This window comes from Phacochoerus africanus, chromosome 2 (assembly GCF_016906955.1).
Source record: "Phacochoerus africanus isolate WHEZ1 chromosome 2, ROS_Pafr_v1, whole genome shotgun sequence".
NCBI lineage: Eukaryota > Metazoa > Chordata > Mammalia > Artiodactyla > Suidae > Phacochoerus > Phacochoerus africanus.
In genome coordinates, this window is record NC_062545.1 from 278,365,736 (window position 1) to 278,502,999 (window position 137,264).

At 62.0% G+C, this 137,264-nt stretch overlaps 4 protein-coding genes and 1 long non-coding RNA gene across 12 annotated transcripts; 2 read left to right on the forward strand and 3 right to left on the reverse strand.

The window, feature by feature from the left end:
• Positions 1-27,820: 27,820 nt before the first annotated feature.
• Positions 27,821-98,210, reverse strand: NACC2 (NACC family member 2). Of its 3 annotated transcripts, XM_047768910.1 has the most exons (7): positions 98,100-98,210; positions 74,138-74,220; positions 62,558-63,515; positions 36,341-36,505; positions 34,150-34,255; positions 33,844-33,941; positions 27,821-32,474 (listed from the first exon to the last, which is right to left on the reverse strand). In XM_047768910.1, the coding sequence occupies exons 3-7, from the start codon at positions 63,450-63,452 to the stop codon at positions 31,969-31,971; spliced, it is 1,770 nt and encodes a 589-aa protein (XP_047624866.1). In that variant the 5' UTR covers positions 63,453-63,515; positions 74,138-74,220; positions 98,100-98,210; the 3' UTR covers positions 27,821-31,968. The 3 variants fall into 3 exon arrangements, with proteins under 3 accessions (XP_047624866.1, XP_047624868.1, XP_047624869.1); XM_047768912.1 differs by lacking the exon at positions 74,138-74,220; XM_047768913.1 differs by lacking the exons at positions 74,138-74,220; positions 98,100-98,210 and adding an exon at positions 64,703-64,808.
• Positions 63,451-68,815, forward strand: LOC125120962 (basic proline-rich protein-like). Its single transcript, XM_047769303.1, has 6 exons — positions 63,451-63,759; positions 66,513-66,684; positions 67,258-67,292; positions 67,803-67,940; positions 68,223-68,336; positions 68,687-68,815. Exons 1-6 carry the CDS (start codon positions 63,451-63,453, stop codon positions 68,813-68,815), a joined length of 897 nt encoding a protein of 298 aa, XP_047625259.1.
• Positions 98,211-106,011: 7,801 nt separating the features above from the next.
• LOC125120527 (uncharacterized) lies at positions 106,012-110,066 on the reverse strand. 2 transcript variants are annotated; one of them, XR_007133337.1, is made up of 3 exons: positions 109,720-110,066; positions 108,628-108,735; positions 106,012-107,798 (listed from the first exon to the last, which is right to left on the reverse strand). It is a non-coding gene; the product is annotated as an uncharacterized LOC125120527 (long non-coding RNA). The 2 variants fall into 2 exon arrangements; XR_007133336.1 differs by having other exon boundaries at positions 109,092-110,066.
• On the forward strand, positions 110,038-112,193 carry LOC125120526 (translation initiation factor IF-2-like). Of its 4 annotated transcripts, none has more exons than XR_007133334.1 (2): positions 110,038-111,421; positions 111,764-112,193. XR_007133334.1 is itself a non-coding variant. In XM_047768914.1 (2 exons), exons 1-2 carry the CDS (start codon positions 110,039-110,041, stop codon positions 111,225-111,227), a joined length of 678 nt encoding a protein of 225 aa, XP_047624870.1. In that variant the 5' UTR covers position 110,038; the 3' UTR covers positions 111,228-112,193. The 4 variants fall into 4 exon arrangements, 2 of the variants coding, with proteins under 2 accessions (XP_047624870.1, XP_047624871.1); XM_047768914.1 differs by having other exon boundaries at positions 110,038-110,434; positions 110,946-112,193; XM_047768915.1 differs by having other exon boundaries at positions 110,038-110,434.
• Positions 112,194-113,268: 1,075 nt separating this feature from the next.
• TMEM250 (transmembrane protein 250) lies at positions 113,269-117,061 on the reverse strand. 2 transcript variants are annotated; one of them, XM_047768917.1, is made up of 2 exons: positions 116,932-117,061; positions 113,269-115,651 (listed from the first exon to the last, which is right to left on the reverse strand). In XM_047768917.1, exon 2 carries the CDS (start codon positions 115,535-115,537, stop codon positions 115,118-115,120), a length of 420 nt encoding a protein of 139 aa, XP_047624873.1. In that variant the 5' UTR covers positions 115,538-115,651; positions 116,932-117,061; the 3' UTR covers positions 113,269-115,117. The 2 variants fall into 2 exon arrangements, with proteins under 2 accessions (XP_047624873.1, XP_047624872.1); XM_047768916.1 differs by lacking the exon at positions 116,932-117,061 and adding an exon at positions 115,885-116,577.
• Between the last annotated feature and the right edge of the window lie 20,203 nt (positions 117,062-137,264).

Below are 137,264 nucleotides of genomic sequence, written 5' to 3' on the forward strand. Positions count from 1 at the left end.
GCCCACTGCCCCAGCCCGGCCTGGCTCCTGCCCCAGCACTGAGAGCCCCGGGAATGGCCCAAGTTGTCGGGTGGTGGCAGCCAAGGCAGTAACCATCCCTCCCAGGTCTTCACCACCCCCCCGACCTGCCACCTCCCGCTCGGACTCGTCCCCTGGACCCTGAGCAGGCATGGCTGGGCCACGAAGGCCAGGGAGGGTCTCCTGGAAAAGAGGGCCCCAAGTCTGGTCTACAGGGCGTCCCCCAAGCCTTCCTCATCCCCAGGGCCACCCACCCCGAGAGGCCTCAATCGGCCCGCAGGGCTGCCAGGCAGTACCGCCAGGCGTCCACTAGAGGGCGTGGCTGAGCCATGGTCCTGAAGGCAGGTGGCCACCCGCTCCCTCCTGCCCCCTGCTGGGGGGGTGGGGGCGGCAGTGGGAACTCTGAGGACCAGCCGATGGGCCGCCATCCTCTCCCCGACCTCGGCAGAGCTCTGGCCACGCGTGTAAAGGAGCACCAAGAGCTCTCCAGACACGAAAGGGAGCAAGTGGCGGTGGGGAAACTGAGGCACGTGGACTGGGGGCGGGGGGAAGGGCCCCGCCACCCCTGTGGGCCCAGGAAACCCCGTTGGAAAAGCACAGCTCTGGCCCAGCCCCCTGCAGGGGGAGACCCCAGACCCACAGGGAGCAGGGGCTGGCACCTGTCGCTCAACCGGTTTGCTGCGAAGGCCGCCTCCAGCACTTCCAACCAAAGGCAGGGGCCTCCGGTCCCGTCCGGAGGCTGCTTAACAAAGGCCCGCAGATGGGGCGGGGCTGCGGCCCCTCCCGGAAGTCAGGAGGCCAAGAGCGAGCAGGGGCTCGGGGTGCAGGAGGCTCTGGGCCAAGGGATGGTGTGTTTCAGGCCTCTCTCCGGCTTCTGGGGTGGCCAGAAATCCTCGGAGGTCCTTGGCTGGGACGTGTCCCCTTGTCCCAAATCTCCCTCTTCTCTGTGTCTCTGCCTCCTCTTCCTAGGGGACATGGGCCCTAAATCCAGGGCAAGGATCCACTCTCAATCCAGGATAATCCCATCTCAACATCCTTGACTGCTGCGGTCGGCAGAGACCTGATTTCCAAATAAAGTCATTCTGAGCTTCTGGGTGGACTGAGTTGAGGGGACCCTACTCACCCCCCACCGAGAGGTCGTGGGCGTTTCCGAGTGTGTGGGGGGGGTGTCCCCAGCCCAGAGCTGCCCACCCCACCTTCGCCAGCTTTGGCCCCAGGGGAGGTCAGTTCTGAGTGGCCCCCCGGGAGCTGGGAGGAAGCTGGGAGCGGGCCGCCCCCGCCTCCCGAGGGTGGAGGAGTGGAGGCCTCGGCAGCCAGCGTGGGAGATGAGAGTGGTCCCAAGGTTAATTAATTAGTACATTAAAAATGCGCCCGCAAGGGCCCCACAAACAGGAAGGTATTAATCACCCGTTTCCTCCCAGTGACAAGTGCGTTTCCCTAAATTTCTCCACTGCTGACTTAACCAAATGATCACCCCCGGCTGCTGCCATTTCCCATGAAGTCATGGCTCATGAATATTCTGGCGTCGCAATTTGCTTCTTAAAAGGACAGACTTATTATTTCATTTTTAAATTTACCGTCATGAATAGTAATTTTCCAGGCCCTGAAATAAGGACATGGTGGTGACTGTTCTGCTCAGCCAGACAGTCCGAGGAGCCAGTAGGGGACGGATTGGGGTTGGGGGGTGCCAGGCCTTCCTGCCAGTGGCTCCAGGCGCGGAGTCACCCCAGGAACATCCCTGGATGACGTTAATGAGCCGTGTCCTCTACCCCTCTGCTCGGCTCGGCACCATTTATGAGCAGGTCCCCGCTTCAGCGTCTCTGCGGCCGCTCTGTGTTGGACCACTGCAGAATCGCCACCTGCAGACCAGGTGAGGGGGTGGGAAGCCTAGCCACGGAGTCAGACACAAGCCAGTCCAAATCCTGACGCTGGGCCATCTTAGGCAAGTTCCTTGCCTTCTCTGGGCCTCAGTTTCCTCATCCATGAAATGGGAGCCTCGAGCTGGGAACGTGTCCCCCCTGCCACGCCCGTGTGCCATGCCCTTCTCCACTGCCTCAGGTCTGGAGCGACGCAGAGACACAGTGGTGGAGGTGGTGGAGAGGGGGACACCGGCCCCCCTGCAGCTTCCCCGGGAGCGACCTCCCGGTGTGACTGCCAGCGCTCGATGCAGTGACAGGACCTACCCCGCGCCCAGCAAGCCGTAGCCAGGCGCGAAGACACGTTCACATGGAAAGTCAGACGTCTTCACCCCCAGCGTCATCTTTCGTGGGGGAAGAGCGCCCTCTCAGAGATGGGGTGACGGTGGGCGGAGGCGCTCGGCTCCTGAAGCCCCTGCCTCTCCTCCCTGCCCCGGCCTGTCATCAGACGGACCCCCCAAAGGCCCCACCAGAGCCGCCCCTGCAGGTGGAGGGCCCTCGTCCGGGTGGGCCACAAGGAGGCCCATCTGATCACCCCCTGGGCCCCCGCAGAGCTCGCCCTGGCCTCTCCTGACCCCCCCCTGCCCCCCCCACGGCCCCCAGACTGAGCATCCTGGCTGCCCCTGCCTCGCTGGGGCCCTGCTGACTCTCCCCCCACTCAAGTCCTTGGGGGTCAGAGCTCAGGGGTGCCGTCTGCCCTGAGGACGGGTCTCCTTGCTCCCCACACCCTGTCCGTCGATCGGGGCTCCCGTGAGAGCAGACGGCCACCGAGTTTCTGCTTTGAATGAATGAATGAAGCAACTCGTATCGGAGGGTCTCCCCTGACAGGTTTGCCCCAGAAATACTCTGCGTGCACAAAGCGTGATCCACCAGAGCAGGGACCTACAAGGCAGGTAAAGGAGAGGGATCCGTGGAGCTCCCGTCCTGGCTCAGCAGATTAAGAACCCGACATAGAGTCCACCAGGATGAGGGTTCGATCCCTGGCCTCGCTCCGTGGGTTAAGGATCCTGCGTTGCCGTGAGCTGTGGTGTAGGCCGGCAGCTACAGCTTCAATTCGCCCCCTGGCCTGGGAACCTCCATATCCCCTGGGTGTAGCCCTAAAAAGCAAGAAGGAAAAAACTGGGCTCTGACCCCCGGGAGCCACAGTGCCTTGTGCCGGCCACCAAAGCGCTGCCAGGCAGGCCCAGGGCTGACGCATAAGGTCACTGCCTTGGCTTGGAGGCGGCTAAGTGGCTGGGGTGGCGATCCTTGCACCCTCCTGCTGCGAAGCACAGCTTGTCCTGGGGCAGCGTGAGCTGGCGGTCTACGGCTGTGCACACGTGCGGCGTCAGTGGTGAAAACCGCCAAGTCAGAACCAGAGGAGTTTCACTGTAACCAATGTGTTTAACTGTCCCTGGGAATCTTGCCTCAGAGAATCTGAGGGACCGGACGCCCCCAGCCCCCCACCCCAGAGGCTCCGCTTCTGGACGTGTGGGGGTTCTCTGCTGAAATGGTGTTTGTAGAATTAGCAGCTCATTTTTTTTGCAACCAGCTCTGTTGGGGAGGGGCTGGGCTCGGGGTGGAGAGTTGGCTCACACTTGCACACCCCAGGCGCCAATCTCCCGGCCGTGACAAAAGCAGTGAGCCCCCAGGGACCTGGGGCCAGGACACTCCCTTGTGAGAACGTGGGTGCAAGGAGGTCTCAGGCCAGGCACACATGGGGAAGAAGCCAGACCTTCCCTCCTTCTGTCCTGCCCTCGGCATGGACATGTACCCTGGACCAGGACGCCCAGGGGCCGGGGTGGGGCAGGAGGCACAGAAGGGGCAGGAGCCTTCCCACAGTCACCGGGTGGTCCTTCCCCCGGGTCACTGACCCCAGGCCCCCAGGACCGCTCACAGCATCCCTTCCCCACAAGGAGCAGCACGCAGCCTCCGGAAGGCACAGCTCCGTTTCTCAGGGGAGCCCCGTGCGGCCAGAGGTGCCAAGTCCAGACCCAGGGGCGGTGTCTCTCTCCGAGGTGCTGAAACACTCCTGGCCCACATCTGGCCACGGTCGTCCCTCCCCTGCCTGTCCCACCATCGCTTCCCGGACACGCAGCTCCTTCCGCCAGCTTCGTCACCACCCTCATCGTCTCACTTATTTTTGTAAATCAGTAGTGAGACACCCACGTAAAATTTACCTTTCTAACCTTTTTTATTTTTGGCAGTGCCAACATCATGTGGAAGGGGACATGGGCCAGGGATCAACCCGCCGCACCGCAGTGACCGGAGCTGCTGCCGCGACCACATCGGCTCCTTAACCCGCAACGCCGCACGGGAACTCCAACTCTCCTTTTTTCCTCTTTCAGGGCCACACCCGAGGGATAAGAAGTTCCCAGGCTAAAGGTCGAATAGGAGCTGCAGCTGCCGGCCTACACCACAGCCACAGCAACACAGGATCCGAGCTGCGTCTGCAACCACAGCTCACGGCAACACTGGATCCTTAACCCACGGAGCGAGGCCAGGGATCAAACCCACATCCCACGGACACGAGTCAGATTCATTTCTGCTGCGCCACGGCGGGATCTGCCCCCGTCTTACCCCCCCTGAAGTGCACAGTTAGGGGGCGTTAAGGACACTCACCCTCTGTCTGCAGGACGTTCCCATCTCCCTAAATGTCACCTCCGTCCCCACTGGACACTAGCTCCCGCTCCCACAGCCCTGGACCCTGCCATCCGCGTCCTGTCTCTGTGGACCTGACTCTCTAGGGCCCTGGCACGAGGGGATTTGCGCCGTGTCTGTCCTCCGTGTCGGGCTCGTTTCGCGGTCATGTCTTTGGGGTCCACCCTCGTTGTAGCTGTGTCGGGATCCCTTCCTTTTCAAGGATGAGTCATTTCCGCCGTAGGGTTGGACACGCTTGGCTCAGCCACTGCTCTCAGGGACGCGAGGGTGGCGTCCGCCTTTGGCTGCTGTGAATAAGGCGGCCCTGGGCACCCGTGTTCAGAATCTCTCCCAGGCCCGCTTTCAGGTCTCTGGGGTACAGACCCAGACGTGGGCCTGCCGGGGCCCAGGGAGACTCTGCTCCGTCCTCGGGGCCCCCCACTGCCTGCCGCCGCGGCTGCGCCCACTTCTCCCCGCCCTCCCCTTGCTCTTTCCCGCTTGTTGGACGACAGCCCTCCCGGCCGGCCCACCCCGTCTTCTTCCCGTCTTGGGGTGTTTGTTTCGCTCCATCGTGTGTTTTTGCAGCAGGGGCTGCTCAGAGACGCGTGTGGTGTGGTTGAGACACAGTTTTGCAGCCACACAGGTCTGGGTCCAAATCCTGGCCTTGAGCGAGCCCTCCAGGCAGCTCCCCTGCTGTCGCATCGCCGAAGGCAGGGCCGCGCGGCCGGGAGGACGTGACTGCACAGGGCTGCTCAGGCGGGATCCGAGGGCGGGCAGACGCGGGGGCCCTGGAGCCGGTCCGCCTGTGTGAGCTGGGATCCCGGGGCGCAGCGGGACCCCCAAGAGCCAGCGCGCCCGGGGACATGGCTGCGAGGGCGCGGGGCCCGGCCCTGCTCCCTGCCCTCAGCCCGGCGTCCGCCCCACGCAAGGCGGGGAGCTAAGGCTTCCCGGTTCTGAGATAAGAGCCCTGCAGAAGGGCTGCTGTTGGGGCGCCTGACGCAGGAAGCACTCGGCCGCCCGCTTCTGGGAACGTCAGACATTTAAGCGACTTCCTTGCTGAATATTTCATGATTTACATTAATGGCTTTCTGGTGTTTTCCATAACAAAACCGTCCACATTACGATGGGTTAAAATGTGGTTATTCCGGCCACTCTCCTTCCCGAGGGCCGCCCACTGGTCCCTCTGTCCACCCGACTCTGTCCCTGAGGCCCTCGAGTTCCACGTGTCCTAAATGGGGCTTCCTGCCTCTGGGACAGAGGCCACCCACCTGTCCACGGCCTCAGACCCAGGGATGGAGGCGTGCGTGACAGTCCCTGCCACGGGGTCGGGAAGGGGCGGCAACGTCCTCCACCTGCACAGGCCCCGCCCTCCTCCAGGCTCCGAGGCCGCAACTCGGCCAAGGTCACAACTTACCTGAGAGCTGGCTGGCTGACACTCCAAGGAACGCCTTTTTGTTTTTTTCTGCTTTTTAGGGCTACACCCGTGGCATATGGAGGTTCCCAGGCTAGGGGTCCTGTCGGAGCTACAGCCGCCGGCCTCCGCCACTGCCACAGCCCCGCGGGATCTGAGCCCCGTCGGTGGCCTACACCACAGCTCAGGGCCACGCCGGATCCTTGACCCACTGAGCGAGGCCAGGGATCGAACCCGCAACCTCATGGTTCCTCGTCGGAGTCGTTTCTGCTGCGCCACATTGGGAGCTCCCAGGAAGGCCTTGTTTAAAGGAGCTGAAGCCCATGCTTATGTCTCCTGTTGGCTGGTCCTCAGGTCTCCTCGGGCTCCTCTGGCCTGTGACGGTTCCTCGGACCCTCCTGGCTTCTGCTGGCCCCGACTGTCGAAGGACTGGGCAGGGAGCTCACGAGGGTCGCTCCGTCTTCCTCACGACTGGACGGGGCTCGGGGGGCTGGCCGGGTGCTCTTCTCAGGCCAGCAAAGCAGGGGTGCAGGCTGTCGCCACGACCTGTCACAGCCAATGGCCACCCTGGGATTGGCTAAGGCTGCTCAGGTTTCTCCCTGTAGGTCCCTCCTTCCGCCTTCTGCAAATTTACCTTCCGGAAGGAGGCCCGGCCCCGGGGGAAGGGGGGCCGCCGGTGTTACTGGGGGCTCTGCCCCAGGGTGGTCCCTGTTTTCCCCTTGGCTGCTCTATTCGGCCGTTTGTCCGCAGCGGTGTGTTCCATGTGTTGGCAGGACATTTGTCTTGCACTTCGGGGCACAACCCTAAATTGCTTTCCTTTTTGCTCAATTGCCCCAGCTCTGGCCTGGGGGGCTTCCAGGCCTTCTGGGTCCTTTAACTTACTCCGTCAACGTGGGTCTGTTTCTCTCCCCCCAGGAAATTTTAAAATATGTATTTAAAACAAATTTTTTTTGGTCTTTTTGTCTTTTTAGAGCCGCACCTGCGGCATATGGAGGTTCCCAGGCTAGGGGTCAAATAGGAGCTACAGCTGCCGGCCTCCACCACAGCCATGGCACCGCTGGATCCTTGACCCACTGAGCAAGGCCGGGGATCGAACCGCATCCTCATGAACCCTAGCTGGGTTCATTAACTGCTGAGCCACGGCGGGAACTCCTTCCTCAGGGGTTTTTGGTCGCACCCGCACTGACCATCACAGAATCTGTCTCTTCCCAGGAAGACCCCCCCCCCCCGCCCTGGCGGATAATGTGGGCAAGTGTCAGAAGCCCCAGAGGGGGGTGTCCCAGGGCCCTCTGATTCCCCCAGGGGACCTCGGCTGACCTGTCCCCACACACAGCTGTTGTCAGCTCAGCATAGGTGTGAGCTGCCTCCCAGGCGCAGGGAGGCAAAGCCGCGGGCCAGGCCCCAGCTCTCAGGGCCCAGGGACCCCCACCAGACTTGGCCCCGTGCTCCCAAGTGCAGGTGCCAGCCCCCAGCTCCCACAGTGCCCCAGCTCCTACTGGATTCCCAGAGACCAGAGCTGTCGCGAGCCCCTGAGGGGTTTCCGGTCATATCCCACCAGCCACTTCGAACCAAAAGCAAAATTAATTTCTTTCCAGGAATGGATGTCCTCTCCCTAGAGGGGTCTCCCCCAGGGGCTAGCCCCCCCCAACCCCGAGCCACCCTGTGTCGCCCTGGTCTCAGCTGCTGAGTTCCCAGAGAGCCCGGCCTGCTCTGCAGCATCTTCCCTCCCACCCCCCGGGGGACCTCGGGCTCTGGTCCAGCCTGAGGACACGCCAAGGGTGGCCGAGCAGAGCGAGGACTCTGGTCACAGGGACTCGGCCCCCCACGAGACCTGCCACGGCGGCCCTGTTCCCTGAGGCGCAGAGACCCCTGCGATTTGCCTGGGGTCCCTTGGCGAGTCAGTGCTGGACCAGCCAGACTGGAAGCCTGGGCTCTGGGCTGCGTGGGCTGCTCTGGCCTCTGCCCTGTCCGCCTTCTAACCCCTTGAAAGGCACTCGGACAACCAGGCCCACAGATGGCCGATGCCTCAGGCGTCCCCATCCAGGGCTGTGCCACCCTGGCCACAGCCCCGACTCACCCGGGTGGGGCCCAGGCCCTGCCCCCGCCTTGCAGCTCAAGGCCAAGGTCCAGCTTAACTCTGAACTCATTTGCCCACAGCTGGTGGCTCAATTCAACCCCTGTTCCCAGAACAGAGTCTGATGCCCGACCTGGGAGCGACCCTCACACCTGAAAGTGTCAGAGGCTGCCCCTGGCTCTAGCCCCCCATCCTGCCCAGCCTGAGGCTGCAGCCGAGACCCGGGGGTGCAGCACTGGCGGCTACAGATGAAGAGCTGCCAGCGTGTCGTTTCACCAGCGTTCCTCACCCTGAGCACCACAGGTCTTTTCCACCTGGCACAGCTCCCGCCCCCCACAGTCCCCAGCCTCTGCCACCTTAGGTGACACACACAGGGTCCCAGGCCAAGCTGCAGGGCCTCAGGGGCTCTTGGTCCCCAGGTAAGGGACTCACGAGCAGTCTGGAGGCTGCACATCCCCTCGTCCCCAGGGCAGGAGCGGTGACCACGTGAGTGGCAGGGACCGGGTGCAGCCAGGGGTGCCCTCTGCAGCATGCGTGAGCCATCTAAGAGGAAGGAGACTGAGGCACAGAGGAGTGACACCTTAAAATCAGTTGGCTTCTGGAGTTTCCTGGTGGCGTAGCAGGTGAAGGAGCTGGGGTCGTCACTGCTGCAGCTCGGGTCCCTGCTGTGGTGAGGGTTCCATCCCTGGGCGGGAACTTCCACATGCCAGGGGTGCAGCCAAAAATATAAACGAATTGGCTTCCCCCTCCTACCCTGACTCACCCCCCAGTTCCTCCAGCAAGACCAGAACGTTCAGGGAGGGGGCAGGATTCTGAGAGGCCCCACCTCTGCGGGCTGATTCTGCCGAGGGGGCACCTTGCTCCCATCACAGGGGAATCCACAGCCTCCACCACCCCCGGTTCTCCCTCCCCGCCCCCAGCCTGGCATCACACGGGGAGCGGCCAAGCAGATGTGCTGCGTTCATAGCGGGTCCCCGCGAGGTGGTGGTGGGGACGCCGTGTTCCCTTGGGGCCCGGCCAGGCAGCCTGTCCCCCCTCCCTCCTCCCTGAGGGCCTTCCAGCAGCACCGCCCACCTCCAGACACACACCGTCCGCAGCCTGGCTCCGAGGATGCCCAGCCAGCCTGTAAGCCCAGAAGCTGACGGGCTGGGACCCACCTGCCCTGGATGGTGGGGGGCCTGGGCTGCACTGGGCAGTGGTTCCGGGTCACCCCTCCCTCCTCTGGGTCTGGCCAGGCTCGCGTGTCAGGCCTGACCCGGGCTTGGCGCTGGCTCTGCCCCCTTCTGCGTTTTACGGCTTCTCTTGGGAACACTGGTCATTTTTTTACTCTTGAACAAATTGTGTTTTTTGTTTATTTATTTTCCTTAGGTCTGCACCTGCAGCATGTGGAGGTTCGCAGGCTAGGGGTCGAGTCGGAGCTGCAGCTGCCGGCCTCCACCACAGCCACAGCAACGCGGGTCCAAGCTGCGCCTGTGACCTACACCACAGCTCATGGCAATCCTGGATCCTTAACCCACGGATCGAGGCCAGGGATCGAACCTGCATCCTTACAGATACTATGTCAGGTTCTTAACCTGCCGAACCACAACAGGAACTCCAACACTGGTCGTTTTGAATGTCCAGCGCTGGGCACCTGCATGGAGCTGTCCCCAGGCTGGGCTTGGTAAGCGGTCTGTGGCTGTGCCTCCCCGAGCCGTCCTGCCAGTTCCACGGCTCCTATTCTGGGGCCTCTCCCATCTGCCCCACCCCCAGCGCTACCCGCTGTCCTGCTCCCACTCACCCCTGTCCTTGCATCCCCCCCCGCCCAGGGTTGCCCCTTCCCCGGCCTCGGTGCCTGCTGGACACAGGGCCTTTTCCACAGCACCTCCTCCATGGAGCCTCCCCAGACGGCTCCTCCAGCAGCACCGGGCTGAGTTGAATCTGGGGTCCACTGGGACCCCCAGCAGCCCTGCCAGGAAAGAAGAGTGTGGAGGTGGTGGGATGGGCTTCTCTGAGACCACCAGACCCTGGCTGGCAGAATCAGGACCCGACCCAAGCCTCCTCCAGGCTCTGAATGTGGGGTCAGTAGGGAGGACTCGGAGACCAGAGACTGGAGACCCCCTAGATAGAGGCAGCCAAGGGGGCTTTTCATGCTGGGGCGGCGGGACAGGAAGGGGTCCAGGCCTGGGGGGCTGGCTGTGGGTCAGAGGCACTACCACCATCCCAGCCCAGGTCCACGGGCCAGTCCCACCCTGGCCCCTGATGGGCCCCCGTGCCAGGTCCCCAGAGCCATCTGAACCCCCTCCAGCCTGGGAGATCCTCGGAGTCCCACATGGCCCCGCCCCCCCAGAGTCGCCCCCTGAGCTGGGACAGGCCGAGGTCTGCACCCCACCCAAGAACAGACGCCCCTCGGGACCCCAAAGGGTCCCTTCTCTTGTGCTGTCGTCGGAGCCTGGGGTGCAGCCAAACATCCTCGGGGACCAACAGTCTGTGGGGGCCGGACACGCGGGTGGGGGGCGTGCAGCTGGGCCGAGGGTCCGCCACCGCCTCCAGCGTCCCGGAGCTCTCAGCCTCTCGGCTCTGGTGGGGCCACAGGAGGGCCTGGGAAAAGGGTTCTGGCTAGAAACTGCCTCCACCGGAGCCCCCAGCCTGCGCCCCCTCCCACAGGCTCGCCACGGCGGGAGGGCAGGCAGGCTCCGCCCAGGCCACCCCAGAGGGGGCCCTGCCTGGCTGTCCCTACCCCAGGACCAGGGTCCCCCACGACAGCTGGCCCTCAGCCCGTCCTCTGCCTCGTCGCAGGGGGCCTCCGTGGTCTCTCGGGCCCCAAAGGCGTGAGGGTGCCCGGGCTGAGGCCGCTCTCAGAGCCGTCGAGACCCCAAAGGGCCCCCCCCCGGCCCAGCTGGTGCCCATGAGTGACACCAGAGTAGGCGTCCTAATTAAATAGGGCACAAAACTGAGGCCGGCGGAGCGATTACCCAAACCGATTGGATTTTGAAGAACAAATAATCCGTTAGCGTCACTTCTGCCTGGTACACACGGCCACGAAACCGGGGCAGGCGGGGGGCTGGCACGGAAGAGGGAACGCGGCTTCTTAGGGGTTGTGGCTCGTAAACACGACGGCGCCTCTCCGAGAGCTTGCACGTGTGCGTGTGTGTGTCTGCTCTGAGCCTGATTTATCAGTGAGAACCCTTTGCAGTCTTTCAGATTAATAAAAATATTTAATAAAGAATCAAGATGCTTTATCTGTAATGCAAAGAGAATCACATTGCCTATATTTTTATTACTGAGAAATTGGAAGCAGGAAGGACTAATGATAGAAGCCACCGTATAAATGACAAAAATACCCATCCTGGTTATGTGTTCTGCTCTGCCTGCCTTTACCCTATAAACATAATCTATTCGCTCGCCTCTTTCGGCTGATTCTGGAGTCTGCTCGGCGTGGTGGAGCTGAATGCCGCCCTGCTCTCAACAGCCCAGGGAAGTGATTAAATAAGACATAAATTTGGCTGTCATTGCACTTAAAATCAAATCAAGGATCATTTGTTACCCCAAATGAACCCGTTCTCCTTCCCTGCCCGTAAGTAGGCTGCTGTTTGCCGAACCATTTAGAAATGTATATACAGTCAGCTCCGCGCATAATGGCTTGTACTATAATATGAGCTTTATGGGGCTGCCTCGCGGAGCCGCCGGGAGGACCCATAAACAGCGCACGGCTTTTTTAATTTAAAGTTATAGGTATGAGACTTTGCAGGCTCGTCTCAGATCCATCTGAGTCTCGTTGGCAGCAGTGCCGGGCGAGAAGAGGGGGCCGCTGCCCGCCCCACCCCGCCCCCCCCCGGGAGGCGGGGCCAAGCGGTCCCCCGCGCATCCTCTTACCCCATCCCCCCCCAGGTGGCCAGGAGGGGCCTGGAAGCTGGCCCTGGTGGGGGAGCTCACCTGAGAGGGGAGGTAAGGGCCGGCCCACACCCGAGGGGCTTTCGCACCCAGTTGGGTCTCTGGCTCAGCCGCCCACCCACCCGCCCACTGGTGGTGGAGGGGCAGAGGGGGCGGCAGGACACAGACCGGGGGACCGAGGAGCTGGCACGTGGGGGCCAGTTCACAGGGCTTCTTGGCACTGGGCAGGGGGTCCCCAGAGAAGGCAGGGCACCAGGAGGAGAGTCCTACGAAACCAGCTTATTGGGGTCTAGTACTTAAAGGGACCAAGTTCCAGGCCATGCGCTCACCCTTAACGCTGGCATCCTCCAGCCCCAGGACGCGCCAGGTGGGAACCAAGCCAGGACAGCGGTATGGTGGCCTCTGAACTGCCCCACGGCCCAGACCGCGAGCCCCGGGCTGCCCTCTTTGTCGCCTAGTGCTTCACCCTCCACTCAAAGGGGTCAGGGTCTGAGGTGCCACCGTGTGTGCGGCCGGGAAAGGCTCACCGCACCCTTCTCCCCGATGCCGATGCCGAGGGGAAAGCGGGCACAGAGCCTGCAGCGGGAAGGCTAGGGCAAGTCTGGCCCCGTTTTGGCCCCCAGGACCCCCTGAGCTGTGGTGGGAGCCGTGACCCCGCCCCAGCGGATGCCAGGCCCAGGTAAAGTGAGGAGGGGACCCACAGCTGGGGAGCCTGAGGCCCCGGGAGAGGAGAGAGTGCTGGCCTCAGGGTCAGACCAGACTGGAGCAGACGCCAGCCCTGTTCCCCCACCCCACCCCACCTTGACCTCGAGCCCAGCACCTCGACCCCCAGTCCTCCCCTGGAGGATGGGGCTGCTGGGAGGAAGCGCCCAAGTGCTGAGCAGAGTCCTGAGCAGGTCCCCGGGCCTGGAGCCGGGCAGGGCCCTCAGGCGCAGCAGCCAGGGCGCCCAGAGCTCTGAGTCAGTGACCCCCGGCTCCAGGCTGAGTCCTGCGTTCGACGGACCCGCCCCTGTGTCTGTTGAGCGGCCAGAAGCCCCATGGTCGCAGTGTCTGGGCAGCCCACACCCAGCCGACCCTCTCGAGTGGACACCAGGCCTTGGGGACCAGCAGCCCAGCCTGGGTGCCGGCGAGGGGCCCTGGGCCGGGCCGTCCCGCGAGGGGCCGTGGCTGACTGCCCAGTACAGGAGAGCTGACTTGCCCCTGGTTAATGGCTCACTGTGCTATAATGTTCAGCATAAACTTAAAAATTAATTGCCTCACCTTCCGAAGCGTCTCTAACTGCTCCTGAAAGGAAATATGGCTAATAACCATAATTTGAAAGTCAATTCTTGTTAGGAGATTATGTTGGACCAAATTTCTTTTGTTAGCTCATTATTTCACATTTTCTCCTCCCTCGCAAAAATCTCTTTATGTGTGTTTTGGCCTAATTTTTTAAATGCCCCAAGGAGAATGGCTGAGCCCTGAGCGGGGTTGGGGGTGGGGGCTGTATCTGCAGGGGGGGCCGGTGAGTCGTGGCCCCTGGGATGAGCAGCCCACCCCCAGCCTTGGCACCCAGGCGGGGTCCGCCCATCTCCCCCGGACTGAGTGCCCTGTCCAGCTCCTCGGGCTGTCCTCTGCCAACACCTGCCAAACCTAATGGGCACACCCTCCCTGGGGCTCTGCAGCCATCTGTGGGCCTCACTGGGCCCGAAAGGGCAGCTCCCCAATGACCTGGCTCACAAACTAGGGCTCCCAGCAGACGGGTGTCCAGCCCCAATCAGGGAGGTGGCCCTGGCCCCAGGTGCCCAGCTGGTGGTCTGCTAGAGGGCTCAGGGCTGGCTCCACCCCCCATGGGGCTGAAGCTCCCGTGCCCCTCACCCCAGGAGACGGGAGCGGATGGGCCCTGTCACCCCTTTCTGATGGTGCAGAACCTGAGCCACAAGTGGGGGCTCCTGACAGAAGAGACCGACCGGGACCAAGACCCCCCTCGCCCCCTCCGCCCTGTAGCCCCTCCTCCAGCCCCGAGAGGTGCCCTTCAGTCTTTTTTTTTGTCTTTTCAGGGCATGTGGAGGTTCCCAGGCCAGGGGTCGAATTGAAGCTGTAGCTGCCGGCCTGCACCACAGCCCCAGGAACGCAGGATTCAAGCTGCGTCTGCGACCTACACCACAGCTCACAGCCCCGCCCGATCCTTAACCCACTGAGCGAGGCCAGGGATCGAACCTGCATCCCCATGGATCCTAGTTGAGTTCTTAACCTGCTGAGCCACAACAGGAACTCCCGCCCTTTAGTTCTAATGTGGCCGATTCCCACGTGTGTGTGTGGTTCGGGGGGGACGTCCACACTCCCTCATGGAACCCTGGGGTCTCTGCAGCCCCCGCCCCAGGTCTGCCTGTCGGCCCCCAAGGGCCACCTTGGAGCCAAGGTCGAGGGAGCCCAGTTGGACAGGTGGGCGTCGGCCCCTCCTCGGGGCTCCTGGCTGCAGGTGGGGTGCGTGAGCTGCTCCGAGCGCCTTCTTCAGCAGGTTGATTTCATTGCCCAGAGGACAACGAATCTCTCTGTGACAGCCATCACGATGAACAGACACTTAATTAGGAGGCCACGAGACAAGCACGGTTATCAATTTTACATTACGCAGCTCAGTCCTGAAGGCTGAGCCCAAAAGCTGCCTGGGGGGCTCCTAGGGGCCTGGGGAGATGGGGTCTGCAGAGCTGGGTGTGGTCTGGGCAGCAGGCGAGCCAGCGGGGCCTGGGCTCTGGGACCCCAGAGGCTGCCCCGCCAGCAAGCTGGGGGGGGGGGCGGGTGTGTGGAGGGCGACAGAGCCAGCCCATCTCCCCGCCACCCCCAAACCCGGTGGCGGCCACACCCCTCCCGAAGGGATGGGGGAGGGGTCAGCCCCAGGCTTGGCCTGCCATGGTCCCTCCTCTGGCCAGAGTGGGTGCTGGTGTCTGCAGAGGGAAAGGGACACTGCAGGGAACGGAAAGAGCCTGTGACCCTGACCGGCCACCAGGGGCCAGCAGAGGGGACCGGAGGGCAGACCAGGTGGGCAGAAGGACAGGGGACTGGGGCAGCGGTGGGCTGCCCCCAAGGCTCAGTGACAGCTGCCCCCTCCTGGGGCCCCTCAGCTTTTCCCAAACTGACGCCTCCCTAGAGTTGGGTATTTCCTCCTAAGGCGTCTCGGGGGTGGGGTCCTGATTTCTCCTGGGCCTGGGGGGGCACACGGAGGGGGGCTGGAGCCCTCTTGTGAGGCTGCAAGGCTCTGAGCGCAGCGGGGGACAGCCCTCCCCAGCCAGCCCCCCAGGGAGCCATGCGAGGAGCCCCGTGCCAGGCCGGGCAGCTTGTGTGAGCCGACTGTGAGCCAAGCTGGCGGCTGGCAGCGCTTGGCAGGCGGCTCGGCGGAGCGGGAAGGGATGTTTGCAGACTGCCGGCGACAGTTTCCCAGCTGAAACCTCGCTGGTTAAACAGAAGGGAGCAGTGCCCACAGGCAGATCCCCAGCAGGCAGAGACCGAGGGCGGGTCCCCCCTGCCCACCTCAAGGATGTCCTGGACTCCAGGGCGGTTCAGGCATCGAGATAGGCACCTGCAAGGGGTCTGGGGGCCTTGGATCCTCTGACGGGGTCCCCCCAGATGGGCCGCCTCGCCCGGGCAGGGAAGGAGCCTCTGGACACCCAGTCCCTGCTGTCCACCACTCTCCACCCAGGCCCCCTCCCATAGCGGGTGGGTGGGTGCTCACTGCTCACCTGTGTGCGTGTGTCCAGCCTGCAGTGACTCTGTCCCCAGACCACCTGGGACCTCGCGAAGCCATGTGGGCAGCCCGAAGAGTGGGGGTGTCCAGTATAGGGTGGGGGTGGAGTGGGGCCGAGAGTGGGAGAGAAGCAGAAGGGGGACCCTGGGCTCACCCTGCCTCCCCCCCCAGCCTCAGTTTCCCAATCTGCAGCCGGGTCAGCAGCGGCCCCTCCTGGCCAGGCTTCCCCTACATCCCCGTTCTCCAAGGACCGTCCACAGGTTCTCAGTCCCTTAAAGGACTGTGTCCTCCCAGCCTTCCCCCCCCCCCGCCGCCCCAGAGGCCCCCAGACCCAGAGGAAGTGGAATCCCCCAGCTCAGGGCCACTGGGGAGTGTTACCTTGGCAGCAGGCCCTTCAGGGAGAGCCCAGAGGCTGTGGGGTCCCCGGTGGGGGTGTACGTGAGCCCCCGGGGGGTGGGAGAGCTGTGGGAAGGCACCCATCCACAATTTCAGTTCACAGAAACGGTGCTCTGTGACCCGGGGGGTGAGGTCACGCATGGAGGATGCCTGGGGCTGGCCTGCAGGCAGACTGGGGCAGCCAGGGCAGAGGCCCTGGGGCAGAGAAGGAGAGGATGCCAGCAGGCACAGCACAGGGAATGAGGGGCTGGAGCAGCACAGGCCGGGGGCCAGGGCAGGGGGGCCAGCCAGGGTGGAGGGCTTGCCAGATAAAATACAGAAAACCCAGGGAGCTCCCACTGCGGCTCAGCGGGTTAAGGACCCAATGCATATCCATGAGGATGTGAGTTTGATCCCTGGCCTTGCTCAGTGGGTTAAGGATCCCACGTTGCCACAAGTTTTGGCTTAGGTCACAGATGCGCCTCAGATCTGGCGTTGCCGTGGCTGCGGCATAGGCCGGCAGCTGCAGCTCCAATCTGACCTCTAGCCTGGGACCCTCCATATGCCGTGGGTGTGGCCATAAAAAGGAAAAAACTACTCAGTTCAATTTGAATTTCAAATAAGCAATGATTTTTTTTTTTAGAAGAATGTCCCCAAACTGCATGGGGCATATTTACACTAAAAAAATACTTCTTGTGAGTGAAATTCCGTTTTAATAAGGCTTTACATATTTTCATTGGATAAGTCTGGCCACTCCAGCCAGGGACAGCAGACACTCAGGGCGCCCAGCTGTCTGCTGGGCAGACCCACAGGCCACAGCTTGCCCCTTCCCCGGGGGTCCTGCTTGGTGGACGCCAAGGCCAGCTGGGCTCACCTGGCTCGCAGGGCCTGCAGCCCAGACCCCTCCTTGGAGGTAACAGTGCAAGCGCTGACCCCATCAGCCCCTGTCACAGAGGAAACCAGGTGTCGGGCTGGCCCTGGGCAGATCCCCGGCAGGCCCCAGGGACGCCTGCAGGACCCACCCCCCACCCCCACCCCCCGCGCCCGGACACCTGCAGAGGCCACTCTGCTCCCCCTGAAGCGGGTGATAAATGTTGGCCAGAGGATGGATTATTAAGAGCCTGCTGCCAGTTCCAGGAACTGCAGCAGGGGGTGAACCTGCCGGGGTTCCGAGAGCCGGTTTCCTCTTCCGTCTCAGGAGGGACGGGACGACCAGATCTATTGAGGCCACGAGAGATCATCGCGCACTGAGCAGCTTCCAGCCCCTGGTCTGAGGGGACGCGGGGAGCTGGCACTGAGGTGGGGGAGGTGGGGGGGGCGGGGCCGCTCCCCTTTCCAGGGCTCCTCCCTCCCCCACTGGCTGGGAGCCCCCTCAGCTGCCCTTGCTCAGCCAAGCTTTTCTCTCCAGGCTGCGGGGTCCACCCAGCCGCGCCCCCACCCCACGCCCACGCCCACCCAGCCCCGCAGGCTCCCCTCCCCGGCCCCTGCCTCCCAGCCACTGCTTGTCCCTCCGTCTCCTGCCGACCTCCCCCAACCCCAGCCACAGCGGCCCGACCCAGTCCCTTCCCCGCTCTGCGTCTCGGTCTCCTTTCCTGCGAAACGAGCAAAGGAGGAAGAGCTCCTGGAGGGTCCCCGACATCCGCCCGGCCAGCGCGGGGGTGGCACCTGGCCCTCGTCCGGCTCAAGTGCGGGAGCCGTGGTCCGTTTCAGAGGAAGGCCGGGGGACACGGCCTGGGAAACGCAGGTCTGTGCGAGGCGGAGGGCGCGGGGAGCACCGCCGGCTCCCTCCGCACGCACGCGGTTAGCGCTCCTGCAGCTACTGCCCCCGGGAATTGGACGGCTCCGGCCGGACCTCAATACCCAGAGAATAATCAATGGGCCTTTAATTTCCATACAGTAACTGTCTTATTAAATCTAAATTTAATGTGTTACTGCAGCACCATCTGCTCCACTCCCTAAGTACAAACGCTGGGAGCATGTGACTCAGCAGCATCGCAGACCACGGCGGTGGCGGTGGTGGGATTGACAGCACTGCCACCGTCACTCCGGGGGGCTGGCCCGCGGCTCTCGCTGGGTGGCACAGCCCTACAGCCAGCCTCAGAGCCTGGCGGGAGAGAGGGCTGTCACGGGCCCTCCTTCGAGGTCTCAGGGGCCTCCTGCCTCCCGGGGGCTGAAGCACCTGCCGGCTCAGAGCACCTGGCTCTGGCCCCACCTTTGCTCAGGCTGTGCCCCTGCCCCCACCAGCTTCCGAACAGCTCTGGGGCACCTGCAGCAGGTGCCTTTCCTGGGCCCTGACGGCTGCCCAGGGACACCCCCCACCGACCCTCTGCCCCTGCTCCCCTCTCCCACGTGCCAGGGTTGCTGTGGCCACTGCGCTCAGAGCCCTGGGGCAGGTCTTGGCTTCTCCCCCAAGCGTCCATATGGCTCGGACCTCTCCATAAACGACACCAGACGCTCACCTCCCGAGCGGCTGAGGGCTCGGGGATGGGGGCACCTTCCTCTCACAGTCTGGGGGTCTGAGGGTCACAGATGGGGGGGTATGGATGGGTAGGGGGGGTGTCCGCAGGCTCTTCAGGCCCCACCCACCCCCACTGCCTGGCTGCCTTGCCTCCACTTCCGAAGCCTTGCCCCCCAGGTTTCTAGAAATTGCCCTGGAAGTCCCCAGGGGAAGGGGTGGGGGTGGGGTGCTGCGCCCCCAACTGCCCTTGCTCAGCCAAGATGTTTTCACCATCAGCGTCCACCCGGGTAGTCTGCAAGGGGGTCGGGTAGCCCCTCCTGGGGCCAAAGTGCCCTAGGCCAGCTCCAAGCTGCCACACGCTTCCTTCCTGGTTCCTCCTGTGACAACAGTGTTCCCTGCGTGGGCCAGTCACCTCCTGCTCCCAGCACACAGACCCCAGGGCTGGTGGGACTCCCACCTGCAAGCTCCCACCACTACTCGTGAGACAGACACCCTGCCTGCTAGGTGGGCCCCTCTGCGCCAGGCCCCCTGATCTGAGGAGTGCTGGGGGTGGGCGATGCCTGGGCCGGCTTGACTCAGTTTCCCTTCTCAGCTCCATCACTCACTGGCCATGAGGGTTTTATTAAATTGTGGTAAAATACACAAAATATGAAATTTACCATTTTCATCACAGTAAATCTGAACCTTCCAAAAAAAAAAAAAGAAAAAGAAAAAAGGAGTTTCTGTTGTGGCGCAGTGGTTAACGAATCTGACTAGGAGCCATGAGGTTGCAGGTTCGATCCCTGCCCTTGCTCAATGGGTTAAGGATCTGGCGTTGCTGTGAGCTGTGGTGTAGGTTGCAGACGTGGCTCGGATCCAGCGTTGCTGTGGCTCTGGCATAGGCTGGCAGCTACAGCTCCGATTCGACCCCTAGCCTGGGAACCTCCATATGCCGTGGGAGCGGCCCAAGAAATAGCAAAAAGACCAAAAAAAAAAAAAAAACTGAACCTTCAAGTGACATCGAGTACACTCCTTATGATGCTGTTTAGTCAACACCACTATCTAGTCTCAGAACTTTTCCCCCTAAAGAGACCCTATACCTGGAGTTCCTGTCATGGCGCAGCAGAAACGAATCCGACTAGGAACCATGAGGTTGCGGGTTTGATTCCTGGCCTCCCTCAGGGGGTTAAGGATCCGTCATTGCCGTGAGCTGTGGTGTAGGTCGCAGACACAGCTCAGATCTGGTGTTGCTGTGGCTGTGGTGTAGGCTGGCAGCTGTAGCTCCAATTGGCCCCCTAGCATGCAAATGTCCGTGTGCCGCGTGTGCAGCCCTAAAAAAACACAAAAACAAGAAACAAAAAGAGAGAGAGAGACCCTATACCCATTAAAACAACCACTCCTGAGCTCCTGCTGTGGCACAGTGGGTTAAAGGACCTGGTGCTGCCGCCGGTGGCTCGGGTTGCAGCTTTGGCTCGGATTTGATCCCTGGCCTGGGAACTTCCATATTGTGGGTGTGGCCAAAACCAAACAAAAACAGCCACTCCCATTCCTTCCTCCCCTGGCCCCTGGTGACCACAGCTCTACTTTTGCCAGTTTTGGACATTTCATATCAGTGGATCATATAATCCTGTGTCTGGCCTCCTTCACTTGGCGTCTGTTTTTGAGATTCATCCATGAGGTACTACGGATGAGCCTTTGACGCTTTTTGACGGTTGCATAATGTTCCACCATATGGGTGGACCACATCTTGTTTATCCTTCACCTGTCGAAGGACATATGGATTGTTTCCACTTTTGGCTGCTGCAGGGGTGCTGCGGTGGACATGGGTGTGCAGCTTTGTTTAGATATCTGTCCTCAAGCCTTTGGGGTGCAAGCTCAGGAGTGGCATTGCTGGGTTCTACTCAGCCTGAGTTCAGCTTTTAAGGACCTGCCAGGCTGTTATCCGCCGTGGCCGAGATTTTCAGTCCCACCAGCCATGAGATCTGAGCCAGGCTCAGGCAGGCTCGGCTTCTGCCGTCCGTTCAGTGGAAACCATCACGCCGCTGCTCTTCCAAGCATGAGGAAGAGCAAGGAGGGGGTGGCGTCCGCCCAGTGGAAGACCCTGCGCCCCAGGCCCTGACCTGGGGGCCTCGCTCCCTGCGCACTTAGTGTGCACTAGTCTCTTGTTCGTGAACAGGCTGGTGACCCCCGAGGACACTCTCCTCGGGTCAGCCAACGAAATCCCGAAAGTCGGAGCTCCCTTTGGGGGCCACCTGCCAGGCACCAGCCACTGTTCGGTGCTGAATAAATACTGGATGGAGAGGTGATTTCTAATTTCCATGACACCCCAGCACGACAGAAAGTGCTGCCTCTATGTTGCCAAACCTCACACAAGTGACTTTGAAAGCCCCCTCCCGGCCAGGGGATACAGCTGAGCCCCTGTCTCAGGCCTCCAGATCCAGAGTGCTGGGCGGAGGCACCCGTGTGTGCAGGCTGCGCACTGCCTGAGGGAGTCCGGCTGAGGGGGGGAGGGGGAATCTCCAGGCCCTGCTCCGGCCCCTGCATCAGGGTACCTTGTGATCAGCACACAAGGGCTGTGAGGTCTGGGGGAGGCCTGGGCAGGTCCTGGGGGTCCCACGCCAGGCCCACCCGGGGAGCTCTGGGCCGCCCCTGCTGCACACGGGTGATACGGGCATTGCGGGCCTCTAGAGCAGGGCGGAGGCCAGAGATCAGCCTGACTCCCTGGTCGGGCGGGGGAGGTAGCCCAGATCCATCCTCTAGAGAGGACAGGAGCCGGCAGACCCTCCACTTTCGCGCCCTCAGCGGGCCCCCCTCGGGGTGTGGGTGCAGGACGCTGGGGGCGTGACCGGGGCGGGGCCGGGCCGGGGGCTTCCCTCCACAGCCTCGGGGGGGCGGGGGGGGGGGGGACTCGACTCCTCTCCATGTATGAAAAGGCAGTGGAGGTTCAGAGTGACCAGGTCAAGGCTCGCGGGACACAAACGCAGCGTCCCTCTTTTCACGGGTCTTGTCTCCGGTGTCCCCTGTCGGTTGGGTAACTGGCTGTGGCTGCCAGACCCAGTGCTTGTTACAGAATCACCCGCCGCAATCCTCCAGGCCTCTGAGTGCGCGTGCGAGGGGAGCCGAGTTTCCATCCGCCGGAGCAGAGGGCCCGGCCTGCAGTGTACACGGAGCACCAGGCACCGCTGTGTACGTCCTGAACGTGGTCCCCTCGAGGGCCCCAAACCCTGCGAGCCGGCACCAGCATGATCCCATTTTGGGGAGGCGAAAACTGAGGCAGCCCAGCGCTCACCAAGGCCAAGCAGGCGGCCAGTGGCTGGAAGCCCTTCCCCCTCCCACCCGGGGGCGGGGCGGGGCGGGGCGCCCCCGGGAGGCCCGCCCCGCCCCGGCCCTGGCCCCGCCCCGGCTCTGGCCCCGCCCCGGCCCTGGCCCCGGCCCCGCCCCCAGCGTCCCCCCCCCCCCCCCCCGCCGCCTCCGACCGCAGGCATCTTTGCAGAAAGTTTCGCATGTTTTGCCTCCTCCTCCTGGTAATTGACTGCTCTCTAGTCAAATTGATTTCCATTCCAATGAGTCCTGCCGGCCGCCTCCATTCCAGGAACAGTATTTTGAGCACAGACGTATAATCAAACGGCAAAAAGCAGAGGGCACCGTGGGCCTCTCTGCCAATCGAATAAAAAGCTAAATGGCCCGAGCTTTTAGGCCTAATCACTTAGTGTTCCCGCTTGGGGTGGGGTCTGCAGCGAAGCGGTCGGATCACGCGCCCAGGCTTATCTCCGTTTCTGCGCCGGTCGGTCCGGTCGGAGTGATCTGATTTTCCTCGCAGCGGGACCGCTTTGCCGAGGCCAATCCCCACGGTGCTCAGCTCAGCAGCGGGTCGCTCCTTCCCCTCCAGAGCGAGCTCCGCCCCTCGGTCTTGGAGGCCCCTCTCTGCACCCCGAGCTGTCTGCTTCCTTGGCACTGCGGTGGACGGAGGCTGACGCCTAGGTGCCAGGTCCGTGCTGCAGCCCAGTTCCCCTTAGCGGCCGAAGGAGTCCCCGGTGGGCTGGGGGTCCTGACGCCGACCTACTGCCCCGGCCTGTGTGCGGACACACCTGAGCCCCTGGCTCCATGCCCCTCTGCAGCCAGTCCTGAGCCCAGAGGGACCCTTGTTCCTACAGTGCCCTTGGGGTGCGGGTCCAGCCGTGCCTTGGTCCCCTGCCCTCATTCCTCCCGCCTCTGGATCCTGTTCCCTGCCGCTGTGCCTTTTCATTGCACTCCACTTAGGTAGGGGAGCCAGTCCAAGGCCTGGAGCCCCTCCCCCAGGTTGGAGTCTGTTTTGGCCCAGGGCCACCCCCGCCCGGCTCCCCATCCCCTGCCTGTCCTTGGGGGACAGCTGCCCTGAGGCAGCCCCTTCACTAACTCACCCTCCTATCAGCTTCCGGTGGTAGAACACCTGGGATGGCCAGCAGGCCTTCTCAGGGCAGGGCAGGGGTCAAGGCCAAGGGGCTCCTGCGACTGCGCTGTGGCCACGCCCCTCTGCAGGCCTCAGGCTACAGGTGTAATGGACAGTGTGACTCTGGGTGACCGCTTCCTTCTCAGGGACAGGGTGCCTTGTGGAGTTGGCGACTTCCTGGAACTGGTGGGGGCCCTGGCGGGCTGAGTGGCAGGGCTCTGGGGCCCCGCCCCAGCAGATAGAGCCCTCTGGGTCCACAGCGTTGTAAGGGACTCAGCGCTGCCCTCAGCGGACACTGCCACCACAGTTACTCCCTCCTGACCCTCGGCTGAGGCCTCAGCTCCCATCCCGGGAACTAAAGGCAGAATGGGGCACGAGACGGTGGCATCAGACAAGTGTTCTGCACGCAGTCTGGGGTGCCTCCCACTGTGGCAGGCTGGCTCCCACAGAGGAAGGGGGGACTGCTGGGTGAACAAAGATGCAGTTGGGGGGGGCATTAGGGGAGGGGGCGGGCACGGGGAGACCCCCTGGGGGACGGGGTAGAACTCCAGGAGCAGACTGGGCGGGGCCAGCGTGTGGCCCTGAAGTGAAAATGCCTGGGCGCTGAGGAATGGGGCTCAGGGCCCTGGTGGCACCAGGCTCTACCAACCCTCCACACCCACCTGCCTGCCTGGGCTGCCTGGAGGGAGGCTTCTGGAAAGGGAGGGGCTAGGGGTGTCCCTCAGCCACTTGGTGCAGTGAGGAGCCCCTGCCCCCAGCAGGTTGGAGGGCTCAAATCCAGTCTGGTACTCAAGGCCCACACTTGGCTGGCCTGGGCTGACACCCCTCGTCCACCCTGTGCGGGGCTGGGAGTCTCTGCTATTTCCGTGGGGTTGTAGGGCTGTGGTCAGGCCGGCTCGCCTTTGGGGGGCCCATCAACGCCTCTGTCTCCACGTGCACCTGGGATGCGTGTGGAGGTTCCGAGTCCAGTTTCTCCAAGCAGTCACCTGGGTTGCTTCCACCCCCTGGCTCTTGGGAATGGTGCTGCTGTGAACACGAGCCACACCTGCCTCTTCTCTGGGTGACCAGGCAAAACCACCTGCCCAATTAGAGCCCCACAGAGCCCCTTGTCACCAGCTCGAAGGCTCCAGCGACCCTGGGGCGAAGCAGAGATCCAGAGCTGGGCAGGCAGGCATGAGGCCCTCTCAGAGCACCGGCCCCAAGCTGGACCCTGACTCTGTCTCCTCCTGTCCAGAGTTCTCCGTGAGCTCCCTGGTGGCTAGCAGGTTAAGGCTCCAGGGCTGTCACTGTTGTGGCTCGGGTTGCTGCTGTGCTGCAGGTTTGATCTCTGGCCCAGGAACTTTGGCCATGAGTGCAGTCGAATAACAAAACCAAGCAAAGCAAACCAGAAACAGAGTCTTCGGTGGGACATCCCTGGGGGTGGGTGACCGGGGCTTGGGGGGCGGGGGGCGAAGCCAGGGAAGAAGGAATGGGCCCATTTGCAGGGAGAGCCATGAGCCTAAAGCCCTTGGACCCCACTGGTCAGGAAGAGCTCTGCCCATCACGAGCCGTGCCCAGGTCTGCGGGCCAGAAGTACTGTACCCGCCAGGTGCAGGCAGGAAGAGCTCTACCTGCCAGAACCACAGGCGGAGGGAGGGAGGGAGGGAGGGGGCACTGGATGGAGACGGCTCAGGAAGGACATCCAGACCCCAGGCCTTTGGAGGTCAAGTCCCCCATCGCTGCCTGGTCGGGGGTGGGGAGGCTGCCCAGGGGCCTGCTTTGAACACTTGCCCCTGGGGAGGATACCCCCACCCCCCACCCCCCACCCCCCCACCCCCCGCTCAGGGCAGCTTCCAGCTGGGGTTGAGACTGCTTCCTCGAGGGGAACCTCATCCCTGCCCCTGCCCCTGCTCCAGGGAAGGGGCTGCCCAAGGGCCTGAGCCGGGAAGGACCACAGGGCTGGATGCCCCGAGACGGTGGCTTGCCAGCAGCCGTCACCTGCCTGGGGACCAATGTGTGTGTTGGGGGAACACTGGAACACCCTGGAGCAGCAAGAGCTGCCTGCTGGTGCCCTGGCTGCCCTGCCTAGGGACCAGTGTTGTCTGGATCCTGCCCAACCCCGTGGCTGGCTTTGTCCCTTCCTGATGGAACCAGGATAAAGCCAACACCTGGGCCAGCCCCTCCTTCATGCAGGAGCCTGAGACCCAGAACGGGCTGGCTTAGGCCTCCCACCCAGTCCAGGAGAGGCAGGTGGGTTCTGCCCCGGCCTGGCTGGCCCCTGTCGAGGCCTCACCCCTCCCTGCCCCTGATGGTCCACCGGGGAGAATCAGGCTGCCTTTCCTGGAAACCCGCACCCTCCCCAGGAGGCCATGCGCCATCCGTCTCCCCGCCGAGTGTCTGGAGCTATTAGTCAATTACAGTCCCAGGAGGCTGGGACCAGCTTCCTTGCTGCTGCGTCTCTGCTTGGCGAGGCCTGCATCCTGAGGCCAGAGTGGGCGTTGGGACAAGACCCCAGGGCTGCTGTCACTTCTTGGGCCAGAACGTGGCCCATTGCGGGTCCCCACCCTGGTCACAAACCTGCAGCTGAGCCCGGCTCCGGAAGGAGGCCCTGGGAGGGGATGCTGAGCAGGACCTCGGATCTAGGGGAGCCTTCCCACCCCAGCCTCCCCAGAACAGCCTCCCTCAGCCTCCACTGTGGCTGGACCCCTCCTGCAGGCCACCCCCAGAAGGACAGACCCAGGCGGGGGTCCCCGGCCTGCACTGCTCTTGTGGCTGCGTTTCCACTGGGGCGACCCGGATGTTACCACCGTGCCCCTATTGGCTCCTTGGCCCCTCCCAGCTCCAGACACCCCAGGGGGGTCCAAGAAACCAGGGGCCCAAGGGAGGTGATGGCCTCATGGTCTGAACCCCTGACTCTGTCACAGGGGGAGTCCTGCGAACACCACGTCACCAGATCCTCCATCTGCTCGTCCCCCCCCACCCTGTGCTCCCAGACCTGTGTAGGGCCCTGGGGTGGCCAAAAGGTCTTGGCGCTGGGTGCCCCAGGGCAGCGCAGAGGGCGGGCACCATCCCTCCTCCTCTGCCCGCTCAACCCCGGGCCCTCGGCTTCTCCTGCCTGCCCTGCTGGCCTTCCTTCACTGGTGCCTGCGCTGCCCCTGCCAGCCGCCTGATGGGAGGGCGCGACACAGAGCGTCACTGACACACCCAGGCCTCCTGAGCAACAGCAGAGCTGGGACCCACCCCCAGCGGGGCTGTTCTGGCACCTGCACGGGGTGCTCGGCCGTCAGAGAGCCCATCCAGCAGCCTGTCTCCCCACAAGGGGAGCCGCAGTGCCCTTCCGGGGGGCGAAGGACACACACTCGGAGTGTGTCTGTCACAGTCGGAGTGGACACGGCCCTGGGCATCGCTGCGCCAGCCAGGCCCTCGCTCGGCCTCTTCGGCCTCGACCCCACCCCCACCCAGCTCTGACTCTTTGTTCGGAGGACAAAGGGCTCCGGCAGAGCCTCTGGGTCCTGCTGACTCTGCACCCCCTCCCAGAACAGGACAAAGGGGGGACGCGAAGCTGCTGATGCCTCAGCCAGTTTCTGTGGAGGCTGCAAGGGCAGGGAGGCCGGCTGAAGGACGGAGGCCTGGGGACAGAGCCACGCGGGCAGGTGCCCCGATCCCTCGTCCTAGGAACCCAGAGGCTGGCCCGGGGAGAGGGGCTGGGTGGGGGCTGGGCCCAGAGGGGGCAGGTCTGGGTCAGAGCCGAGCCCCAGCCTATGGGCCACAGCTGTCCAGCCCACGGGCCCAGCTCCGGGCCTGCCTGAGTGGGGACATTTGGGGGCTTATGGTGGGGCTGTACAGGCCTTTCCAGGGGCGCAGCCTGTGGCCCAGAGATTGGGAGTCTCCGCCGTCCCAGGAGGGTGACCAGAGGGCACCCACCCAGCAGCTTCGAGGCCCCGGCAGGAAGGGGAAGGGGCCTGCACAGGCCACGCTGCTCTGAAACAGGACCGGGAGCTCTCGCCCTGCAGGGCTTGGCGGTGGGATGGACTCTGGCTCCCTGGCTGTCCCTGGCCTGCCCGGGGGCGGGGGGGGGGGGGGGGCTGTGTGCTTCGGCCCCTGCAGGAGGGGGAGGGTCCCAGCAGCTCCGAACCAGGGCAGCTGCCATCTGGAAACCACTTCCACCTGTTTTAGACCCCGTGTCTGCACCATGACTGTGGGGGGGTCCCCTTTGGGAGGTGTCACGTGAAGCCGTCCTGCAGAACCCTGCCCTCCGGGGAGGCAAGACACACAAACGAGCGACTGAGCCCATCACGAGCTTGGGCAGAGCAGGGGCAACGGAGCCCAGGAAAGAGGCGAGGCCGGGTGCTCAGAAGCAGGTCAGGGGTGGCCCTCTGGACAAGACTGTCGCAGGACAGAAGGAAGCGAGGAGCCTGCCACCCAGGTGTCAGTGTGGGGGCCCGACAACTGGCCCACGCCCATGGGACACACTGATGCAAAGCCTGGTCTGTCGGGGGTCCTGGGGGCCCAGAAAAGTCCTCCTGGGAAGGCGGCCAGCCTGAATCTGAGATTCCCCACCCCCGGCTCCGCCCACCTGCAATTCCCCCTCCCTCCACCTGGGGGCAGACCTGGCCCAAGAGGAGGTGGGGGGAGGGGAGGGGAGGGGAGGGGATGGAGGCAGCTGCACACCTGGCAGGTGGCAGGCAGGTGAGCCCCATAAGGTGGGTATACCCTTTGCAGACAATAAAAAGTAGGCCTCCCCCCCCCCCCCAGTTCACCTGGAGCTCAGGGCCCTCCCCAGACATCCCCTGCCCGGGACATGGTGCCTGCCGGCCCCGTCCCTTTGATGATACTGTGGGGAAGGGGGCGGGAAGTAGGCCACAAGCCTGGGGATGGTCCCTTCCCTCACCCAGGGCTCCTGGGTCCTCGAAGCGCCACCCTGCCCCCCCCAACAGCCCATAGTGGCCAAGCAGAGTGCAGGCAGCCTGGGTTTGAACTGACTTTATTATTCTGTAAATGTGAATTTTACAAAGCGCTTTACAGTGAAGGATCACATCCTTTTGTCTGTAACGGATTTCCACCTCCTGACGGGGCTCAGAGCCCTCAGGGTCCTGGTCGCAGGCGGACGTTCTGTCGTCTGAGTTATGCTACGTCCGTGGTGTCAGCGTGGCTACGAAGCGACAGTCTGGATGCTGCCGAGCAGCAGCGCAGAAAGGAGGCGGCACAGGAGGAACGGTCAGAGGTTTCCTCCTTCTTCAAAAAAAAGGAAAAGAAAAAGAAAAAGAAAAAAAAGCTAGCCTCTTGTGTGGCTGAAATGGAACTCAGTGTCACTGAGAAACAAGCCTCCTTTATACGCAGCCCAGGAACAATGTGTTTATTTCTTTATTTTTAACAGTCGCGAGTTACAGTACACACCCTCCACGGACTCTGTGCAACCACCATGTCCTTTTCAAAAGTCTCTTTTTCCCAAACACGCCATCCAAAGGATGAATGGTCTCTTTGCACCAGTAACATCCAAATGTTCAAGTCAAAAATATGTGTACGTTTTATACTTAGTTCTTTTTTTTTTTGTCTGCTAAAAATAGTATTGCAAGTTTTGGCTTCTTTTGACATAAAAATTACAATCATGTGCGAAACGCTAACAATGAAGCGATTGATCAGAATTCAAGCAGGTTGTCCAATCTGAATGTGTTATAGATTCTGCATAATTTTTCTTTTCATTTTTTTTTCCAGCGAAACAAAACAAACACACACACAAACAAAAACCAGAAACCCTTGCCATGTCAGAAACATCTTGTACCGAGCCCCCGCGCTCTCCGGCCGCCAGCGGGTGACATGCTCGCCCGGGGCTGGCTGGCTGACAGAGTGACAAATTCCCGCAGCAGCAACGTTCGGAAACAGTAGTTAAAGCTCAAGACAGCTATGCACTCTCCATTCTGCGTTGAGGATTTACCGCTGCAGAGGCAAAAAAGCAGGTTTCCTCGGAGTTCTCGGTTGGTGAACGGGCCAGAGGCCTTTTTCTACTTGTAGCAAGCTATTTCCCTAAAAATAACCCGTTTGAGGGGCACCTACGCAGTCAACGGCTGGGGTGGCAGGCACTGGGCCAGTGCTAGAAAGTTCCGGCCATCGGGTGCCGCCAGGGCAGCGCTGGGCCGGGCGCAGAGCAGGCCCCTCCCAGGCTGAGCCTCTGCCCCCTCCCTCTAAACACAGAGGAGAAACACGCCGGCCCCCGCGCCAGGGCAGCGAGCGGGCGGGCGGGCAGGCCGGCAGGCTGCCCACCCCAGGGCCTCTCCCCCGGCCTCTGGTCCGCCTTCAGGGGCAAGGTAGCACAGTCCGTCAAGTGCAAGGTCAAGCAGTCACAGAGAACTCTGGGCGACACCAGACACAGTGCAAGACAGGATTCAAGTACAGAGGCGCGCCGGCCAGGCGGGCGGGCCCCCGAGCTCACAGGATCTGTCACACCTCCGGTCCCTTCTCCTGGACCTTCGCCCCAGCCCCAGCTGCCTCCGGGGGGGCAGGCGAGGGCGGGCGGCTGCTGAGCCCAGGCCCGCCGCCCGCCGCGGCCGCTGGGACCCGGCCCAGTCCTTCCCTCCTTGAAAGGCGCTGATAGGATTAGCTCTATGCAGACACTACGGAGTATATGCGTATTGCTACTAGTCAAGCTTAGGGATAAAGGTGCAGACACTTCATAAATACTGAGTGGCTTGTCTCGGTCTCCGGGGTCAGGGTCCGTCAGGATCACACCCACAGGACAGGGTTAGTCGTCTTGTAAACAGAGGAGGGGAGGGTCCGGTTCTCCTAACTGGTTTTCCTTGGGGAAAATGGTCAAAAGATGCTAAGGCACTCTGGAGGGCCCCTCCGCGCCGGGCCCGCCGCCGCCGCCGCCCCGCGGAACGCACCGGGCACGGAGGGCACGCCCCGGCAGGTACAATCATCAGCCGTGCCCGTCCGCCACCGCTCCCGACCCGCGTCCCCGCGGGTCACATTAGTGCAAAACGCTCGGCCTGGCCCACCCAGGGCGCAGGGAGAGCTCAGAAGCCATTCACATTTGACTACGATTAAAGTTCCACCCACAGCTCTTGCCTTCCATACCCGGAACAACACAACAGACAGCGACAGAAACAACCAAAGGACAGAGGTCACGGGACATTGTGCTAGCCCGAGCGGCGGTCAGGCCTTTGCCGGGAGGCCGCCGGCCCGGAGGCGCCCCTCCCCGTCCCGGCCTAGACGCGGGGGTGGGGGGGGCCCGTGCCCACTTTGGAGCGGGGGAGAGAGGGAGGGCGAGCCCTCTGCCCACAGCGGGACAGGCGGGCGGCCGGCTCCCGAAGGTCCCCAGCGATGAAGGAAGGTGCAGGTGCAAACGTGGGGTGGGGGGATGGGGGGGCTCCGGAGGGAGGCGACGGGCCTGCCTCCCCACCCCCAGTGCCACCCCGCAGCGCCCTGAGGGCCCAGGCCCCTGCCAGCTCCAGCCCCCTCGGGGCCTCAGACGGAGGGGGCCCCCCTCTGGGCCAGGTGGTGGGCTCCAAGCTCCAGCAGGAAGGAGCTGCAGCCCCTGGGCTGGGACCACAGGGCTTGGCCCTCCCTGCCCTTGGGGAGGCACGGTGGGGGTGGATAGAGGGGCTGAGATTAGCCCCCACGTGCCCGCCCAGGGCCCCCCAAACCCCGGTCGGGCAACCATCAGAGCTCTCTGGAGAGCCTGCCTGGAAGGAGCCCCCCCCCCCACTACTGCCCGAGGTCTCCTCCCAAGGGCTGCGGTCAGCAGGACGGGCCTGAAGCCCTGCTGCCTGGCAAGGGGGAGGGGGAGGGGGAGGGGGAGGCAGGCGGCCCCCGGACAACTGGACCGAGCACTTGGGACAGCCTGTGCCCCTCCCCCTCAGAACAGCAACTGAACTTCACAGTGAGCATTCCAGCCTCAAACCAACAGCTTCCATGGCCCGCCCCCTCTGCATTCCAGAAGCTCAGCACCTGCAAACCGCCCCAGCTCTGGCTTGTGCCTCTGGCCACCACTTGCAGCCTCGGAGCGAGACAGCCCAAGGCTCGGTGCACCCACAGGGGACCCTGCGCCAGCGCCAGCCTGCACCCCTTTCTCAGCCCTGGGAGGTGAGCGGGACCTGGCCCGGAGGCCTGGGGGCCATGGTGTCTGGAGGGACCCACCCCCAAGCCAGAGCGGGTTGGGGCAGGGACACCCAATCGTCCCTAATTTTTTTTGCTCTTTTGGGTCTGAAAGTTTCCAAACCAGATATGGTTTCATACATGAAATAGATCTGAATTAAGACGAAAACGAATAAACAGACACAAACCCAACGTGGCTGAAGGCTGCGTGGCTGCACCAGGGGCCGTAGCCTCTCCCCACGGGATGGCGGGCGGCCAGGTGGGAGCCAGCGGGGGCTCGGCGGCGGCGGCGGCGGTGGCGGCCCAGGCGCTGGGTCCCAGGTGGACCGAGGGTCCGTGGGGTCGGCCAGGTCCCACAGGTGCCGGGAAGGAAAACAGATACAGCCAAGGGCACTCTCCACCCACGGCGGCCGGCCGGCGGGCCGGTCCCCGTGCCGTCACCTGCTCCCTGCACACGCTCGCTCACACACACTCACACGCTCCGCACACACTCACACCCCACAGACACGGCGGACCCGGCAGGCCTGACCCCCGAGTCTCCGGAAGAAGGGAAAACAAGGGGAGTTTGGCCCCCGGGGGCCCAGCCCTGGCTTGTGGCCCCGAGGGGTGGGGTCCCCCCAGGTGAGGAACGAGGGTCCCGAGACGCATGCCCCTCACCCCAGGCCCCTGGCTTCCCCCTGGGTGGAGGGGCGGGGGCGGGAGGCCGGCAGGGCAGGGCACCAGGTCGGCGGCCTCCTGCCCACCCCCCACCCCCCCCAAGGGGGAGGAAAGCTGGGGCTTTGGAGACGAACCTCTCGAATATCAAAAAGGAGCCGCGGGACCTCTTCGCGCAACTAGGTCGCCAGTGGCCTAATCGTTTACAGTATAACGAATGCATTTGTTTCCTTCATAAATTTTAAATACAAGCAGAATAAAAATCACATTTTTTTCAGGCAACAGTAGCAGTTCAGTAGGTAAGTGGCTTGATCACATTTGTCTGTATTAGTAACGCATGCAAGCAGCTTCAGGACCCGCTTCGGCTCCTACAAGGTCCCTGGGAACGGGCCCTCCTGTCTCCTCGCTGCAGCCGGGGTCGCGGGCCGGCTGGTGCTGGCGCTGCCCTGCTCGAAGGGCTGCGGGGGGCTCTGGCCGTCGGCGGGCAGCGGCTCGGGCGCGGCCACCTCCTGGATGACCGAGCCGGCCCCGTCCGCCTCCTCGCCGGCTTCGAAGGCGGGGTTGGCGGAGGCGCCCAGGTCGACATTCACGGCGTCAGTTCTCAGGGCCACGATGGTGGCGGCGTCGCCCCGCCGCTCGGCGTAGATGCGCTGCTCGAAGACCTGCGCCGTGGCGGCCGGGAACTCGGGGTCCAGGGACGCGCTGGCGGCCGAGGAGCCCATGACCGTGCGGTACATCTCCACGCCCTCGGGCAGCATGGACTTGATCTTGGGCAGCCAGCGCTTGCGGACCCGGCGGGCGTTGGTGCACATGTCCGCGGCGATCACGTTCATCTCGCTCTCCTTGAAGCTGGGGGCGAAGTTCTGACAGTACACTGCAAGGACAGGGCGCCGGGCCCGTGAGCGGCCGCCCGCTCGAGGACTCCCTCGATGCCGACCCTCCGCCTCCCACGGGGCCGCGGGTCTGAGGCGCCCGGACCAGCCGGGGAGGGGGGGGGGGGCGCAGAGCGCTCTGTGCCGGAGCGGCCACTGCGGGGCCCCGGGGGCAGGCGGGGGCCCTCTGCTTGGTGCCCCTCCGGCCACCCAGGCCTCTCCTGGGTAGACGGAAGGCCAGGGCTCACCCTCCTTGCTGCCGGGGTCTGGAGGCCTGCCCTGCTCCTTTGGGACACTGTCTGGCTGGAACATTCAGGGGAGGAGCCGTCAGGGCAGACGAGATGCTAGGCTGTGGACCTAAGCCTGAGCACAGAGGCCGGGGGCTCCGGCCGCCCTGACCCCGGCTGGCTGCGTGGCCTCGGGCAGGCCCCCATCTCCAGGCCTCACTTCCCCACCCAGCTTGCACACCGGGGGGGCCTGGTTAGACGAGCCCGAGGGCATCCCCGCCCTGGCGAGCGGGAATCAGGGCAGGGCCCGGGGACCCACCCAGCTGTGAGGCTCGGGCCTCTGGGGCCTGATCAAAGGGCTGGAGGAGGAGGGAGCCGGCCAACACCTGCCACAGCCCCGCCCCCGGCGGCCTCCCCAATTACAAGCACCCTCGTCTCCCTTCTCCGCCAGGAGCCACGAGACCCAGCACTCCCAACAGCACGGAACCCGCAGGCGGCTCCTGCAGCCCCGCCACCGGGAGCCCCATCCCAGGGCGGCCACGGCCGCACCTCTTCCAGCACCTTTGCCAGGGCCCTGCCAGCACCCCGTGCTCTGGGAGGCACTTAGCGGCTGCAAAGGCTGCTCTCTGCTCTGAAACAGACTTAGCTTCACGAGAGCGATTTTTGAAGCAGGAAAACCAAGACGGAGTCTTGTGCGCCGACAGCCACGGGAGGATGTGCTCGTAGCCCGTCTGGCCCGAGCTGGGCACCGGTGGCTCCCTCCCCGTTGCGGGCGGGTGCGGGATGGGGGCGGCGGTCTGCCACGGAGACGGACTGGGCTCCACCCCCACGCGCCCAGGAGCGGGAGGCAGAAGCGGGCCGAGCAGATGGCAAGGGCTCAAAATAACCCCAACATGTAAATAAGGGGTTTTGTTCAAAAAGGAAAATTAGATCTATTTCACATATTAAAATAGTTTCGCAGCTGAATTCATCACGCTTGGAAAGCTACCAAGAGCGCTAACACCTCGAGACCGGGCTCCCTCGGGCTGCTCTTTTCTCCCGGGGACAAGCCGCCTTTCCCAGGCTGCCATCCGCACGGGCCCTGGGGCTCCTGGGGCTCCGGCGCCGCGCCCCCGCCCCCCGCTGACCCCAGCCCCCCTCTTACGTTTCACAGCGTTCAGGACGCGGCTGTCCAGCGGCTTGCGGCTCGGGTCACTGGTGGACGAGCGGATGCCGGTGCCGCAGCTGTTGGCCAGCGTGTTCCTGGGGGGGGGGGAACAGGAAGGGTGGTGACACGCGGGAACGGGGGCCCCGCCCACACGCTCTGGACTGCGGTGTATTTCCCAGGGGCCGGCGTGGGGTCAGCGGTTCTCAGGCCCGGCCTTGGGCCGACGCCCCGCATGCCGTTGGGACACGGCCCCGTTCAGTGGGGATTCCAGGGGGCTCGCCACCCGCGCCGAAGGGCGCCTACCTGTCGAAGAAGGTGGCGAGGAGCCGCCGCAGCAGAACCTTGTGCTTGACCCCCGCGCAGAGGTGGCAGTTCATCAGCTGGCCGCGCGTGATGTAGACGCCAGAGCCTGTGGCCGCCAGATGGGGGAGTGAGGCCCTCAGCCCGGCCCCGGGGCCACGACCTCCCCAGGGCTGCGGGCCCGACGCGGGGACCCGGGGCAGCCTGGAGGCCTCCGCGCCTCCCAAGAGCAGACCCCCCCCTCCAGGCCTCCGACCCCAAGGGCCTCCGCACCATGCGGAGACCCTGCCACCAGGGCGAGGCAGTCTGTCCCCAGACTGCCCTCCCAGCCACACGGGAGTCCTGGAGCTGCCGGGGTCTGGGGCTGGGAAACTCGCACCTCGCTCTCACTTCCTTCCCAAGTAGCACTGAGCTGCAGGCCGGACGGGGAGCTGCAACAGCGGATTCACGGCGGCCAGTCCTGGCCTCTCCGGGGCAGGCAGGGAAGAGCCAGCCCAGGGCAGAGGCAAGGCCTGGGGCCCCACTGGGGCTTGTGCCAGAGAGGGCGGGGCCGACAGCAGGCTCGGGCCCCCTGGAGCCCTGGGGAGGCTGCTGCTGACAATGGACGTTGCCGGTGGAAAAAGGAGCTTATGCAACATTCAGCTGGCCCGGCCAGAGCAACCGCTGTGGAGAACCCCTGGGCACAGGAAGCGCCCTGGATGTACAGGCATCAGGCCCCTGCAGGGGCTCTGCTCGTTTGGGCCTTTCCCTGTGATCTGACTTTTCACAGACACGCAGACATCTTTTTACTGGGAGACAAGGACAAGGCGGGGGTCCTTTCCTGGGGGGGGTGGCAGCTGGAAGGACCCGTGAAGGCTGCCCCTCCAGCTTCTGGGCCGACCCTGGCTGAGTGCCTTGGCCCCGCCCACCAGGGGCCAGGTGTCTGGAGAAGCAGTGGCCACCGGTTAGGAAGCACGTGGCCGACGCTGGATGGAGACCCCTGGGGGGCGTCTAACGGGCGTGGCCTGATGGTCCCTGGCCGTGACAGGCCGGCCACCCCTGAGGGCCTCAAACCCAACAGCAGAGCGGGTCACCCTGAGCTGCACGGTTCAGCCCCCTGGCTGTGGGGAGACCTGGAAAAGGGGGCTTAGCAGGCGGCCTGGGACCCAGCGGGGTCTGGTTAGGGAAGGTGGCCAGCTCAAATGCCCCCAACCCCAAACACTGACCAACAGGCCGCCCCGGGGGCCATGCCCCCTCCCAGGATCTGTCACAGCCCAGCCCTGACACTCCCCGAACAGAGGAGCCGGGACCCCCTCGGAACAGCGAGGGCTGGCAGGGTCGGGGGCTCTGGGCATGGCCTGGGCCACCTCCACCCCACCCAGGCCTGCCCAGCCCAGCCAGCACCGCCTGGCTGCTCTGCTGCCAAAGGCGAGGCTGCCCGCTGGGGCGTGGGTCCAGCAGCGGGGCGGCTCAGGTGGAAAGATCCCGCGAAGCTCCTGGGAGCGGCAGGTGGGGAACTGGACAGGAGGGCGGTCTTGGTGGCTCACAGGAAAGGTGGCAGGGGGCCCGTGTCCCCGGCTGGCCTGAGCTCCAGAGCCTGTGGTGAACTCAGGGAAGATTCTGGAGGGTGAGGAGGGGCTGGGTGTCCACCGGCCAGGGTGCTGAGCCCAGGAACTCCTATCTGCCCGCTGAACAGCCTTAAAAATCTACGAGAAGCCACGAGGCCGAATGGATGTCTACACTGAGAAGGCATTTCCGACAGGCACCGGCCCGGACGGGCTGTGGACCCCACAGCGCCGTTTGTTTTTACAGGAGAAACGAATCCACTTCTGACAGGGAGCTGCTGCTCGGAACCTCTGGCCATTACCTCCCGATCGGGGCGACTGGACGCTTGGGGGGCCGGGGCGGGGCTTGGGGGGCTAGTAAACCGTATGGGACTCGGTTGTGCCCACGACCTAAATTAAAACCCAGTCGTGACTGGAGGCCTCGCCAATCAGAAGCGCGACCAGCCCGGGGGATTCAATTAAAATGCTAAATTAATTCAATTGAATAACTCCTCTTAATGACACATTCTTCTAAGAGGAAATTAGAGGAAATTTAAGATGCTCTCTCTTTTTTTTGACTGATTGGTGATGAGCACATTGTTCACAGCTTGGAAGAAAAAATAAACGGAAGGGCACCTGCGTGAAGGGGCGGGGCGGGGGCGCGGTCTCACCTGCCACCAGCTCCAGCTTCTCGCCGGGGTCACCCTCGGAGTAGAGCTTCGGGTGGCAGCGGTACCCGATCTGGCTGATGAGGCTGGCGGGCAGGGCCACAAGGTCGCGGCGGATGAGGACGCAGGACCGGCTCTCCAGCGGCACCGGCTCTGGCTTCTCCGGCACTGCGGGGACAGGACCTGTCGGTCAGGGGGGCGTCCCGGCCCAGCCCCGCGAGGGGGCACAGGAGAACGCCCCTCCTGCCCACCCAGGCCAGGCCTGCTCCGCGCCCGCCCTGCAAGGCCCCCCCTCCTGCCCGCTTGCCTGCCCACAGGCAGTGCCCATCCAGGAGGATGAAGGTGAACCAGAGTGCAGAGAAGGCGGCGAGGGACACGGCCCGGGAGCGAGTCCACCAGGCCGAGGCCTGCCGGGCAAGCAGGAGGGAGGGCTGGGGCTGGGCCCGGGGCAGGATGCGGGTGGAGGAGAGCCTGGCCGGAGGTGGCCACCGCGGCCGAGGGAGGGAAGGCTGGGAGGGGACTGATCACCCCACCCCGCCCCCGTCTGCTCCCTCGCAGCAGCCCCCTTCTCTGACGGGAGGGGAGCTCCCCTGAGGCTGCGCCCCGTCCTCCCGGCCCCATAAATATCCGCCAGCAGAACCACCAGGTGGCGACCCAGGGCAGACACGGAGTCTCCGTGGGCGGCTGCAGGGCCCGGGGCCCTGGGCCGGCGGGGACTGTCCCTGCCCAACCACTGCTGGCGGGACATCAGGGACCCCCGAGCTTGCCGGAACCTGCGCTGTGATGGGCCGGCGGGGCTGGCGGGCGTGGGAGGCCCCTTCTGATGTCCCCATGTCACGCCGTGAGTGAAAGCACCACATCAGCGCACTGCGATGACCCCCGGCCTGGAGCCTCGAGTCTCAGGCACTTGCTGGGCACCTACACATCAGGGGCTGAGGGCCTGCCCCATCCCTCAGAGGGTACCCAGCCCAGGGGGTCCACAGGCAGCCGGGTGGGGTGAGGACAGGAGCCACGTGGGGGTCCTCCCTGGGCTCCGCGTCCCGACACCCTTTAAGCAGGCCCCCAGTTCTAGCCCTGGGCCTCCCCCATTTCCCTGCTGCCCCCCTCAGCCCCTCAAAGTCCCCTCCTTGCTCTCCCGCCTCAGCAGCAGCTGCCGCAGTGTCACCTGCCCGCCCTCGTGCAGGGTCATGGAGAGGCCCTCGCAGAGCGGGGCTCCACCCGTGTCCCCTCCCCCCACGGCCTCCCCCTTCGGGCTGGCACACGGCCATCAGGCCATCAATCTAGTTCTCTTCACTGTGTGGCCCGCGCTCAAGGCCACCCTGCCCACAGAGATGGCAGGGGCACCAGCTGCCTCATCCGTGTCCCCAGCAGATGGATGATTCCAGGTCATCCCGGGAGGGCCACCTGCTCCCGGCAGCTGTCGGCACCGAGAAATCACACCTGGGGGAGCAGCAGGGCCGGCAGGTAGGGGCCCCAGGGCCCGTCCCCGTCACCCACCCAGTCAGGCAGGGCCTGCAGCTTGGAAAGGCCCCGGGCTGCTCGGACGCCTGCCGGCGGTTGCCGAGAAGGGCGGCTCTCGTTAGCCACCCTGTGACCCTGGGCGGAGGGTTTAGGGCTCGCACGCCCCGCGCTGGAGGCTGCTCTGCCCAGGCTCAGGCAGCCACTCCCTGGCGGGTCTGTAGGGATGTCCCGAGGCCGCTCCAAGCTGGTCAGAGGCAGGTGCACCAGGCCCCCAGGGCTGCCAGTGTCCTACCCTTGTGCACGGTGACACACCCTCAGGCATCATGGGAATGCTCAGCAGAAGTCCCCTGAGCCCGGGAGACGGGGAGGCCAGGTGGTGTCGTGAGAAGAGCCTGGAGGCCACGCTGAGATTGCCGGGGCGGAGCCTCGGGAGCGGGGTGACAGGGAAAGGTCCCCAGTCCCAGGCCCTGCACTAGCCGGACGTGGTCTCCGCACCACACTCGCGTGGGGAAGCGTCAGGGCCGCCCTGCCCAGGAGGTCCAGCGTCCTCCAAACCACAGGGAGCAGGCCGGACGGTCAGCCCCGCTCTGAGGATGGGGGCTGGGGGTGCTGAGACCCACCTGCTGCTCCAGCCCCCCCCACCCAGGGCCTGGAATCATCTGCTCTGGAGTCAGCCCCAACCCCCGCCAGGGACCCCAGGCCACCCCTCCACCCTGTCCCCTTGGGGCTCAGCCCTTCCTGGAGAGGCACCCGCCAGTGTGCGCGGGACAGGGTGGCGTGCTGTGCTTTGGGTCTGGCTGTGGGGGGTTGCCAGGGCGAGGGCAGAGTTCTCCCAAGTCAGCAGAGCCCCGGGCGAGGCTGCAGCTCAGACCAGAGCAGGAACAGGGTGGGGGGTGGGGTGGGGGGGCACCACGCTGGGGTCACCCTGGGGTCAGGCAGCCCCTCCCACCTGGCAGGTTTGGGGAAGGCTGGGGGCGGGTGGGGGGCAGAGCAGCAGAGAGCAGTCAGAATCTTCCAAACCCGGAATTACCCAGGGTCTCGGGGAGCGCAGGAAAAACAACCCGGATGGTATTTTAAAACATAATTACCCGCTCCCCCCACCAGCCTGCTGTGATTACACGCGTAGACTCGCAGACTCGAGCAGAGCGCCAAAGCTGGCGCCCTGGCATTTACATAAAGAGTGCTCACCAGCAGAAATAATCCCCCGTCCACAAGCCCTGGTCCCGCGACGCTTCTCCCAACAGCAGAAGTTGTTTGCGCTCTGCACGCCCCCCCGGCCCCAGCCCGGCTCCCCAAGAGCAGAGACTGTCAGACCCAGAACAAGCAAAAGAGCTTCTTCTATTTCTGCGGTGCCATGTGCCGGGTAGCGCGCCAGCTAAAAATACCCCAAACAGAGCGGCGGCTCATCTGGAAGGGGGCTCCGAACCGCTTCCCGCACCCCGCCCCGCCCCAGCCCCAGATTACCCACTGCGCCTCCTTCTAGGGAGGGGGGGCTGACTTGCAAAGAGGTTCTGGGGACCCAGGAGCGCCTCGCACCGGGCACAGTGATGAGGCCCCGCGAGCATCCCTGGTGGCCTTTGGCTGGGTCAGCCCACACCTGATGGCAAGGGGTGGGGTGGAGGCCCCCAGGTGGGCTGTGGGCAGAGACCCTGAGGGTCACACCGAAGTCCCCCTGAGCGCCGAGGGACCCAGTGGCCTCCTGCTGCCCCAGGACGGGCCCCTGTGCCATCACCGGCCCTGTTCCCGACCAGCAACATTGGTTTCCAGGATCGCGGGCTCCAAATATTTAGGTGCCGTGCGATTTGGAGAGAAGCACGTGAAAGCCATCAGCTGTTTGTCCCGGCGGGTGAGTGACTGCTCTGCAGGTTGCAGACAGAGTCACAGTCATAAAAGTCTCGGCAGAACCATCGGGAACAGCAGTTCACCTGGACAGGTGGGCATCGGCGAGCGAGAAAGGCGAAGCTTCCCTCGGACCCTATGGGCCCGAGAGGAGGCACCTGTGTCCACTGGGCAAGTGGTGCCCCCCCCCCGCCCCCGAGGCTCTGGCTGGGGATCAAGAGGGTCCCTGCTGTGCCTTCGGGGTCCTGCTGCCCCCCCTCCACCCAACCCACGGAGAGACCCCGGGCTGAGGAAGGACAGACCCAGACCCTGAGGCCCTGGAGGCGTCAAACCCACAGAGATGGGAAGTGGCCGTGGGGGCGGGGCGGGGCGCGCGTGGGCGGGTCTAATGGGGACAGAGCCTCCGTCTGGGAAGAGGACAAAGCCCTGCAGACGGGTGGTGGTGGTGGTTATACAGCACTGAGCGGCGCACCTGAGAGAGCTTTCGCCAGTAAATCCTGTGCGCACTTTTCCACGAGAAAAAGGTATTTGCTTGTTTTTGTCTTTTTTTTTTAGGGCCACACCTGCGGCATATGGAGGCTCCCAGGCTAGGAGTTGAATCAGAGCTATAGCTGCTGAGCTAGACCACGGCTCACAGCAATGACGGATCCTTAACCCACTGAGCGAGGCCAGGGATCGAACCTGCGTCCTCATGGATGCTAGTCAGGTTCGTTAACTGCTGATCCACAACGGGAACTCCTGTTTTTTTGGGTTTTTGGTTTTTTTTTAGGGCCGCACCCGTGGCATATGGACATTCCCAGACTAGGGGTCTAATCAGAGCTGCAGTGACCGGCCTACACCACAGCCACAGCCACACCAGATCCAAGCTGCATCTGCGACCTATACCACAGCTCACGGCAACGCCGGATCCTTAACCCACTGAGCGAGGCCAGGGATGGAACCCGCAACCTCATGGTTCCTAGTCGGATCCGTTTCTGCTGCACCACAATGGGAACTCCCCTGGTTTTTTGTTTTTTGTTTTTTTTTAAAGAATGAATGGGGAGTTCCTGCTGAGGCTCAGTGGTAATGAACCCGACTAGCATCCCTGAGGACGCAGGTTCAAACCCTGGCCCCGCTCAGAGGATTAAGGATCCGGCATTGCCATGAGCTGGGGTGTAGGTTGCAGACATGGCTCAGATCCCATGTTGCTGTGGCTGCGGTGCAGGCCAGTAGCTGCAGCTCTGATTTGACTCCTACCCTGGGAACCTCCATATGCTGTGGGTGCGGCCCTAAAAAGACACACACACACACACACATACGAAGAATGAACGGAGGGCTGGAAACCAGAAGGGCTACGCTGGTCTCGGCCTGAACTTGCTCAGCCTCCTGCCGGTCAGGGACTGGGACTCTGAAGAAGGCGCTGGGCCCTCTCCCTGGGGAACACCCACCTAGACACCGGCCCTCAGGATGCTGCTGGGTGGGGAGGCCCCAAGGGGGGAACCGCGTCCCTGACCCCACGTGCAGAGTGTGTCCTGGGGAGTCCCCATCAGAGACGGCACAGGCGGCCCCCACCCCTGGGAGCCCCATCAATGTTGTGTGGCCACCAGCAGGTGACCGAGCCACCCTGCGGCTGCAGGGGAGCCCAGCTGAGGTTGGGCAGGGCAGGGAGGGGACAGAGAAGGTGACACCCACGCCACAGGACTGCATGCCATTTGGTAAGACAGCAGAATAAGAAAATGAGCCCCAGGTCCTTAATTATGTAGCAAAATAAACTGAAAACCAGATGGAAAGACAATCACGGCCCCGTCCCGCCCGATTCGCACTCCTGCAAGACACTGCGCCTGAGGCCGCCAGACGCACGTTCACGGCCCAGAGACAGACCCAAGCAGGTGCGTTCGGCTGATCCGTGACAAAGATGCACAGGTGCCCCATGGGGGAAGTGACAGCTCCCCAACGCCCAGCTCGGAGGCAGGGGTCACCCTGAGCCAGCCACACGTCCCTGCGCCGCACCTCACGCCCGAGATGGGGACGCACACAAATGGGCTGCGGACCTAAATGTAAAACCCAGACGACAGAGCTTTCGGCCTCGTGCCCGCCCAGGGACACACGCACCCACGGCCCCAAACCCTCGGAGGAGAAAATCTGAGCTCTCGGGTTCAGCGCAAAGCCTAGACATGACCCCGAAGGCACGACCCCTCAAAGCCCCGAGTGATAAGCTAAGCGTCGCCAAAACGGAGAGCTCCCGTGCGTGAAGGATGAGCAGACCGCCCGCCGCCGCCCAGGACGGTCCACAGGCCCCGCGTCTGACACGGACCGCGTGCGGGAGACCCGCAGCGGACCCTCCAAACTCAGCAGAAGGCAAACGAATAACCCGGTTTTAAGGGTGGGAAAGAGACCTGAGTTAGACACTTCGCCAGAGAACAGCCAGACGGCAAATTCGCACATGAAATGACACGCAACGTCATGAGCCATCAGAAGAATGCAAATTAAAACCACACCGAGGGAGTCCCCATCCTGGCTCAGCAGAAACGAATCTGCCTAGGAGCCACGAGGTTGCGGCTTCAATCCCTGGCCTTGCTCCGTGGGTTAAGGATCCAGTGTTGCCGTGAGCTGTGGTATAGGTCCCAGATGTGGCTCGGATCTGGCGTTGCTGTGGCTCTGGTGTAGGCCGGCAGCAACAGCTCCAGATAGACCCCGAGCCTGGGAACCTCCATATGCCTCAGGTGCGGCCCTAAAAAGCAAAAAAAAAAAAAAAAAACCCAAAAAAACAAAAACCCACACACACTGAGGAGTTTCCTCCCTGGTGTCTCAGCAGGTTAGGATGTGGCATTGTCCCTGCTGTGGCTCTGGTTACAGCTGTGTGGCACGGGTTCGATCCCTGGCCCAGGAACCTCTGCAGGCTGTGGGCTCAAGCAAAAAAAAAAACCAAAAACCCCACCACGTGGCGAGAGCTCTGCTCGTGGATGAGGACGGGGCTCCACAGCTCAGCCCTGAGCACCGCAAGTGCCAGCGAAGATGCGGGGCCGTGGGAACGCCCGTCCCAGCGGTGAGAACGCAAACTGGCCCAGCCCGCGGGAAACCAGGCGGTGTGTTGTGTCGTGAAGCGGCTGCTTAGCGGATGAGCCGGTAGGTCCCTTCCAGGTATTTGTCCAGAAGAAGAGAGAAGCAAGGACCGGCTGCACCAAACCCTGGACAGAAAGTGCCCACTTCAGCCCTGTTCGCCAATGCCCCAGACTGGAAGCAGCCGACGCCCCGTGTCAGGGGAAGGGACGGCTGGGTGCCAGCCACACGCCGGGTCACCACGGAGCCACAGGGAGGAACGTGCTATTGTTGCACAGCTTGGGTGGATCCCAGGGTGGCCGCGCCACGTGGAGGAGCCAGTGTCCTCATGGGTGGCTCCGTGTGGAGGACACGCGCCAAAGTCACGGGCGTGGGGACATGGAACCATCAGGGCGGCCAACAGAAGGGGTGGGGTGACTTCAGAGCCGCCTGGAGTAGCTGTGGGGCCCCGGGGGTGGACGGGGCTGTTCTGTGTGGGGGACTCTCCAGCCCCCCCAGCTCCGAGCAGACCCCACTCACGACACACACACCCACGGGTGCACGATCTCGCCCGTACAGCTGCCAGCTCAGCGCTAACCAGACTGGCAGTTCTGAAAGGGCCGCGCTGTGAACACAACTGTGTCAGCGTCCCAGGACCTGTCACCAGGTGGTCCCACAGGTGTGGTGGCGCCTGGGTGGGAGGGGAAGGGGGGCACCAGTGGCAGGGGTGGCACTGTGGTCGTCCCTCTGCCTTTTACATGCCAAAGGACAGAAGTGTGGCCGTGACACCACGGATGACAAGATGTACCCCATTTCTGGGGCCTAAAACGCAAGGACACAATGAGCCCTGGGACCAAGGAATCACGGCATGCGGGGGAATCAGGGCACGTGGGGGAATAAGCAGCAGCCAATGTCCAAGCCGGTGAGAAAGACGACTAAAGGTGGAAACAGGAACGAGACACGGAGCGAGGAGGACCCGTGCGCCAGAAAGGGACGCACGGCCGGGCTCGGGGCCCACGGTCAGGACGCTGCAGGCAGAGCCACCGGGGAAGACACGGGCCCGAGGGGCCAGGCCTGGACAGGGCCCCAGAGGGGCTTCTGGGGACGCCTCTGAGAGCCAGCGGAGGCAGTGAGGCCACACCGAGCAGCTTTGCATGGTGTGATCTTCTTAGATTCTTCTTTTGCTTTTCAGGGCTGCACTTGTGGCATCTGGAAGTTCCCAGGCTAGGGGTCAAATCGGAGCCGCGGCTGCGACCTACACCACGGCTCATGGTCATGCTGGATCCTTAACCCACTGCGTGAGGCCAGGGATCGAACCCGCATCCTCATGGATCCCAGTTGGATTCTTCACCGCCGAGCCACGACGGGAACTCCAATCTTCCTAGATTCTTTCAGATAACGAGCACATACTAGCTACACAAAAATAAATGCATTTAGCCTGCAAAATACCCCAGAGACGCACTCCGAGAATGACGGAGTGGCCACTACTGCTCGGACCCCCTTGGCAAGAACAACCCTGAAAGCTCATTGACAGGGACCTACTGTACGGCTCAGGGAACCACAGTCAGCATTGCACACTACCCTTTAAAGGAAAAGAATCTGAAAAAAGAACAGATGTCATACATTATGTACAACACTTGACACTAACGTGATAGTGCAAATCAACTCCATTTCGATTAAAAAATAAATCTGCGTTTAAAAAAAAAGTTGCCTGGGGAGTATCCGTGAGGATGCAGGTTCGATCCCTGGCTCCAGTCAGTGGGTTAAGGATCCAATGTTGCCGTGAGCAGTGGTGTAGATCACAGACGTGGCTCAGATCTGGTGTTGCTGCAGCTGTGGTGTAGACCGACAGCGGCAGCTCCAATTCGACCCCACGCCTGGGAACGTCCACATGCGGCAGGTGCAGCCCTAAAAAGAAAAAAAAAAAAGTTCCCTGGGAGCTCCCCCTGGGGCACAACGGGATCGGAGGTGTCTCTGCAGTGCCAGGGTGCAGGTTCACGCCCTGGCCCGGTGCAGCGGGTGAAAGGATCAGGTGCTGGTGCAGCCGTGGCACAGGTCACAACGGCGGCTCGGGTCTGACCTCTGGCCCAGGAGCCCCACAGGCTGCAGGGTGGCCAAAAAAGAAGACAAAAAGCTGCCTGGACTTTCGGGGCCAGGCCTGAGGAGGGGGCGCGGCAGCTTCGGGACTGAGCAGAGGAGGTGGTGGGATCAGGTACGTGCAGGGACTCGGGGGCCACGGCCAGCAGCTGGCACCCGGGGTGACCTCCCAACATCCTCCCAATGTATTTGCTTCCCACTAACGAGGTGTGTGTGTGTGTGTGTGTGTGTGTGCACGCACACAAGACCAGATGCTGAAAAACCACTGGCAAGAAACGAAAACACATTGAAGTCAAGACTGCGGCGTCTCACGTCTGTGCGGGACAGACACGGGGCGGCGGTGCTCTGGGGAATGTCCCGCTGTCAGCCGGGACCCGGAACAGCCGGGGCCGAGGAGCGGGGCACCCCAGGAGGTCACCCCACTGCGGGACAAACCCACGGCCTCGTGCGCGCAGCCTCGAACAGCTCCTGGGACGCCTTTGGCGCCCTCCGCTTAGGGCTTCCACCATGTGCCTTCACACGCTGTCCAGCATGCAATACAAAATTACCAGACAGCTGAGAAAGCAGAGCCAAATGATTAAAAAAAAAAAAACCCTCACCATTTACAAAAAGGTGAGATCGGAACGCTCGGTGATCTGTAACAGAAAACAGACAGACGCTGCCTCTCCAACATCTCTTGTTCATTTGCGCCAGAAAGGAACGCGACGGGGTATTTCACCAGGATCGACCAAAACAATCGAGTTCCAGAAAGACGACGGGTCGGAGGACGTTCAGCAGGCAGATGAGAAGACTGGAGAACCTACTGGGAAACGGCGCAGGGCAAAAGACCCAGACCGAAGCCGCGGAAGTGAAAAGAGGGAAAAGCCAGAGTGCAGAAGAAGTCACCTGGAGCTCGCAGGCCGCGGCGAAGCGTGGCTCGGGAGCGCGAAGGGGCGGCAGTTGCGCGGGAGGCGCCCACCACGGAGGATTCCAAGCTGATCAAAGACAGGACGGGCCTGGCGCTGGGCGAGGGGGCAGACGAGGACACACGGGCTGGGGCCCAGAACTGAGATGCCCCCACCTGGCACGACTGGGTACCACGGAGGCCAAAGTGATGCAGGCCTGACTGTGTGTGTGTGTGTTGGGGCGGGGGGCGGGGGGGGGGAGCTCCCTGAAGGAAGGTCTGAGCCAGGACGCGGCGTGAAATCCCTAAGCCTTCAGAGGAAAAGACACAGTCCTACAACAGGCGTGGAAAGGCAAATAAACAGAACAAAACGCCTGAGTAACCTGAAGGAAAGGGGAAAATTGACAAACCACATGATCGGAGGGAACATGGTTAAGATCGCAGAGGAAACCCCCGATATCAGTAATTCACACGAAATGTGATGGACTAAATATTCCCATTAAAGATGGCAAAGGAGTTCCCACTGTGGTGCAGTGGGTTAAGAGTCTGCCCACAGCGGCTCGGGTTGCTGCAGAGGCAAGGGTTTGATGCCCAGCCCAGTGGCAGTGCGTTAAAGGATCTGCCGTGGAGTTCCTGTCGTGGCGCGGTGGTTAACGAATCCGACTAGGAACCATGAGGTTGTGGGTTCGATCCCTGGCCTCGCTCCGTGGGTTGAGGATCCGGCGTTGCTGTGAGCTGTGGTGTAGGTCGCAGACATGGCTTGGATCTGGTGCTGCTGTGGCTGCAGCGTCGTCTGGCAGCTGTAGCTCCGATTGGACCCCTAGCCTGGGAACCTCCATATGCTGTGGGTGTGGCCGTAAAAAGCAAAAAATAAAATAAAAAATAAAAACGAATAAAAAACAAAGGACCTGGCGATGCCGCAGCTGCAGCTGGGACTCTGCCCTGGCCTGGAACGGCCCTGGGTGCGGCCGTGAGAAAAGCAAAAAAGGTTAAGACTGGATTAAAAAGCAAAACTCAAGAGCTAATCTTGAGCAGGTTTGAAGATGGGAGGAGGTGTGGTGGGTGAACAGGGGGCAGAAAGTGGCCAGGCAGCTCTGCCGACGTGAGACCAGACGGGCCTCGGAGCAAGGGGCTCTCCTGGGCCACAGAGCATCCCACGGCGACAAGAGGGCCCCGTTCAAAGGATGAAAAACCCGCATGCAACCGACAGGCACCCGAATCAAAACCCCGTACTACCCGGCAGAACGAAGAGGAGAGATGCCGCATCTATAAACATACACGGATTTTTCTTTTTTTTTTTGGCTGTGCCTGAGGCACATGGAGGTTCCCTGGCCAGGGCTGACTCAAGCCTCAGCAGTGACGCCAGATCCTTAATTCACTGTGCTGCAAGGGACCCCCCATATTTGGAGATTTTAACACCCCATGTCTTGAGCCAACATAGGAAGATAAAAACAGGGAGCTCCTGTTGTGGAGCAGCAGAAATCATCCGACTCGTGTCCACGAGGATGAGGGTTTGATCCCTGGCCTCGCTCTGTGGGTTAAGGATCCCACGTTGCCGTGAGCTGTGGTGTAGGTCCCAGATGTGGCACGGATATGGTGTTGCTGTGGTTGTGGTGTAGACCAGCAGCTGCAGCTCCCATTCGACCCCTAGCCTGGGAACCTCCATATGCTGTGGGTGCAGCCCTAAGAAGCCAAAAAAAAAAAAAAAGATAAAAACAAATCTGAGGAGTTTCCGTCGTGGCGCAGTGGTTAACGAATCCGACTAGGAACCATGAGGTTGCGGGTTCGGTCCCTGCCCTTGCTCAGTGGATTAACGCTCCGGCGTTGCCGTGAGCTGTGGTGTAGGTTGCAGACGAGGCTTAGATCCCGTGTTGCTGTGGCTCTGGCGTAGGCCAGTGGCTACAGCTCCGATTCAACTCCTAGCCTGGGAACCTCCATATGCCACGGGAGCAGCCCAAGAAATAGCAAAAAGACCAAAAAAAAAAAAAAATCTGAAAGAGTATGCAAGATTTGAGTTAATTACAGGTGCAGTTTATGAGGCTGAATAATGCCTTTTTTTTTCCCTGCATACAGAACATCTGTTGGGGCACAGTGAGTTTCCACAGATGTCAGAGCAATGAGGTGGTCTGAGAATATTCTGTGACCACGGGAGATTTAACTTGGAAAGTGTAACAAAAAGATGACCAGAAAACCCAAAATGTGTTTAGAAATTTAAGTAACACACCACTACATAACCCAAGGGTCAAGGAAAAAAAAAATCACGAAAGCACCAGGAAAAAATATTTTTTTAAAATATTTTTTTAAAAAAATATTTTTAACAACGTTGATAATGCAAATACGACACATCCCAATGTCTTGGAAAGAATGACGCAGAGCTGACCGGGAAACTCGAAGGGCATTTTATTTTTTAATTTTATTTTTTATTTTTTTTATTTTTGTCTCTTTTGTCTTTTGTTGTTGTTGTTGTTGCTATTTCTTGGGCCGCTCCCGCGGCATATGGAGGTTCCCAGGCTAGGGGTCCAATCGGAGCTGTAGCCACCGGCCTATACCAGAGCCACAGCAACGCGGGATCCGAGCCGCGTCTGCCACCTACACCACAGCTCACGGCAACACCGGATCGTTAACCCACTGAGCAAGGGCAGGGACCGAACCTGCAACCCCATGGTTCCTAGTCGGATTCGTCAACCACTGCGCCACGACGGGAACTCCCCTTGAAGGGCATTTTAAAAGGCTGAGACGTCAGTTGATCACAAAAACCAGGAAAAGAACAGCAGATTAGCTCAGAGGAAGGAGAAAGAAACCGAAATGAAAATGTATATAAGAAGAGGCGACCCTTAAATGATGGGGGCGAGGTGCTGACCCCTGGGCAGCTGAAAATCTACAGGTAACGTTTGCCTCCCGCACAACTTGGCTGTTAACAAGGAGCCCGCTGTTGAGCAGAAGCCTCACATATGCAGTCGGTTCACACATAGTTTGCATGTGTATGTATTTCTATTGTTGTTGTTTTGGATGCGCTTGGGGCATGTGGAAGTTTCCAGGCCAGGGACTGAACCCGAGCCCCAGTAGTGACAATGCCAGATTCTCCAGCTGAGCCACCAGGGAACTCCTAGTTATACTATATTCTTTTTTTGGGGGGGGGTCTGTGGCATATGCACCTGTGGCATATGGACGTTCCCAGGCTAAGGGTCAAATCGGAGCCAGAGCTGTGGGCCTACACGACAGCCACAGCCACGCCAGATCCAAGCCGCATCTGTGACCTGCATTGTGGCTTGTGGCAACACGGGATCCTTAACCCACTGAGCGAGGTCAGGGGTCAAACCTGCATCCTCATGGATACCAGTTGGGTTCTTAACCCACAATGGGAACTCCTATACTCTATTTACCGTATTCCTTTTTTTTCTGCACCTGCTGGCCTGCACCACAGCTCACGGCAACGCCGGATCCTTAACCCACGGAGCGAGGCCAGGGATCCAACCTGCATCCTCATGGATACCAGTCAGGTTTGTTACTGCTGAGCCGCAATGGGCACTCCTCTACACTGTATTCTTTTTTTTTTTTTTTGTCTTTTTGTCTTTGTTGTTGTTGCTATTTCTTGGGCCGCTTCCGTGGCATATGGAGGTTCCCAGGCTAGGGGTTGAATCGGAGCTGTAGCCACCGGCCTACACCAGAGCCACAGCCATGCGGGATCCGAGCCGCGTCTGCAACCTACACTACAGCTCACGGCAACGCCGGATCGTTAACCCACTGAGCAAGGGCAGGGACCGAACCCGCAACCTCATGGTTCCTAGTCGGATTCGTTAACCACTGCGCCACGACGGGAACTCCTACACTGTATTCTTAAACTACGTCAGAGAAAAGAAAATGTTATTGAAAAAGTCACAAGGAAGCACCAATACACTGACCGCTTTTCCGGATGGTACGGGCTTACGCCATCTGTCTACACGATGCCTCATCCATTGGCATCTCCGTCCACGCTGTGTCTCGTGCGATACCAAGCACTGCAGCTGCTGTAGGAGTTTCCCGCACTAGACATCAACAAGGAAGGTACGTGACAAAGAAGCCCACGTTTATTTACAGGTGTCGTACTTAGGGAGGAAAAGCTCTCTAAAGTGGATCCATGCGTTTCAAAGGTCAACTGAAAACACAACAGAGAAAAACCCAAAAGCTGGCTCTCTGAAAAGACTCCTCTGTTGGAAAGTCTCTGGCAAGACTGACGCAAGGCTCAAGCGCAGAAAAGACACAAACCACCAGTCCTGAGAACACGACACGACACGACAGCGGATCCTACAGAACGGGGGTCACGGCCAAGGGCCGGAGGAGCAAGTCTCTTAGCTGTTTGGGCCACATTGGGGGGCTGCTGTGGCATAGCCTTCATTTTTGCCTTTTTCCTTTTCATTTCATTTTTTTTTTCTTTTTGCCTTTTCTAGGGCCACTCCTGCAGCATATGGAGGTTCCCAGGTTAGGGCTAGAATCGGAGCTGTAGCCGCCAGCCTACGCCAGAGCCACAGCAACGTAAGATCCGAGCCGCGTCTATGACCCACACCACAGCTCATGGCAACGCCAGATCCTTAACCCACTGAGCAAGGGCAGGGACCGAACCCGCAACCTCATAGTTCCTAGTCGGATTCGTTAACCACTGCGCCACGACGGGAACTCCCCTTTTTCCTTTTTAAATACCTCTTTAAAAACAGAAACGCATCCTCCGTGTGTGGCCGGCTGGGGACCAGGCCCTGGGGCAGATCCGCCCAGTGTCAGAGTTTGCCACTTTCTTCCATAAACCTCAGGATGATACGGTACAACCCCAACGGAGAGGAGTACTGAGGTTCCTTTAAACAAACCAAATCCAGGAGCTCCCGTCATGGTGCAGTGGTGAACGACTCCAACTAGGAACCACGAGGTTGCGGGTTCGATCCCTGGCCTCGCTCCGTGGGTCAAGGATCCGGCATGGCTGTGAGCTGTGGTGTAGGTCGCAGACACGGCTCGCATCTGGCGTGGCTGTGGCTGTGGCTGTGGTGCAGGCTGGCGGCTTCAGCTCCGATTGGACCCTTAGCCTGGGAACCTCCATATGCCGTGGGTGCGGCCCTAAAAAGACACAAAACAAAAACAAAAAAAACAAAAATAAAAATAAATGAAAATGAAAAACCAAATACAGAACTACCATATGATCCAGCCATCCCACTCCTGGGCATGCGTCCAGAGAAAACTCTGAATTCGACAAGAGACAGGTACCCCATGGTCACAGCAGGGAAACGAGCTACGTGCCCATCGACAGAGGACGGGCGAAGATGTGGTCCATACACGCCACAGAACACGACTCAGCCGCCAAAAAGAAGGAAACCGTGCCATTTGCAGCAACACAGATGCAACGAGAGACTCTCACGCAAGTGGCGTCAGAGGAAGACAAGCACATGGTGCCACTTGTGCGGCATCTAATACGAACGATACAAAAGAACTTACCCACGAAACGGAAAGAGGGCAAAGCCAACCTTGTGGTCGTCAGAGGACCCTCGGCCAGGAGGGATAAACTGGCGTTTGGGATTAATGCGGATTAAGGCATACACACCACGCTGGTGAAAATCCACTCAGGATTCCCCAAGGACCTACATGCGGAGAGAGTCTGAGAAAGAATTGATCCACGTACCTGCACAGCTGCCTCGCTTCGCTCCAGGTCTGAAACTGACAACATTACAAGTCAACGATAATCCATTCGCATTGATTCAAAAATAAATTTAAGGAGTTCTTATCACGGCTCAGCGGAAACGAATCTGACTAGCATCCACGAGGACGCAGGTTCAAGCCCTGACCTCGCTCCGTGGGTGAAGGATCCGGCGTGGCTGGGGCTGTGATGTAGGCCAGTGGCTACAGCTCCAATTTGACCCCTGGCCCGGGGCCCTCCATACGCGGTGGGTGTGGCCCTAAAAAGACACACACAAAAATGTTTTTAAACCATTAGGAAGATTTTAAGAGGGTATTAGGAGTAAATTCACACCAATAAATCTGAAAATTAAATAAAGCTGACAAGCTTCTAGAGAACTCACCAACACCGACTTAAGAAGAAAAAGAAATCTAAATTTAGCTAATACAGACAGGAATCTAATACTGTCCTGCAAAAAACTCCAGGCCTAAGTGGTTTCACCTGTGAATTAACCGCAAACGTTTAAGATATTGGCTAAACTTATCCTAACGCTTCCAGATCGTTTTTTTAAAAGACGAGAGGATAATTCTCAATTCACTTTTTTTCCCTTGGCCACAGCACGCAGACGTTCTAGGGCCAGGGATCGAACCCACACCACAACAGTGACAACACCAGGTCCTTACCCTGCTGAGCCACCAGGGAACTCCAATTCTTATTTTCTTTTAATTAATTAATTACCAATTCAATTTTTTTAAGGTCTGCACCCACAGCATATGGGGGTTCCTAGGCCAGGGGTCCAATCAGAGCGGCAACCGTCAGCCTACACCACAACCACAGCAACGCCAGATCCTTGACCCACTGAGCGGGGCCAGGGATCGAACCTGCGTCCTCCTGGATACTCGCCAGGTTCCTTACCACTGAGCCACAACGGGGACGCCGCTCTCATTTCATCTTATGAAGCAAGATAGCCTTGCCAACAAAAAGGGAGCCATTACCTTAGAGGATAATGAGGGGGTACACTCACTCGTAGACACGGCGGTGAGAACCCTAAGGAAAATATCAGCCACTGTGGAAAGCATGGCCCCGTCCCCCACAGCTGTGGCCTCCAGGCGTGGGGCCCAGACTCCCGCCTCCCCTGATGTGGGTTTGGGGTGCTGACACCAGCACCTACACGGCGTGTGCTGTGCACGGACGTGGTACCATTTAACAGGTTCCCGGTGGTCAGGCTGGAGCTCTGGACACCTGTTCAGGGCGGCAGGTGGCACACGGCGGGGGGGGGGGGGGGGCCTCCAGGCCAGAGGTTCCCCCAGTTTAGTGAGGGCTGGACCCCAGGCCTTCCACCTGCCTTTCCTGCCTCCTTCTAGGAGGTGAACATGGGGGGGGGGAGGGGTCACGCTCAGAGAGGCCCCCTCCAAAAACGGGGGCAAACAAAATTAGGACGGGGGATCCAGAGGTGCATAAAATAAGGACCCGACATCACGAGGCGGTTGACCGTCTTCCAGGAATGTGAGGCTTTTGAATTTTGGAAAAAGCAACTTATAACATCAACAGGCCAGAAGGGAAAGGCGACCCGACCACCTCGGTATTTAGAGAAAAAGCTTTGGTGGAGATGCAGCGCTTATTTACGGAAAAACAAAACAAAACTCTTCAGTTCGGAAGAGAAATTCCCTGAATGTGATAAAGGGAATCACGAAACAAGCCTAGAGCAAATATCCCACTTAAAGATGAAACACTGGAAGCCCTTCCTGGGTTTGGAAGGAAGACAGGGCTGAGCCGGGAGCTCTGGCCGGAGGAAGCAAGAAAGAAAACGAGCCGAAATCAATGACACGTCAGTAACCTTTTGAGCTGAAAAAGGCTAAGAAGAGGACTAAAGGAAGCTGTCTTTCTCAGCACACGACACGCGCGTGCAGAGCAAACAGCCAAAAGCACGCGTGGGTAAAACCTGTGAGGGTAAAGATGTGATTTGAGCTCAGTGGCCAGACTTCTAAAAATAATCCAATTTGTTTCTGCATATTAGCAATAAGCAATGGGGGGGCTTAAATGTCATTAAAACAAAAAATGAATTTCTAGGAATAAATCTAATAAAAGATACGCAGAAAAGCTACAAAATAGTCCTAAGAAAACAGAAACAGATATCAAAAAATGGAGAGATACACCCGATCTTGGAAAGACTGGTTTGCCCCAGACTAATCCAAAGAGTAGGTGATGGAATTCCCATCGTGGCTCAGCAGAAATGAGTCTGACTCGCATCCATGAGGACACAGGTTTGCTCCCTGGCCTCGCTCCGTGGGTTAAGGATCCGGCGTTGCCATGAGCTGTGGCGTATGTAGGTCACAGACCTGGCTTGGATCTGGTGTGGCTGTGGCTGGGGCGCAGGCCTCCAGCTGTGGCTCCAATGCAACCCCTAGCCTGGGAACCTCCATATGCTGTGGGTGCAGCCCTAAAAAGACAAAAACAAAGCAAAACAAAACACAAAGAGCAGGTGAGATCCCAGCCAACTTTTAGCAGGGATTGTGTGGCATCTGGCAAATTGGTTCCAAAAGGCATATCCAGATGCCAAGAAATAGCCCAAGCAAGGCAGAAGCAAGGAAGACAGACCTAGAAGACCCACACGGTAGAGACACTGGGGGGTGGGGGGTGGGCGGAGGGGTAAGCGCAGGGACCGACGGAGCTCGGATAGAAGAAGCCAGACCTGTGACCCCGTCTGGGGACCACGCGGGGGACACGGCGACGCCGCTGTGCAAACGCGGTCTTCTCAGGAGAGCGTGGCAGCAGCCCCACTGGAAAGGTAGAGAGAAAGGCAAATCTGGAGCCGCAGGTCACACTGCTTTAAAAAAATCCAGTGCAATAACATTGAGAACTTTGTCTAGATACTCATGTTGCAACAGAAGAAAGGGTGGGGGAAAAATGTAATTGTAATGTATACATGTAAGGATAACCTGACCCCCTTGCTGTACAGTGGGAAAAAAAAAAAAAAATCCAGTGCAGATATACTGCAGAGGGCAAAGCCTTAATGGGCAAACAGGGGGTCGGCATGGGGACTGTTAGAGGGGAAACGAGACGCAGGGGACAGAGGCGCTGGAGAAGCCCGGGGCGCTGAGCTCCACGCACAGACGTCAGTACGAATGTGCCATTTCTGAGTGGATCGGTCCCCAGCTCTGACAGCTAAAAGGTATGAAAACCACACCCCTGGGGCGACGGGCAAGCCCAGCCCCACCCCGCCGACCCCACTCAGAGGGAAAGCCGCTGACTCCAGGGCCGGGGAACTGAAGGCGCAAGACGAGCCTGGGCCCCTCTGCTGAACGAGAGACACTTCGAAAAGGGCGTTAAAAAAATAACTCTAGGAGTCCCCACGGTGGCTCAGTGGAAACGAACCCGGCAAGCATCCATGAGGATGCAGGTTCGATCCCTGGCCTCGCTCAGTGGGTTGAGGACCTGGTGTTGCCGTGAACTGAGCTGTGGGGTAGGTCGCAGAGGCGGCTCAGATCTGGTGTTGCTGTGGCCGTGGTGTAGGCCCGCAGTTCCAGCTCTGATTCGACCCCTAGCCTGGGAACCTCCATGGGCCAGGGGCACAGCCCTCAAAAGACAAAAATTAAAAAAAAATAAAAATAAAAAACCACCTCTACACCAACACTAAATAAGCAACAGCAGTACGTGAAGGAATAAAATAAGTGAAGTAGGGGGTTTGCGGAAGCTCATCCCGACGAAAGACGACCAGCTCATAAATGGAGCTCTGGCCCCAGGTCATCACCTTGGACCCATCAGGTGGTAATTAGTCCGGGCAGGAATCATTAATGTTTGTTTACTTATTTATTTATTTGGGCTGCACCTACAGCATTTGGAAGTTCCCAGGCTAGGGGTCGAACGGGAGCTGCAGCTGCCGGCCTGCACCACAGCCACAGCAACACGGAATCCAAGCCCATGGCAACACCAGACTCTTAACCCACTCGGTGAGGCCAGGGATCGAACCCACATCCCCACAGATACTAGCTGGGTTCTTAACCTGCTGAGCCACGACGGGAGCTCCAAGAATCATCAATAAATACTAGAAGTGGTGGGTGAAAGGCGAACGGCACAGCTTTTCTTGCCACGGGGGCGACTCTCCCTGGCGGAGGTCACCTCAACCAGAGGACCCAGGGGGACGTCGCAGACACCGAGCCAGACCGAGGTCGGGTCTCCACACACGACACACTGAGGACACGTCCGTGGAATTCCGGAGGACCGTGTGCAAAACACGCAATACCCAGTACCCACTACCACCCAAGACAAAGAGGGCAGAAGACTGGGAAAGGCTCGGCCAGGGCAGGTGCACAGACTGCAAACACACACACAAAGGGTGCACCACGTCCGTAGACACCAGAGAGCTACCAGTTAAAGCTGCAAGGAGCCACCACCCCAGACCACGAGGGTGGCTTAAAAGAAAGACAAAGCCAAGTGCCGACGAGAAGACGGAACACCGGGAATTCTCCTGGTTGGCTGGTTGGGATGGAACGTGACAGAACTACCGCCGACAAGAGTTTGGGCAATTGCTTATACAGTTAAAAATACACTCACGGCGGGACCCACACTCTCACTCCTAAGCCAACTCACCCAACAGAACTGAAAACTGAACTGTGCATAAAAACCCGGACACCGCGTTGCAGCATCTCATTCCATAACGACGACAAACTAGCAACACCCCAGAGGTCCTTCACCTGGCAACCAGATGAACCCATGACGGAGTACTACTCAGCAGGCAAAAAGAAGGAGCTTGCGCTCACACCACACAAATGATCAAATGCCTTCTGACTCGAAGGTCACGTGCTGCGAGACGCCACTGATGTGCCCCACACCAGACCTGTGGTTGCAGGAGCTGGAAGCAGGAAAGAAAAGACCCCGAAGGGGCCCCGGGGGCGGGGGGGCGGTGATAAAACCCGGGAGGTGAAACGGCTCTGGGTCTTGATTACGAAGGAGGCGATCACCTGCCTGTATGTGTTTGTTGAAACCCAGAGGACAAGACGCCCCAAGCAGTAAACTCTACGGTGTTTGGATTTTTTTTTTTTTTTGTCTTTTTGCAGCATATGGAGGTTCCCAGGCTAGGGGTCCAATCGGAGCTGTAGCCCCCGGCCTACGCCAGAGCCACAGCAACGCGGGATCCGAGCTGTGCCTGCAACCCACACCACAGCTCACGGCAACGCCGGATCGTTAACCCACTGAGCAAGGGCAGGGACCGAACCCGCCACCTCATGGTTCCCAGTCGGATTCGTTAACCACTGCGCCACGACGGGACCTCCGGTGTTTGGATTTTAAAGTGGAAAAAAAGACAAGTGGCTGTTTCACAGTGACATTATCATAAAGTTCAGAGCTTACGAAGAAGTAAAATCCATGACAACAGTTCCACAAAGGACCAGGGCGGGGAAAGGAAAATACACAGTTTCGAGGGTCCGAATCCCACGGGAGGGAGCAACAAACCCGACGGGATCAGCCGAGACTCACGAGGCAACTCCACACGGCGGGGGCGGGGGGGGGGGGGGTCTAATCACTGGGTCACCAGCAGAGCTCAGGAGGAACGCTGGAGAGATGCAGTCCCAAAGTGCGGGACGGAGTTCCTGCCGCGGCTCAGTACCTTAAGGACCTGACACAGCGTCTGTGAGGACGCGGGTTGGATCCCTGGCCTCCCTCAGTGGGTGAAGGATCCGGGGCTGCCGCAAGCTGCAGTGTAGGCCAGCAGCTGCAGCTCCAATTCGACCCCTGGCCCAGGCACTTCCATGTGCTGCAGGTGCGGCCACAAAAATAAGACTAAAAACGTGCTGGAAAAGAGGAAGAAAACACGGCTAATAAAAAACTACTAGTGAGATAAGAGGTCTGAACCTAATCCCTTTGAAAATTACATTAAATGCAAATGCTCCAAAGACTCCCAATAAAAGAGGATCAGACTGGATAAAGAAGCCGATCTCAACCATGTGCCACCTATAAAATACGTGCCTTAAGACACAGGAAAAGGACGACGGGAGGTCCCTGGCGGTCTAGCGGTTAGGACCCGGTGTTTTCACTACTGCGGCCCAGGTTCGATTCCTGCTCTGGGGACTAAGGGGCCACATCAGGGCACTGCGTGCCACAGATAAATAAAATACAATAAAGTGACAGTAAAAGGCTAGAAAGAGCCAATGCCAGGCACACACTAAATATAAGAACTGGCACGGCTACACGAACACTGCGTGGACCAGAAATGGATAAATTCTATGAAAGACACACATTACGACAGCCTGAACAAGACAAAAGAGAAGTTCTGTAGCGCTCTGTATCTACACCAACAGAATATGTACTTAAAAATCTTCCCACAGTGAACAAAACAGCAAACCTGCAGGCCCAAGTGGCTTCACTGGTGAATGAATTCTACCCGACGCTTAAGAAAGACAGAACGTCAAACGTACACACACGCCTTCAGAAAATAAGGGACAAGGGGACAGAAGGCTGGCGTGTCCTCCTGTCCCACCAGACAAAGATGCTGCAGGCAAACCATGGATGATCTGCCTTCACGAACACAGATGCCAACCTCCTTAAGAAAATATCAGCCAATTGAGGAGTTCCCGTCGTGGTGCAGTGGAACGGAAGAGTGGTCCAACCCGCCGCAAGGAACTGGATGCAACCAACACATCAGGAAAACGGAGGCAGTCCCACTTGCACTGGGGCAGTCGCGGCAGCCCAAGGACAACGGCGCCACCCGCCAGCCACGGCCACGGCATGGAGGATGCTCAGCCTCCGGGTTGGGAGGGCCAAAGACCCACCCCCTAAACCGCAGGGACAAATGGCTCTCCAGACACAGTTGATGCAAGAGTCAAAAACAAAACATCCATCCTGTGTGGTCCCGTGAAGGCAGACCCGCAGGAGCGGGAGGCAGGTGGACGTGGCCCGGCGGGGTTGGGGGGACGCCAGGGGACACTGGGGGCGGGAAACCTGGGGCACCTTGACCATGGGGTGCTTGACTGCTGACGGGGACCAAGCACATCCCCGTGCACTTGGCCTTGGCGTGTCGGCTCATGTGTACACCCGGATACACGAGGCGGACGGCAGGCAAGTCTCGCTCCTGTTCTCCAGGGACGACTCTGCCCCCGGACGCTCCAGAACAGGCGGAAGTAGCGGGGGACGGAAAGCAGGGCGGAGGCTGCCTGCCATGGGGCCAGGGGATGCCAGCAACAGGGCGCCAGGGCCCCCGGGGCGCGGGCACACGCGCTGGCTGACTGCGCCGACGGCGCCCCGGCCTGGCCTCACCCGTGGCATCAAGTGTGGACGTCCCACCTCAATACAACGGGTCTGAGAAGACATCTCAGGGTGTTTGGGGGTGCGAGGGGTGATTGTGACTTTGCATGGACCCCAGGGAGGCCACAGGGATGAGCCCAGCTGGCACGTGGGGGGCCTGGCTGGCCCTCAGGCAGCTGCCAGGGTGTGAGCTATCTGACACGCTGGCACGGACACCTCTGTCACCAGGTGGCCTACCTGGATGTGACGGGGGACCCTCCAACACCAGGCAGCCCAGGGTAGCGCTGGGCTCTAAGAGTGTGGACCCAGTTAAGGCTGGGCGGCAGTGTGGATGGGTGGGGGTGGGGTGGGGCCTGCAGAACACGTCCTGTCCTCTCCCTTCTCTGTGGGACCCCAGGTGACAGCCTTGAGCTCTGGGTGCAGGGGGTGGCCTCCGCCAGGCGTCCTGTGACCAGGAGGAGGCCCTGCTGTGGGGAGTGGTGACACTTCAGGCGGGCCCCTCTACCCTGGACCCCCACCCACAGGACAGGACAGCCAGCAGACGCTCAGCTCAGAGGTGGTGCAGGAAAGGGCTGGCCGGGGGAGCGGCGGGGTCAGGGAACATGTGCTGCCGGGGTCTGTCCTGCATCCAGGTGTGGGGACCCGGGCAGACCCCGAGGGGGAGCAGTTCCACCAGCAGCGTCCTGGCGCACCAGCAGGGCACCCCAGAGCCGCCCCTCCTGGAAAAGGGCTCATGTGGACGCGTGGCTGGTGCCTAAACACCCAGGCAGGCCTCCATCTCGGACGCCCACAGGGAGCCCGTCCATCGGTGGGGGGCCCGGGGCCAGACGGTGGGCAGACCCACACAGAGCAGGGGAGGAGCCCGGGCAGGCGTTGGGATCGCCCCTGCCAGCCCTTCCCTCAAGGGCCGAGGGGCGGCCCGCCCTGACCTTGGCCTCCAGCCGTAGCGTGTGTGTGTCCGTCTCCACGGGCCACACCCATCCTGGTGGCCACTGCTCCCAGCCTGCGGGTGCAGACGCGCCCAAGAAGCGTGACCAAGGGGAGGCCACACCAGCAGACCCCTCGTGGTGCGCGGTGGGGGCGGGGCCCTCTGTGCTCCCCCCAAAAAACAACCCCACCCCCCGTGACGAACCCGGCCTGAGCACTGGCCCCTGGCTCCCACTCCCGCAGCCACGGGCGTGCAGACACCCACTGCGCTGGGGCCCTGCGGCAGGGCTGCCCTGCGCCCCGAGCGGGGGCCGAGCCCGCTGCCACGGGGGGTGAGTATGACCCTCCCCATCGACACCCCCACTCCTAAGAGCGACACATGCAAACCCCCCAGCGTCCTTGGAGGGGGAGTGGATGAAGCAAGCACGGCACCTGCCCGGGGGCGATGACACGGGACTCGGAGGGAACGGAGGAGACACAGGGGACGGACCCAGGGGGGCTGGGGGGGCCCAGGCTCCACACCCTGCTGTCTGTCACATTCAGCTCCCTGCTCTCCAGACGCTCGGGACACGGGAGCAGCTGACGGCGCTTTAAGGGGACGAGGTGGGGGTGGGGTCACCGCATGGGGCCTCCCCGCACACAGGGTGCCAGTCAAAAGCCCCCCGAGGGTCACTCAGGCCAAGCCCTCCCCTGGCAGGTGGGGAGACCGAGGCCAGAAAGGACAAGGGCTCCAAGTGCCCGTAGGCCCCAGCAGTTCACCTTAGAACATTCTGGATCCCGGCTCTGAGCGCCCGGCACAGCCTGCGTCCAGGCCCCCCGGGGGTGCCACGATGTCCCCAGTCAGGCCAGGCCAAGGTGTGCAGGGACCTGGGGGTGGGGAGCCAGCACCCAAGACCAGTCCCCCTCTGCCCGTCTGCCCCCATGGACCCTCCCCCGCGCCCAGCGATAGCAGCCACGTCACCGCCAATAACCTAGATTTTAACCAAGAAATCACACAGCCCTCCCTGCCCCACTTACGGGCTCACGGAGGAAAAAACCCACACAGGGTCAGCTGCAGGCAGGGCCCCCCCCACCTCCGCCACCACCCACCCCACCTCCAACACCCCCAGGGAGCGGGCAGGGGGCTCTGATCGCCACAGGGCACAGACACACAGGCCTGGGCTGGACGGTGCCCAGCCTGAGATGGACACAGTTTCCAGTCTGAGTCGGGGAGGGCTGGTGAGACGGCCCGGGCACGATTAAGGCAGGAGGCTGCTCAGGGCAGCTCGGCTTCCCCAGCCCTACCCTGGACTGTCCACGGCCACTGTGCCTTGGCTCCCTGGAAGACTAAGGCCACAGGTGGGCCACGCCTGCGCAGGTGAGGGGGACCCGGGTTCAGACGGCCTACTGCCCCCGACCCACTCCCAGTGATCCCAACACCATCCTGCTTCTTGCTGCTCCAGAGGCACCAAGGCCTGAGGACATGCTGGCGGGAAGGGTCCATGCGGGGGGACCCTAGGGAGACATCTGAGCGAGGGTTCTCCTGGGTCCTGCTGCACTGTCCCCTCTGCTGAGCCCCGTCCAGCTGCTGGCACGGGGGACTTCAGGGACCGAGGGTAGCCTGTCTTCTCGGGAAGGGCTCGGGAGCCGGCCCAGCTGCCTCTGGCCCAGCCTGGGCTCCCCTGGGGGCTGTCGGCCGGGGGCAGAGGAAAACGGCACCCGGGTGGCTCCTGGGGTCCCAGCAAGGCCTGCCTCCAGCAGGGCTCACAGGGCTCTGGGCACCAGGAGCACGAAGCCCTCCCTCTACCACTAAGGAAGCCCAAGTCCCGGTGGAGCTGGTCTGCGTGCTCGCTCGCGTCCTGCGGAATTTGCGCAGGTACGACGAGACGGGTTAAGATAAAGCGATGAATTCTAAGGGGGAACCGAGGCCCAGGGCCCCCGAGGGGGCTGCGCAGGGCAGTGCCTCCCCCTGCAGCTCTGAAAGGGACCCGAGAGAGGGACCCAGGGTGGCCAGACCAGAAGCCGAGATCCAGACGGCCAGCCCTCGGCCACAAGGCGGCCGGATGTCCCAAGGGCCCCAGGCGGCCGGGGCTCCGGCTCACTCTGCCCCCACCACCCCCGGGGGCTAATGGCTGAGTGCCCGCCTGGAGGAGGAGGCGCAGCAGTGGGAGGAGAGGACACGGGAGGCCCCGAAGGGAGGAAAGAGTCCCCACACGGCCCCTTGGGGTCCCAGCTCTGGGATGTCACTTCCCACTGGCACCACACACCCGGTCCAGCCCACTGGACACAGGCCCCGCATGCAGAGCAGCGCAGCGCAGGCAGCAGGCCCGGGCACACAGCCAGTTTTCGGGGAACAGGGAAGAGGCAGGGGGACACCTGGCCGGGGCCTCCACGGCGGACCCTTCACCCAGCAAATCCTCAGCCACCCCTGGGGACCCGATGCAGCCTTCGGGCAGTGATACGGACAGGCCAGGTTTAAAGGTTCCAAAGGCAGGAGTCCTCCCCGAACAAGCTGGGGGGCAACTCGCTCAGTCCCCCTGGCACTTTCCGGCCTGTCCCCCGGGGCTGGGCCCAGGGAGGTGGGTACACATGGGACGGCCCAGGGGGATCTGGCCTGAGCGGCCGGTGGGGAAAGGGCTGAGGTCAAAGGCAGCCTCAAAGGTCCCTTCACAAACAGGGACCCGGAGGCCTCGAGCAGGGGAGGCACCAGCCTGGGTTACACAGCACGCTGTGAAGCCTCAGGCAGGTCCCTGGTCCACTGAGGCCCTCAGTCTCTTCATCTGTCCAGGGAAGGCCAGGGCCCCGTCCCACAGGTTACACTGCAGCTGAACTGGCCCGTGGCCTCCCGCCTCATCCCGGACCAAGTGAGAAGTCCTTGGCTGAGGCCCTGCGCGTCAGCCCCAGGCCCTGCTCCTGCCGGCTCGTCCGGCCGGGGCTAGGGGACTGTCCCCTGCACACCGCCAGCGCAGCGGCCGCCCTGGGCTGTCCAGGGCCCGGATGTGCCCGTCTTCCCGCCAGGCTGCGAGGGCCGCGGGGCAAGGCAGGTTTGCCTCGGGGCCCACGCAGGGTCTGGAGGTCCACCCGAGCCTGGGGGTGGGCGGGCGCCGGGGCGGCGTGGGGCCAGGCCCCCACCGCGCGTTACCTGCGTAGCTGCCCGTGGCCTTGATGTACATCTGGCCGTACTGCTCCTCCACCATGGTGTCGTAGGCCTCGTCGTCCTCCTCGTCCTCCTCGTTGTGGTAGGACGTGGGGCTGTCTGTGGTGGGCAGGCTGCTGGCCCCCGGGCTGGTCCGCTCTCCCTGGGAGTAGGGCGCCTGCTGGATGCTGGGGATGAGGGTGGCCAGGCCGGGCACCCCGTAGTAGGAGACCCGGGGCAGCTTGAGAGGGGCCGTGCCCGCCGCCCCCATCGGGCCCGCCGCCACCGGCGCGCCATCCCGGGGCCCCGTCTCCAGCGGGCGCTTGGGGGCCAGGCCCGGGCCGGCGGCCAGCGGCAGCTCCATGGCTTCGTGCTTCACTCGGGTCAGCAGCGGGATGGGCACGGAGGGGGACACGACGAAGGGGGGCGCGGCGGCGGCGGCGGCGGCGGAGGGCGGCGGGTTGCAGGGGCTCTGGGGCTCGGAGCCGGCGTCCTCCATCACGGCCGTCTGCGAGTCACAGTGGGGCGAGCTCACCTTGAACATGAGGTCTGTGCCGCGCTCCACGATGTGCTGGATCTGCAGGAAGCCGGCCGTGTACATGACCACGAGCTGCTCGCTGGCCGCCATGGTCAGCCTGCCCGTGTAGCAGAAGGACAGGATCTGCTGGAAGCAGGCGGGCGGCACGGTGCCCGGCAGCTCGAAGGCGCTCTTGCTGTTGCCGCTGAACAGGTCGCGGAAGTAGAGGCTGCTGGCGGCCAGGACGGCCCGGTGGGCCTTGAAGGCCTGGCCCTTGACCACAATGGACACATCGCAGTAGAGGCCCAGCAGACGCTGCTCGTTGAGGCAGCCGAGCACGGTGTTCCCGAAGTTGGGAATCTCGATGTGCAGCATCTGCGACATGGCGGGCGGGCGCTGCGGGCTGGCCTCGGACTCTCAGCGCGGGAGCGGCCGAGCGGGGCACATCTGCCGGAGAGAGGGCGCGGGAGAGCCCGCGGTCAGTGCCCGTCCGGAGGACCGAGCTCCCGCCGCCGCCGCCGCCCCCCCCACTGCCCCGAGCGCCCGGTGCTCCCTCTGGGCACCCCCACCCCCGCCGCCCCCCGCCGCCCCGGCCGCAACCAGCCAGACCAGGTCTCGCGGCCCCCCTGGCCTTCGGCTGGACCCCAGCCGAGCCGTCAACGGTGCCCAGGACACGAGACGCTCCCGCCAGGTCCCAGCCAGGAGGGTGCCCGCCACACCACCCTGGGCCGCGCATGAGCCCCCAGGGCTGGCAGAGACCCCGTCCTGGCAGAAGACAGGAACAGGGACCAGGAGGGGGGACAGGGCGGTTCGACGGCGCTGCCGGAGGGGCGAGGGCGGCAGGCCTGCATCTGCAGAGCACCCCTCTCCCGGGAAAAAGTTAGCAGCCAAGGACCACTCCCCACCTTCCCCCAGGGCGGCGGGGGAGCAGAGGGGGAGTGTTGGGGTCTCTCGGAGGCTTTGGTTTCGGTTTGCTGTTGCGCTTTTCCCTCGGAGCAGCTGCGCAGGGGGCCCGCAGGAGGGGGGGTTCTGCCCCCGCCGGTGGAGAAGCCGCCCCCTTGGGCCTCTGGAGGGGCGGAGGGGGGGCCGCCCAGGGAAGTGAGCCGAAGCTGGGAGAACTCGGCGGCTCCCTCACCTCTGCTCCCCCTCCGGGCCACGGCCAGGGGCTCCCCTGGCCGGCAGCATCCCCGGCCCCCAACTGCCAGCTGGACCGGAGTTGGGAGCCTGTCGCAGCCCCACCTGCCCGCCCGGCCCCCCAGCTCCTGACGCTGGCCAATCCCTGCTGGCTCGTTCCCAGCCCAGGTGACTAGAGGGGTCGTGGGGAGACGGGGGAGGGCAGGGCAAGGGCTCGGCGCTGCCGGCCCCCAGCGCCGAGGGTCCGATGCCCGACTCGGACGGCGGACGGGCCGGAGAAGGCGCCGGCCCAACTCCGCGCAGTCAGCGCCCGTACAAAGGGCCGCTCTGTCCCGCGGGAGCAAAGTGAAGGCGACCGCAGAGGCGCCAGCGGGAGGAGGGCGGAGCGCCGGACCGGCCGCCGCAGGAGTTGGGCAGGTGGGCGGCTGCTGGGCAAGGGGGGGGGGCCCGCAGTGCCCCCGCTGCGGAGAAGTTGCCGGCCTGGCCGGCAGGGGACCTACCTTCGGCCGTTGCCGCTGTGGCCCCGGCACTGCCCGCTCAGCCTGGCAGGGGCAGGCTCGCCCGCACGCCGGCCGCCCGCAGCCGCCAGCTGCTCCGGGAATGCAGCAAACGGAGCGGGAGCCCTTGGGGTGGGGAGGGCGCGAGGAGCCGGAGGAGGAGGAGGAGGAGGAGGAGGAGGAGGAGGAGGAGGAGCAGGGCAGAGAGTCTCGGCGCTGGGCTCGGCTCAGCTGCACCCAGCCCGGCTCCCGGGGCAGCGCACAGCATCTAAATGAAGAGGCCGGATGCAGACGGACATCCAGGCAGCTCTCGGGAATGAATAGCCGCCTTTGATTTGGGAGCCGAAGTAAATGCCAGCTCCCAGCCCCGGCTTTAAAAACAGTGGAGTGTTGGTGCCAGAGGAATGCACGGCTCCGGGTGTTGGTACAAGACAGACTTTTGATGACTCACTGCAATGCAAACAAAGATGGCAGAAATACTGTACTGGACGCGGAGAGACGCCTCGCGGTGCCACGGCAACTGAGACAGCCTGGAAATTTATAGTGCAGTTTTGCATATGAATTACCCAGTAAACTGCCACCCTGCCATCCTGTACAGCCCGGGTGTCAAAGCATTTAAACTATTCCAAACAGTCTGCAGGGCTGGCAGAGCCGTCGAACTCCTCCAGGGCGGGCGGGGCTGGGGGGGGGGAGGGGGAGGAGGCCAGGGGGTCAGGGCAGAAGCTGGTGACGGAGGGGGCCCAGCGGGGAGGAAACGGAGGGAGGTGAGAAAATGAGGCAGAAAGGAGAGAGCAAGGGGCTGGGGCCGGGGGCGGCGGGGGGCGGGGGGGGGTGTTTGTGCAGAAACGGACAGAGAAGTCCAGTGCCCCTTCCCTCGGCGTCCGCCCGCCTCCTTCTCCTTGGGGTCCCAGAGCAGCAGCCCCAACCAGTGCAGCTCCGGCTCCCCCATTCCACTCACCCACATAGTCACCTGGTTGCCCAAACTCCCCAGAGGGCAGCTCCCCTAAAGAAGTGCAACTTTGTGACTGCAGCTGGGGCCAGGCCCACAGTGTCCAGCAACCAGGAGCCCCCAAAGGACCAGCCCTGATCCCTGATGGACCAGCCCAGAGAGGAGGCAGCAAAGCCACGGCCCCAGGGTCCAGGGTCGGCCCTCTACCGAGCCTTTCTTCTGGGGCGGGGGGTGGGGGTGGGGGTGGCTGTGCCACATGCTGCCCATCCTGCTTCAGAGGATGGCACCTCATTCCAGGCTCAAGCCACTACCTGCTGGACCGTGTGGGCCTGGCCTGCCTCGGTTTCCCTGCCGGTCACCAACGGTGACAGCCGCAACAAGAGACAGGGTTGAGACCGGAGGTGGCCAAGGCCCCGTCCCCTGCAGATCCAGCGTCACCGTCAGGACCTGAGAACTGGCCCTGGTGGCTGGAGCCGGGAGGAGGCCGGGCCACGGGCAGCACCCCTCCCGCTGCCCCCCCAAGGCATCCGGAGAAAAAGAAAGAGCCATCTGGCGCCCCCCCCCCCCTTCACACACCGTGGGCTCAGCTCCGAGACCAGATAAAAAGCCGCTGAACGGAGAGCGGGAGGAAGTCCAGGTGCGGGGAAGCCGCCCAGCGCGTGGAGCGGCGGGGCGGCCGGCAGAGGCGGCTTTGTGCCTCCTCCATGGGGTTGGGGCAACTCACGGGGTGATGGCAAAACAGGCCTGCCTGCAGAGCGCTCACAGACACGGCCCCTGCTTGGCACTCTGGGGATCCGGGGGGCTGTGTGGGCAAAGGGGAGCGGGGCTTGGCCGGCCTCCTCCTCGGCGTGGCCCCCATCGCAGTACCAGCCGGGCTTCAAGTCCGGCCTCGGCTCTCGGCCACCGGGTGATCGTGCCCAGGCCTCAGCCCCTCCTCACCTGCACCTGGACGAGATGCACCAGCCCCGGGGGCGCCTGGCGAAGGAGGGCCCTGCCCTGCGTGCTGGGGCACAGGCCTCGCCCCGCTGCCCTTGGGGTGCCATCTATACACTGTGACGCCCACCTTTACCTGGCCTTGGGCCAGAAGCCTGTCGGGACCCCAGGTAAGCTGCGTGGGCCTGGTGGTTCCCCCCCCCCCGCCCCCCGTCCCAGGGCCTAGAAGCCCCCTGGCCTCACCGATGAGGGGCTGGGCCTCGGGCTGGGGGTTGTGGGCCCAGCTTCCGGTGCCCACCCAGCCACAAAGCGGGACAGGCGGGGCCCAGGTGGAGTCAACGTGGACACTCAGAGGTCGAAGGACCCGTGGGGCCCGTGATGGTAGAGAAGGGCCCGCCCCGCCTCCGCTGCCCCCCCCCCCCCACCGCCCCCCCCACGAGCACTCCCTCTGCCGGCTGAGGACCGGCCTCCTGGGGACAGAGCGGCTGCCTTCAGGCCCTCTGCAGGGAAGTCCTCCAGGGGCCACACATGAGTTTGTTGAGGCCAGGGCGGGCCTGCCCAATGCCTGATGAGCATTTAACCCAGCTGGGGAGGGCCGGAAGGGAGGGGCTGTGCTGCCCAGGGGCACACAGCACAGCGGGGAGGCCCCCCCCCCCCGAAACGGCCCTGGTCACAGGCCCTCAGCCCTCACCGCCAGAAGCCCCCCAGAGGGTGAGGTGGGGTCTCCTGAGCCAGAAGGGGCTCTTCTGCATGAGAAGGGGTGGCCGGGCCTGGCTGGTAGCAGAGGTTGCCAAGGTGCAGCGGGCCCCAGTCCCCAGACCGTCCCAACTGCCCAGGGCTGGGCAGGGAGGAGCCAGGTTCTGAACCCAGAGCAGGGGATAGTACGAGGCCTGCGGAGCTGTCCCTTTCAGAAGCGGGTCCTGGCTTCTGCTGGGCACCACCCCACATGCCAGGCCTGGTGCCAGCCACCTCAGACGCAGGTTCTGTGACCTCGAACAAGGGGCCCCGCGTCTGGGATGCTCTCCTGTCGATGGGGCCAGGTTCACCCTCTGAGGGTGACCACAGGGTCAAAGGAACCAGTGTTAGGAGAGGGGCTCGGCCACAGCCCGTAAGCGGCACCTCGGTGGCCCTGCCTGCCGGGACCTGAGTGGGAGGGCGGGGGTCCAGGTGGGCGTCTCCGTCAGCCCCCAGCCTGTCTACGTCCCCGTCTGCACATCACAGGCCTGCGACCCAGGGCTGGGGCCAGAGCGTTCGCCCAGCGGGGACCACGCTCCCCCTGGAAGGTGCCGACGCCGCCGGCTCCCGGGGGATGGGCACAACCGGCCCTGGTGTCGCCGTGTCCTCAAGCCACCTGTGCAGGTGAGGCTGCAGCCCCACGGCCCAGCCTGGGACAGCCCAGTGCGAGCTGGTTTCAGGTTGCTTTCTTAGAAGCCTCGGCCCAGAGCAAGAACAAAGCTGAACTTTAAGACAAAAGAATAAAACAAAGGCTTGGTTTACACACCCAGGGCTGTGAAAGCAGGATGAGCCTCAGGCCAGCCCCTCGAGAGGCGGCCAGAGAGGAGACGGGCCAGGGGCCTCAGGGGGCCTCAGATGCAGCCTCCTGGCCCAGGCCTGCCCCCCCCACGTGACCCCTTTTTCCAGGGCCTCCGTCTGCCCATCCCCCGCGACCCAGGCAGGACGACTGACTCGGGGATCCCCCGCGGCAAGACTCGAGGGCCGTCCACTTACAGAAGGTTCTGGAGAGCCAGGGGGAACGTCAGGGATCCCTACCTTTGGTTTTTTAGTTTTCTCTTTTTTCGTCTTTGGAGGGCCGCACCCACGGCATATGGAAATTCCCAGGCTAGGGGTCGAATCGGAGCTGTTGCTGCCGGCCTACACCACAGCCACAGCAACGTGGGATCCAAGCCGTGTCGGCGACCTACACCACAGCTCATGGCAACGCCAGATCTTTAACCCACGGAGCGAGGCCAGGGATCGAACCCGCAACCTCGTGGTTCCTAGTCAGGTTCATTTCCCCTGCGCCACAACGGGAACTCCACGGGATCCCTATCTGTTCATCCCGGCCATCCTCAAAGCCGCTGCCCCACGGAACCCGTCCCCTCAAGATGCCCTTCCGAATGGAACCCACTCAGGGAACCCCCAGCTGGTGCTCCTCAGCCAGCGTCCAGCCCCTGCAGCCGGCAGCCTCCAGGGAGCCCCGCTCCACGTGGACTCCACAACCTCGCCCGGAATAAGCGGGGGGTGGGGGTGGGGGTGGGGGTGGGGGGTCCTCTTCCCTGAGGACCCTCCCTCAGGGATGGCTGGGATCCAGGCCCTGGGGTTAGAGATGGTCAACCCTAGGCACCTCCCAGCCCCCTGCCAGCAGGGCAGCCCACAGAGGGTCAAGCCAAGATGTGGGGCTTCGGGCCCCAAGAGCTGCAGACAGGTGTGCACACAGGGGCCGAGGGAGCCTCAGGGTGGCGGTGTCCGTGTCCCGGAAAAGCCCAGCTGCTCCCCGCCCTCCCACGCCTACCCAGACCCTAAAGAGCTTCCTGTGGGGGGTGGGGGGGGCGCTCGAGGCAGAGGAATGCAGCGTGTCATTTCTCAGGATCACTACCAGCAAGGGAAAGAGAGGCGAGATAAATTAAATTAAATTAAATTATTTCGCAGGATTTAATTTTACCAATCTAATAAGAGGTCTGGACCTCGGCAGGCGCACAGCCATTAAACACACCCGCCGCGGCACGACGAAGGAGGGGCAGGTGTGCCAGGAAATACTCTGATGGGAGGGAAAGGAGCCGCTCTCGCCACCTGCCTTCCCCACCCCGGCAGAGGGGCCCGTCGCGGGGCTGCCCCACTGCCTGGCCACCAAGCCCTGCCAGGTCAGGACCTCAGGAGAAGCCAGCCTGGCAACGGGGACACCTGCTATAAAGCAGGTGCTCTGGAGCTGCCGCGAGGCCCCAGCAGCCTCATCCCCCAGGACAGTGTCCGGCCAGGAGGTGGGCGGGTTACTCAGAGCCAGTGCCACCGCAAAGGGCACCTCAGACACGAGGCATACCAGCCGGGCTGCTGAGTGCCAGGCGGTCAGGAGGGCATGAGGGGGTGGGGGAGGCTCAGGATGGCGGGCAGCAGAGCAACTAACTGCCCAGGGGAGGCGCGCACACTCGCTCGCACCCCCCGGTGCCCAAGAGAGGCTCTGCCTTGGCTGTGCAGCTCTGCTTCTCTGCAGGGTAAAGAGGAAGCACCTGCACCCCCTCCCCGCCCCCAGAAACCAGGTGGAGCCTGAGGTTTGCACCAAACTTTAACACATGAGAAAGGGAGGCTGGCCGCCACCAGGGAATGCCCAGGCAGGGAGAAGCAGGGCTCCAGGGGAGGGTCTCGGCTGCCAGCAGCCCCTCCCCAGGGTCCCCACCTGCGTGCTCACCTCCCAGCCCCGCCGCCTCCAGACGAGGGCAGACAAGGGGAGGCCCAGGCCACGGGCGGGTCGGGGACCCGGTCACCATCCTCCCCAGCTTCCCGCGTTCCACACCCGCCCCCATCCCGGCGAGTCAGGTCATCAAGCAGACGAGGACTGGCCGGGCCGGACAGAGGCCCACGGAGGCCGGCACCTGCCCCAGGGCCGCAGAGGTGAGAGCGCCACCTCAGCCTCCACGCTGGCTGGCGTGGGCCCAGGCCTCAGGGTCACACAGGTCCTTGGCTGCGGCCCACCCAGCAAGACCACCCCCCTTGCCCCCCCGCCAGCTCGCAGAGCCTGACAGGCGGAGGCCAGAGGCCTCCCACACTGAGCCAGGCACCTGAGCAGCTCCGCCCAGACCACAGCCTGGACGCATCACGCGTACAAGCCGGTTTTAACTGCACTAACAAATGTTTGCCTGGAATCCTTTTTTTTTTCAAACAGAGAAGGGCAGCCTGCCAGAATGTGCCAATTCAAAAATGTGCTTATGGGACCTTCCCCTGCCGCCCCAAGGAGAGAGCCACAGATGCGGGCTGGTCCTCAGAGAGGCGGGAGCACAGACACAGGTTCCCCACCGGGCCCTCCAGACGGCACCCAGCAACCCCCCCCCCCCCCGCAAGGGTCCAGGGCACCAGGCGGGGCACCAACAGCCAAGCCCCATCAGCCCCACCGGCCACAGGACCATGGGGTGGGGCGTCGCCTAGCAGAGGGACAGCGGGCCCTGTGTCTGTCACATGGCACATGGCCCCCACACTGGGCTCTGGCGAGGGTACTGTCTAGGGGTCTGGGTGGCCCCCTGCCCCATGTCCACGGGGACCATGCAGCCTGTGGCTCCTTCTGACATGCCAACGGCCACCCACACACCAGCCCCCGACCCTCCACTCGAAAACTGCAACTTCAGTGCGGGTAACGGGTGGGGAGCCAACACACAGGGCACGAACCTCAGCAAACACCAACAGTTGGCCCAGGCGGAGCGGAGCGGCCCCCAAGCCTGCGGCCCACCATGCACCCCGATGAGTCCACGGCCAGCCGGGAACCTCTTCCAGAAGGCTTGCAAGGAATTAAGCTGTGTGTTGAGCAGAGCCGACACTCTCCCGCCCGTATTTATAATTTAAATAATGTAAGCTGGAAGAGGGTCCCCCTCGGGCATAGTTTAGTAACTTAAAAAGCCAGCTCCCAGCTGGCAGGCGGCACCCTTCTCCTCCCTTCGGAGCTGAGGCAGGGTCTCCCCCTGGCACCCCAGGCTGGGGGGCAGGCCAGGCCCCCGGGGCGGGCGCTGAGAGCAGGGGCTGCCCAGGCCATCCCTCCTCGGGTCCCCGCACCACCCTGCGGTCTCCTCGTGGGCCTGCAGGTGTCCTCGAAGCGGCCAGGTCCCTGGCAGAGGACGGAGGGGACGAGGGCCCGTGCCCACCGGTCACCCAACTCATTAAAGACAGCGCCTCTGCACACACGACCGTCTTTAATATTCATAGCTCTGCTCATCTGCATATCATGCCATAAATAGTCGAGGTAAAACACAAAGATCCCTGCATTTCTAATTATGCTTAAAAATCTCATGTAAATCAGACCGACACAGAAATACTAAATCAGCCGCTGGGGCGGGCGGTGGGGCAGGGGGATTACGCTGAGATGGGGCCACAACACACCAGCCCTCACCTCCATGCGCGTGACAGTGGGGCCCCGGGCCACGCCCCAGCCATCCTCACCCAGGGCGGCCCAAGAGAGAGACACCACAGCACCTCAGGGACCCTGCCACCCATGCCCCTAGGGCCGGCCCGCCTGTCCCACCTTCTCCCAAAGGGGTCCCTGCACCTTCTCCCCTCTCCCCTGGGGACACCAGGCCAGCCACCCCACGCGGGCCCAGGTCTGGCACCGCCCCCTACCCGACCCTCAGGGTCAACCTTCTGGATGCTGTGGTCCGGCTCCCGGAAGCACCTGACTCAGTGGATGGGGCCCAGCCCCTGGGAGCAACGCCCCACCCTGGGGAGTGGGATTCGGCGGGCACACCACTGAGCTGGGCACAGGGCTGGACGTGACGGTGGGCTCCAGCTTGCCTGGCAGCACAGGTCTGGGTGGGCTCTGCCTTCTGGGTCCAGCCCCCTGTCTGCAGGGAGACGCAGTGGAGGGGCTACAGAAGAGAAGGTTCTGGGCCACCCAGAGCCCCATAGAGCACCAACCCCCACAGGCGGGCACGAGAGGGCATCCGGGACCCCCCAGGTGGCACTGACACAGGGGTCTCAGGGTCCCTGAGGGCTGCACTGCAGCTGGGACATGGGGGTGCCTAAGGGCAAAGCGGCCCCCAGCGTGCCCAGGAGGTGCATGAGCCCAGCGGGTGACCACCCCTCCACGCGCTGCCTGCCTCCCTCCCTCCCCTCAAGCAGACCCCGTCTGCCGGTCAGCCCGGGCACTAGCGCTGGGCACACCCCTCACCCTGCCCTGGGCCCGGCCCCCTACAGGCAGCCTGGAGTCGGGGCTCTGGCTGGCACACCCCTGCCCATCCCGGGGAGCAGGGGCGGCTGCCTGTGGACCTGCAGGAGGCACAGGCCCGAGTGACACGGGGGTTACCCCGCTCTGCCTTTAGAAAGAGACGCAGAGATGCCTGCTGCCCGCATCTGCCTGGCATCGCGCCCAGACCTATTTTTAAGCCCATTTACTAGAAATCCCACAAATTAAAGGAAATACGGATAATGCAGTAAGAATCCTGGGGGCCAAATAAAAGCTACACATAATTGTCCTCGTGCTCCAGTGTGAGGATCTCAACCACAAAACCAGATCTTCCCAAAGCGCCCCTGCAACTCGGGCGCCACGCGTGAGGGAGGAAAGCCGGGGGCTCACCCGGGGGGCAGGCACGGGCCGCGGCCCAGGGCGAGGCCATAAAAGGCACCTACTGATACGGAAAAAAACGCCCCTAAGTGCCAACACCCAACTTCATGGCCCGGGAATGCTGATCGCCGGGGGCTACCGACGGCACGCACGCCCCGCAAGGCCCTTCGCAGGGCAGACGGGCGTGTGTGTGGCGGGGGCGGGGGAGGGGGGCGATGTCCCCACATCCTCTGCCCTGAGATGGCACCATTCATCTTGAGCTGACACACGGTGGGGACACGGCCCCCCCCAAAGATGCACAGATTTCTCTCCATAGAAAAGACACCCCCACAGGCTGCAGGGTTCACACTGCAGGACCTGAGCCGGTGTGGGGTCAGGCCTGGCAGGTCCAGGAGACCCCTCCCCGGGCGCCCACCCTGCCAGCTCCCTGGTGGCGAGGTCCACACAGCCGCAACACGCACTCTCTCGCGTCGGTTTACAACCGTTGAACCACCGCACCTGACAGGTGCCCGTGGACTCGCCCGCAGAAGCAGGTCGAGTGGGTTGCTGGCCAAAGCCCACCTGTCTGCATCCTCACTGTGGTTTGGGCCACACCCCTTTTCCGCAGTGAGGACCAGGGGTTCCTAGGCCCCCTCGGCTGGTCTCAGCCACGGGGGCCCGACATTCCGGGCCGAGCACAGGGACCCTCAGAAGGGGCGATGGGGGCGTCTTGTCTGTCCCCACCAGTCATCTGTCTGTCTATTCCTCCCGCAAGGAAACAGCTCAGCCCCCTGCAAAGGAAAACGTCTCTCAGAGACGTGGAGCAGAGCTGTTTTCGTGCTTGCTCCTGACCCAGGGCTGAGGCTGCAGGTTCCCTGAATGCGGGAGCCCTGTGTTCACCCTGACGGGGGACTGTCTCCCCCTCTGAAGGGGATCCGTGAATCACAGACGCTCTTAAAGAGCTGTGTCCTCACGGGCACCCTCATAAGCAATTTTATAAACCTAGTATTTTCAAAATCCCCATTTAGGGGGAGGGGCCCTTTTCAGAGAAGCTACTCGCTCAAAAACCACTCCCAGGTAAGATCCCAAATTCCCGCCATCAAAGGACAAATCAGGCTGCTCTGATAACGGGTTAAAAGGACAACACGACGCAGTCCCCCCTGATTTTTAAATCCAGTGCATATTTTATTTTCAAGACCTGGGTGTGTTTCCTCTTGGGCAAAGTGGTTCATCTGATCAACTCCACACACTGTTTCAACCAGAGAGGCTGGCATTACTTTCGCGGGATGATGAAAAATAGAAAATAAAAAAGTCCACTCACTGAAGAATTCTGGCAAACTGGTACCGACGTTGATTGCAAGAGACGTCCACTTCCCACGGTACTGGACGGCTGCTTTCAAACTTCTGACAGATAAAAATAACAACACAAAAACAATAAGCAAAAACACGCACCTCTGGCAGACGATAATTCTGCCACGCCACCTGCCACCTGAAAACACGAAACGCACAGACAACACGGAAAAACACTCAGCACATAAAAAGCACTCGGCAAACCAGGAATGGGGAGGCTCCCTCAGTCGGAGACAGGACGTGAGTGAAAACACCCCAGCCAACATCACAGCCCGTGGGCAAGGACCCACACCCCGCAGGTCCCAAGTCCTGGGGAAGGCTACTAGGCAAGAAAATGACACGGGGAAGAGAAAAACTAACTCTATTCCTGGATGACATGATCTTGTACCAAGAAGATTCCAAGGAATCCACCAAAAGGCCATCCGAACAATGGCACGACTGCAGGATAGAAAGACTGCAGGATAGAAAATCCACAGATCAAAATCAAACGCACTTCCACACAGTTAAGAAGTTCAGCAAGAAATTCTACTTACGATGACATCCAAAAAGTATAGAATACGTAGGAATAAATTGAACAAACTGAACAAGGGTAAAACCTTACTCTTTGAACACTGCAGAACGGGAGTTCCCTGGAGGCTCCCTGAGCCAAGGCTCGGACGTCGTCATTGCTGTGGCGCGAGTTGGATGCCCAGGCAGGGAACGTCCACACATGCCACGGGCGTGACCAAAAAGAAAACAGTCAAACAAACAAACAAACTGCAAAACTTGGCTGAGAGAAACTACTGTAAAGCGAGGACCACCTCCCGCCCCGTCTGCAGAGTCCATGCGACCCCAAGCCAAGCCCCAGGTGACATCTCTGTAGAAACGGACAAGCCAATTCCCAAATGCCCACGGGAGTGCAAGGGACCCAGAACAGCCAACACAACAGTGAACAAGAACAAAATCAGAGCACCCACACCTCACGATTGACAAAATGACTACAGGAAGTGCCCTGTGGCGCAGCGGCTCAAAGAGCTGGTGCTGTCACTGCTGTGGCACAGGCTGGATCCCCGGCTCAGGAATTTGTGCATGTCTTGGGCTCAGCCAAAAAACAACCACAAAAAGCTGATGAAAACATGGTCAGATTGTGAAATGCTGCCGCCACTTTTGGAAAACAATCTGCCACTTCTTCAAAAGGTTAAACAGAGAGTTACCACGTGAGCCAGCAATACTGCCCCTAAGCACCTCCCCAGGAGGAGTGAATGCACACGTCCACCCCAAAACGTGTGCCCGAATGCCCACCGCAGCATCACGCGTAAGAGCCAAAGTGTGGGAACAACCCAGATGTCTGTCCCTGGAACAATGGATAAACAAAGTGTGGTCTAGCCATACAATGAAATATTGTTCGGCCATGAAAAAGAATGCAGTACTGATTCATGCGCCAACATGGGTAAACCTCAAAACATGATAGGCAAACCAAAAAAAGCTAGCCACAAAAGGCCGCTGGTTGTATGAGTCCATTTATATGAAATGTCCAGAACAGCCAACTTATAGAGACCTAAAGTAAGCCGGCGACTGCCTAGAACTAGAAGCAGCAAAGATTGGCGAGGGAGGGAGGGAGGGAGGGAGGGAAAGACAGGGACGGCTGAAAGGTAGAGGGTTTCTTTTTGGAGTGATGAAAACGCTCTAAAATTGATTAGGATGGTTACAGAACTATGAATAGACTAAACACCCCTGAACTGTACACTGTTTGGTCGATTACATGGCATGGAACTGCATCTCAATAAAGCTACTATTTCTTAAAAACAAAGATACAGCAAGATGAGAATTTTCAAATGTTCAAGTGACCCACAGGAAGGCGAGAAAAAAAAGAGCAGAGACATAAACAACCAAGAACAAAGACAAAAAACAAAGCGGCAGATTAAGCTCCGACACACCAATCATTCCATTAAATGTAAGCGGCCCAAAAAGACCAACTGAAAGACCAAGATCGGCACAGCAGGTTTTTGAAAGGCTCAATTCAACTGCTGTCAACAAGAAACTCACTTCAAAGAAAGGCAAGTTTTTTAAAAAGATAGACAAAGATAAATCAGGCAAACATGATCTATCATGCAAAAAGATAGATCATGCAAATCGTGAAAAAAAAGGGCGGCTCTGTTCATATCAAATACAGCAGATTTCAGCGCAAAGGAAATTATCAGAGACAGAGAGGGACATTTCACAAAGATCAGGGGGTGCTTTATGCCAAGAACACAGAGCAATCGCACGCACGTAGCAGACAAGGGAACGGCAAAATACATGAAGTACAAACTCGCACAACTACAGAAAGAGACAAAACCACAATCAGAGTCGAGGACGTCAAAAATCCTCTGGACAACTGATAGAACCAGACAGGTAACAAAGCTACAGGGAACTAAACGTCAGCAGGATCTGACTGACACTGACCGCAGCCTCCACCCCAACACGACAGAACACACACCTTTTCAAGCGCCCGTGAAACCTACACCAAGATAAGCAATGTCCTGGGGCGAGAAACAAACCTCAAGAAATGGAAAAGAAATGAAATCATACAGAGCGTCTTCTGGAACAATGGTGGGATCCCATTCGGACTCCGTAACAGGAAGCCAACAGGGTCAGAGCTCCCGTCGGGGCTCAGCGGAAAGGAATCTGACTCATATCCATGAGGACGCGGGTTCGATCCCGGGCCTCGCTCCGTGGGTCAAGGATCTGGCGTTGCCATGAGCTGTGGTGCAGGATCCCCTGTGGCTGTGGCTGTGGCAACAGCTCCAATTCGACCCCCAGCCTGGGAACCTCCATACGCTGTGGGGGTGGCCCTAAAAAGACAAGAAAAGAAGAGAGACAGGGAAACCTCAAAACACCTGGAAGCAAGCAGCAATACCTGTACGTCACCCTTGTGCGAGAGAGGAAGCCTCAAGGAAACTGAGTTGAAAGGCCATGAAAATATGACGCATTGGAACGCGTGGGCCCCACGTAAGAGCCGTGAGGAGGGCACAACACAGAGTCCCTGCCCGACAAAGAAGCCCAGGAGTCGAGTCCATACGCTGAGCTCTCATCCCAAGAACCTAGAAAAAGAACCAAAGACACCGAGACACAAGCCGGAGGAAGCAAAATTCCTCCGGCTTGGATAAGAGCAAAATTCAATGAAACTGAAAGGAGAAAAACAGCAGAGGAGCAGACCAATGGAAGAAGGAGCCGGTCAAACGGACACCCCTCTAGCAAGAGCGACAGAAAAGAGAGAAAAGACCCATTAATTGCCAGTCTCAGAAACGTAACAGCTGAGATCACCACACACCCTCAGGTGGCAAAAGAACAAGAAGGGAACCACGGAACAACGCTACCTCATAACCTTGACAGCCTAACGCAAGGAACCAAGCAGGCGGGCAGGGGAACCCAGCACAATTCACCCAACGTGGAGGAGGAGTCCGTCAAAGAGCCTTCTACGCACTTTCTGACGACCAAATCTTTCATTGGAAAAGTCTCAAAAAAGGAATCCGCTGGTGGCTCAGCAAGTTAAGGATCTGGTTTTGTCACTGCCGTGGGCGCAGGCTCGATCCCTAGCCCAGGAATTTGGCACGGCCAAATAAATAAATAAAAACAAAACCAATGACATTTAAAAAATAAATTAATTAATTAAAATTCTCAAAAAAACAAATCTTCTAAGCCCACGTGAGTTCCCTAGAGAAATCTACCAAACATTAAAGAAGAATTACCCCACATATATACAAACATATATACAAACTTTTCTAGAAAACAGAAGAGAAAGGAATACTTTCCAATTCATTTTATGCATTACCCTGATACCCAAAACCAAAGATGGTGCAAAGGAAGGAAACTACAGACCCAAGTCTCTCCTGATACAGATGCAAAAAATCCTCAACAAAATGTTAATAGATTTTAGCTCTAAATGAAAAGAATTATATACCGTGACCAAGTGGGACTTAGTCCAGAGAGACAAGCTGGTTCAATAGCTGAAAATCAATGAAACGAAATGAAAATATCATTCAATGCATAAGAAAGCTTTGACCATATTCAACATCCATCCATGATAAAAACTCTCAGAGGAGTTCCCGCCATGGCTCAGCGGCAACAAATCTGACTAATGTATCCATGAGGACGTGGGTTCGATCCCCGGCCTCGCTCCGTGGGTTAAGGATCCCGCGTGGCCGTGAGCTGTGGTGTGGGTCGCAGATGCGGCTCGGATCCTGCGATGCTGTGGCTGTGGTGTAGGCTGGTGGCTACAGCTCCGATTGGACCCCTGGCCTGGGAACCTCCATATGTCACGGGAGCGGCCCTAAAAAGACAAGAACGAAAACCAAAACCAAACCTCTCAGAGGACATGCCCCGCATCACACTGAGCAGCTACAGAAAGCGCACAGGTCAAAGCTCCTCCTTGCGGTGGGAGACACGGCGAGGACGTCGGGGGGCCAGTGCGGTGGGGCCAGAAAACGCACACAGAGTGGAAGGAGGAAATAAAGCTTCCTGTTTCCCGATGACAGGGTCGTCTCCAGGGACCAACCCAGGGAAGTGACAAAAACACAAAAACCTCCTAGAACAAATAAGTGACCCTATCAAGGTCACAGGATAGAAGATAAATTGTATTTCTATGTATCAGCAATTACTACAATTAAAAAACTCAACACCACCTACAATCACTCAAAAAATATACCTACTTGTTGGGCTGGACCACAATGGAAGATAAGAAAGGGAATGTCTGGGAGTTGCCATCGTGGCGCAGCGGAAACGAATCCGACCAGGAACCACGAGGTTGTGGGTTCGATCCCTGGCCTCGCTCCGTGGGTTAAGGATCCGGCGTTGCCATGAGCTGTGCTGTAGGTCACAGATGCGGCTCGGATCTGATGTGGCTGTGCCTGTGGTGTAGGCTGGCCTCTGTAGCTCCAATTAGACCCCTAAGCTGGGACCCTCCGTATGCCAAGGGTGTGGCCCTAAAAACAAAACAAAACAAAAAAGGCAAAAAAAAGAGAAAGGGAATGTGTGTATATGTGTGCCCGGGGCACTGCGTACAGCGGAAATTGGCACAACATTGTAAACCCACTGTACTTTTTAAAAAGATAAAAAAACAAAACGAAATGAAAAAAACACACCTCCTTGTAAACCGAGCAAAACATGGACAGGACTCGCGTGAGAAAAACTACAAATTACTGCTGAATGAAACGGGATGGAGGTAAATGGAGAGTCACACCGTGTCCACAGACGGGGAGGCAGTAAAGACGTCATTTCTCCCCCCAGTTGGACACAGATTCAACACAATACCTTTCCAAACCCCAGCTGGATGTTTTGCAAACCCAGACAAGATTATTCTAAAACGTATTCGGAAAGACAGAGGAACTAGAAAGAAGGGCTAAGACCACTTTGGAAAAGAGGGAAGGGGGAGGAATCGGTCAGCTGACTTTAAGATTACTGCACAGCCCCGGTGGCCCAGGCTGCACGGGGACACACAGGCCCCTGAGCCACCCTCCCCAAAGAGCCCGCACACACGCCCAGGCGACTTTTTACAACGATGCGGCGACAACCTGGAGGACACCCGGTCCTTTCGGCAAGTGGTGCCGGGGTAGGAGCAGGCCCAGAGGCAGAGGAGGGTCCTCGGCCCACCCTCGCACCGTGCAAAAATCAACCAGGGTGGATGGAGGACCTGAGCGTCTGCCGCAGAGCTGGAGGAACGCATCGCAGAAGGCCGCCGAGTCCAGGGCTTTGCAAAGCGTTTTCCCAGAAGGAAACTCTGGTGGACGGGGCCACGTTACCCAAATCTCCAAGGTCCGCTTCGGCAAGAGACCGTCAGGCAGGGGGCAGACGAGACCCAGGCCGGGAGGAGATACCTGCAAACCACGGGCCGACAGAGAGCCTCCGTCGCCACAAGGCGCAAAGAAACAGAATCTGGGACGAGACAAGGACACCCTGCTCACCACGCCCATTCAACACAGCCCTGAAGTCCTCGCCTCAGCAATCAGACAAGAAAAGGAAATAAAAGGGACCCGAAGTGGAAGGGAAGGGGTAAACCTGTCATTATATGCGGAGGGCGTGATCCCACGTATGTCTACACAACAGAAACAGACTCATAGACATAGAAAATAAATTTATGGTCACCAAATGGGACGGGGGGTGGAGATTGGGAATTTGGGATTAGCAGATATGTACTACTACATATAAAACAGGGACCAGCAAGGACCTACTGTAGAGCACCGGGAACTAGATTAAGTACCTCATGATAAACTGTAAAGGGGAAAAAACGAATACATATATAACCTATGATATACGTAAATATATAAATCACTTTGCCCTACCCCAGAAACTAACACAGCATCATCAATCACCTCTACTTGGATTTAACATCACAGAATACTGAGCAAAGGGAAAACCATTTACAGCATGTTAAGTGCACACACCCAACTATAAAACAGAACGGACGCTCAGAACCCAGGTTTGTACATAAATGACTGACCTACACACACATACCTGCTGGGGAAGAAAACTATGGCCAAAGTCGTGGAAACACTGCACGAAAGAGGACAGATGACACGTTAGCACACGAAAGAGGTCCCCCACTTGAGCCAATCACGACAACGAGATACTCAACACACCCACCAGAATGGCTGGAACAAAAAATCCTTAACCCACTGAGCGAGGCCAGGGGTCGAACCTGCGTCGTCATGGATCCTAGTCGGGTTCGTTACTGCTGAGCCACAGCGGAACTGCCTTCTCTGCTTTAGATCTGTACGCACCAGCTCAAGATTCCCCGACCACACTCCTTGCCACTTTAACAAGGCGTGAGAGGCGTGCGTGCACACACGTGTGCCCGGTGGCGGGGGGCAGGATCCTGACAGGTGTACTCTGGGTTTGCCCAGTGCGCTAAGTCATTTGTAGGACACGCGGGTCCCTGTCGTCTCCCTCTGCTCACCTGCAGCCTCTTTCCCAGGGAGTCGGTGGTTATGGAAATAAAAAGCCCCCCCGATAAAACGGGGCTGTGAGCAGGTGCTGCAGCGGCCAGGAAGCGTGGCTGCAGATCCAAGCACTGCAAAGGGTGTGTTTCCAGGGGCACGGGGACAAGAGGCATTTGGCCCGCGTGTGAAATGTCCGGCTGCCCCAGCTCACGAAGGGGACGAGGACAATCAAAACCAGAATGGACCCGGTGGCCCTCGGCAGGTCCACAGAGAGCGTCTTTCCCCCCCGACACGAGATGGTAAAACCTGGGCAAAATTAGCTTGGCTTTGATAGGCTTACTCATAAGACCTTTTTTTTTTTAGGTGCTTATGAATCCTTGGCTGCCAAGCATGTTATACTCTGGGCAAACGAGAAGCTGGGGTTCCGTGGAAGCAGTGGTGCGTGTTAGTGAACAGAGTCCGTGTCATAGCCACGTAAAGGGGCGGAGGTCCTTTGCGCCCTCCGACCGCTGATGCCGTCACCCCCGAGGGACTTTCAGTACTCTGCACTATGTCACCTCCTTGACACTTAAAAAAAAAATTTATTTTTATTATTTTTTTCCATGCCCGCGAACAGAAAAATTGCTGGGCTAGGGATCGATCCCAAGCCATGGCAGTGACAATGCCAAACCCTTAACTGCAAAGCCACCAGGGAACTCCCCTTGACTTTCTTTTCCTCTTCTCTCTTTAAGGCACCCACAGCACACGGAGGTTCCCAGGCCAGGGGTGGAATCAGAGCCGCAGCAGCCGGCCTACACCGCAGCCACAGCAACATGAGGTCCAAGCTGCATCTGTGATCTACACCGCAGCTCACAGCAATGCCGGATCCTGAACCCACTGAGTGAGGCCAGGGATCGAACTGCATCCTCACGGAGACAGACAGAAGTTCCCGGGCCAGGGATCGAACCTTTGCCACAGCAGGAACGTCAGATCCTTAACCCTCTGAGCCAGGGAGAACCAGGGAGCCCCTGAGGTTCCTGGACATGGGTCTGAGCCTCCTCAGGAAATGCAGAGAAATGGACCAGCTTCAGCAGCTGCTCCAGCCCGCCAGCTCCACAGGGTGCCTCTGAGCACCACGTGGGGTGATGCCAAAGCACGGGGAAACCCGCTTCGAGGGACAGAGGCTGGAAGTTAGGCTCACAAGGCGAGGCCGGCTGGTGCAGAGTGACTGTGCCCCTTCTGTGTCTCAGAAGGACAGCCCAGCAAGGCCACCGGGACCGCGTCAGTCTCCAGGGGCTGCGCCTCCGCTCCGCTTGCTCTCTGACATCAAGTCCGTCCCCGAGGGTTGCAAGCGGTGGCTTCTGCCCAGTAGAGAGAGAACCCCTGAGGGGTGGGGGTCCTGCCTGCGGGACACTCAGCAATTGTGTAACTAACCGAACAGCCTGAGTGCAACACTCTTTCTTCAGGGACTATAAATCCTGAGTTCCTCAAATGCTGGCTCACTGAGCGCTCCTGCTCAGACCAGGAAATACTACTTGGCCTTGAAAAAGAAGGGAGCCTGGAGTTCCTGCTGCGGCGCAGCGGCTGAAGGATCTGACTGCAGCGGCTCGGGTCGCTGCAGAGGCACAGGTGCCATCCCTGGCCCAGCACAGTGGGTTAAAGGACCCGACGCGGCTGCTGCTGTGGCCGGGATTCAATCCCTGGCCCGGGAACGTCCATATGCCGAGGGTGTGGCCATGAAAAAGGAGGGATCCCGACACAGGCTACAACACGAATGGCCCTGGAGGACACGGTGTTCAGGGAAATCGGCCGGGCGCCCGAGTGAGGACCCAGAGGAGTCGATTCATGGAAAAAGAGAGCAGGACAGGAGGGCGGGGCTGCAGCGGGGGTGGGGGGGGGAGCGGAGACAGGTTTCAGTTTTGCCGCGAGGGAAGAGCCCTGGGGGCGGATGTGGCGACGGTTGCACAATGATGTGCGTGCACTGATGCCACACGGAGCTGTGCCCTTGAAAACCCTGAAGGTGGTAGATGCCATGTCGGTAAACCTCTCGGCAATTTAAAGTGTTTGTGAAAGTGACATGTCATCAGGGCTGCAGACGAAAGGCACAGGAATCAAACCTCAAGACCAAAAGAGAGGAGTTACCTGGTGGCACAGCCAGTTAAGGAGCCAGCACTCTCACTGCAGTGGCTCAGATCGATGCTGTGGTGTGGGTTCAATCCCTGGCCCAGGACTTCCACAGGCTGTGGGCGTGGCCAAAAAAAAGCAGGGGGGGGGGGGGGAAAGTGACCTGTGGCCAAAAGGTCCCCAACAGGACACAAACAGCCCTAATCATAAAGGAAATTGCTGATAAACTGTATTTCACTAAAACTGGGAATTCAGAAAGCCCACCAAGAGGCGTGAAAAGCTCAGAGGAGGAGGTATTTGCAATGCCTATAAAACCAGGGCTGCAGGGTGAGAATATTGAAAGCAGTCTCCATGGCAATCAGGAAGAGGGCAGCTCAGGAGTGTGGTGCAGCGGGGTAGAACCCGACTAGTATCCACAAGGATGTGGGTTCGATCCCAGCCTCGCTCAGTGGGATAAGGATCCGGCATCGCCGTGCACTGTGGTATAGGTTGCAGATGCGGCTCAGATCCCAGGCTGCTGCGGCTGTGGTGCAGGCCGGCGGCTGCAGCTCCGACTGGACCCCAAGTGTGGAGGAAAGGGCAGCTCACAGACAGGGGAGGGAGGCCACGACGGGAGCAGGCGCCCAGCAAGAGATGCCAAAGAAGGCAGGCAGGCATCGTGGAGGAAGGGAGTAAATGAGACCCCAGGCGGAGACCCACCTGCCGTGGGGGGGGGGGTGGTCAGCTGTGCCCACCTGTGTCCCGGTGCCTCCCCATGCCTCCAGGTGGTCACCCAGCCCCACACCTAGAACCTTCCTAACAGAGGGTATCCGTAACAGCCCCCAGGAGATTAGATACTGAAATCCTGGAAGAGTCCCCTGGACCGTCGCCCGCCAGGAACCGGTAGACTCTCCTGGCACTAGCAGCAGCCAGGCCCACTCTGCTCTTGGGCAGTTCAAGAACGGCCAGCTCCCCCGGTGCCAGAGGCTCAGGCTTTGAGGGGCACTGGGAGCCAGGCTCCACCTGCACCTGGCCACGCAGGTTCATCAAGCCGTGCACTTGGGGTCGGCGCCCCTTTCTGTAGGTTCCGTGGCCACGTGCCTCGCACCCCCACTGACTCGGGAGAGGCAGCAGCGCGAGTCCTGAGCACGGGCTGAAATCCTGCCTTGGACGTCATCCCGCAACGGGGGCTTCTAAAGAAGAAGATCAGATCAATACGACCACTCTATTCATAGTTTTTGATCATAACCTTTCCAGCATTGCATAGCACACAATCCATGTTCAAGTTTTAAAAAATACAGTGTTGGGGGGGCGATGCCCACACACGAACACCGCGTCCTCGGGCCCCGCGGCCCCCGCCCCAGCCCCGCAGGCCAAGGCTCACTCCCCTGAGCCCAGAATCCAGAAACCCTTTCCTTGGAATCCAGTTCCCAAGAAGAAAGCAGACGTGCATTGCGGGGGGGGTGGGGGGTGTCCCCTGAATGATCCCAGGTCTTGTTTCAATGGCCCCAATTCCCGGCTCCTGAGTAGCTCTTAATTTGCGGAAAAATACCACCACCCCAGTTTCACAGGTGGAGAAACTGGGGCAGGAACTCGCTCGCCGGCCCGAGAGCAGGAACCTGGATGGTGAGAGTGGACACGAGGCCTCTTCACCCACAGACAGGCCTCTAGCACGAGACGCCCCTGGGCCAAAAGCAGCCGCCAGAGACAGAGCAGGACAGAAGCCGGGGCTCGGGGCCCTGGGTGTCGGCCACAAAGGGCGAGCAGACCCCAGAGGAAAGAGCCACCAAGGGGGCTGGGATCCCAAGTCCTCGGGCCAAGCACAGCCCACGGGCCGGTCTCCTCTGTCTCCGCTGGGGAGGACAGCCCGGGGCCCCTGGGAGCAGAGGCCGCTGCAGGAGAGGCTGGGGGCCAGCACTTGCGAGGGCCACTCGCCCGGGAAGCCCGGGGAGCCAGGGCCACCCTCGCCATCAGCCTTTGTTGCACGCGGCCGCGCCCGGCGCCCCTCTCCGCCTCCGCAACGGTTCCCCGGGGAGCACAGAAGGTAAACGTGATAATTTGAGTTCAATCACGGCTTTTAAACAAAGCGCCCGCTGGTTAGTTTAGGGCACAGAACCTGAAAACTACTCATGCATGTCTGAGCACCCTGCCCTGGGCAAGGGGGACCTCGGACACTGGGGGGGGTCAAGAGGGAGGCCCACCACTGGACCCCCAAGTGTGAGCTGTGGCTTGGGGCCTCGGACGCCAAGCAGGGGCGCCGCCCCTCGGCTTCCAGACAGGGGACACCTCCTTCCAGCAGGTCCCAGGCGGGGGCCAGGCAGGTGGAGCACGGCCCCCAGACCCCGGGCTGCCCAGGACCCCCTCGCGAGGGCCCAGCTCCCCTTCCTCAGCCCGGACCATGTCAAGGTACAGCCTGGAGGCAGGACCCGGCAGTGGCCTGCGGGTCCCCAGGGCCACCCCTCCTGGCCTCAGTTGCTGGAGGAATAACCTAAGTGGCCCGTGGCCACCAGGCAGCGAGGCAGGTGTCCCGTCTGCACACAATAAACCGGAAAAGCCCTCAGGCTGCCTGGAGCCAGGAGCCCTCTTCCCTCCCTCTCCTGTCCTGGGGGGCTCTTCACAGGGCCCCTGCGTGCCTGCCCACCGAGCGGGGTCTCAGCAAGTGCTGCTAATGCCGGACAGAGCAGAAACGGCCCGGCCTGGACTGCACAGAACTGCCAGCCAGGGACACTGCGGCGCCCTTGCTAAGCTTTTTTTTGGGCGGGGGGGCTCAGGTGGAGGATCTCCTCTCCAGGCCCGGGGCCGGGGGACACGCTCCAGTACCCCAAGCAGAAGGGGCTCAGAGAGAGGACGCCAGCCGGACACCTGGGCAGGGTGGCAGCACACACCCGGGTCAGCCCTGCCTGGGACCCGCCAAGCGGCCCCACGAACCTGGGGTGTCCTGCCCTTCCAGACGGCGCACTCGGGGGTGACGGGGCCGTAAGACAGGGAGAGGAACGGTTTGCGGCCCTAGCCTTACGATGGCCTTCTATCCAAGGATAAGTGAGCTGCGCGTCACCCGCCCTGATGACAGCGCCTCTGGGCCCCCTGCGGGACCCGGAGGGCCCACTGGTCTCTCCATCACGAGCAGCCATGACCCGGCCCCAGGAAGGCCCGACTCCACATCCGCCTGGGCGGGAGCCAGAGCAACGCTCCTCCAGCTGCCTGGGGACAACCAGCCCCTCCCTGTGCCCTGCAGGCGGCCCAGGGATGAGGTGGGGCGGGGGGGGGGGGGGGGGGGGTGTCAGGATCTCCGACGGTCTGGGGAAAAGAAACAGCCTGTTCGCACATGTCTGTATGTCCCGGAACTGACGAGGGACACAGGAGAGTTCCCAAGGAGAGAGACCAGACCAAACTTGGAACCAGACGGCCACCTCGGGACCTGCCAGGCCCCCGGGTTGCTGGGAAGCCAGAGGGGGGGCTGCACTTGGCCCATCTTGTGAATCCCCCACCCTGCAAACACCCCTCCCAGGGCTGGGCGAGGGCGAGGCCAGGGCGGCGGGCCAGCACCGGCCAAGCCGGGCCAGCGGCTGTCCCTGCACCAGGCCGTCTAGGGAGGCGGTGCCCGGCACCTGCTTCCACTGCGGCTCTAACGAATTCCCTTGTGAGGTTTCTTGGAAATCAGTGGCTGCCATGTAATCACAGCTGCCGGGGCTCTGAGCAAGCCCGCTCGGGGGCTCCGTGCGGTTATAATTATTACGAAAGCGCAGTTAAGAAACAGTGCGGAGGAACTGAAACCTTTGGAGATGCTCGAGAGCCGGGGGCAGGGCAGAACCCCCCGCCCCACCCGGGACAAGGACACGCTGCCGTTCCCTGCTGGCTCCTCGTGGAGCCACCCCAACCCAGGGTCCATCCACCTGGACGCACCTGGCCCAGGTAACCACTGCTGCCCACAGGCTCTGCTGTCTTTGCCCTGCCCGGGCCCACCCAGGGCAGCACACTGGGACCCCAAGAGAACCACGAGTGGGCACAGCAGTCACTACAGCCCCCCCCCCGCCCCCTGCTCTGCTCTGCAACCCACCCTCCAGCCCTAGTTTCCTTCCGTGAAATGAGAGGGTATGAGACACTCCCCCAAAGACCTCAGCCCTCGGCCAGCTCATCACCAAGGCAAGACCGTGACGGCCAGTGATCCCTGCAGGGGGCCAGGCTCGGAGGGGCTTCTCCTGAGAGGGCCGCAGGGGTCTATGGAAGGGTACAGCCAGCACGGCCATCTGAAGCCCCTGCCTTATGGCCTCGAGTCAGTGGCTGGACCTGCCTCTTCCCGGGTGCCTGTGGGGTGCCCTCACCCACAAAGCACGGGGCAGGGCCCTTGGAGTCACACCAAGCAAAAAAAAAAGGAGCTACGAGAGGCCTCTGGGGGTGCCCAGCCACAGATGCCCAGGCAGTGCCTTCCTGCTGGCACCAGCCCCCACTCCTGTAGCCCCCGGTGGGGGGAAAGCCCGGTCCCGCCCAGCCCCCCCAGGGGTAGGCTGGTGGGCGTAGGCCCAGGACACCCAGCGCCCTCGGTGGGCAGCTGGGCACGGCAGAGCTGACCACCACGCTGCAGGGGAGAGCAGCTCACGGCAGAACAGGCCCACCAGCCCCTCCCAACCTCAGCCTCCTTCCTCACGCCGCGGAAGAACCACGGGTTTTCCCGGAGCCGCCGGGTGCGCTCAGTTCACCCTCGTGTACGAAGCGCTCACGACGAGGATTTCGTGCTGCCTCAATCCTGCCCAACTCCGGAGCCAGAGGAACGAGGCTGCGTGTTTCACGGCTGCAGTAACTGCCACTCGCCACACACGCGCGCTGGCACGATGGCAACCGCCCTCCATGTGGGCAAACGGCGCTCCTGGCACCGGCTGGAAACCCCACGACCCTCTTCCTCAGCAGCGGAACTGGAGCCGTCCTGCCAGACGGGAGGTGTGGGCGCCCCCACCAAGAAGAGAAGAGCCAGAGGCCGAGCAGCTGGGCTGGGGGTTTTGGGGGAGCCTGGACGAGAGGGCAGGGGGCCGGGGGCCCAGCCCGAGAGCGGGTGGACCGTACCGCTGTTCCTGCCGAGACGGGGCGGGGGAGGCAGCCACGGAGCAGGGGGACTGGGGGCAGGGCGACAGTCTGGCCTTCACCCTCTGCCGGGCTGAATGGGGTCCCCCCAATTCACGTTCACCTGGAAGCTCAGAATGAGACCTTAAGCGAGAGGAGGACCACCGCAGGCGCCACGCGTCACGGGAGGACGGGGTCCGACGGGACCTGGGGCCCTGCGGCCGCGGACCGGGCTCCTGAGAAGAGGAAAGTCCGGACCCAGCGAGGCCAGGCGGCCAGGAGCCCAGGAGCACCCACGACCCGCCGGCAGCTGCGCGGGGCGGGAAGCAGCCGGCCCTGCGACCCTGGCCTGGGGGCTTCTGGCCTCAGAATGGGGAGAGGCGGCTCCTTCTGTGGCTCTGTTTCAACAGCTCTGAGACACTCACAACCCACCCCACGCTGGCCTTAAGCCTGGACCTAAGGGAACACTGGGGGTGGGGGGATGGCCCCAGTGCAGCCCCAGGTCGGGGGGCGGGTGGAGGAGACACAGTGAGTGGGGCTGTGGAAGCCACTTCTCCCCGGCGCGCAGGGTGGGCACGAGGGGACCAGTCGCAGGCACCCCCATCTCATCCCCACGGAGCCCCAGAGCCCAGAGGAGGAGCAGGCTAGGGACCGGGGGCTGCAGTCCAGTGCCCGGCTCGGAGCTTCTCCACAGGGGACCCTGGGGAGACGTGCCACTCACAGCCACGACGGGGCCCACGCAAGAGCCCCCGTTCCGGGGCTGCGGGCACACAAGACCCCTCAGGCCCGCGACCGCCCACGGCCACACACCCAACCCTGTGACCCCCATGCTGGGGCTGCTTCGGAAACACACACACCAGACAAGGGCCCTTGAGGGACTGGGCAAAGTCGATCACGTGCCACCTCCAGCCGCAGGACGGTGGCACGGCCGTAGCACCACCACCCAAGAGGCACCAGACGGGGGGCGCCCTGCAAAAGCGGCCTGGACTCCGGGGGTCAAGGTTTTGAGAACCAAGGAAAGACCCTGGATTTTCCAGACGGAAGGAGCCTGAGAGACGCAGCCAGACTTGGAGAGACAGCGGCACACCCGCGTCCCCACGGCGCCACTCCCGACAGCCAGCCGCGGAAACGGCCACCTGTCCTGCGACAGCGGAAGGAGAAACCCGCTCAGGTCCATCCGCACAGAGCACGAGACTCGGCCTGAAACAGGAAGGGCATCCTGACACAGGTCACCGCACAGGGAGGACGTCGCGCGGACAAAATGCAGCCGGACGCAGAGGGGCGAATCCTGCACCCACGTGAGGGCACAGAGGAACCAAACCCACAGAGACAGGATGTGGACGGCGGGGCCAGGGGCTGAGGGAGGGCACGGGGCTCGTCCCTGGGGACGGAGTGTCAGTTTGGGAAGATGAAGGCGTCCCGGAGATGGATGGCACGGGCCGGGGGGCTGCACAATTGCGACTTTGATGCCACGGAACTGAGTACTTAAAAGCAGTAAAGATGGTGGGTTTTACACGGAAGTAACAAGAATTTTTGCTGTTGTCTTTCTAGGGCTTCACCCGGGCAGCATACGGAGGTTCCCAGGCTAGGGATCAAATCAGAGCTATAGCTGCCGGCCTGCACCACAGCCACGGCAATGCGGGATCCGAGCCTCATCTGCGACCTACACCACAGCTCAAGGCAGTGCCGGATCCTTAACCCACTGAACGAGGCCAGGGATCAAACCCGCATCCTTGTGGATGCCAGTTAGATGTGTTTCCGCTGCGCCATGACAGGAACTCCAAGAATTGTTTTTAATTAAAAATTTAAAAGCAGACCCAACAGGTGTCTGGGACATGGACTCGTTAGCAACCCTCTGGCTGCAAAGGACCCAGGGTGAGAGCTGGGCGACGGCTGGGCTGCAGCAGGACGGGGTGGGCAGCGAGTGACACTGGAGCACATGGGATCTCTTACTTACACTCGGTTCTGGAAGAAGTTCTGTGTCCAGCACACGGCTTCTCTAAATCCGGTATTGCCACCTCGCCTTAGTCAGCAGAACCAGTGTCCCCAGCACTGCGGGGGGGGGGGTCCTCAACTGGCCTCTACACTGGCAATGGTGACAACAGGCCCAGGAGGCTGGAGGAAGCCAAGTTACCATGTCCCCACCTTGGAGAACGGGGGCCTGGTCTCGGGGAGCCCCCACCTCTGGGCCTCATTCCAAGTCCTAGCCAGATGTTCTAAAAACCCTCAAGACACCACGGGACATAGCCAGGCCCCTCCCCGGACCTTGGCCTCCTGAGCTTGAGCAGCAAAAGCATGTCACCTGTCGTTCCTGAGAGAAGCCCCCCAGGCCAGGCTGGGGGAGGGATGGAGGACCCCCAAATACCCAGAGGCCTCACAAGAGAGCCAGGGACTGATGCCCAAGGAGATCTGGGGGGTGGGGATGGGTCTCCACTTTCCCGCATTAACTGGGAATCTGGTGAGAGGCCCAGAGCAGAACCCGGGGACACAGCTGGTGCTGCTGGGCTTGGGGAGCCGGGCCGGAAGTGCGAGGAGCCTGTGAGGAGGGGCCCCTGGCAAGCCCGCCTCGGCCTGGCCTCAGGGCCCAGGTCCAGGACTGCAGGCCCCAGGTCTGGGCTTGTCTGGACCCTGAGGGCACGACCCCCGCCCCCGCCCCCCCCACCGCCCGGACACCTGGCCCCCTCCTCCCACGGCATCATCTGGGCTCTGACCTGCGCTCTGCCGCGATCTCATTCTTCCTCTGGGGGAGGAGGCAAGAGCCACGGTGGCCGGTGGCCGAGCCTGTGCTGCGGCTGGGGGGTCCAGTGCCCAGGCCCCACAGAGACCCGCCCCCTCTCCTTTCCAGGCCGCTCCCCGTGACAAGGACTGTGGCCTAAACTGGGTTACAACAATTAACACAAATTCTGCCTCCTGTCCCCAAACTTATGTAACCGCAGACACTGGCTCAGGAAAATCCTCTTCCATGGCTGGCCCCGTTTCCCAGCCTCGACCCCGGCCCAGCGCCCGAACCAAAGGTCAGTGCAGACCCCGTGGCCCGCGCTGGGCCTTCACGCCGCCGTGCAGGTGCTCGTGGGAGCGGCGCTCCTGTCTGTGCGTCCAGCTGCCCACCCTCCTGGGGCCGCCCGGGGCCGAGCCAGATGGCCAGCAAGGCCTGCACCTGCTTCTGGGACAGCACCCCCGCGTCCCAGGCACCAGAGCGCTTCTGTGCCCACCCTGTCACCCTGGGGAGTCAGGGCCCCCCAGATTCTGTCCATCCAGAACCTCAGAATGTGACCTTATTTGGAAAAAGGGTCTTTGCAGGTGTAACAAGTCAAGGTCTTGAGAGAGGAGTGACGCGTTTCCAGGCCAAGGGCCGCCGAGGACCCCCGGTACCGCCAGACGCTGGGCGAGGAGAGGGCCCCCCATAGCCCTGCCCACATCTTGACTTTGGACCTCCGGCCTCCAGACCGTGGGAGAGTCAATTTCTGTTGTGTTAAGGCCCCAGCTGTTTGGCCACTTGTTACCTGGCCCCCAGGAAAATGACCCCACCCCTGTTACACTCCAGGATGAACAGGAGGCTGACACCGCCCCTGGCCTGTCCTCTCCACAGTGAGCAAAATTCCAGGTTCCTGGAGCTGAGAGACCCCACGGAGACTCCCTCAAAGCAGCGTTCAGCAAGGGAGGGAGCCACCTTCAGACCCCCAGAGGGCAGGTGTGCCTGGCACTCGGGGCCACCGCCTCCCTGGGGGCTGCCTGGGCCCCTGGGGGCCACCCAGCCAGGCGCTGAGTCAGCCGATGGGCTAGCCTGTCGCAGGAGCCAGGGGCTGTCTGTGACCTCGGAGCCTTTAGGAGTGACAAGCACTTGGGACTCCTGAGTGCCCAGGTCCAGCTGCTGCCAGAGCCTGTCCCAGTCCGCCCTGACTGCGGGGCAGCAGCCGTGATCACAGCCACCTCATAAGGCACACACCTGCCAGGACCCCTTTCAGAGCCGACACTCACTCTACCCACAGCACAGAGCCGGGTGGCCAGCTGGGGAACCTGGGTGTCCAGCTGTCACCCTGCCCCAAAGCCTCCGCTGGGTCCACCCTGTCCCCACTGCTCCCCGCATCCCCCCACGTCCCCCCATGCAGACAGGAGTGTGGAGGAAGGGGACAGACTTGCCCCAGGGTCCTGAGACACAGCCGGGGACCAAGGACCGGGGAGCCCGGGATGCCGGGGCGTCACCCCCGAGGGACCCACCGGCGCCCCGCACCCCAAGCACATCCCCAGCCCGCGAGAAGGGTTCCCGGAGGAGCCAACGGGCAATTTGCATAATATTCTTTGCAAGTTAATATCAGCCTCTGATAATGATCTCGGCATAGCGTGGAGCGCTGAGGCGGCTGTTACAACACTAAGTAATCATATTTTAAATTATGTTTCCCTTTATAGAAAGGTGTTGCAAAAACACACAGACACGAAATCTGTCTGTTGCAGCCCCCTGCCAACCACCTGACCGGCTTTGCTGTGACGGCAACGCGGGGGCCGAGAAAGCCCGCTCGCCAGGCCAGCTGGACCCAGCCGGGCACCACGGGGCCTGAGCACACGGCCACACTCGGCCCCCGGGGGCAGCAGCCGGGGCAGTGTCCCCGTGGACAGACTGGCCAGTCACCCACAGGGAAGGAGAGAGGGGCGAGGCCAGAAGCTGGAAGAGGCAGGAGCCCCGCCCCCACGGGGGGGCCCCCTCCCCCCCTTTCTCTTTGCGTAAGAGCCAGGGCCACCACTCAATCTCTATTTCCTTAAAAGCTTTTTTTTTTCTTTTTTATTAAAAAAAAAAATCCAATTATAGCACAAATCTCTCAGCAGGGGTCAGTGTAGAATAAGAATAGCCAAAGTTAATGGACATGACACCGGCAAGATTAATGCCTAAAGGGTTTCGAAAGTTGTATGATGCAGATTTCATTAACATTTTAATTGTAATGTATCTTTTTAATCTTCTCTCACCCTAATGGTTTTATATCCCCCCCCAAAAGAAAGAAAAAAGAAAGGGAAAAAAAAACTGCTGACAACAACAAAAAGTATCAATATACAAAATTTAACAAAGGCGCTGAGCAGCGCGATGGAAACGAAATTAAATGAGCAAAAACTATGTTCACCGGGTGATTTTTAACAGCGCGAGAGAGTCGGAACGCAGCAGAGATGGGCCCTTTCTCCCTTCTCGGCACCGAGACGCCGACGGCCAGGACAGGAGACAGGCGGATGCCCAGAGCTAGGGTGGGGAGCCCCGTGGGACCCACGACAACGCCCTCTGCTCCTGACCCAGTGCCACAGCGAGCAGGCTTCCTGCAAAGACCACCCTGCAGCCTGGCAGGCCCCACCAGCCGGTCTCCAGCCAGCGGCCAGGAGGGGGGCTGTGGGGGGAGGCCCTCTTCCAGAAAATGCCAGCAGAAGCCCCTGGTACTGTGTGGATGGGGCGGGGGGGACATCTAGGGGTGTCACCATAACGAAGGGAGCATTTTGTGGGGCAAGGGCTAGGGTTGCAGACAAGCAGGCAACTCTCTGGCTGACGGGGCAGCCACACAGCATGGGGCCTCCGACTTCCAAAAATGAAGAAGTACATTTGGCCCTGACTACAGAGGGCCCAGGTTTTTATTTTCAATCAACAAACGCTCCTAGAGCACCACACCTGCGCCTGCTGCTGTACCTGATGCTTCGCCCCAAAGCCAGCTCCCCTCAGTACCCCCAAGCCAGGGCCAGCCCACCCTGGAGGACTCAGTGGCTAGGCCTGATGCTGGCCGTGGGGGCCGGTCAGCCTGGGCCTGGGACACAGCCCCACAGCCAGGCTCACGGCTTACCCCAGTGACTATATATGGGCACTTTCAGGCCCCTGCGGTCCCCGCCCCCGGCCCTGCCTGCCTCCCAGGCACACGGGCAGACACTGGGCGGGGCCCAGGAGTTCCCGGCCCATCCATGGCCATGTGCCCTCCCAGATGCCAGGGCCCAGGGCCAAGGGGGAGGGGGAAGATTCCTTCAGAGACCCAGAGCCAGCCTCTCCTCCGTGGGACCGGAGACCAGAGAAACACCTCACAGAAAAGTGTACCTCCGTCCCCCCGGAGCCTGAGAAGCAGCCTCCCCTTAAAGGGACACGAACCCCTCTCGCATCTTGGTCCACTTGCAGGGAGGGAGCATCTCCAGAGGCCCCGAGGTGCGGCCTGCTCACCTTCAGCCTCCCAGCAGGGAATATAGAAGCTACTATGAAGTGTCACAACACACGGGCCAGGACAGGGCTCAGAGATGCTAAGTTACCCACCCAAGGTCACACAGCCTTGGCTAGGATGTGATCTGAGAGCCCCCTCAGAGGCCCTGCTCCTGAGGCCTCCTGGCCTGGAGAAGCTGCAGGCAGGGCAGGCCCGGGAGAGCCCAGGGTCGCAGCAGACCTCCCCCCACCACCAATTCCTCCTGCTCAGATACACTCCCAGGCCCGGGGAAAGGTCAGCGCCCTGCCGTCCTTGTCCCCCTGAGGGCTGCCCCCACTCTGAGGATGCCAACCCAGAGGCGGCCACCAGGGAGCCGCGCTGCAAAGTTCATGTCCCAAACACTGCGTCTGCCCTGCCAGGCCCTCTGAGACCCTCACCCACAAAGCACCTGCTTCCAAACCCAAAAGCCAGAGGCCAGGCCGGAGGAAGCCCAGCTCCCAGGAGCAGGCAGCTGCAGGTGACACAATGAGGGAGCCCTGGCCAGGCGGGAGCATATTTTGCAAATGATCTCATCGAGAGCCAGGCCTGGTGAGAGCGAGGATTTGCTAAAAGAGAAACAGAGGTCGCCAGGATCCCTGCTGCTCAGGAGGCTGGGCGGCGGGAGTGGCGCCTCGGGCCTGCTGACTGAACGCATCCCTGCGGCCGCACCCCGAGCCCGGAGGTTGAAGACGGGGGTGGGATGTAACCCTTCGCGGTCTCGGGACACAAGAAAAGGGAGTGGGACCTCCGGCGGAAGGGTTGGGGGGCGGAGGACACACAGGACACACCTCTGAACCGGGGTGCAGGCCCAAAGAGAGATGCTGGCTCTAACCCTAAGTCCCAGCAGCCCCACCTGGAAGCACCTGAGTGCCAGGCTCCTCACCTTGGGCAGAAGCCGGGGGTGCCAAGAGAGGCACGTGAATGAGGCGCTTGGAGAGGCCTGGGGAGGACCCAGAACGCCGGCCGGCCGGGCTGTGCTCTCTGCAGACCCTGCAGGCGGCCGGGCCTGGCCGGCCCCAGGAGAGATGCTGAAGCCCCTCACCAGCCCCGAGTCAGACCCCAGACCCCCCAGACCTCACAAGCTCCCGAAGTGGGGTTGGCTCTGGGTGCCGCTCACCGGGAACAGCTCTGGGTCCAGCAAGGGCTGGTGGCACTTGTCTCTGTGTACGGATATGTGCCCCTCACGGTGGCACAGCACAGGCACTGCACCCCTTCAAAAGGCCAGCGCTGGCGGCCAGGGCCATTGATCCAGGGCACTCCTGGGGGATGCTGGCCCTGGGAAAGAGCCAGCCCAGGCCAGCAACACCCTCCCGAGCTGGAAGGAGGCTTGCTTTGTCCCAAGAACCCAGGCCCAGCCCAGCTCCCCAAGTCTGCCCCTCCCTCTGGGGTCTGCCAGAGGCCCTGCTTCTCAGGGCACACATGCGGCTGGTGAGTTGGGGGCAAGGCCTGGACGGGGCTGCTGCTCAGGCTCTAACAATTCAGCCCGTGGCCCCCACCCCGCCCCAGCCAGGGCAGCTCGTCCCGCACCCCCAAAACCCAGCGGGACAAGAGAACCCAGGGGCCGGCCGGGGCTAGGGCAGGCCGGGCGGAGCCCAGGCGGGAGAGGGGAGGGGAGCTGCAAGGGGGCAGGGTGGGGTGGGCTTCAGGGGGAGGCACGGGGAGGACGTGCCGCCTGGGAACATCCTTGAAAGGGTCAGCGCCGTCGTTCTGACCTTCCGTCCCTGGAGGGGTACCAGGCCCACCCCAGCCCGGGCCGCCGGGCCGCCAGGCAGAGCCCTAGAGGCAAAGGTGCCAGAGGAACCCAGGCTGCGCACGCCAGCTCAGCGCTCGCCACGGGCATCCCCTCTCACGTGAACGCAGCTCATGTTTTAGCCGGAAAACAGAGAGCGGTTTGGAGGATTCTAGTAAAAGGCACCGGGAGCCCCCTGCCGGGGGGCCCCTCTGGGTGTCCCCTCGCGGCCATGATAAAGGGCCGAGGGCTCTGCCGGGCAGCCCCAGCACAGGCATCTTCTCCTGGCCCGGGCTCCTGCAGAAGGGCACCAAGGGCTGCAGAGCAGAGGCCGGACGACGCCAGCTCTCAGAGTCAGCACCAACCCCGCCAGGGTGACCACTGGGGACCCATCCACGCCACAGAGAGGTGACAGGTGATAGGCGTCCTGCATCTCTGCTCCTTCCAGCCAGCTCCCCAGAACAGCAGGGCCAACCACCCTGGGCCTGGCCTCCTCCTGCTTCCTCCACACCGGCTCTGGACTCAGGCTCCGGCCGAGCCAAGGTACCACCCAACCGTGGAATGACCGACGGGAGCGCGCCCGCCCGGGGCCTCCTGGGAGGGATGGGCGGCACAGACGGGGGCGCAGGGGGAGGGCGGCTTCGGACAGTGACGGTCCCCAACTCCCTCCTCCCGCCCAGCCTCGTTTCCTCATCTCTAAAATGGAGCCAAGAGGCAGACCCGGGTCCTGGAGTCCTTGGGGGCTCAACCACCCGCCCGCCCTGAGCACCGAGAACCCGCTCCTTTGTTCTGGGGCGACCTGGAGGGAGCCAGGGGAGAGGGGACAGGCGCTCAAGAGAGGAAGCCGAGAAGGAGGGGTTGGGAAGGGGAGACCTAGAGAGAGACCCAGACCAGACCAGACCAGACCAGGGTGCTCAGAAGACCAGCTCAACCAGATGGCAGCCCAGGAAGGGTGCGCCCCCTCCCGCCCCCACCACACAGGACAGGCTCCGTCAGAACGCAGCAGCAGGGGACCCGTGGCTGGGTGCCCAACGGGTCCCAAGAAACGACGCGGAAAGAAAGCCCAGCTGCCCGTGGGGGCCCAACATTCCCCATCCAGGCCGGGGGGAGGACCCCACGACCCCACGACGTTGCACAGCCTGCAGCCCAGATCCAGGACCGGCCCACCGCAGATCCACAGGTTTAAAGGGCACCGGCGAGAGCTGGCATCACGGGCCCCAAGACCAAACTTCTGAGAAGCCCGGAAGAAGGGGTCCCCGAGGTGACCTCTGACCTCATGACCCCCCCAACACCACCCCTGCCGACCACGGAAGGGTTTGAGTCCCCGACCATGCGGGGGGGGGGGGGGTGAGGGAGCAGCAGGCTCAGACCTCACCGCGAGCTTCCTGGAGAAGGGGCTCGGGCCTCAAGACCCCAGCTCCGCAGGGACAGGGCAGCGGAGGAGAGGTGGCAGCCCCTCTCCCAGTGCAGCGGGGCCCCAGACTCTCCCCAGGGAGGGTGTGCACGAGGGAGGACACGGGGCAGTGACGCCCACGAAGGGGCCCGGCGGCGGGACCGGGAGGGCGAGGAAGGAGAGGCGCAGGGCCAGGCTGATGCGCAGCCGCGCGCCGGCCTCGGACCCTGGCCCTGAGGGAGGGGCGTGGCCCCGGGGCCGCGGCCCCCAGCCGATTCCGCGGGGGTCTCCCCACCCGGGCGGGCTGGGCTCCGTCCGCCCGGCCGGGGGAGGCCGAGAGTCCCGAGCGCCCCGCGAAGCCCGGCGGCGGCGGCGGCGGCGGCGGCGCCGGGAGCCGGGGTCCGCGTGCGGCGGGGCGGGGTGCGGCCCGGGCGGCCGAGCGCCTCCCCAGGCCCGGGCGCCGCCGGCCACCTCCGCGGGCGGCGCGCGGCGCGAACTTGGGCACTGCGGCAGGCGCGGGAGGGCGCGCCGCGGAGTTCGCGGGAAGTGCGGCGGCGGGGCCCGCGGGCGGCGCGAAGTTGGGGTACCTGCGGGCGCCGGCCCGGTCCGGCCTGCGGCAGGAAGTGCTCCGGCGGCCCGGCGCTCCGGCTCACATGGACTTTCTCCGGCCGCGCCCAGCACCGGGCCGCACCGCGGCGGGCGGGGCGCGCGGGGGAGGCGCCGCGGGCCGTTTAAAGGGACAGCGCGCCGGCCGCGCGCGCGCACTCGCCGCCCCGGGGCGCGCCGCCCCGCCGGCAGGTGGGCGCCCCGGGAGGGGCCGAGGCGGGGGGGTGCCCGGGCGGGGAGGTCCAGGGGAGGCAGCTCTGCGCCCCCGCCGCGCGCCCGCTCCACGAACGCCCGGCCTGCGACCCTGCGCCGGGCGCTGAGCCGGGACGGGACGTGGGAAGGACCGGGGCGCCAGCCCGCGCTCTCCCCGGCCCTGCGGCCCCGGAGCCCCCGGGCCTGGGGCGCCCCCTCCCCGCGGCGGCCGCACTTGCAGCGGACAGCCTCCGGGATGCGGCGCCAAGTGGGGGCGCGGGCGGGAGCGGGGGCGCGGCCTTGACTGCCACGGACGCTCCGGCGGCCGGAAAGCGGGGACGCAAGAGCGCCCTCAGGCCAAGCGCGCGGGTCGCCGGCGCCTCCTGCGCGGAGCCCGGGAACTGCGAGCTGCGTAGAGGCGGCCGGGGGCTGCTTTCAGGCTCGGCATGATCTGGGTGCACTGGCCGGGAGGGACTCCCCCTGCCCCCGCTGCCCCGCCGCGTCTCCCGGTTTGCTCGAGGCCACCCTCCTGTGGACAGAGATGAGGTTTTCAAACAAGTAAGCAGAAATAAAACCAGCCACGCGTCCGAAAGGACCCACAAACATCCCCCTCAGGCACCGCCATGCTAACTTGAGGGCTGCGGTCAGGACCCGCTCCAGTGGTCGTCCAAGGAGACCAGAGACCTCCTTCAAAGACCCCCTGGTTCCCTCCTTTCCGCCGCCGCCCCCCCTCCCCGCCAGGGCCCCTGCAGGAAAATGGGGAGCCCCGGACAGTGTTCCTGAGCACAGAGCCACCCGCATGAGGGAGCTGATGTGAAGATGACTCCCCCCGAGCACATTCTGGGCCCCTTGGGTCAGAAGCTGGGGCTAAAGCCCTGCGGGATGGTTAGCCAAGGTCATTCCTAGGACAATGGTCGGAAGCTCCATCTGCGTGCTCCTGGCCCCAGTCTCCTGCTCGTTCCTTGACCTTGGTCAGAGACGGACCCCTGAAGGTCTTGCTGACAAAGAACCTCCTCCCACCAGCTCTCTCCTGCCGTGCTCTGGGGGTCGGAGGTGAACCTTCTGGGACTCTCTGCGCACGCCCCTGGGACCGCACCTACGCCCCTGGGACCGCACCTAGACCTAAACTTCATCCCAGGCCCCACCCCGCCCCAGCCCCAGCCATGCCCACGGCTGCAGGGCAGTCCAGCTGTCCAGAGGGGACGCTACCAGTTGGAGACACGGTCACGTGGCTTGGCATGTGGGCCTGGCCCAGGTAGATCCCTGCCTGCTCCAGGACCCCCCCCCCCCCAGGCTCTGGGGCCAGGTGGGGGAAGGAGGCCACGCCTTGGCCCAGGGCAGTCTGGCAACTTTAGGATTGCCTGACTCCTAGGATTATTTAGGATCACCGCCCTGCACACTCCCCCGGGGCTCTGGGAACTGGGGCTTCTGCAGAGGCACGTGCAAGCTGAGGCAGCTGTGTCTAGCGGCTTCCAGCCCAGGGCTCAGGACACAAGAAGCCCTCCCCTAGGCTCCAAGGTCCTCCTTGCCCAAGGATGAGAGGTCATTGTGCGATGGGGTCCAGAGGTGTGACCGCTTCACTAGAGCAGGTGAGAATGGGGCAGGGGTGCTGGCCGTCTGTTCTACGTATTCCTGGTGGGAGTCTCTGCTCCCCGGGAAACTGATCATAGATTTACATGTTCTCACTGCTTTTTGCTTTTTTCTTCTTTTTTCTGGCCACGCCCGTGGCATGGGGGAGTCCTGAGACCAGAGATCAAACCCGAACCACAGCAGCGATCCGAGCCGCCGCACCAGCAACCCCAGATCCTTGACCCGCCGCACCAGGAGGGACTCTTTTGGTTGTTTTGATCGTTTGTATTTTCTAAATATTAAAGAAATTCTTTTTTCCCTAATGAAGGGCGTGTAGAAAGCATTGAAAACTTTTTTGGGGGCTTACGGCTGCACCCACAGCATGTGGATGTTCCCCGCTAGGGGTCGAATCGGAGTTGCAGCCACCGCAAGGCCAGATCTGAGTCTCATCTGTGCCCTCTGCTACAGCTTGCGACAACACCAGCTCCTTAACCCACTGAGCGAGGCCAGGGATTGAACTCATGGACACTGTGTCGGGTTCTGAACCCGCCGAGCCGCAACGGGAGCTCCAAAAAGTGTTTAGAAGATGACAGATACCCAGAAGCCTGTCCCCGAGGCTTTGGTGCCATTTCCGTGCACGTGTGCGTGTAAACCCTGCTTGCAGGTTTCCAGTGCTGGGTATCTACCCAAACCCAGCCTGTGCTGCCTTAATTTTCCCCTCAGTTCCATGACGTTGGCTCTCTATTTATTCTTGCTTTACTGATGAGAAAAATGCAGCTTAGGTAGAAACTGCAGCTAGCTCCTGGTCACTCGCTCTGGATCCTAGAGCAGGCGGGGCGGTCCCCGTCCCTCCATTTAATCTTCATGACCCTTCCAGACGTTGTCAACCACCAGCCTGCGCTGGCTGATAGGCAGGCTGGGTGGCCACAGGCCCCTCTTGAGGGATCCGATTAGCACCACAGACCCTGAGATGCCAACAGGGTTTTCCCAGCTCGGGGAGGCCTGGCAGCTGGGCCTGAGCTTTCGTGGCCTCGGCTGGATTCCCCCCTTTATCCAGAGAGCGTCAGGCTGGGGGAAGAGGGCTATCTCAGCGGGTGACTCTGCAAACACACGGAGGGCCCACCGAGGCGGGGGCTCAGGGGTGGGGCTCAGGGTGCACTTGGGCACATGGCTTGGTCCCCGGTCTGTCCTTCCCTGGCCAGCCCTCCAGGTGCTGCTGCCACGGTCTTGCAGGTGTGAGGGCTGATCGGAAGCGCTGGACGGAGTCGGGTTCCCATGGGGGCAGGGGGAGGGGATGCCTTCCTCCTCCAGGCTCCCCGGGTCCACACGCATCAACACCAGTTGCTCCACGCACCCCACTCTTGTCCTGAGCTCCCTAGAGCAGAGGGGCTCCCACCTGGGGGCGGGGGTCTTCCGGGATGCATGGGCCCCCCGCGCATGGCTGGTATCAGTTCTGGGGAAGGGCTGACATCCTGCAACTGAGGCTCCTCTCCAAGGATTAAGGCCCATCAGATAGACTGAACCGGAGACTCACCTGCCCACCTGGGCGGCTGCTAGATGTGTCTAGTGTGACATGGCTGCACAGACCCTGTCTGTTGGCAGCTCAGGCCAACCTTGGCTTCTGCATCTCACTGTCCTCACACCCCAGTCCTGACAGCGCCGCCTCAAGGCCTGGCGGGCATTGGTCCCCCTTACCTGTCCACAGCCGCCCTCCTGCTCCAATCCCCCTTCTGAGGTTACTGCAACGTCCCCCTCACTGGTCTCCCGTCTGCCCCTCTTGTCCCTCCCTGGGTCTGTCACCACAGAGGTGCTTCTGAACATGTCAGCTCATGCCCTCCTCACTCAGGACACGGGGGTGGCCAAGCTCTGGCTCCTCACCCTACACCCACCCCCACTTGGTCCCTTGGCCAGCCACACCGGCTTCTGCATGGGGCCTCCCAATGCTGGCATCCGTCTGCCCCAGGTCCTTTGCACCTGCTCGTCCCACTGTCTGTACCGCCCTCCCTGTGTCTCGGTGCTTTACCCTGTCAGAGCTTTTGTGTCTCTGCCCATCGTGACCCATTGGCAGCCAGCTCCCCGACCCAGCTCGGGTGATAATCCACTCTGATGTCCGCAGTCCTGTCTCCCCCTTGGGCACAGCTTCCCTGTCTTGTCCACAGCCCTGGCTCTGGTTCCAGGGGTACCCAGCACAGACCGTTGTCCACAGACATCTGCAGCGTGTGAGAGCCTGAGGGGCACTGTGAGCTTGCCAACAAGGGGCCAGGACCCCCGCCCACCTGCCCGTGCTCTGGCGCCACTTTCCTGACCTCAGAGTGGCCAGGGAGCCCAGGCAGCAGGCAGGGAAACAGCGGGCAGGGGACCGCAGGGTCAGGCCCTTGGCCGGGGCTGCGGGGCTGAGAACAGACTCCAGTGTCCGAAGAGGCAGAGCGAGAAAGCAGCGCTTCCCCACGGGGGCCTGTCGGCTGCCCGGTGTGACAGCTGGCAGCAGTGGCAGCCCCTTCTCCCAGGCCGCCTTGAGAGCGAAGGAAGGCCTGCCTCCTCGACTTTGCCTGGAGGACACAGAATAAGCCTCGGGTGGCCAGGCCAGCCTTGACGGCCCCAGGTCCGGCCCCTCCTCCTCGAAAGCTGCCCCCAGGTAGAGGCTGGCTGGGCCTTCATGGGGAGCGGCCTGTGGAGGCTTTTGCTGCAGGCACCAGAGCATCGCAGCAGCGCGGTCAGCGAGACCCCTGCCCGGACCCAGCGGCTGTCAGCCAAGCCGTGAGCCTCCCTTTCCAGGTCCGCGTGAAACTCCCAGAGGGGCCCTGGCCAGCCCGTTAGTGGCCGCGCGCCAGCTGCCCACAAAGCGGCCCTTTGTTAGGACCTCGCTCGGTGCCAACCAGGCCGTCCACTCGCCCCCGCCCTCCCCCAGACTCGCAGAAGTCAGGCCTTCCATTTCAGCCGGGTTTCTGCCACCCCACCCCCCGTCCCCGGCTCAGGGGTCCCTGAAGCTACCGCCTCTTAAGATGGGAACAAAACTGACCCAATCCTGCCACCTACCCCAGGAGCCCCCCCAGAAAGTCTGCCAGTCCTCCAGGCGGAGCCTGCTGAGACTTGGAGGGGAGCAGGGGCTGCTCACCCAGGACGGAGGGCAGGGACCCCAGGGCCCAGGCCACCCTCCAGCCAAAGTCCAGCCCAGGCCGTCAGGCAGGCACTTCTCCGAGCAGCCGCAGCCGGCTAACCTTGAGCATCACCTCACGGCCCCCAGCCTGCCCTCCCGAGGAAACCACCTCTCCTTGTGTTCCTGGCAGAGCCTGGCCATCCCATTGCCCACTGGCCCGCAGGGACGCCTTGCCCGCTGATTCGGGCCCCAGGGCCAAGAAAGTGGGAAGGTGCTGGCTGGGGCTTATGAGTTCGAAGGGCCCCCAGATCCTCCAGCAAAGGGCCTGGCAGTCCGACCTCCTGGAGTGGGTGCCCCGGCTGCCAGGAGGCCCTCCTGGTCCCCTGGCCGCCCTTCCTAATGCCATTTGCCATCGTTTTATTTATTTATTTATTCATTCATTCATTTGCTTTTTTTTGAGCTGTACCTGTGGCATATGGAGGTTCCCAGGATAGGGGTTGACTCGGAGCCACAGCTGCCGGCCTCCACCACGGCCACAGCAACATGGGATCCGAGCTACGTCTGTGACCTACACCACAGCTCATGGCAACGCCAGATATTTAACCCACTGAGGGAGGCCAGGGAGCGAACCCGCAACCTCATGGTTCCTAGTTGGAGTTGTTTCTGTTGCACCACGACGGGAACGCCACGCTGGTTAACTGTTTTATAAATAGTCGTGTGTGTACGTTAACCCCCTCCCGCCGTTACTGTGCTGTGGCAGTTATTCTGGAGAATCAGTGAGAACGCCACCCAGGAAGGGCCACGCCCTCTTCCCCGTGGCGTCCCTCTGCCCCCTCGGGGTGCCTTGGGCCACAGGGCACCTCCCTGGGCACTGCTGGCTCTCCTCTGTGTCTCTGCCAAGCTCACTCTGAAGCCCGGCATGGCCTGCAGTCCCCAGAAGCACTGGGTTCTGCCCACCGGGCGCCTGTCACTCCCCGCAAAGCCTGCGTTGGGAGCACCCCCCCCCCCACCAGAACTGGGACCAAGCTCGTCCTGCAGGGACTCTGGGGCCGGACTCCTGGGGTTCCAGCCCCCAGCCAGTCCAGGTTCCTGGGCAGGTGACAAGTGGACCCCACGTGGGGGCCCGTTAAACTCCTGTGTGTCCGATAGAAAAGTCGGTTGTCCTGCAGACGGGGGACTGGGCACTGGGGACGGGGCTGATGCCCAGGGACAAGCTGCGGGCAGAGAGGGGGAGGGGCAGATGGAGTGGAGAGGAGGGCTGGCCGGGGCCTCACTCTGTGCCCCTTCTGTGCTCAGGGACGTCCCACCGGTCCTGAGCCGCTGGCCTCTACCTATTCCCCAGCCTTGGTCCTCTCCCCACGCACCCACCCGCATGCTCCCACTCTGTCCTCTGTCCCCCTGCCACAGGGACTTTGCACCTGCGATTCCCCTCTGCATGTCAACTCGGGTTGGTTCATCCTTCAGGCCCGGTGGTCCCCCTGGGTCCTCGGGGAAGTCATTGTGACCCCCCGGCTGGCTCTCCCCGCGCTGGGCCCCTCCTTGCAGCCCTCTGCAGCCTGACGTCTGCGCCTGTGAGCGGGTGGTTTAATTAACCCCAGGATGTGGATAAGGTCTTGCTCAGAGCGCACAGCGAGGGCTCCGACAGCCTGGAGGGCTGCCAGCAAGGCCCCCTCGCCCTGGTTGGGGGCGGCGAGCAGGCCCGCACACCCACGGCCAGGTAGCCACGGGACCTCCCGTCCTCCTGGAACTCCTGCCTCGTGCTGGCCTGGGAGTCGTCCCTCGGATCTGGGAGAGAACGCGGCCAGCCAGGGCTGCTGTCCACGGATGGTTTACAGACCCCAAAACCTCGTGGGCTAAGAAGAGCCACGCACATAGCGAGACAGTGCTTCATCCACCGGGTGGCTAGAATTTAAAAAACAAAAACCAAAATAACCAGGGCTGGGGAGCCCCGAGGAAAACTGGAACCTTCGTGCGACATCGGTGGAGGTTTATTTATTTATTTATGCCGGGGCTGAGGTGGGGGGGGGGAGCGGGTGTTTAATGGGGACAGAGCTTCGGATTGGGAAATGAGCGAATCTCAGAGGTGGGTGCGGTGATGGTTACACCAGAGGGACTGGCCCGAGGCCGCTGAGCTCTGCGCTCAAAGTGGTGACACAGGTGCATCTTAGGTTCCGCGTGCTTCCCACAGGCAAAACAAAATGGGATGCGGGGCCCCGAGAGGAGGTGCCCGGCTGTCTCGAGGAACAGGCGAGCGGGGAAGGGGCTGGTTCTGCCTGGTTCCGACCCGCCTGGTAGGGAAGGTGAATGTTTGGTCAGAGCCGCTGGGTCCACTCCCAGCACAGCCCGAGCCCGGGAGACGGGCATGGAGGGGCTCTGTGCCCAGGCCCTGTGGCCTCTGGGGAGGTGGGGGGCCTGGCGGGAGGTGCCAAGGCCCAGTGGGAAGCGGGGAGCCCGAGGTCACCCCAGCGTGGCTCCTCCTCCTCCGCCTCTGTCCTCGGGCTCAGGGATCAGGGAAGGGCCGAGGCTCTCGTACGTTTCCTGGGTCCTGAGAAGCAGGGAGCTGCATGTCGGCGCCAGAGCAAGGAGGCTGAGGGTGAAGGGCCTGGCGCCATGCCCCTGCCATGGGGGAACCTTCCCTGCTCCCCCACCCAAGTGACCCTTGGCTTTTGGGGTGGGGGGCTTGCCTGAGTCCAGGCAGCAGGCAGGTGGAAACAGGTGTCGACCCCAGGGGACGGTGACTTTCTTCTTGATGGCTCACCTGGCTGCCCCCCTTTAGTCTCCACAGTGGGAGGGACCCCCTGGACATGGGGGCTAGGGACTGAACCCAAGCCAAAGCAGTAACGACGCCAAGTCCTTAACCACTAGGCCACTTGGGAACTCCACCCTCTGCCGGACTTTTTTGTATTTTGTCTTTTTGGGGCCGCACGTGCGGCATATGGAGGTCGAATTGGAGATGCGGCTGCCGGTCTACACCACAGCAGCGATGGATCTGAGCTGCGTCTGTGACCTACACCACAGCTCACGGCAACGCCGGCTCCTTAACCCATAGCGTGAAGCCAGAGATCGAACCTGTGTCCTCATGGAGTCTGGTCGGGTTTGTGAGCGCTGTGCCGCAGCAGGAGCTCCTTCCCCGCCGCCGGCATTTTACACGCTCGTAGTGGAAGGGTGAACCGGAGCTGGGTTTAGAAGCCCTTTTCACATAATCCACTTCGCCCCGACCCCGGGCAGAGGGAGTTGTTTCCTCCTGTCCCCTTGCCTCATGGACGGGGCTGAATGCACATCCCTCTCGGGGTCTTCCTGCGGGTCTGTGGTTGAGGCTCCGAGGGGCTCCGGAAACCGGAGGTTCCCACACTCCGCCCAGCACCGACCCTGTGTCAGCATTGGAGGCCGAGACGAGGCCAGCGGGAGTGGCCGCTCAGAGCCCGGTCCATGGTGGGGAGGGGGAGCCAGAGCCCCCCCCGCCCCGGCCAACGCCACCGCCACCGCCACCGCCACTCACTTTCTGCAGATCAGCCCCCGCCAGCCAGCTGGGCCTGGCGGTCCCACCGAGGGTGGGGTCCTCATCTAGGGGCTTTAGGTGGCTGAAGGCAGCTCTGAGATAAGGCCTGCTCACCTCAGGTCCTCCCCCAGACCCCTCCCCCAAAGCCCTTCCCTGGGGACAGGCTCTGCTCCCACGGGACCATCTTCTCCAGCTGGGGGCCTGGGCCGAGAGCCCACCCATGACTGGGGTGCGAGGGCCCAGGAACGCTGGGCTTTGGGCTGGGGCTGGAGCTGGAGCTGCAGGCAGGGCACCTGTCTGCCCAGGTGCTTCTGGCTCCTCCCACACGCCCTCCCGGCCTCAACCCGGCCTGCAGGGCAGACGCTCCGGCCAGTCCAGCACACGTGAGCCTCCGACCCTGCGGCCCGAGGGCGTCTGCGGTGTGTCCTGGGCTGGCTGAGGCCGCCCCGCAGAGGTTAGGGGACGTCTGCAGGCTCCTTGTCAGGTGAGTCTGGATCCCTCGCACAGTAGGAAACTGGGTGAGTATTTTGGTTTCCTGTCAGAGGCTGCAAACCCGTGGCTCGCTCTGCGCGTGAATTAGGGCAGCACCGTTTTGGCTTCTGGATGCCTCCCCTCAGTTTAAATCGGATGCTCCAATCTTCTTCCTCGTTTGTCCTAAATTTCCCTCTAACATTTAGTGCAGCTGTTAGGCAGCTGCTGCCGCCTGCTCCCAAGAAGGCTGAGGGCCGGGCGGCTGTGGTGCTGACCCTCCTTGCAGGAGGGGCAGCAGGGCCTGGCCGACTCACGCAGGGCGGCCGCCGCAGTGTGGGGGACAGTGAGTGCCTTTGTGGGGTGCGGGTGAGAGCTGGGCACATGCTGCCAGGAGGAAGGAGGCAGCGGACAGGATGCACACAGGACGGGGAAAGTCTTCCGCAGCAGCAGCAGCTAGAGACACCCAGGTGAGACGAGTAGAAGGACTTACGGGGCCCAGTCCTAAACAGCGGCTCAGCCTTTCCAGGAAGAACTCAGCACTCAGGACGCCCGTGGCCACTTGTGGAGGGAGACCCAGCTCACGATGGCCTTGAGTGACCCTGGACACCATGTTCGGAAACTGGAGGGCGTCCACACAAAGGACACGCTGCCATCTGAATGTGGGTGTGGCTCCCAGGTTCATCTGTTGAACCCTAACCTCCGGGAAGGTAGCGGGAGGTCATCTCGTGTCCTTATGAAGGAGGCCGCAGAGGGTGCCTTGCCCTTCCGCCGTGAGCTCACAGAAGCTGCACCCCACCGTCGCCCCGACACCTCATCTGCGGCCCCAGGACCTTGGACCTGCAGCCTCCACGACTGTGAGAAACAGATGTTGGCCGTGTATGAGCCAGCAGCTCCGGGATATTCTGCCCCGAAAGCGCTGAGACAACAACCCCTCCACTCACTCCCCTTCCCTAGACAGCTCTGTGCAGGATGCCAGGTCTCCGTGACAGGTCCGACATCCTGCCACAGGCTGTGCCCCCCTGCCCAGGAAGTGCCCCTGAGGTCGAGACCGGGGCCAAAGACCCGTCCCGAGGCAGAGCGCCCGCACCATATCCCAGAGAGCACGGCCGCCGGGCCATCTGGGTGGCAGGGCGCGTGGTGAGCCCGCGGCACCCCCTCCCTGCAGCTCCCACCCGCCAGGAAGCACTGGCCTTGGGCTGTACTCCCACGGCCCTCCCCACCGGCTCCGGGCCCAGCCGCCCAGCAACCCTGCCGCCCGGGCTGGGAGTCCAGATTCCGTTTCCTCTCCCTTATCTCGCCCGAGGAGCAGCTGTGGGCAGGGCACCAGCCCCGTCCTCGTGTGAACCAGCTCGGCTGGCGGCCGGCTGAGCCCGGTGGGAAGTGGGGCCTTTGCACGGCCACTGCCTCCTGGGCAGGAGCGCGGGGACCAGGGCCGTCAGGGGCCTCCTGTTGCCCAGGAGCACCGACAAGGGAGCCCGGGGCCCAGAGGGTGGCAGGGCCGGGACTGCCCACCCGCCCTGCCCGGAGCCCCGTGAGCAGGGCAGGACTCAAAAGGGAAGACGCCCTCAGATGTGTTCACGTGCACAAACACACACTCGCGCACACACGCACGCACCACCCAGCCGCCCAGCACGGGGAGGGGTGCAGGGACGAACAGGGCCACGGCCGCTCCGAAACTCACCTCAGGGACCTGTCTGCTCGGGACAGGCTGACTCGGCCCCCGGGTGCAGATAAGCGTGTTTGCCGCGGTGCTTTTATGCACGGAGGGAGCCCAAAAACAGGGTCACGACTTGAGAAACACACAACGAACTCGCGTTAGCATCTGTCGCGGTGGGGATGGAACAGCATTCAGACGCGAAGCCCAGAGTGACGTCACCGCAGGGCCGCCCGCAGCCCCCTCCGGCCACAGAGGCCCCCTTGGTTCTGCAAAGTGATCCCCACAGGTGAACCTTGGGCAGAGGCGTGAATCCCTCACCAGGGCAGCCGGTGTTCCTACCAGGAGGGTCACCGCACCCTGCCCAGGGAGGTGGCATTCGCTGCGGAAGGACAGCCGACTTCCGGGTCCCCCAGGAGGGAAGGGCCCGTAGCCCCGCCAGCCTCCTGGGAGCCCAGGCCGTGCCCCCCAGCCCTCAGCAGGGGACATACCTCCTCCCAGGGACGAGCCTGGACTGATGGATTCTGCGGCACCGGTCACGCGGCTTTTCAGCCAGGACTGGTCATTAAGGGTCTAAGGAGGCAGGAGGAGGGCCGGCCTCGTCCCGCAGGGAGCAAGGGTCCCATGCGGCTGATGGGAACATGGCCTGGACTCTTCAGACACTCGCATCGGTCTCTGGGGCTTTGTCCGGAGACGTTCGCTGACGGAGCCACCGACCACAGCAGGTGGCACAGGACTGCAGGGCCCACAGGACTGCTGGGCCCAGAGGGGTGATCTGGGGTGGCTGCCCAGGCCCCGCCTCCAGGCTGTGCCTCCCCGATGCTCGCCCCCCCCCCCCCGCCCCCGGTGGCCCTCCCTGGGCTGGGGACCCGAGGACGGTCCCACATCTCCGTCACACATGCCTACGGGGTCCTCGTGGCGGACAGAGCCGGCATCCTCCTGCCTGGGCTCAGGGTCTGCCCCAGGGTCCGCCCGGGCCACCTGCCACTCTGGGTCCTTAGGGGTCCTGCCTCTCGTTCTGCCCCATTTGGCCCCGGCTGCTCTCATCAGCTGGCTGGTCCCCACCAGTAGCAGCGCCTGCCCCTTTCAGCCTGTTCCCACCCCAGGGCTCCAGGTCACCTCAATCAGGCTGGTAGGTGGCTTGACCAGCCAGCAGCTGTGGAATTCTCCCGACCTGGGCTCCTGGGAGACCACACGAGGCCGGGGGTGGTTGTCCGCCACCTCCTGGTTTGGGACAGGCTGATTTCTGGGACCGCAGTGGCCTCTCCTGCATCAGGCCGTGGATGCCACCGCACCAGGGCGCCTGGCAGCCCGCCCGCCCGCGCAGGCCCTCCCAGCGTCAGCCCGCCACCCCCCAGGCGCAGTGCAGGCCACACAGCGAGAGCCACAGCAATCCTGCCAGAGGCCCTGTGTGCCACAGCTGCCAGCCTGCCTGGGCATGCTGCCCGGCGGGGGCTGGGGGAGGGGCAGGCCCACGAGCGCTGAATCAGCTGCTCCCGCTGCTCCCATGTCGCCCTGTCCCCTCCCGGGCAAAGATGCTGGTGGCGGGGGGCGGGGGGTGAGGGGCTCCCTTCGGGGAGCTGTCAGACGACTGGGGATTTTCTGGAAAGTGGCTCCTGCAGGAGCCGGGCCTCCTGGGAGTGAGAGAGTGAGAGGAAGGGCCTTCCCGGAAGAGAGGGCCCTTCCAGACAACACCGAAGACGGAGAAGCCGGCGGCCGGCCTGCGCGCAGGGAAGGAAGCGGCTCCCTCCTGAAGGCGCTGAGTCAGCACGGAGCCAGCGCCTGCCACCCTCCCTCGTCCAATCAGGCGCCGCAGGGACAGGGACCTCTCAAGGTCAGGAACGCCAACATCCGCAGCGGGCGGGTCCTGGGGGATGGCCCTTCCTCCGCAGCGGCCTGGGGGTCACGCTCCGGTCCAGAGCTGGGCCGCGCCTGCCCCAGCCACCCGCCCGCCTGGGTGAGGCTGCCCCCCCTCCGCAGGGCCGGCCCCCCGGGGAGTCGGCGTGGGGGGGGAACCACGCAGGGTCTGACGGCCCCTGGAGGCACCATCTCGTCCCGGGGCTGCCAGAGGTGGCTGCAGGCTGCAGGGACAAAGAGGACATCGGGTACTGGCCCCCTGTCCACCTCTGCCGGGGGCCGGGGCCTGGACAGCAAATAAGCATCTGGCTTCTGGAAACTCCCCTTCTTGCCGCGGCCTCCCTCCCACTGTGGGCTGCCTCCCCCTGGCTGGGGTCGCTCAGCAGAGGGACAGGCTGGAAAGGCAGCCTGGCTCCTGGGCTTGGCGTCCGAGGGGCTGCCAGCACCTGGTGTGAAGAAAGCACGACTCCACCCCTGCTCTTTGTTAGACGGAAGCCCCTCGGCCCTCCTCCACCACTCCCTCCTCTGGCTGCAGCTTTAGCGGCGGCGGCGGCTTCTGCCCCGGCCCTGACCTCCTGACCTCCGCCTTGACACCTGCTGCCCTCCAGATACTCCGCTCCCGCCAGGGATCTCCGTGCAAACCTGCCCATCCTCCTGCCAGACCTCGCCCCCCGCCCCCACGGGCACTGCCCCCCCGCCCGCCCTGGGCCAGCCTCCTGCTCTGTGGCCGCTGTGCTGCCGCCCCCCCCTCCCAAATCACCGCTGTCTAGGGGCCGCCTCCCCTCCCAGCAGAGGCACAGCTCCCCTGGGACACAGGGTGGACACAGCCAGCTCCCGACCTGCGGCACCCAGGGGTCCGGGGACCCCTCCTGGACAGCACCCGAGCAGGTGACCGGAGCACTGCACACCCACACAGCCTCTGCCTTCCCGCGGCAGCCGGCTCAGCACGTGCTCTTTGAAAATGGTGACTGCCCCCCGGGGGTCGTCGGGTAAATTTGGCCAGAGGATTGGGGCCCAGCAGGAAGGCCCCAGCCCCTCCCCAGCCCCTCAGCTCCCACAGGCTCGCGGTACTAGAAACCCCATTAGCACCTGGCAGGTGTAGTGCATGGTCCAGGAGGGCAACCCAGAGCCCTGGGGGAGGGGGGGTCAGACCCAACCCCAGCCGCCCAGCCTGGCAGCCCCGGCTCCTGCACTCAGGGCCCCACGGGGCTGGCAGCGCCCGCCCCACAGTGCAGACAGCACCCCCACCGCACAGCACCGGCCCAGAGACCTGCCGATGGCAACACTGCCACTTGCCCCAAACCAGGAGAGGCCATGCGAGGGGGCCTGTGGAAGAGGCAGGAAGCGGGCATCCCCGAGGTTCCGGCATGGTGAGGACAAGTCTGGGACAGTGCCAGCCACTGCCACCTGCTGCCAGTGCAGCCAGCGTGCCCGCGGGTGGTCTCACGTTTGGTTCACTCCTGTGCCTGGATCCACCTTCCCCACATCGCCTGGAGCCCGTGAGAAGTGAAGACCCCAGGCCCAGGTCTGGGGACAAGGGGGCCGCCTGGGAAGCAGTGCGCCCACCTGAGCCTCGAAGGCCTTGTCAGACAAAATGCAACACCCAAGGGTCCTCGCTGCTTGGGGGGTGGGGGGCCCCAGGCTTTCACAAGGATTTTACCAACTCTGCCATCGAAAGCTAAACCCCAAAAGGACTTTTTTTTTTAATGAGAGTTGCAATGTTTATTTCAGGTTCTCTTTTTTGGTTTAGGTGTTTGTTTGTTTGTTTTTGCCACAGAGGCGCTACGTGGGAATTCCTGGGCCAGGGATTGAACCTAAGCCGCACAGCGGCAACCAGAGCCACAGCGGTGAGAAGGCAGGAGCCTCGACCCGCTCGGCCATCAGAGAACTCCCAGACTTGGGTTGTTTCCCTCTGAAACATTTAGTTCCACAAGATTCCAAAGGCAGCAGCCAGGCTCGCCTTCCAAGGGCGCGTTCTGGTCCCCATGGCCGCGTGGAAGGACGTCACCCTCAGCCCCGCGTGGGGACAGGTCCTTAAAGTGAGAGGAACGTGAGTGCCCCTGCCCAGAAGCCGGGAAGCCTTTATGAAAATAAAGACGCTGAATGAGGTCGTGTCTCTCGTTCTTCAAGCGGCTCTTTGGTGAAACACGAACTATAACTTCGGCCTGTGTCCCTTTTCCTCCTGTGCCGAAGTGTCTCCCCTGGAACTGAGTCCTGTCCGGACGGGCCCACGTACCGCCATCCGCCCTCTCCCACGGCGACAGGCGCTTACCTGTGCACTCAATCCAGCCCGCACCAGGGCCCTCGGCCAGTGCTGACAAATTCCCGGGCCACCCCAGCCAAAACCTCAGGACACACAGGCTCAGGTGGTGGAACCCTGGCCCCAAGGCCTGGCTGGGCCCCTGCAGCCCATCACACTCACGCCTCCTGCGTGGCAGGTGGCAATCTCACTCACGAGAAACGGCCCTGTGGCGGTGTTGGCAGGTTAGTTCCTGGAGAAGAGGAATAAACGTTTTGAGTTTTTTTTTTTTTGTCTTTTTGCCTTTTCTAGGGCCGCTGCCACGGCACATGGAGGTTCCCACGTTAGGGGTCGAATCGGAGCTGTAGACGCCAGCCTACACCAGAGCCACAGCAATGCCAGATCCAAGCCGTGTCTGCGACCTACACCACAGCTCACGGCCACGCCGGATCCTTAACCCACGGAGCGAGGCCAGGGATCGAACCCGCAACCCCATGGTTCCTAGTCAGATTCGTTAACCACTGCGCCACGACGGGAAATCCTGACGTTTTGAGCTTTAAGCCATCACGCCATCAAGGTGTTAAAAAAATAAGTTTAATGCAGGTGGCTCATTTCATAAAGGATTTCACAGGCACTCACGACAGGGAGCAGCTCTGCATCTGCGCTGCTGAGGCCCCGACACCCAGCCCTGCACCCACACCCCCGCGGGCGGCCTCGGTGGACCCGGGTAATGTCCGCCAATGAACACAAGACAAAGCTTTACAGGAGCAGCGTGATCCAGTGCAAATGACTCTCTGCAGCACTGAGAAGAGTTTCCGCGCGGGCCGGCTCCTTGCCCGCCACCCACGCAAGTCAGGCGGACTCGCTCCCTCTGCCTCCAGGAGCTGCCCGGACCGCGCGTGGCCGCGTCAGCCCGAAGCTGGCTACGGAGTCAAGGGCTTGGCGCACAGCCGAGTACTTTTCTGCTCTCTACCTGATTCGGGTTTGCCTCGCGGGGGGGCACGTAATGGTTCTGCCAGCTGCCCCTGGCTGCTGGGCTGGCAGGCCAGGCAGGGCTGCAGGGGCCACCGCCCGTGCCCAGGGGTTGTGGGGACAATTTGAGGTGTCACCCTCAATTTGGGGCCCTAAGTCCTGCCTCTGGCTGGTGCCCCAACATAGTTACTCAGAGTCCCTCTCACTTGCCCGCGACGCCCCACTGGGCAGAGGCCAGGGGGAGGGTCTGGGCAAGCACCGGCCCTCCGGCGTGTTCTCTCCGCAAGCAGAAGCCCTCTGGGCCACTTGCTCTTTTCCGGCCCACGTTCAACTTGCTTTTTTTTGCCTCTTTTTAGGGCCACACGTGCAGCATATGGAAGTTCCCAGGCTAGGGGTCGAATTGGAGCTGGCCTACACCCCAGCCTCAGCAATGCAGGATCCAAGCCTCCTCTGAAACCTACACCACTGCTCACAGCGCCAGATCCCTAACCCACTGAGCCTCGGCAGGAACTCCCTCATTCCATTCTAACAGCTGCCGAGGCAGGAACAAGGGCGGCCGAGTCCCTCGCTGGGAGGTCCAGCCTGGTGCCCTCGGGCCACCTCTGACATCTGCTTCCGACAAGCACGTCTCCATCCTGGACACTCCCTCAGGGGATGGGATGGAAAGCCCCCCAAAGCCAGAAAAAGACAGAGCCGCCTCCCCAGAAACGGACGCTTGACGAGATGACAGCACCTGGCTGGCACTCTCAACAGGCCCACCCAGGAGGGCGACAGGTGGGCCCTGGGACCCGCCACCCAGGAGGCAGACAGGTGGGCCCTAGGCCCCACACTCCTCTGGGTTGACCCTGATCTGGGAACCTGCCAGGCAAACCGAGGTGACCCTGAAGCCCAGCCTGGGACTCACGACCAGCGCCTCACAGAGTGACAGATGGCGGAGGGTCTGCGGGCTAGGCCAGGGCTCGGGTGGCCCGGGGCAGAGTGAAGAGCTTGGTGGCAGTGCGGTGCGTCTGCTGGTGGAGCCTGACGCTTCCCTAAGGCTGGGCCGGGAGCGGTCACAGCCCTCCCGAGATGTGCGCCTGGGCAGCCCCTCTTCCAGGGGCCTCCAGAGGCGATGCCAGTGTCCTGGATTGGGGACAGGGACACAGGCTCCCCAAGTGCAGACCAGACCTCCCCCCCCAGCTCCCACCCTGGCACAGCTCGGCAAAGTGCAGCCTGGAACCAGAAGCAGGTGGCCGGAGGTCCTGCCCTGAGAGCACGCACAGAAAGGAGGGCAGGTGCCAAGGTCCCTTCACAGAAAGCCTCAGCCCTCTCCTCTCCCAGGTCAGGCACCCAGGTGGTGTCTGTGGGCAAGGGCGGAACGGGCGGCCTCCCACATCTCAAGAACCTGCAGCAGGTGCATGCACCCGGGGCTCCCAGCAGAGCCCCCCCCAGGGCGAGGTGGCCGGGCCCTCACATGTCCACAAAGACCATGAAACACCAGCCCAGGCCGCCCACCAGCAGCATGGTCACGTGGATGCCGTAGATGAGCAGCTCGTTCAGGAGGCGGAAGTCCACGCGCCGGCGGCCCAGCAGCAGCAGCAGCAGCGACAGCTTGAGCTGGAAGCGCAGCAGGACGCGCACGCCCAGGTACTGCAGGCAGAAGAGGGCGGCCAGCGCGCCCCACAGCGCGGCGGTGAAGAGGCTGCAGCTGAAGTAGAGCAGGAAGCGGATGAAGCCGTAGAGCCAGCGCGCCCGCACGTAGACGTCGAAGTTGTTGTACTTGGTGCGGGCCAGGCGCGAGGCGCGCGCGGGCCCGCAGGCCGCGTGCAGGCAGGTGGTGTGCGGGCCGTGGAAGGAGCGCACCCGCCGGGGGATCGGCATGACCGGCATCGGGCTGGGCGGCGGCGCAGGCTCGCGGCGGCGGCGTCCGGGTGGCGGTCGGCATAGGCGTCATGAGCGCCCGGGCCCCGGGGTCCGAGGCCGAGCGCCGGGGGAGGCGTGGGCCTGCAGGGAGAGCGACAGGGGGAGGAGCCGGGTCAGCGCGGGCCACCAGCCAGCCGGGGGGCTGCGGGGACACTGAGTCTGAGACTTGGGACCTGCTTACATCCCCCCAGGGTTAGTCTTTTTTTAACGAACACGCCAAAGAGCAACTCAGCATGAAAGGCCGGTAGAAACCCTGGCTGAGCTCCCCCTCCCCACCCCCCAGGCTTGGCGGGAGTCCCCTTCCCTGGACTCACCGTCTGGCTCTTATCTGGGATGCCCATTCCTGCCTGCACTTCTGTGGCTGCTTTATCCAGGGCGAATCAGTCCCTGAGTGGCAGCCACCACAGGACTGGTGGAGGGAGAGGGTGCCCACAGGGCAGACAGCCATTCTCTTGAGCAACTTGACAGGCCAAGTGCTGGGAACCCGGCAGCAGGTACAGGGCTCTGGGCTCCCCTGCGGAGCCCGAACCCTCCTGCTGTCCTTTACCTGGAGGGACCTCGGGCAGGTCACCTCACCCCCGAAACCCTCCCTGCTCTGCAGAACCGGGACGTGGACAGTGCTGGACTCCCAGGGGTGCTGTAGGAAGCAGGCATAACAGGGCAGGGGCTGCCTGTGCCTGGCAGAAAGGGTGACTGCCCACGGCCAGTGGTGTCATCACAGGGCATGGAGCCCAATGGACTGGGCCACCCCAGGAAAGGAGAAATAGCAAGTGGCTCCCTGGTTTGGCCTAGGAACCGCCCTTTATAGCGTGCCGAAACCGTGGAGAGAGAAACACAGAACGGCAAGTACAGAGCCGATGTGTAAAAACCGAGCAGCGAAGTTGGTTACCGGCTTGGGGAGGCACTGCCCAGGGCATCTGCCTCCACCTCAAGGCCTTCAGCCCGGAGACCTGCACAGGGGCTCCTGCTAGCTTCCTTTCCGCCACGGGTCAGGGCAAAGGGCCGCCCACGTGCTGCTCTGGCCAGAGGCGGAAGAGCCGGAAGCCGGGCACGTCCACCCTCCCCTACCCGCAGGCCCAGCCCTCCCCACAGGCTTCGGCCAGACCCGGTCTGACAGCAGCCAATGGCTTTTCGGCGTTAGTGCTCCCTTCACGGTTCGGGGTCGCGGCTGGGGGCGGGCCGCTCGCCATCCTCCCATCACTTGGGCGCAAGCAACCCGTCTGCGCCACGGGATTCCAGGTCGGAGTCCGGGCGCCCGCCTCTGGGGGCTGCCAGGCCCCGGATCCTGGAGGCAGGCAGGGCCGACGCGCAGCGCCCCCGGGAGCCGCCTGCGCCCCGCCCGGGCACCCCCGCCCGCTCACCGGGTGCCCTCTCCGCGCCGGCGTCCCGAGCCGCGCGGCCGCCTGTCCCTCGGGGCTCCGGGAGCAGGGCGGCCGCATGGTGCCGACGGCGCGGCCCGGACCCTCAAGCGTCCCCGCTTGGGGCTGCCCCGAAGGGCCAGGGGCTCCCGCGCCCGGCGCCCGGCGGCGTTTGGCCCAGCGTGGGAGCCGTAGAAACGTCCCTCTGCGGCCACCGTAGGACTTTCCTCACGCCCCTCCGCCCGCCCCGACACGGAGAGCGCTTCCCTTCCCCCTGCTCGGGGCCGACCCTGAGCGCCCGGAACTCAGCGCTTCCCCTGGGCGTGCGTGGGTACGTGCGTGCCCGGCGCGCGACCCATGACGTTTCCGCCCGGCGACACCACCTCGCGTACTCCGCCGGCGCCTCGGCCAGTCCTGCGCAGGCGCAGAGAGTGGACCTGAGCCGAGGAGTCCGAGGCCACGCCCCCGCGCAGGCGTCGCTACGCCCGAGGCGATTGGAGGTGCGCAGGCGCGCAGCCCGCCGCCAGTGCCGTTCTGGCCTCTGGAGAGTGTCCCCCTCTGGTCGCGGGGTCCGCCCCCGTCCTGCGTGTCTGCAGCCCGGCGTGTCGGGAGCGGGCTGGCTGACACCGCCCACGGACACACGTCCCCAAAAGTAGGGAGTCAGGCCAGGCTGGCTGACACTACCCACAGACGAAGGCGTCCCCAGACACAGCGAGCTGGGGGTAGTCGGCTGGCCACCCCCGGCACCAAGGTCCCCAAGTGTAGGGTGTCGGGCGGGCGGGGGACACCGCCAGTGGACACACGTTTTGAAATGCAGGGAGTCAGGGCGCGCTGGCTGACACCGAGCCCTGGGGTTGCCATGTCCCGGGAGGGAGAAAAGATTTCAGCGCAGACGTGTTTCAGTATTTTCTTCTGACCAAGGTCAAAACAGAGGAAACACTTCGCGCTCCTTGGTTGTAGTTGGCAAGTTCCGTCTGCCTGAAATCTGACAAGTTCGGAGAATCTGCTGGCTGCCCATACGTGGCAGTGGCTGGTTCTGTCCCCCAGTGGCGGGGGTCGGGGGTGTCCTGGTCTTTTTCTCTATTCTGGATTCTGTGACGGAAGCCAGCTCCTCAGGCGTCCCTTACAAAAGACAGTTGGGTATTGCCCTCTTCCTGACGGACCCGCTAGAGCACGAGCTTCTTTGCCTGCCGGAGCCCCTAACGGTGAGCACATCACCTCCGGGTGCAAGTCCCGACCCCGACCTGCCCACGCCCGGTCCCTGTGGTGTAGGCCGGGACTTAGGCTTGCGGGTGCCTGTGGTCCTGTCCCTTTAGCGGCTCCTCTGCTGGTGAGGACAGTCTGGCAGGATCATGAAGGAGAGGGGAGGAAGGGGCCGAAGAGGCCTGAGGCCCTGAGAGCTTTGAACAATTTCCAGGTTGGGTGAAGCAGCAGCAGCGGAGGAGGAGCGTGAAGAGGGGCATTTTAGGAAGTGACTCTTAAGACCTTCTCTGTGAGCAGGGTCTCCGCCGCAGCCCCCTACTTTGCACCCTACCCTAGGGTGGTGGTTTTCCTTCCCAGCCCCCGGTCCAGGCCTGTCTCCTTGGGCCCCTCTGTGCAGGCGCCTGCTCCACTCTGTGAGGAGGCCCCGTTGCACCTGTCAATGACTTGTCTCTTCACCCTTGCTCTTCCCGTCCCTCCGCCCATCCTCCACCCAGTGACCTCCTCTGCACCCTTCCAGACCCCGGTCAGTCTCCCCTCCTCTGGGATGCTGCCTCCAACGATGTGCCGCCCCTTCCCTGGCCCCCTCTTGGTAGGGGGGTTACCCTTCTGCTGCCTCAAAAGCAGCAGAGATCCTTTTATAGACGGTCTCTTCCACTCAGTTTTTTTTTTATCAACTTTGTGGTTTTTATTTCTTCCATTGTAGTTGATTGACAGTGTTCTGCCAATTTCTACTGTACACCAAAGTGACCCAGTCATTTATTTATATATATTCTTTTTCTCACATTATTCTCCATCAAGTTCCATCACAAGTGACTGGATATAGCTCCCAGTGCTCTACAGCAGTGTCTCATTGCTTATCCACTCCAGAGGCGAGAGTCTGCATCCATTAACCCCCGATTCCCAGTGCATCCCCCTCCCTCCTCCTCCCTCTTGGCAACCACAAGTCTGTCCTCCGAATCCATGAGTTTCTTTTCTGTGGAAAGGTCCATTTGTGCCATCTATTAGATTCCAGACATGAGTGGTATCATATGGGATTTGTCTTTCTCTTTCTGACTGACTTCACTCAGGATGAGAGTCTCTAGTTCCATCCATGTTGCTGCAGGTGGCATTATTCTGTCCTTTTTCACGGCCGAGTAGTATTCCATTGCGTATATATACCACTTCTTCCTCACCCAGTCGTCTGTCGAGGGACATGTGGGTTGTTTCCATGTCTTGGCTGTTGTGAATAGAGCTGCCATGAGCATGCTGGGGCATGTGTCTTTTTCAAGGAGCGCTTTGTCCGGATATATGCCCAGGAGTGGGGTTGCTGGGTCGTGTGGTGGTTCTGTATTTAGTTTTCTCCACTAGCTCAGTTTCTTACTGTGGCTCACAGTAGGATGTATTTCTGTGCTGTGATCTAGTGCACACGTGCCCACTTTTAAACAACTCCTGAAGCTTCATAAAGCAGTACTTCTCCTGACCACACACTGATACGTTCTGTTGTTTCGTTCAGTAGAAATGCCAGATGTCACTCATCTGCAGCCTGACCACCGCCAGGTCAGAAGCCCCGAGGACAAGCACGAGGCTGTGTCCTCAGGGCCAGCTCCATGGCAGGGTGGGGGGAGAGACCCCCCAGGCTGCGTTTGTTCGCAGGCTTGCCCTGGTGTGGGGCTCCCCCCACCGTCTCCGTCCTCCCAGTCGCCCCTCCCTCGCCTGCCCCTGCCCTTCCCGCGGGCGTCGGGGCGGCTGCGGGCAGTGCCCTGGCGCCACCTGCTGGGACAGTGCACGTGGAGCGCAGAGCCCCGCCGGTGGGCATGAAGGGCCCAAGTCCATCGGAGGCCTCAAGGCCTGGCGGTACCTGCGGCAGCCCAGACCAGATCCTTCATGCTCCCCGCTTGTCTGTGGCTTCCATGGAGCCGAGTGGCCTCCCGCAACAGAGCCCCAGGGGCCCGCAAACCCTGTCCTCTCTGCCTTTACAGAAACCTCCTTCAGGCGGGTTTGAGCAGACGCCTTGGGTAAATGCGAAATGTGTTTTGATGACTAAATCGAAAGAGCTGCCAGCCTGAAGGCTGCCTGGCTCCGGCGGTCCCTGCACTCGCTGGGGAGTGAGGAGGCTCCAGGCACTTCAGGGGCCAGATGAGGAGGGGCTCTTGCTGCCCAGGAGAGTAAAGGGGTCCTGACCCCTGACCCCAGGCCGCCCTGCAGGCGTGGGTGTGGGGAGGGGTGGGCCTCTCCAGGCTCATGTGTTAACGGTCCGTCCGTCCGTCCGTCCGTGGGCAGGGCCAGCGCGGCCTCCAGCCCCGTGGCCGTGGGCTTCGTCCTCACAAGCGTCCCAACCATGTGGGTGTGTTAGGGTTCGGCCACCTCAAAGTCCTCATAAGCCATCCTGCTGTCACCTCTCCATCAAGAGACAGACTCCATGGGATGGATGAGCAGTGAGATGCTGCTGTGTAGCCCCAAGGACTCTGTCTAGTCCCTTAGAACGGAGCCTGATCACGGGAGAAGAAGGGGTGCATGTCTGTGTGACTGGGTCACCCTGCTGGACAGCAGAAAACAAAATTGCATGGGGGAAATAGCAATAAAAAACTTTTTTGAAAAAAGAGACAGACTGCATTCCCTCCCCTTGGCTGGGGGTCGCCCTGGGGACCAGGTCCTGAGCCCAAGTGACGCCATGGGATTTGCCAGGCTCTGCAGCTTCCACCGCAGCCTCCGGGACACTCCCCTGCAGCAGCCAGCGGCGGACTGTGCTGTGAGACGCAGGGCCATGTGGGGGCACGTGGGACAGCCCACGGTGTGGCCCTGCTGAGCCTCAGGGTCCCGGCCCAGGCATCAGACGTGTGAGTGGACAGCTCTCTGGGTGATTTTGGCTGCAGCCCTTGAGTCCTCTACCGACCCACATCTTCCCAGCTGAGCTCCTGAATGCCACGGAGCAGGGAAGCCCTGTCCCCTCCCTGTCCACACCCTGCCTCTTGGACCCCGTGAGCGTAACAGAATGGTGCAAGGCCTGGGGCGGTCTGCCACATCCCCACGTGGGTTGAGGGAACATGTCATTTGAAATCCTTGTAGCAGAGTTCCCGCTGTGGCTCAGTGGTAATGAACCCAACTAATATCCATGAGGACGTGGGATCGATCCCTGGCCCTGATCAGTGGGTTAAGGATACTGCGTTGCTGTGGCTATGGTGGAGGCTGGCAGCTGCAACTCCAATTCAACCCCTAGCCCAGGGACTTCTGTATGCTGTGGGTGTGGCCCTAAAAAGACAAAAAAAAAAAGAAAAGAAAATCCTTATAACCACCTTCAAGGTAAATAGTCTAGCCTCCACCTTGCAGATGAGGAAAGGGATTTTTGCTCAAGTCAAGCCTGACTCCAAAACCCAGGATGAATCCTGCCCCCGATACGTAGCATGCGTACTGGATTGTCTCATCCAGGCCCCCTGCAGACATCACTAGTTGATCAGGCACTCAAGGCAGACATCACTAGTTGATTGGGCACTCTGGCTGAGTCCCTGGTCGCCTTACCCAAGGCGATTTCCCTGCTGGTTCTTGGTTACAGAATCCCAGCCTCTGTGAGATCATCGCTCTCCCGCCCCTGCTGTGATCCCTCCTTTACTGCCGTGAACCCAGAGAGGTTGTCTTCTCCTCAGGGTGGATTCTGGGCCAGTGTCCTGATGGCCGCCTGCTGGAGTGTCACAAGGGCCAGCCAGGCACCCAGCTGTCACCACCAAAGCGGGACAGCACTTACGGAGGGCAGTACCGTGGGGGGCGGCCAGAGCGCGGGCTGCAGACCCAGCCTGCCTGGTTGGGCTCTGGCCTGCTTTCCAGCCATGAGCAAAAGTCCTCTTTCTCTCGGGCGGCTGTGTCTTCGAGGTAGTGGGGAAGGGGGAGTGTGCCCCCTCTGCCTCCCCGGCTCCTGATTTCCCAGCGGCTGGCTCTCTTGCATCCTTCCAAGTCCAAGGCCAGCACGAGCAGGTTGCTCAGTCTCAGCGTGGTCGTGCCTGGTAGGGAGGCCTGCCCCCATTCCACTAGTCTGGAGCTGAAGCTTCTGCTGCAGCCTTAGTGCCTGGCACACAGCAGGGCCCAGGACTACCTGAGTTGGTTGGTTGGCTGATTGGTTAAGTGCCCGGCCTGGGCTGGGCATTCAAAACTGAGGGCCTGGGCTTTGGAGGGAAACAGGCCTCAGTCTGGCATCGCCTAGTGACAGCCGTGGGCATTAGCCTGCCCAACTCCATCCAGGCTCCGTGTGCATGCACTGCAGGTGGAAAGGGCACTGGAGGGACAGCAGGTGGGGCTGGACACTGGGGCACACAGACCCGCTGTGGGCTTGGGAGTGACCTGGGGACAGCCCAGGGTGGCTGGACCCTAGTTTAAGGATGACAGACTTGCCCTGATTTCAGAAGTGGGTCCGCCCTCCCTCTCCCCACAGGCTCCACGGTGGGCCAAGCCATGGCACCTTCTTTCATGTCCAGCCTCCATCTGGGCTGCATGTCCCATCCCCAGCGGCCATTAACGAGGGTTTGATGACACGGCATCCTTGGCCAGGGCCGGGGCAGGACCCGTGCTCATTAAACGCTGCCAGGGACGGAGTTTCCTGGCCTGGGACCGACATGGCCCACCTTCTTGGTGGCGCTGGCCTCCTCTCGGGTGGCAGGCCATGGCCAGTTCACAGACGTGTCCTCCTAAAACTGGAACCTGGGCCACCCAGGGGGCGGGGAGGCTCACGTTCAAGGGGAGCGCACACGCCCGTTGGGTCGCTTCTAGCACCCGTGCCCCAGTCCCGGCCCGGGCAGTGTTTTCTCCTGTGCTAATTTCACAAAAGACACAACACGTACCCCTGTTGATTGAACAGTTTTGTGCTGAGAGGCGTGAAGATTTGTGGCGGATTTATCATCGGCCTGGAGCGCGGGTGACTTGTCTGGCTCGGAGGAGCCCAGCGGGGTGGATGTGTTTTATGGCACACTCGGAAGACAAACATAAGCATTTCTATGTCACTTGTTGCCACATAAATACTAACTTGTACTTCTTTCAAAACTTTTAATGAATTGTATACATTCCGGCAGATTTATGGGGTGAATGGGGCGGCTCAGAGTGTTACTTTCGACATCTTTCTCCCTTTGGTAAGAGCACCGAAACAAATCTGGAAGATATTGCATTCAGAAATAAATCATAAATAGATGCATCTTAAAAGAGGTTTATTTTGGTCGTTAATGGCTGATGGCCCCCCCGTGCAGGATTTAAAGTTAAATTATGCAAAATCAAAACCAAACCTTATAATACTTAATCAAACATGCATAAAACTGTCAGGCCCAAATAAATTCTCTCAATTAACTCGCTTCAGATTGTGATTGCATTTGCTAATTTAATCAGCCCCAGAATAATCTGGAGGCCGGGACGTGATGGATGGCTGTGGGCGTGCGCCCCGGGGAGCAGAGGCAGGACTAGCCTGGCGCAGGACCGGACGGTCAGGACCCACCTGTTCCCCAGGGCGGCTGGAGGTAGAGCCCGTCAGCCAGGCACTCGGCTCGGTTCCGAGAGCGTGCTGTCCTGGGAGCGTGGCAGCCTTCGTGCCTGTCCCCTGCGCCCGCTCCGGAAGTCACCGTCTGGAACTGTCCCCCTCTGGTTTTGCTTGGCTCCCGAAGCCCTGGCGCCCACATTGGCGAGGATGCCTGGTCTGTCTCGGTCTTTTCCAGAACAAGGGGAACCTAAATGGACCGGGGTTTGTTCCCTTCCCACCAACGTCTCTGCTCGGAGCCTGCCCGCCCCCGCTCTGATTCCCGAGTAAAGGCGAGTTTTGACCTCAAGGGTGTTTTGCCCTCTTGGGGGGGAGGTGGGGACAGGCAGACGGGCCCCGTGCCTGGGCCTGCGGGGGAGGAGGTGGTCTCTGCTCAAGTCTTGGCCGGAGGTGGGCGTGGAGCTGAGCTCACCAAGCTCACCCTGCGGTGGGGACCTTGGCTGTGCGCCCACTTCCCCATCAACGCGCCTCCCGGCCCCATTTCCCCTGGAACCTGCCGAAGGCCGCTCTCTGTCCAACAGGACCCCCCAGGCCCGAGCACATCGCCAAGGAGAATGTCACTAAGCTTAGCGCTTGAAGAAGGGAACCCAAGCTTTGTGGATGTTTTTCGTTCTTTTTGTAGGATCTGTGCTCCTCTTTCAACCAGCACTGGGTCTGCTCAGTGTGTGATTCTAGAAGCTGGGAAAGGGCGAGCAGAGACAGGGGAAGAGGCTCGCATCCAGCCTCAGGGAGGGGACGGGTCACTCCGCCTCCGTCTGAACTCTCTCTCTTTTGCTTTTTAGGACCACACCCACAGCATATGGAGGTTTCCAGTCTAGGAGTTGAGTCAGAGCTACAGCTGCCGGCCTACACCACAGCTCACAGCATCGCTGGATCCTTAGCCCACTGAGTGAAGCCAGGGACCAAACCCGCAACCTCATGGTTACTCGTCGGAACTCCCTCAGTCTGCACTCTTAACAGCTGCCCGGACCTCGGGACCCACCTCCCCCCCAGGGCCCCTCTTTCCCCTCTCTGCACAGTTTGGTGGAGGGCCTCTGTGGAGCCATTGGCACACCCTCGGCCTCCCCTGCTTCCCTGGCCACCCTGGGGGGCCTTTGGGGAGGAGTCCGGTGCTGCCCTGGGACCCAGGAGGACAAGCCGTGCGCCTCGGCGCCTGCTTTCTGCCAGCAGAGTGCTCTGTATTTTATTGAATTGTCCAAAGACGCCTCTGCTGCTCACCTGAGTGTGCGATCTGCTCTCTGCCGCGTGGCCTCTGCTAAGGAACCCGGACCGCGTCAGTGAATACTCTTCATAAACCTGGCGTTTAGGGCCGCGAGTGCCCCGGTCCGCGACGCCCTGTCTTTTGCCTCATCCTTCCCCTTGGACTGGACAGGCGCCCGTCTGGGTCATTATATGCGACCCTGTGATGAGCGGGGACCCGTGCACGCACAGAATAACCCGCGGGCCTGCCATGCTAACGCCATTCACACTGACCTGTCCCCTCCCACCATCACACCCTAAACCCTTCCCGGGGCTTCCACCGGGTCCTCCCGCAGCTGCCTCCAGTGTGCGTATGAGCTCCTTTCTAGAAGCTGTCCAGCCCAGCCAAGGGTCCTAGGTGTCCTGGCTTCTTTGGCGTTTAAGGGTTTAGTGGAGGGAAATAAGCTAGACTGAACCTGAGAGGGAACACGCATTGGTCAGCACATGGCCCTGGACGCAGGCCGGTGCCAGGGGACCCCAGGACCATCTAGCTTCCTGGCTGGAGGAGGCAGCAGCCCCAGTGTCCTCGTTGCAGGGGGTGGGGGGTGGGGTCCCTGGACTCTGACTTTGCAGCATGGAGGTGTCGTGACCAGTAAAGGGGTACGGGGGGGCTGGTGTGTTGACCCTCCGAGAAGGACAGCGGAAGCTGTGTGCCCCTGACCCAGAAACTGCACCTGTCCAGCTCTGTCAGCTCTGCTCCTGTGTCCCATGAGGGGACACTCCCGACCCCACTCGCCAAGCACTGAACCTCTCAGGCAAGGGCACTGGGGCCTGACCGCGCTCCTGGCCCCACATCCTGGCTGCATCTCTGAGCCTAGCCTCCTTCTCGTGTGTGCGTTGGGGGCAGGGATGGGCCTGCGCTAGCTCTCGTGGGTGCTGGGTTCACATCAGGGCAAAGCAAGGCCCCTCCTTTCATTCACTTTCAACCCCTGTCCTGGGTCCCTGACAGCCCTGCGGTCAGCTCCTGGAAGCACTAAGGGTCTCAGGCCCAGGACTCAGGTGCTGGATCAAGCCTGCCCTGAAGGTGGCCCAGACGGGCTTTTCTATCTTCCTTGTGTGTGGCTGCTGCGAAGGCGGTTCAGCTGGGCTCCCCTTTCCCATCTACAGGCCCCGCATTCTGAGTGGGGAGGACCGGCCTCCTGCCGGCTCCCAGGAGTGGTTAAGGCAGGTGCTAGGGCTGGTGGTCCTGGGGCGGGTTCTCTTCTTTAAGTGGGGACAGTCATAACTTCAAACACTCACCACACGGCAGCGACCCACAGTGTCGTAGACCTGAGGCTGAGTGAACTGCAGGTCCACTGTTTGTTTTGTTTCGTTTTTAGGGCCACACCCGCGGCATATGGATGTTCCCAGGCTAGGGGTCAAATCGGAGTTGAAGGTGCCAGCCTACACCACAGCTCTCGGCAACTCGGGATCCTCAACCCACTGAGAAAGACCAGGGATGGAACCTGCGTCCTCATGGATACTAGTCAGATTCGTTACCACTGAGCCACAGCAGGAACTCTCCACTGTTGTTTTACACCCCTGGGGAGAAAGAAAAAATATTGCCAAACACTGACCCTCCTGCCCTCATGGACAGGAAGAGGGGGCTCCTTTGGAGGCATCGGCAGGACGGGTGAGCATCTCAAAGGAGCAGGGGGCTCATCTCTTCCGCGCTCACTTTGAGCGTCCTGCCCGGTTCCCCAGCTCCGCGGCTCAGCTCGGCCTGGCTGGTGGCGGCCAGCAGGGGGCGGTCCCGGGCCTGGATGCGCGCTCGGGCCAAGACGGCCGGCTCCCGAGACTGCGCACTGCGTGGACGCGAGGTGGTGGAGCAAGCCGGGCACCCCAGCTCCTCGCTGCTCCCCGCGGGGCACCCCGGGGCAACCCTGCTCTCACCCGCGCACCCAGGGCACCCTGGAGCATCCCGGGGTCTCTAAGGCAGTTTAGTCCTGGCGTAGCTGAGCGTGAGACGGGCGGGGTGGCAGCAAGATGAGGGGTGCGCTCTGCGGGTCGGGGTGCAGACGCGGGGGGGAGCCCAGGCTTTTTTGGGTGAGCAGAGGGCTGATTCAGGGAGGAACTTGTACCCCCGTACATGGGGACCCCGGGGCAGAGCAGGTGGGCAGCACACAGCATATGGGGAGCGTGGGCAGCGCCAAAAGGAGGGCTGGGCGTCCTGAGCCGCTCACCCCCGGGTCCCCACCTGACCCGGCCCACCTGTGACCTCCCTCACCCACTCACTCCCCAGGAGTGTGTCTCCCTCCGTCTGGCCTGCGGGGGTGGGGGGCGGCCAGCGGGGGGCCGGGAACCACCACGGCCGGCGCTAGGGGGCGGCCTCTCCCCTTCCACCGGCTCCTGGGACCCCAGGTCCTGGGGCTCCGCGGGGCGGGAGTGGGGTGGTTAAGACTCACTCCGCAGCTCCCCGCCCAGCGCCGAGACCCACGCCCACCCCCGCCCCCGCCCCCCAGAAGGCTTCCTCCTAATACAGGATGAACGCTCATTAGACTGGGCCAGAGGGGGCTGCAGCGTTTCTTGCAGTGACACACGGGGGCAGGGGTGACCCCTCAACACAGGCCTCTGCGTGGGTGTAGAGAGAAGAGAGAGACAGAGTCAGAGAGACAAGGAGAGAGCTGCTCACCCAGAAGGGAGAGGTGGGTAAGAAAATGGAGGTGCCAGGTAAGGAGGCCTGGCTGTGGACAGAGGTCCAGGTTGGGTAAGGCTGGCACACACACCTCCCGAGGAATCAGGGCAGGGTCAGGGGTCCAGCAGGATGGTCCCGGAGTCTCCTGCTGCCCGGGTGGGTACCATGGGCTCCCACTGAAGGAGGGGGGTGTGGCTGCTGGGCGCTGATGGGGAAATTGCTGTGATGCTGCTGAGAATACAGGGGCCCAGGGCAAGCTGCCAGCCTGGCAGGATGCCACTGCCTATGTCCTGGTGGGCGGTGGGGGCTGCTGGGCTATGCCAGTGGGAGTCTCGAAGCCCTAAGAAGTGGCTCCCGTTCTCCTCTCCCTGGGGCTTTTTTTGTCTGTTTTTTTAGGGCCCCACCCTTGGCATATGGAGGTTCCCAGGCTAGGGGTCGAATCGAAGTTACAGCTGCCCGCCTACCCTGCAACCCACACCACAGCTCATGGCAATGCCGGATCCTTAACCCACTGAGCGAGGCCAGGGATCAAACCTGCAAGCTCATGGTTCCTAGTTGGATTCATTAACCACTGCACCACAACGGGACCACCCCTCTCCCTGGGGTTTTGGGCACAGCCTGAGTCTGCCCCATCCCTGGCAGCCCAGCCTCCGCCCATGGTCCCGGGGCAGCTCCTCAGGTTGGAGACAAACGACTCTTGGGCGCATGAGTCTTCCAGGAACAAGGGGGATGCGCAGCCCTGTGAGCCTGGGCAGGACGGTTCCTTTAGGCCTGGGGGTCCTCTTAGAAGGAGTTGTTCTGAGACAGAGTTTGAAAATGCCCACAGGGTCGCCCCGACAGTGTCACTTTCTGTACAGGTAGACAACTTTTTTCAGAGGCGTTTTAGGCTCACAGCAAAATGAAGAGGCAGGTGCAGAGACTTCCCGCGTACCCCCTGCCCTGCCCTGCACAGCCGCCCCTGCATCACCCCCCCCAGGGCTGTGGTCTCTCGTCGTCGCCAATGCCGCCGTTTCCGTAGGGTTCACCCTCCGTGCTGCGCCTTCTGTGGGTTTGGAGAAATACCGAGGGCCCGCATCTGTCCTAGCATCCCTCGGAACAGCTTCCCTGCCGTGAACTCCCTGCGTGCCACCTGCGTGCCCCTGCCCCACCTGCCATCCCCAGGGGCTCTCTTGGATCTTCTGGATGCGCTCTTGGGAATCTGGCCGGGCAGGCGAGGAGGTGAGGGTGCAGGGGTTGAGGGAAGGCCCACTGTCAGGGCGGGCCAGCCAGGTGGAGGGCCGATCACGACGGCAGGGCCCAGACTCCCCGTGGAGGACACCCACCTGGCGAGCGTGTCTTAGCCGTGTCCTTCAGGTTGCCAGAGGGCAGTGCAGCGGCCCTCCGCGGGCTGCTCCTGCTTCTGGGCAGAATCGCAGCCAGGCTGAGCTGTTTTGATGTCCGAGGCTAAACTGAAGCCTCAGGGCAGCAAAAAGCACAGGCCCCGGGGAAGAAAGGGCACCTGACGGGCCCTTGGTCAAGGACGCAGGGGGCATCTCCGGGGGCCGCCACTCAGCGCTGATCCGAGGTTGGCGATCACACGGCAGGTTTACCTGCTGGTGTCGCAGCAGCTCCCCAGGACGCGCCCCGCCTGTCCTGCCGCCTCGCTCACTGCATTATTCTGTCGAATGCGTGAATGATTCCATGAACGTGCAAACGCCTTCTTCCACGGCTCGGCCTGCTGCCCCGGAAGGCAAGGCCGGAGCGGAGGGAGACAGCGTCTCACCTGTGTCCGCCTCTCCCATGCCCAGGGCCATTCATCTGCAGGCTGGGTCCCCACAGGCGACAGAGCTCAGTGAGGGCTCCCGTTTGACGGGCCGCGGGACACACCCCCAGCCCACGCCAGCTCCAGGTAACAGCTGGAGACAGTCCCCCCCCGCAGGGGACGGGGGCGTGCCACGCAGCGCTCACGGACAGGGCACAGGGCGCGGCCCTGCGTTGGCATTGCAGCAGGTCCCACGACTGCTGATGTCAGCACTTGAGGGTTATTTATGAATGCATCTATTCCCCGGGACAAGCCTCTCTGCATTTGGTTGCCATGGTTGCCTTAAAGCCGGTGTCTTATTAATTCTGCATGTTACGAAATAAATTTAGATCAGACAATCGCAGTGAAGGTTCTTTTTTTTATTATGCATTTTAGGTCTTGACGCCTGGAGTAGGACGTTTCCAGCACACAGCATCACACGAATCCGTCAGGTTCTGGGCGCCTGGGCGGGAGGCGCCCCTAAGCCCTGAGCCTGAGAACGGGGAGCGGGGAGGGGGAGGCGGGAAGGACCCACGTGGCCTCAGCAGCTCCTGAAGGGATCCCGCAGCTGAGGGACCGTGCCATCGGGGAGGGGGGCTGGCTCCCCTCTGGCACCTTTCAGCGAGAATTACAAGGCATTGGTGAGCTGAAATCTCCCCAGACTGCTAGGTGGGACTCCTGCCCAGCTGAGGGTGCCAGGGTGAGGGGCCCGCTCCCTGCCCTGGGGCTGCCCCGGGGCAGCGGGCTCTGGTCCATCCGGAACCCACACACCTCCCAGCGGCGTGGCCTGCGAGGCTGGGGCTGAGGGACCCAGGAGAGCTCTGCTGGGCTGGCTCTGGGTCAGCCGGACTGCATGTGATGATTCGAGTTGCTGTTCGTTGCCTGCTCTGGACGGCCCTGAATCTGCCTAGCGGCCTTGGGAAACCACGGTTTCACCTCTGGTTACCAAAGCACAGAGACAAGCACAGAGTTTTATGGGCGCAGATCCGTTTTCTCCCTGTGCGGGGCCCTCCAGGGCCCGACCCCAGCCTCTGAAGCAAAGCCTCCTTGTGCCCCTCCTAAAAACCCCCGTCCTTTTCCCACGGGCAGCCGCCCATCCTGCTTGGCCATCGGTCACCCCCGTGGAGCCCAGTGCATGGGGCTGGCAGTGGACAGTCTGAGAGCCAGTGGGGTGGGTAACCCAGTGCCCAGGCCCCAGGCCAGATGGCTTCTAAGGAAGCACAGCAGCTCTGGCCAGACCTGGCCTTTGCTTCCGCCGCCCACTCAGACCCCAAGCTCAGGGCCAGGAGGGCGTGAGGAGCTGGGCGAAGTGAGCAGGTGGCGGGAGGCCCAGCCCGGGGCCCTGCAGGGAGCTTCGGGAAGAGAGGACCTCCCGGAGGCGGAGCCTGGGCTGCGCGCCGCCTTGGCGGCCACCGCTGCCTCTGCCCTAGAAGGCCCATGAGGGCCCAGAGCGCGGCCACTGGAGGGAGAGGGGCCGGAGCTCAGCTGCGGGGTGTCCCGGGGCCAGCAGGTGGGGAGGTGGGGCCAGTCCTCGGGGCCTCGGCCCCTCTGTCAACTGGCCGGGCCAGGGGGTCCCGAGCCTCCCCAGGGCCCGGTGCCCTGAGGCAGGAGCACGGCCCTCTGTCCCAGCTCCCGAAGACACGGTCACACCGCTGTGTCCCCGCCACGTCGCAGCCCATCGATCCCCTCCCACCAGCTCCTTCCTGTCTCCTCAGACGCTCCCAGCCCCCCAGGGCCGGAGCAGGGCATCGACAGAGCAGAGCTGGCTGTTTAATTACGCTTAGTTTAATTAAAACCCTGAGGTTCGTTATTAGACTTGGTAATTGATTTAATTTTCTGTGCCATTCCAGTGCCAAACTATCCTGTGAACTCCCAAATTCGGAGGGGGGGGGGCGGAGCTGGACGGACACAAAGCTTTGCTTCCAGAGCTCTGGTCAAGGCAGGGTCCCGGCGGCCGCCCCCTCCCCCGCCCCCACCACGCACAGAGCTTAGGTTTGGCCAATTGAAGCTGCCCCCCCACCATGGAAAGACAGGCAGGGCCAGGCCCTTGCTGCCCGGCGGGCCAACTGGAAAGCCTGGATGGGTGGAAGGGGTCGCCTCCTGAAGTCGCAGAGGACGTACGCTCTGACGCGCGGGCCTCCCGATTGGAGGGGGCTGCCCTGCTGGGCCCCTAATGCCACGATCCCCCAGAGGGCAGCGTGCCAGGCGGCGACTGTGCTGGGGCCTGATGACCACGGAAGGCAGGAGAGGCAAGAAACCCGCGTGTTTGCAGAGAAAACTGGCCCCTGAGAGAGGAGGCGGTCGCCCTCAGCAGGCGCGGTGGGCCTGAGGTCCCCTGCGAGACCAAACGCCAGGACCGTCTAGGGCCGGGCGTGGGGCTGCGATCTTTCACTGCTAAGGGCAAGGGCAAGCCTGACCCCCGTCCCCCACCACCCCTGCCGGCCTCCCGCGCCGAGAGCGACTTCTGTAAGGGGAAATTTCTCCCCCCCAATCAGGGTGAATCCTGACACTACCTTTTATTTATTTTATTATTTTTGTTCTTTTTAGAGCCTCACCTGTGGCTTCTGGAGGTTTCCAGGCCAGGGGTCAAATCAGAGCTGTAGCCGCCGGCCTACACTACAGCTCACAGCAATGCCAGTTCCTTAACCCACTGAGCGAGGCCAGGGATCGAACCCACGTCCTCATGGATACGAGTCGGGTTCGTTAACTGCTGAGCCACGAGGGGAACTCCTATTTATTTTATTATTTTTTAATATTTATTTTATTATTTTTTAATGTTTACTTTTGGCCGCAGGCATGTGGAAGTTCCCAGGCCAGAGACTGGAACTCATGCCGCAGCAGTGACAGTGCCAGATCCTTAATCACTAGGCCACCAGGGAGCTCCCTGAAACCACCTTCTCCAAATAAAAGTTGGACTTGGAAAACAATCTGGTGATTCTCCCAACACTTGAACGTGGAGCTGCTGTTGGCCCCAGCAGTTCCCCTCCTGGGTCCACACGCGAGCTTGTGCCGGTGTGAGCACAGCAGCTTTAGGCCTTACAGGCAAAAGCAGAAACAACCCAAATGTCCATCGTGTGACGACTGCATCGACCGAACGTGGTTGTTGGACGGAATGACGTCAGACGATGGAAGGGGATGACGCACAGCCAGGCCGGACCCCGGCCGGACCTCGGAAACGCGGTGCCGAGAGGAGCCAGACAGCAACGTCCACAGGCCGTGGGGTCCCATTTGCGTGAAATGCGCGGAACCACAGCCTGGGGACCTGGGACTGCCAGGGGCCTGGATCGGGGGTGTTGGAGTGACAGCTCAGGGTACAGGACCTCCTTCCTTCTTTTACTTGTCTATTTTTTTATATTTTTCGGGCCGCACCTGCGGCATATGGAGGTTCCCAGGCTAGGGGTCAAATGGGAGGTAGAGCTGCAAGCCTACACCACGGCCACAGCAACACCAGGTCCTTCACCCACTGAGCGAGGCCAGGGATCGAACCCACGTCCTCATGGATGCTCGTCGGATTCGTTTCCCCTGAGCCGCAGCAGGAACGCCCTTGATTTTTTATGTCGTTGTGAAATAGACCTACGGCAAAGTCCACCGCCCGGACCACTGTTCGCGCCCAGCTCAGGGTGTCAGGCACCGTCGAGTTTTTGCGCAGCCCCCGTCACCATCTCCAGGACGGTCCCATGGTCCCGCGGTGAAGCTCCGTCCCCATCCCCACCCAGCCTGGCCCCACTGGCTCGTCCCGTGTCTGCGGGGCTGACTCCTCACGCGGGTGGACCCCGCAGCCCCGGTCCCTGGGCGCCTGGCTTTTGCTCTCCGCCCAGAAGCGTCCCGTCCGTGCTCGCTGGAGCCTGCATTGCGATGTCCCAGGGATTCTCCTCGGGGTGGTGAAGGTTTTCTCAAACGGACCTTGGGGAGGGTCGCCCTCGTCGTGAATACACTAAACCCCGTGCTTTGTCCACCCCCACCGCGTGGGCGTATGGTGCGTGGGTTACTAGCGCAGGTGGCGTCCGCCTGCCCGCCTGCCTTCCTCCCGTCCGCGAGGGGCTGAGCTTTAAAAGCCAGATGCTGTGGGCCTCCCAGCCCCTCCCTATTGGCAGAAGCACACGTGTGGCTCTCTGGTGATGAGAAGCTTCTGGCACCTCTTGTACGGAGGCACTAAGCCAGCTTTTTTCCCTTCTGGCATCTGTCCCAGCCCGGCACAGCCCCTCAGCCATCCCTGGCCCCTGCCCTGCCCGGCGCCTGGGAAGGGCGGTGTTGTCACCGCGGGTCTCCGAAGCTCAGTCCCACCCTCTGCTGGTTCCGGTCAAGTGCTTGGTGCCTGGCGCCCACGTTGAAGCCCTCAGCCACGTGGGTGCCCTCCTCCCAGGGCTGTGAGGGGAGGCGCTGGAGCCGATAAAGCCCTGGCGTGGGGTGCCCAGTGGAAAGCTGCTCAGCCCAACAGGGAGCTGGGCCTCCTCCGGCCATGTGCCTGGCCGGCTCTCTGCCAGCGTGCCCAGGCAGTGGGGCGTGTGTGGTGGGCACCCTTGCGAAGCTTGGCAGGATTCCTAGGAACTCAGTCACCCTCCCTGTCCCTCAACGGGCATCTGTGTTTGGATCAAAGAATTTTCAATGTGCAGAGGGTCTGAGATGGCTTGGGGTCCACCCCGTGCCTGACCTACCCTGCTGGCTTCCCCTTTGAGGTCGGGGGCGGGGTGGGGGGGCATCCAGGACGCCCACCGTCCACCCTCGGGCGCCGTGGCCCTTCCCCCAGCCCCGATCCTGGCTGCAATTTATTCCGCCTGCTTTACGTCGTAATACGAACTGGCTGTGCTGTGTCCTATATGTATTGATTTTTCTCTGTTTTACTGGTTTTAACTTAATGACTAGAAACCCCAAACAAATAAAATTTCCTTTAAAAACTCAGGGAGATCAATGAGCGAGGGCCGGAATCACAATTCTATGAGCCAAAGGACGGTCCCCGGGGCCACCCGGTGTCATTGCTTATGGCCAGGGGCTCCCCAGGGAGGGCGTCCTGGGGTGAGGGGGGCGTGCGTGCTTGGGCCTGCCCGCCTCCCTCCTAAGGCCAGCCCCCACCTCTGCGCCACAGCTGTCAGAAAGCCTGCCTCTAGGCTGTAAAACAGGAAAAAATCTAAAGCTGTTACTCGCGTTTCCAGGAGTCCCAGGCGGCCCCACCCTCGGTGACCTTGGAGGCGGACAGCGATGGCCCAGGCCAGGTCGCAGAGGCCCAGGGAGGAGAGGGTGCTCTGAGTTTCCTTTGCCTGGGCAGCTGCTGGGTCAGGTCTGGGGAGGGGCTGCTGAAGGCTCTGGTGGCGTTTCCTTCAGGCGCAAGAGGCTGGGAACCTGTGTTTGTCGCTGCGGGTCCCCGGCGCCCGGCACTCCTGGCCCCGTGTGCAGGTGCGGATGTGGGAGGCCTCCTGGAAGTGCCCAGCAGGCTCACCAAGAGGGTCCCGCCCTCCCCTGCTGATGGGCTGGGAGGGGGAGGGCAGTCCCCCAGCCCTTCCCACTGCTCCCTCGCCTGGCCTGGGGGACACGGCCGAGCTCACCTGCAGGCCGCACCGTGGCCTGGCTGCTCCCTGACCCAGGGGCTCCAGTCCGTCTTAGGAAGGGGAAGCTGGGGCAGCCCTGGACGGGGAGTCCTGGCCCCGCCCTCTCCCGTGAGACCTGGAGCAAGCCCCCCACCCAGGGCTCCAGGCTTGTGGGCGCTCGCTTCTGTGGCTCTGTGTCCTCTGGGTCGATGCATGGGTGACAGCCCCAGGGCTGGACGCCAGGGCAGGAGAGAAGGCCCAGGCGGCCAGGGGCCCCACACCCCTCTGCCTCCAGATCTGCCCCAGCCCCCCAGGGAGGGGGACGGCAGGACCCCCCTCGGCACCAAAGTCCAGCCAGGCCCGTCCCTCCCAAGTCTGGCGCTCAGGAAGGTGCCGCCTAGCTCCTCCCCACCAGGAGTCTGGGGGCTTTCTCCAGATGGGCTCCCACCCCCACCACTCACGAGCATCAGAGCATCACGTGGGAAGGTTCTGGTCCAGATGGGACCAGTTTCCGGGACAGCAGAGTCCCTGAGCAGGTGGGCCCCTCCCCTGGGGCAAGACCCCCCCACTGGGTGCAGGACTGGGGGCCCGTCTGATCTTTGCCCACCACAACACCAGCCTGTCTCCTGTCACGCCAGGGTTGGGGGTGACTTCAAACCAAACCTATTTCCCCAGGGCAGGTGTCCTCTGGGGACTCAGCATTTCCAGGCCGAGGCGCCTTCCCAGGCCTTTGCAGGGTTGGGGTGGGTTGGGGTGGGGTGGGGTGGGGGTGGAGTGGGGGGGCTGCCCCTCAGAGGCCTGCACCTTCCTGAAGCCCACCCCGCCCCCCCTACATGGGGAAGCTTCCAGATACTGTCCCCCCCCCCGGGGGGGGGGGCCACCTGACCCGAGGGAGTGTCTGGACCCACCCCCGCCCCACAGTCAGCTTTGCAGCTTTGTGAGCGGGTGGCAGGGCCACGTGGCTGCAGAGTACCCGCCCTGGGAGACCTGGGAGAGCCTGGCCTGCCACACCCAACTCCTGCCACAGCACCTCCATGGGCTTCAACTCTTACGGTCCTGACGCCCCGTCTCGTGAGTGGAGGGTGTCCGGGAGTGGGGGCGTCATTTCTCTTCTGGCTCCACATGCCGTCGGGCCGGCCTTGCAGATGGAGGAGGGCAGCGGCGGCTTCAGCTCCGGGCCAGACTCCTCGTCTGTGAGCTGGGCGGGCCTTCGTGATGGAGTCTGGGTGACGGTGAGGGTTGGGCCAGGCCATACCCCAAAGGCCCGGCCCCGGCTGCACCGGCACCTCGGCTCGGGCAGCGAGCCTGCTTTTCTTTCTTTTTTTTCCCCTCTAAGGCTGCAGCTGCAGCACAGGGAGGTCCCCAGGGCAGGGGTCGAACCAGAGCTGCAGCTGCCAGCCTACACCACAGCTGCGGCAACGCCAGATCTGAGCTGTATCTGTGACCTACACAGCCGCTTGTGGCAACCCCGGATCCTCAACCCACGGAAGGAGGCCAGGGAGCAAACCCGCATCCTTAGGGACACTGTCGGGTTCTTAACCCGCAGAGCCACAGCGGGAGCTCTGCGAGCCTTAGGAAGGCGAGAGGCCTGCTTGCCTTCCGTGAGGGGGTTTGCATTCATCGCTCCATGCAGCAGGCGGGGACACTGCGGCCTGAGGACTTCCGTGGCCCGTGGCCGGTGACCAGCTGGGAGGCGGGGGATGCAGGGCTCCAGCTCAGCCTTGACACCGCCTGGGGCCTCTCCTCCGTCAGCTCCCGGGGGCTGCCTTCCTCGGGACGTGGCCTCCCCGGCTTGGCCACCCCGCACCGGGTCAAGGTCGGCAGAAACATCAACCAGAGACGTGCTCGGAAGTCCAGTAACTTAGGGACGATTAAGGACGTTTCCCTAACGAGGAAATCTTTGACTCGGGTGGGGTGGAAGGTGGGACCCTCGCTGGGGGTGCCCGGCACAGGCACGGAGTCGGGGAGAGGGAGGGGACGGGGGCCACCTGGCCCAGAGTGTGACCCCCCGGTGGGGCCGGCGGGGGAGGGCTGAGTGCCATCTGAGGCTGCTCGGGGCGGGACTCCGCTGAGGCCGTCTTGAGGCTGAGACTGCAGAGGCCCCGCTGGGCACGAGCTGCCTCCCCTCCCCCTCCAGCTCCTCCTCACCCCAAGCAAGCGATGTGCTGGCTCTGGGGGCTCCTCCATTTCCTCTCCACAGACATCGCTGTAGACGTAGTGCCTGGATCTGGAAAGTTCCAGAGCTGGCTGCTCCTTCACCGACACCCCCCCCCCCGCCACCCCCGCAGGTGCGCCCCTGCCCTTGGGGCCTCCAGGCAAAGGTCAAGGGGGCTTTGTGCCAGCTCAGTAGGAGGGGGGCCGTTGTCCAGGTGGGCATGGACGGGGAGCCCCCTGCCTGCTCAGTCAGCCACCCTGGCACCCATGTGACCTGGGGGGGGGTGCCCACGCGTGCAAGAACACACCTGCATGTTGTGCGCCGTGCCTGAGTATACA

Bases quoted from the DNA above. Each gene is read 5' to 3' on its own strand.
- LOC125120962 (XM_047769303.1), top strand. From the start codon at position 63,451: ATGGCGGGCGGGCGCTGCGGGCTGGCCTCGGACTCTCAGCGCGGGAGC. The intron at 63,760-66,512 runs GTCCCAGCCAGG...CCCCCATCGCAG, and splicing joins ACACGAGACGCTCCCGCCAG to TACCAGCCGGGCTTCAAGTC. The intron at 66,685-67,257 runs GTGCCATCTATA...CCCTGGTCACAG, and splicing joins CTCGCCCCGCTGCCCTTGGG to GCCCTCAGCCCTCACCGCCA.
- NACC2 (XM_047768912.1), bottom strand. From the start codon at position 63,452: ATGTCGCAGATGCTGCACATCGAGATTCCCAACTTCGGGAACACCGTG. The intron at 36,506-62,557 runs GTAACGCGCGGT...CTGTCCCCGCAG, and splicing joins GGCCACGGGCAGCTACGCAG to TGCCGGAGAAGCCAGAGCCG. The intron at 33,942-34,149 runs GTAGGCGCCCTT...CCCCCCCCCCAG, and splicing joins CTCGCCACCTTCTTCGACAG to GAACACGCTGGCCAACAGCT.
- LOC125120526 (XM_047768914.1), top strand. From the start codon at position 110,039: ATGCTGCCCGGCGGGGGCTGGGGGAGGGGCAGGCCCACGAGCGCTGAA. The intron at 110,435-110,945 runs GTCAGGAACGCC...GCTCTTTGTTAG, and splicing joins AGGGACAGGGACCTCTCAAG to ACGGAAGCCCCTCGGCCCTC.
- TMEM250 (XM_047768917.1), bottom strand. From the start codon at position 115,537: ATGCCGGTCATGCCGATCCCCCGGCGGGTGCGCTCCTTCCACGGCCCG.